General features: G+C 41.4%; 1 pseudogene across 1 annotated transcript; it reads right to left on the reverse strand.

The window, feature by feature from the left end:
* Nucleotides 1-58,095: 58,095 nt before the first annotated feature.
* On the reverse strand, nucleotides 58,096-108,665 carry LOC307177979 (charged multivesicular body protein 3-like; annotated as a pseudogene). The gene is made up of 2 exons: nucleotides 108,631-108,665; nucleotides 58,096-58,728 (listed from the first exon to the last, which is right to left on the reverse strand). The product of its transcript is annotated as a charged multivesicular body protein 3-like (transcript).
* Between the last annotated feature and the right edge of the window lie 35,514 nt (nucleotides 108,666-144,179).

Genomic DNA, 144,179 nt, shown 5'->3' on the forward strand with positions numbered 1-144,179 from the left:
GCCATTTAATTTGGCCTCGCTACTGTCTCTAAGCACCACGAGAGAGGCATTTAAAGAGGCAGTGTATGGGAGGGGGGAAAGGCTATCTTTCTTTCTAAGAAGAGGGGGAAGAAATCAGGTTAAATTTTGATCACTATAATCTCACCTTTGGACTTTTATTAAAACTGTTTGACACAGCTGTGCTGGCAGATAGAGTAGGAAGATAAATGGACCTGTGTGAATAGGTTTAATATCAAACGTGGATATGAGGCGTGGCAGGTTATCTCATCCAGGAAATGTTCACGTCCTACAAGATTTACAGGTTACTGTTAGTGATCCTTTCGGGCTCAGGGGGCCAAAAGGTGAACATGACTGGGGTACCTTTTGGCATGAATATTTCACAGCCTGAGTATCCCTTTCTCATTTGGGGCTGTGCTGACTGAGGCCTTCTTCAGGATGAGTCCTCAGTTGACTGATGAATACAAAACGCCTCTCTGAACAAAAGGCATTCAAGATTCGCTGAAGACAAGACAACCTACTTTGGTTTCTGTGTCTGGTACCGGGGTATCAACGGAGATAAAACACTGAGCGACAGGGAAGCGAAATACAGAATAACACAATCTATTGTTCTTCCATTGACTGTAAGTATAATGGGAAAGTTAGCGAGTCACCGTAATGTCATGGACCGCTGTGAACTTGGGAGAACTCAAGGATCAGAAAGTAACATGAAACAAGGAGGGAAATGAAGATAATATTGGGTTACTGAACATTCTCAAATTGTACTGAAACGCATCCCATCCCTTTGGCGGGGGCATGTTTTTGACAAGGAAGACAATGGGAAGAAACTGGTGGCTGTAACAATATCACCATTTTCTTTTACTACGGGCCGTAATGTGAACTTCTTAGAAGACACCTTCTTTCACCACGGCTTTGTTGTTTGGTCTATTGAGGAGTCCAGAGACCAAAGTCGTTGCCTTGTTCTGAGGCTGTCTAAAACCAAGGAGCCTGGTTCTCCCAGCCAACGACAGCTGCTCTGTTGTGAGTTACAGAGCCGGTTTGCAGCCAAGGGCAGAGGAAAGGAACTGAGAGGGAACGAGAGAAGCAAAGACAGGGAACAGGCAGGGTGAAAAATTTGGAGCATACAAGAGAAAGAGTAGGAAGGAAAAAATTAAGGCAGTGAAGGAAAGAAATGAGAAAACGAGCTTTCATGGCAGGGGGTGGGGGAAGGGAGTATGGCTGCTTTACCATTCCAGGGTCTGAACGAGGTTCCCCTTAAACGAAATAAAACAAAACAAAAACAGCAAGAACAGAATCGCTTTTGGAGTGATTTTGTTGGAACCAGAAATCTACCCTTGGATTAACTATTTTCTGAGAGAAATTTAGCGAAGGCATGGTAACTTTTTGTTTTTTTAATCTGTGACATTCTTGCACTAAAGCATCCTTTGCCAAGCACATACCATGGAGAAAATACCTATTTATCCCATGTCTTGACGTAAAGTCTACTTACAACTAACAACGGTGCTGATGAAAGATATGGGGTCTCTTTTCTTGTGGGAAAATGAACATAAATATACAGATACAAAATTTTGCACACAAACTTTTGTGTGTGTGAGTTCACACACTCCTGAAGTCCATTCATAAACCTCTCAGAATTCTACAGAAATAAGTTAAGAATGGCTACTCCAGAATGTCTAACAAAGAGCTTGCATAGAGTAGATTATCAATAAACTCTTACAGCCTCAAAGTATGCAAGTGTTCTGGTTAACTGAATATTCTAGTTGGCCAAAGTTTACCATATATGCTTTCACAAATAACTGGTTTTCAAGGAATTAGAGATAAGTACAATAATTTCAATGTCAAAAGTATACTCATTGCACTCTAACCTCTTGTGTTTTTTATTTTTTGATGGTTAATGCTATACGTAGAAAGGATGAATAAGATGGGTCTGGATCCATGGTCATCCTAATACATTCTCTAGAAGTAATTTTTCATTAACCCATTCTGATTATCAGTGTGTTCCCTTGCGTTTTCATCTCCCTTAGTAAAAGTGGAGTTGAGAGCAGTTTTGAATATTAGCTGCTAGCTTATGTGGAATATAGTTGCATTACGAGGATTGGTGTGAGAGGGGTGTAAATATACCACAGCCAGCCTCTCTCCTCTCTGCCATGAATACCAACCCTTCCATCCTCTACCCTCACCATTTGGTTTCTTATCATTGAAGCTGAGAGACCTTGGGGGGCCTGGCTGCTTAATGTTCAAGATAACTTGGAAGATGGCAGGTTGCTTCCTGGAGCAGTTAACTGAGGCACAGAATGAGTATGAAGCATGCCTGAGAAGGAGGAAGTCTGAACTAGCAAAACAATAGTGGAAGCTGATCTCAAGGAATCAGTAAGAAGATGTGGTCAGTAATCCAGGGAGGAGAACTAGTTCCTGGGGACACCAGGAGCATGTAGAAAAAGATACATTCGATAGAATGGGGAGAGAAGTGTCAAAATTACTCATATTATAAGAGCATAGCCCCTGTTCCTCACTGCATGCTTCACCCTGCAGAGGGTCACCGGGTTTGAAGACACAGAACTGGCTTGAATAGGAAAAAGGAGACCCAGAAAAACACGATGAAATGAAATTCTTCCTGACTTACCAAAACGCTACAAGGGGTTGGGTGATAAGTATGGAATCAGGAAGCCCAGAAGCTAAAAGGGAAGACACCTCCCAAATTATGAAGGAACCAAATTAACAGAAGGCGTCTTCGGGACACAAGCACCATTAGCAGAAAGTTCATTCTAACTTGCAGGTGGGTTTGAATCATAACATTTATTCCCACCTCCATCACCTCCGCTACCAGCACTTCCCAGGGGACAGGGGTTGGACTCATTTTCTTTTTGTCTATTAACCCAGTTCATGTATGAATGTAATCTTCATTATGATCCGTGAAATAAATAGTACCATCCTCATTTTACAGATGAGGAGAATGAAGCCTAGAGGTCATTAAGTGTCTCATCTCAAGGGATCCATCCAGTAAGGGGCTGTTGTAGAATCCAAATCCAGGTTCTACTGAGGCCAGAAAGTGGCCCCTCATAAGAAATGGTGTTTATTTCCATGGGCAAAAATGGACTTCTTGGGACCAAGAGAAGCTCTGGATTTTAGAGAAACAAACAAACAGACAAAAACCAGTCCCCATGCCCGATCCTCCCAGCTGGACTCTTCCCAGTTTGTTTTGTGGTTACTTCCAGCACTCTTATAACTCTGGAGTCGCTGGTGATCTTGGCCACGTTATTTAAACTGTTCAAGCCTTAATTTCCTCTTATGCTAGATGAGGCAATGACATTTAACACTCCGATCTTTTTCACCTCCAACATTCTTTGATTTTATTAGCATCTATAATATAGCCAGCGTGCACAGAAATTGTAGACACCGCTGGAGATATAGCATCGTGCACGGTGGGGCTTGCCACCTCAAGACTCCCCGTCAGATCCTGAGCTCTTCCAGATCAAACACCATGTCACTCATCTCTGTACCTTTGCCCAGCCCCTCCCCATGCCTTGCTCTCTGTTCACGTATTAGAGATGCTTAATGAATGTTTATCAAAATTATATGAAAAAAGGGAGCTAGTTATGATCAGTAGTTAATACAAAACAGAATGTGGCAAATTCCTTAGAAGCAATACAGCATAATGAGATAGGCCATAGGAAAGGAAATAAAGGAAATAAATACCAGCTGGAGTGATCAGGAGACCTCCATGGAAGAGTTGGCTTCCGACTTCGAAGGATAGGCAAGGCCTTGATAGGTGGACATGGGGCATCATGACGAATCTGAGAGACAGGAAAGTTTCCTGTCGTCTACTTTTGTCTGTTAAATGGTGTGTATAAGAGGTGGTAGTAGCAGATAACACTAGAAAGGAAAATGGGGTTGAATTATTAATCACCTTAAAGTTTTAGCCTTAGATTTTAAATTGTTCTGTAGGAAATTAGGAGCCAGTGAAGGTTTTTAAATAAAAAAGTGGCATCAGTGGTTACGTCATATTTATAATCCAATCAACATTTGAACATTGTATGGGGACTTTCACATGCTTTTGGATTTTTTTTTTAATCTTTTAAAAAATTTAATTTAATTTAATTTTTTAACATCTTTATTGAAGTATAATTGCTTTATAATAGTGTGTTAGTTTCTGCTTTATAGCAAAATGAATCAGCTATACATATACATATATCCCATATCCCCTCCCTCTTGCGTCTCCCTCCTACCCTCCCTATCCCACCCCTCTAGGTGGTCACAAAGCACCGAGCTGATCTCCTTGTGCCATGCGGCTGCTTCCCACTAGCTATCTATTTTACATTTGGTAGTGTATATATGTCCATGCCTCTCTCTCACTTTGTCCCAGCTTCCCCTTCCCCTTCCCCGAGTCCTCAAGTCCATTCTCTATGTCAGTGTCCTGATTCCGGTCCTGCCTGTAGGTTCTTCAGAACCATTTCTTTTTCTTTTGTTTTAGATTCCATGTATATGTGTTAGCATATGGTATTTGCTTTTCTCTTTCTGACTTACTTCACTCTGTATGACAGTCTCTAGGTCCACCCACCTCACTACAAATAACTCAATTTTGTTTCTTTTTATGGCTAAGTAACATTCCATTGTATATATGTGCCACATCTTCTTTATCCATTCATCTGTTGACAGACATTTAGGTTGCATCCAAGTCTGGCTATTGTAAATAGAACTGCAACGAACATTGTTGTACATGACTCTTAGAATTATGGGGTTTTCAGGGTATATGCCCAGTAGTGGGATTGCTGTGTTGTATGGAGTTCTATTTTTAGTTTTTTAAGGGACCTCCATACTGTTCTCCATAGTGGCTGTATCAATTTACATTCCCACCAACAGTGCAAGAGGGTTCCTTTTTCTCCACACTCTCTCCAGCATTTCTTGTTTGTAGATTTTTGGATGATGGCCATTCTGACCAGTGTGAGGAGATACCCCATTGTAGTTTTGATTTGCATTTCTCTAATGATTAGTGATGTTGAGCATCCTTTCTTCTGTTTGTTGGCAATCTGTATATCTTCATTGGACAAATGTCTATTTAGGATTTCTATCCATTTTTGGATTGGGTTGTTTGTTTTTTGATATTGAGCTGCATGAGCTGCTTATAAATTTTGGAGATTAATCCTTTGTCAGTTGCTTCATTTGAAAATATTTGCTCCCATTCTGAGGGTTGCCTTTGCGTCTTGGTTATGGTTTCCTTTGATGTGCAAAAGCTTTTAAGTTTCATTAGTTCTCATTTGTTTATTTTTGTTTTTATTTCCATTTCTCTAGGAGGTGGGTCAAAAAGGCTCTTGCTGTGATTTATGTCATAGAGTGTTCTGCCTATGTTTTCCTCTAAGAGTTTGATAGTGTCTGGCCTTACATTTAGGTCTTTAATCCATTTTGAGTTTATTTTGTGTGTGGTGTTAGGGAGTGTTCTAACTTCATTCTTTTACATGTAGCTGTCCAGTTTTCCTAGCACCACTTACTGAAGAGGCTGTCTTTTCTCCATTGTATATTCTTGCCTCCTTTATCAAAAATAAGGTGACCATATGTGCATGGGTTTATCTCTGGGCTTTCTAACCTGTTCCATTGATTTGTATTTCTGTTTTTGTGCCAGTACCATACTGTATTGATTACTGTAGCTTTGTAGTAGAGTCTGAAGTCAGGGAGCCTGATTCCTCCAGCTCCGTTTTTCTTTCTCAAGATTGCTTTGGCTATTCGGTGTCTTTTGTGTTTCCATACAAATGGTGAAATTTTTTGTTCTAGTTCTGTGAAAAATACCATTGGTAGTTTGATAGGGATTGCATTGAATCTCTAGATTGCTTTGGGTAGTATAGTCATTTTCGCAATTTGATTTTTCCAATCCAAGAATATGGTATATGTCTCCATCTGTTTGTATCATCTTTAATTTCTTTCCTCAATGTCTTATAGTTTTCTGCATACAAGTGTTTTGGTTCCTTAGATAGGTTTATTCCTAAGCATTTTATTCTTTTTGTTGCAATGGTAAGTGAAAGTGTTTCCTTAATTTCTCTTTCAGATATTTCATCATTAGTTTATAGGAATGCAAGAGATTTCTGTGCATTAATTTTGTATCCTGCTACTCTACCAAATTCATTGATTAGCTCTAGTAGTTTTCTGGTAGCATCTTTAGGATTCTCTATGTATAGTATCATGTCATCTGCAGACAGTGACAGTTATACTTCTTCTTTTCCATTTTGATTCTTTTTATTTCTTTTTCCTCTCTGATTGCTGTGGCTAAAACTTCCAAAACTATGTTGAATAATAGTGGTGAGAGTGGGCAACCTTGTCTTGTTCCTGATCTTAGTGGAAACGGTTTCAGTTTTTCACCATTGAGAACGATGTTGGTTGTGGGTTTGTCATATATGGCCTTTATTATGTTGAGGCAAGTTCCCTCTATGCCTACTTTCTGGAGGGTTTTTATCATAAATGGGTGTTGAATTTTGTCAAAAGCTTTTTCTGTGTCTATTGACATGATCATATGGATTTTCTCCTTCAATTTGTTAATATGGTTTATCACATTGATTGATTTGTGTATATTGAAGAATCCTTGCATTCCTGGGATAAACCCCACTTGATCATGGTGTATGATCCTTTTAATGTGGTGTTGGATTCTGTTTGCTAGTATTTTTTTTTTTTTTTTTTTTTTTTTTTTTTTTTGCGGTACATGGGCCTCTCACTGTTGTGGCCTCTCCCGTTGCGGAGCACAGGCTCTGGACGCTCAGGCTCAGCGGCCATGCCTCACTGGCCTAGCCGCTCTGCAGCATGTGGGATCTTCCCAGACTGGGGCAGGAACCTGTGTCCCCTGCATCGGCAGGCGGACTCTCAACCACTGCACCACCAGGGAAGCCCTGTTTGCTAGTATTTTATTGAGCATTTTTGTATTCATATTCCTCAGTGATATTGGCCTGTAGTTTTCTTTCTTTGTGACATCTTTGTCTGGTTTTGGTATCAGGGTGATGGTGGCCTCGTAGAAGGAGTTTGGGAGTGTTCCTCCCTCTGCTATATTTTGGAAGAGTTTGAGAAAGATAGGTGTTAGCTGTTCTCTAAATATTTGATAGAGTTCGCCTGTGAAGCCATCTGGTCCTGGGCTTTTGTTTGTTGGAAGATTTTTAATTACAATTTCAATTTCAGTGTTTTGATTGGTCTGTTTATATTTTCTATTCCTTTCTGGTTGAGTCTTGGAAGGTTGTGCTTTTCTAAGAATTTGTCCATTTCTTCCAGGTTGTCCATTTTACTGGCATATAGTTGCTTGTAGTAATCTCTCATGATCTTTTGTATTTCTGCAGTGTCAGCTGTTACTTCTCCTTTCTCATTTCTAATTCTGCTGATTTGAGTCTTCTCCCTTTTTTTCTTGATGAGTCTGGCTAATGGTTTATCAATTTTGTTTACCTTCTCAAAGATCCAGCTTTTAGTTTTATTGATCTCTGCTACTGTTTTCTTCATTTCTATTTCATTTATTTCTGTTGTGATCTTTGTGATTTCTTTCCTTCTACTGAGTTTACGTTTTCTTTGTTCTTCTTTCTCTAGTTTCTTTAGGTGTAGGGTTAGACTGTTTATTTGAGATTTTCCTTGTTTCTTGAGGTGAGATTGAATTGCTATAAACGTCCCTCTTAGAACTGCTTTTGCTGCATTGTATAGGTTTTGGGTTGTTGTGTTTTAGTTGTCATTTGTTTCTATGTATCTTTTTATTTCTTCTTGGATTTCTTTATGATATCTTGATTATTTAGTAGTACACTGTTTAGCCTTCATGTATTTTGTTTTTTACAGCTTTTTTCCTGTAATTGATATCTAGTCTCATAGCACTGTGGTGGGAAAAGATGCTTGATGTGATTTCAATTTTCTTAAATTTACCAAGGCTTGATTTGTGACCCAAGATATAATCTATCCTGAAGAATGTTCCATGAGCACTTGAGAAGTGTATTTTGTTGTTTTTGGATGTAATTTCTTGTTTCAGTTGTCATTTAAAGCTTGTGTTTCCTTATGTATTTTCTTTTTGGATGATCTGTTAATTGGTGAAAGTGGGTTGTTAAAGTCCCATACTATGATTGTGTTACTGTCGATTTCCCCTTTTATGGCTGTTAGCATTTGCTTTATGTATTGAGGTGCTACTGTGTTGGGTGCATACATATTTACAATTGTTATAACTTCTTCTTGGATTGATCCCTTGATCATTATGTAGTGTCCTTCTTTGTCTCTTGTAATTGTCTTTATATTAAAGTCTATTTTGTCTGATACGAGAATTGCTACTCCAGCTTTCTTTTGATTTCCATTTGCATGGAATATCTTTTTCCATCTCTTCACTTTCAGTCTGTATGTGTCCCTAGGTCTGAAGTGGGTCTCTTGTAGACAGCATGTACATAGGTCTTATTTTTGTATCCATTCAGCCAGTCTATGGCTTTTGGTTGGAGCATTTAATTCATTTACACTTAAGGTAATTATCGATATGTATGTTCCTATTACCATTTTCTTAATTGTTTTGGGTTTGTATTTGTAGGCCTTTTCCTTCTCTTGTGTTTCCCTCCTAGAGAAGAAGTTCCTTCAGCATTTGTTGTAGTGCTGGTTTTGTGGTGCTGAATTCTCTTAACTTTTGTTTGTCTGTAAAGGTTTTAATTTCTCTGTCAAATTTGAATGAGATGTTTGCTGGGTAGAGTAATCTTGGTTGTAGGTTTTCCCTTTCATCACTTTAAATATGTCCTGCCATTCCCTTCTGGCTTTCAGACATTCTGCTGAAAGATCAGCTATTAACCTTATGGGGATTCCCTTGTATGTTATTTGTTGTTTTTCCCTTGCTGCTTTTAATATTTTTTCTTTGTATTTAATTTTTGATAGTTTGATTAATATGTGTCTTGGTGTGTTCTCCTTGGATTTATCCTGTATGGGACTCTCTGTGCTTCTTGGACTTGATTATTTCCTTTCCCATATTAGGGAAGTTTTCAACTCTAATCTCTTCAAATATTTTCTCCATCCCTTTCTTTTTCTCTTTGTCTTCTGGGACCCCTATAATTCGAATGTTGGTATGTTTACTGTTGTCCCAGAGGTCTCTGAGACTGTCCTCAATTCTTTTCATTCTTTTTTCTTTATTCTGCTCTGTGGTAGTTATTTCCACTATTTTATCTTCCAGGTCACTTATCCATTCTTCTACCTCAGTTATTCTGCGATTGATTCCTTCTAGAGAATTTTTAATTTCATTTATTGTGTTGTTCATCATTGTTTCTTTGCTCTTTAGTTCTTCTAGGTCCTTGTTAAACGTTTCTTGTATTTTGTCTATTCTATTTCCAAGATTTTGGATCATCTTTATTATCATTACCCTGAATTATTTTTCAGGTAGACTGCCTATTTCCTCTTCATTTGTTAGGTCTGGTAGGTTTTTACCTTGCTCCTTCATCTGATGTGTATTTCTCTGTCTTCTCCTTTTGCTTAACTTACTGTGTTTGGGGTCTTCTTTTCACAGGCTGCACGTTCGTAGTTCCCGTTATTTTTAGTGTCTTCCCCCAGTGGGTAAGGTTGATTCAGTGGGTTGTGTAGTCTTCCTGATGGAGGGGACCAGTGCCTGTGCTCTGGTGGATGAGGCTGCATCTTGCCTTTATGGTGGACAGGACTGCGTCCGATGGTGTGTTTTGGGGTGTCTGTGAACTTATTATGATTTTAGGCAGCCTCTCTGCTAGTGGGTGGAGTTGTGATCCTGTCTTGCTAGTTGTTTGGCATAGGGTGTCCAGCTGTGTAGCTTGCTGGTTATTGAGTGGAGCTGGGTCTTAGCATTGAGTTGAAGATCTCTGGGAGAAGTTTTGCTGGTTGATATTATGTGGAGCTGGGAGGTCTCTGGTGGACCAATGTCCTGAACTCAGCTCTCCCACATCAGAGGCTCAGGCCTGACACAAGGCCAGAGCACTAAGACCCTGTCAGCCACATGGCTCAGAAGCAAAGGGAGAAAAAAAGAGAAAGAAAGAAAGAAGTGACAAATAAAATAAAATAAAGCTATTAAAAATATTATTAAAAACAAAAAAATAAAATAATAATTTTAAAAAAAAGAAAGAAAGAAGAGAGCAACCAAACCAAAAAAAAAATAAAAAAACAAACCCAAAAACCCCAAATCCACCAGGGATAAAAAGTGCTAAAAACTATACTAAAAACAAAACCAAAACAAAACAAAACAAAAGACAGTCAGAACCCTAGGACAAATGGCAAAAGCAAGGCTGTACAGACAAAATCACACAAAGAAGCATATACATACCCACTCACAGAAAGAGAAAAAAGAAAAAATTATATATATGAAGGAAAAAAAGGAAGAGAGCAGCCAAATCAATAAATCTAACAATGATAATAAGCTCTAAATATACTAAATTAAGATAAACATAAAACCAGAAACAAATTAGATGCAGAAAGTCTACATTTGCTCCCATAGTCCACTGCCTCAATTTTGGGATGATTTATTGTCTATTCAGGTATGCCACAGATTCAGGGTACATCAAGCTGATTGTGGAGATTTAATCTGCTGCTCCTGAGGCTGCTGGGAAAATTTTCCCTTTCTCTTCTTTGTTTGCACAGCTCCTGGGGTTCAACTTTGGATATGGCCCCGCTTCTGTGTGTAGGTCACCTGAGAGCGTCTGTTTCCTGTCCAGACAGGACGGGGTTAAAGGAGCAGCTGAGGAGCAGCTGATTTGGGGGCTCTGGCTCACTCAGGCCGGGGGGAGGGAGGGTTACAGCATGTGGGGAGAGTCGCAGTGGCAGAGGCTGGTGTGACGTTGCAACAGCCTGAGATGCACCATGTGTTCTCCCAGGGAAGTTGTCCCTGGATCACGGGGCACTGGCAGTGGCGGGCTGCACAGGCTCCCGGGAGGGGAGGTGTGGAGAGTGACCTGTGCTCGCACACAGGCTTCTTCTTGGTGGCTGCAGCAGCAGCCTTAGTATCTCATGCCTGTCTCAGGTGTCCGCGTTGATAGCCGCGGCTCGCCCCTGTCTCTGGAGCTCATTTAGGCGATGCTCTGAATCGCCTCTCCTCGTGCACCCCAAAACAATTGTCTCTTGCCTCTTAGGCAGTTCCAGACTTTTTCCCAGACTCCCTCCCAGCTAGCTCTGGTGCACTAGCCCCTTTCAGCCTGTGTTCACGCAGCCAACCCCAGTTCTCTCTCTGGGATCTGACCTCCAAACCCGGAGCCTCAGCTCCCATCCCCCGCCCACCCTGGCAGGTGAGCAGACAAGCCTCTCAGGCTGGTGAGTGCTGGTCAGCACTGATCCTCTGTGCAGGAATCTCTCCTCTTTGTCCTCTGCATCCTGTTGCTGCGCTCTCCTTCATGGCTCCAAAGCTTCCCCTCCTCCACCCCTGTCTCCGCCAGTGAAGGGGCTTCCTAGTGTGTGGAAACTTTTCCCCCTTCACAGCTCCCTCCCTGAGGTGCAGATCCCATCCCTATTCTTTTGTCTCTGTTTTTTCTTTTTTCTTTTGCCCTACCCAGGTACGTGGGGAGTTTCTTGCCTTTTGGGAAGTCTGAGGTCTTCTGCCAGCATTCAATAGGTGTTCTGTAGGAGTTGTTCCACATGTAGATAGATGTATTTCTGATGTATTTGTGGGGAGGAAGGTGATCTCCATGTCTTACTCTTCCGCCATCTTGAAGGTCCCCCTTGCATGGTTTTTTTGATTTAATCTTATTTAACTTATGACTCGAAACAACTTTGTAAATTAGATAGCTTTATTGTATGTTAGTTATATCTCAATAAAAATATGTAATAAAAAAAATCTCCATTTTTGAGGTGAGAGTGTACAAGCTCCCTCCCAAGAAACAAACAACCAAAATCAAGAAAGCTGTCATCTCCTAAAACTTCATTTTAACTTTTGTGGGGTATTCTTTTTTACCCTAGAAGAGAAAGAAAGAAAGAAAGAAAGAAGGAAAGAAAGAAAGAAAGAAAGAAAGAAAGAAAGAAAGAAAGAAAGAAAGAAAGAAAGAAAGAAAGAAAGAAAGAAAGAAAGAAAGAAAGAAAGAAAGAAAGAAAGAAAGAAAGAAAGAAAGAAAGAAAGAAAGAAAGAAAGAAAGAAAAAGGAAGGAAGGAAAGAAGGAAGGAAGGAAGGAAGTGCAAATGGAGGGGGGAGGGAGGGAGAGAAGAAAATCTCAAGATTGCAGCCCCAGTTTTCTGGCTGGATGGGAGGAAATTGTGATGGACAATAAACCCAACCTGTCCAGATTACCAGATTAGCTCAGGTCAAATGAACCATTACTGAGCTTCAGGCTTGTACAAGAAATCTGTTTCTTCCACTGCCAACTCCATAACCAGATATACGACGATTTTTTTTAAGCATCTGAATTCAATTTGGCAGTTTTTAAACTCTGCATATTCTATGTCTCCAAACAGTCTATCCCTGATATATATATATATATATATATATATATATATATATATATATATATATATATATATATATAATTTTTTTCCCTGAAGGTAAAATTTCCAGGACTGACAATGTTGCTGCTAAAACCTTTCTTGAGACAGTTCATTTAAGAAGATTGTTTCCCATGGGACACGCCTCTTGGAGTTAGTTGAGTGTGTTAAAGAGATTTATTTCTAGACAAATTGGTTTATAAATATGAACCAGTCTGTGAGAGGGAGTCCATAGGGCAAGTCTTGAGGGAACTATTCTTTCTACTTTAGGGACGGGTTTTATGAAAGATCTAATAGGTGGCTCCTTTTCCTACTACCAGCCTTGTGTATTTTAGCTCACACAGAATATAACCATTCCTCTCAATGTACTTAAGACAGCCATCCCCAAAGGCCTGTAAACTCGTAATTGGACAGTTGAGATTAGGAGGTTAAGAAACTGACACAGAGAGAAGGCTTATACGTCTGTAAGCAACTTTTTACTGGCTGAGGATTTCTTAAAACACTATTGTAATTGTCTCTTGAGAGAAGCTTCCCTTGTCCCGTCATCCACCAAGAGAAAACTGACCAGATGGAGCTGGCAAGCCTGTCCCACGTTCAGAAAGCGTCGGCTTCAGCCTTCAACTCTTCATTATAGAAGGACTTCTTGGAAGTGAATGGAGAAGATAAAGTTGTACTCAGGTTAACATTTAAGAAAAAATACAAAAAGCCATTGAAGGACTTTAATTTAGATCGTAATGCAAGCCTCTTATTTCAAGTGCCTCATTTAAAGTGTCCTGAAACATTGCAAGTTTCTCTTTATTTCTGGAAATTTTACTTACTGTTAGCTTCTGACTGCTGTTTATACTAAAAACCCTTAGAAAATCCCCAAAGGCTATGTCCTTCTGAGGCAGGCAGGCAGGGAATCTGTTCTGTGGTGTTAATGGGGAGATAGAGCCATAGATGGTTCTGGAAGCAGGGAAGCAGGAGGCCAGTGTCTAGGGCTGTGCCTGAGTTGGCTCACGACCAGCAAGTTTGCTTCTAGGAGTCTATAGCGAAGAATGCTCCAGCCCACCACTGTTTCCTACTCCCTCTACCTCGAAGCTTTGGATCTGAAACTCTTTACAGATGGGATGAACCTCAGACTCACCCAGCAGCTGCTGTCAGGGAAAAGGCTGGGGTTAGAGCAATCTGAGATGCCTATTAAGTTGATATAACCTTCCAAAAGGGTTCAAGGTCTCTAGAGCAATGATACATTGCTCCTAGATTTTGTACAGAATTTGAACACGTGGGTGTCATTCTCAAGGGCTGTCAGGACCCCCAGAGGGAAGAGGCACGGCTGCGAGGTCCAGCCCAGGTCCTTCTGCCCAGACATCTTTCCCAGTGTGCCCAGTGGAAGCGCACCCTTTGCTGCTGGAGTCCTTTGCAGCATCTTCCTTTCTGAAATACTCCTGCTTGTCTGATTTGCATTCCAGAAGGCTCTAGAATCGATCCTTGGAGCAAAGACACCATGAGGAATTTGGGGGAGTTCTGGAGGGCCATAGGGAGTTGGAGTAGCACACCCGTAGGGGTTGATGGCAGTGAGTCCCAACTTGCGGGGCTACTTCCAACTAGAGGGAAATGCACTGTTGTCCTTCCTCTGTGCTGGCCGGGGACATGGCAAGGGCAGGTGCAGAGAGGAGGATGACAATCACAGAATCTTAGAAGCAGAAGCAGATATATCTTCTCATCTGTTTGTTGGTAAGGACTTAGAATATTTTCCATTGTGGGTCCCAATACAAGTGCTTTGGAATCCGCCAGGCCTGAGCTGGAATGCCAGCTCCTCCACTCACCTCCATGAATCCTCATTTCCTTCTCTTTCCTTATCGCACCTTGCTGACTTAACATATATGAATAGCTATTCTAGGTCAAGCACTGTTAGAAGCTCTTTACATGCATTAACTCATCTAATCTTTATAGCTACCCTATGATGTAGACTAGAGTCTGTGAGCTCCCATCCAACAGATAAAGACCCTGAGGCACAGAAAGGCTGAGTAACTTACCCCAAGTCACACAGCCAACAGCCAATTGAGCAGGGACTTGAATCCAAGTAGTCCAGCTCCAGCGTTCATGCTCTGGACACCACTTTACCTTGCTTCTGCAGGGTTAAATGAGGGAGCAAAGCCATAGATATTCCATGAGTAATAATTATTACCACTCCAAGCCATCAGCAAAGTAAATGAGCAATTACCCCTTGAGCATTGTTTTTTTAAAGCTAGAAATCCAAGTAAGCATGTTAGCATCTAGCCCAGTAGACTTTAAACTTTTTGATCATACACCCCAAGTTGTAAAATGTTATTGAACTTGGAAGCATGCATCCTGTAAATATACATATACTTATTTGTGTATAAATTAGATAAATGTCATATTATACATATATCCATTATAAAACACATGGAAATCAGAAATTAAAAAGAAGAATTGAGGGGCTTCCTTGGCGGCGCAGTGGTTGAGAGTCCGCCTGCCAATGCAGGGGACACGGGTTCCTACCCCGGTCCGGGAAGATCCCACATGCCGCGGAACGGCTGGGCCCGTAAGCCATGGCCGCTGAGCCTGTGCGTCCGGAGCCTGTGCTCCGCAATGGGAGAGGCCACAACAGTGAGAGGCCTGCGTACTGCAAAAAAAAAAAAAAAAAGAAGAAGAAGAATTGATAAAATATAGAAGTTTGAATAATTATCCACGTTCTTCAGGAGATTATCTTGCTCACTCTACTCTGAAGACCACTGAGAAGCTCACACTTTCCATCTTGCCCACAAAGACTGAAGAGGGAGCCCAGACCATCAGATTACCCTACCTCACCACACTGGCTCACTCCTGATCCTTTCAGTCTGGGTTCTAAACCCAATCGTCTCCTTGTGGGGCACCAGGGCCAGTCATGGGCAAATCTGTGAGCTCAGCAAAGCAGTGTCTTCAGCCTCTCTTGTTTCTGTGTCCTCTTCCCCTCATCAGCACCCTGCTCCTGGGCCCTCTCAGTGCCTGGTGGTGACGTACTCGTCCTACGTGAACAAAAATATCTAATTTCCATCAACCTACCTGAACTTGTCTCACACAGGGTTATTTGCATTTCAAGCCTTATCTCTGATTAAATTCAAAAGCTCATTTTCCTCAACAGCCAAATGGGGATGTTAATTCCTCATGTATACAGTGCTGTGAAGTTTAAATGAGGAATCACTTATGACCATGCCAGCACAGAACCTAGAGAGAGCTGGGCACTCCATAGGGCCCCATGCATGGCCATGGAGTCTGAATCTAGAAGGGAAGACTCTCTTCTTCCTTACAGAGAAGTAAATGAGAAGAGCTTTCACCCTAAAATGACACTATACCCTGCTAAACCCTATCCAAGCCAAATGGCACTACGCTGGCTGCTCACTTCTGGGGTCTTCTACCCACCGAGAGACTCTAGGTGAGTGGTACCAAGATGGGGATGCTGCCTTTGGCCTCCTCACTTGGGATGGGGTCGTGACAGCGACTCCCTGTAGCTTAGTCTCCCCAACCCCACAGCATACGCAGACTTTAGTTCCCCTCCTCCCCAAAGCCCCTTTCTGCTCCTAGACCTCCCTGACCACTCATGAGAGAGGCACTGGGCTGAGGCCAGAGAAGGAAGGGGGTGGTGAAGCTTGCCCCACAGGGCTGAAGGGCAGCTGTTTATATTATAATTAAGGTTTTACAGCATAAGCTGAAATGTAGCTTGACTATTCCAACAAGGCCCTGGAAGTAATTACCACTGCTAGAGGCGTTCTCCACTGCCAATTATTTCCCTCCTTAATTGAATAACTCAGGCCGCATTGTAGAGGGACAGGGAAAGACAGAGGTTGCTTTCAAATATGGCTGTTCCTTCCAAGGCCTCAGAACAGCTCAAAGCTTAACACACCTTTCTCCTAACATCCTTTCCTGGGAGTGTGGTATACAACATGGGTCCTGGAGTCCTACTACCTACTGGCTTGGGCAGATTACTTAAACTCCCTAAGTCTGTTCCCTCATCCATAAAATGGGTCTCATTGAAGTGGGAACTTCATAGCACTTTTGTGAGGATTAAATAAGTGATAATTATCCTGGTACACAGAGAACATTGAATAATTCTGGCTACTGGAAATGGTGCCAACAGAGGGTGTGGCCGTGGAGGGGGAGGTATTTTGTCTTCTCTGACCAGAAGGGGGAAATTGAGGCAGAAAGCACACCTCAGTCCCATGTGAAAGAGCTTGGTAGGTGAGGCCCAGTACCAACAGAAAGTGTGCCTCCTTGACTTACAGGGAGTGAATTCCTGTGAGTTGTAGAGGAAATAGCCTCTCCTAAGGAGGTTAGATAGATCCCAAGATATGCAGTCCTTGGGAGGGTCCACCGCTGCCTCCGTCTTCTCCGTAGCCACACAAAGTGCCCAGCACTATGCGTAGTACCCTGGTCACCTCCCCAGACTCTGGGCAAATCTGTGATTAATGTCACATACATTTATAGAGCACTTTCTTCTATTTAAATGTTATTTTACTTTCACATACGTTATCTCCTTCGATCCTCACAACCACCTTGAAAAGAAAAGTATCATTCTTGGTTTACAACTAAGGAAATGGAGGCCAAGAGAAATTAAACAAATAGCATAAGCTCAAACAAGGACTAAAACACAGGTCTTCTGCCTCCAACTTCTCCACTGCTCCATGGGGTGGGGAGGGCCAATTCTGCTCCTAGGGTTAACCACACCCTTCCCAATGTCCAGTTCCTTGGCCATTGAGATCATAGAGTGTGTTTCAAATATCTCAAAAGTCAGAGATGATAGTGAGTCTCAAAATTTGGTGTGTGTAGGAGTCTCTTGGGGAATGCGTTTACAAATACATGGTCCAAGGCCACCCTCCAAGGGATTCTGATTACCTGGGTGTAAGAGGGGCCCAGGAATCTGAAGTTTAACTAAGTCCCCGAATCTTTCTGGTTTCAGTGGTTTAAGAGCCACACGCTGAGAAACACTGGACTGAGGGAACTTAGTGGGGGCCTAAGAGGGGGTCTCTGCAGTACCACCTATTTGACCTCAGCTAGTTGACTTAAACTTTCTGAACATTAGTTTCCTTAAATGCAAATGAAGATAATAATATTTACCTTTGGGGATTTTGTGAGAATTATATGAGGTAACACAGGTAAGGTGCTGAGCGTGATGCCCAGCACATATAAAGTACTCAGCTATGTTAGTAATTATTAACATTACTGCTGCTGTTGTTATTAACGCTGAAATATAGCCAAGTCTGGTGCTGCTACTCAAGGGATAAGTTACTATAGCTTAAAACCTTATCATTTGGAGTCACTAATTCTATAGCAAATTGGGATATAGAAGAGATAAATAGGATTTGATAAACTTAAATCATTTTAAAATGAGTGACTCATTTATACTCATTTAGCTGCTTTGGGGTGGGACGCAGGTAGATTAGCAACTATTTGGACAAACAAGAGTTTGTTCTCTAATTTGCAGATGCTGATGAACAGTAGGAATGGGAGGCAATTTGTGGATAAGCCAAGAAGGGCTTCTTTTTTTTTTGTGGTATGTGGGCCTCTCACTGTTGTGGCCTCTCCTGTTGTGGAGCACAGGCTCCGGACGCGCAGGCTCAGCGGCCATGGCTCACGGGCCCAGCCGCTCCGCGGCATGTGGGATCTTCCTGGATCAGGGCACGATCCCGCGTCCCCTGCATCGGCAGGCGGACTCTCAACCACTGCGCCACCAGGGAAGCCCAAGAAGGGCTACTTGAGAACTGGATTTAAATCGATGTGCTTGGCACATTCAGTCAACAGCAGACAGCACTGGTGTGGGCAAGAACGTTGGCACCCAGCCCTCGTCATGCCAGATTCCTCCTAATTATCCCTCATTCTCCTGGGACCTTAGCAAGTGCATCTGGGGACCTCAGGTGTCTTCAAACGGGTCTGATGTTGGAGCAGAGGAGGACTCTGCCTTCCTCCCGGAAAAAGCTTCATCTAAGACTGCCCTAGGACTGCTCTCCACTGGAGGAAAGAAGAAGAAATAGCAGAAGAAAGTAAAATAAATGGAACTAAGAGATGGCCTACAGACAGTCTGCGGTGCAACCTCTGTCTGTCTCTTCCCATCTGTCTTGCTCCCCTTAGGTGTGAAGTGGCTTTGTCAGCAAGGAGTACAAGGCTCCCTCACCAGGGTCTGGGGGCCTGAACTTTGTCAGAGAGCCTCCTAGAAATCTATCATTTTTTCTGGGCCCCCTCCCTCCCACACTTTATTGTGGCCAACACATGAAACCAAATTTCTGATTAGAGAAGGTCCAGAGACCTACGCCAGTGGATTTTGGCATCTTGGGGAATATGTCCCAAGAGAGGAACCTTAGCATTTGCACGACCCAGTAGGATGGGGGCAGGTGTCCATCACCGCTGAGCGAGAGGCATCAGCCTCTGCCCTCCCTTTGTGAACCTGAATCTCACAGGACATTTTTGGGTGAGAGCGAATTACTGTAGAGAGTTGCCTTATATTTAAGCTAGGCAGGCAGCTAACTGCAGAGTGGGAATTGAGAGTCCCTGGAAATCCTGCCCCCAAGAAACCCTTCCCACAAGGGCAAGTATTTCTGTCTCCAAATGGTCTTTTTCTGGCCCAACATAGTCAGTCTCTAACCTTCGTCTTGGATCCAAGCCCCTGAGATGACCCAGGAGCAGAAGGGGTCCTGCAGAGGGTAAACCCTACAGAAATAGGAGACTCAAGTCAGTCTCATTCTAAGTTTTTCTCTAGATTGCTACCCCCTTTTTATCTTCCCTTCTTAGTCTGCTATCCTTTAAGACCTTCACTTGTCTGCCACCTGATCCCTGTGGCATTTTTCATCTCTGAATCCTGTGTGATGCCAGCTCAGTGCTGGGCACACAGTGGGCTCACGGATGAATGAACAATGCAGAGGAGCTCGGGGGAACCATTCAGGGGGAGGGGAGCAGCACACCTATTCCTGGCATCCTTTTCCCCCCTGGAAGCCCAGAAGGAAACAGACGCTGCAAACAAAAGACTGTTAATGTTTTACCGAAAGTCCAGCTCCACAGTAACGTTCTTTGCTTGTGCTAACTGGTGGCAGTAAATGTGGTATAAACACATATTTGCCTGGAAATCCGCTGCCTTTTATATGAAAAGAGTCAAGACTGCCTCTATGTTTCAGTCCTTATTTTCTCTCCCTCTTCTGGTATCCATTTCTATAATCCACTTCTCTCACAGGTCCAAACAACTTAACCAACAACTGTCAACTTGATACCCTGCAATACACCTTGTCCCTTGCCTGTTTCCTTCCCCATCACTCCTTCCCAAGCTAGCCCCTGCAGGGCAGCAGGTTAGTGAGGCCACGGTGCCTGAGCCACTCAGATATCATTTTTGGTTTTTTATGATTCATGCCTTGGGAGGTGAAATTATCAAGAACAGGAAATGCACATGTGATACTGCTGGGGAAATATGGCTTCAGACATGACAGGGGTGGGCAGGGATGGAGGTTACCTGCTTCATGCAAAGCAAGGAGCTGGGGAGAGGCTGCCCTCGGTGGGGAATTTTATTTGCTTTAATATTATCATTCCAGGAATGTAAGATAATACTTCTCTTAATCGCCCTCAAGAAGGAGCCTCTTCACGATAGGTTTGTCATGCTCTTGACGAGTTGCCATCCTCCAAAATGAAAACATCAAGGTTGCATTCGGGCACTAAAAAACTGCTGGGTGCAGCAGGAAGTGCCCCTGTTGGTCTGACAGTTCCTCATGGTTAGGAACTTTCACTGGGTGACCCTGGGGCCAATGTCTCACAATCCCCCGTGTGCCTTCCTCTGACTACTCAGCAACATTTTACACTATACACTCCATCTTTCCCTCTCGAAGTGCTTTCTTTATTTGGTTCCCAGGGACTCCTGGTTTTCTCCCTACATCCCAGGACACTCCTTTGCTGGGTCTTTCTCCTCTTCCTAATTCCTAGTATTTGGAGTAACTTGGGCTCAGTCCTTGGACTTTTTCTCTTTTATTCTACTTTCCCTTGTCATCTCTCTCACTCATGGAGTTAAATACCAGGTTGCATCATAAGAAACATCTGATATTCAATCTTCTTCACCTACGAAAATGGAAATGTCACTGGTCCCACCTAATGCTAAGTCTATGATAACTGCCAAGTCCATATCTGTCCCCTTGAGCTCCAGATTCACTTATCCAACTGCTTACTTGACGCCTCCTCTTAAATGTCTAATAGGCATCTCCACACTCACCAAAGCAGTTCAGAGCAGGAATCTAGGCTTCCCTGCCGTATTTGGTTCTCTCCCAGTTTTTCCCATCTCAGCTAAGAACAAGTCACTCTTCCAATTGCTCAGATCAAAAACCTAGCAGGCATCCTCACTTCCTCTCTTTCTCTCACATGCTCCAGAATTAAATTCTACTAGCTCTAACCTCACTTCTCACATCTCCACTCCTATCATCCTGGAGTTGTTGCCTGGATTTGTGTAACTGCATCCTAACTGGTTTCTGCGTTGACTCTTGGACCCCCTATAATCTACTCTGTGTTCGGCAGTCATCACCATGATCTTCCCAAAGCATAAGTCATATCATGAAATTCTCCCCACCCTCCCCACCCCAAATCCTCCAATATCTTCCCATCACACTCGGAATAAAATCTAAACTCCTTACCATGTCTATTTTCCGGCCCCTGCCTGTCTCTCTAACCTCCATCTCCTTTGGCTTCTTCACTCAGCTGTCAGTCAAGGTCTTTGTACCTCCTATTCCCTCTGCCTCTAACACCCTCACTCCACTCATTCAAGCCTCTTTTCAGACATCACTTCCTCTGGAAAGGCTTTCCCAGGTCATCTCATCCTCAGGTAATACTTATCCCTTGACGCTGCTTTATGTCATATATTTACCACCGGATAGTATATTTTATAATTATGTGTTTATGTGTCTATCTCCCAACTAGAATCTGTATTCTCTGAAGGCAAGGATTTTTGTTGGCTTGGTCAGTGCACCGTCCTATTTTTTGGCATATTGTAGACACTCAAGTATTTGTTAAATGGATGAATGAATTGGTGAATGAACGTGCAAGGCCCTCAGCTCTCTAGCTTATGAGAGCTCAAGATATGTTTGATAATTGGCAACCTGGGCCAACAGTTGAATGATGATGTGGAATTCACCAAAACACGAAGACTTGGCTTTTCATGCAGGGACTGTGACACCTTTGGTGCTGGCCATCACAACCATACACAAGTCACAACCACATCACACATCGTACCGTACACATCACACCCACACACAAATCACGCACCAATAATGACAGAAACAATCGGAATTTTAACAAGATCATATATGTCCCAAGCACTATTCTAAACTGTTTACATACCTTATCTCGTTTAGATGACTTAACAGCCCTACGAAGCAAGTACACATCTGATCCCCAACTCGGATGAACAAACCCAGGTAAAAAAGAGATGAAGTAACTTTTCAAGTTCACACAGCCAGTAAGAGAAAAGGCCAAATGTCTCTGAGATGTTTAGTTCTGGGAAAGGTCTCTTATGAGTACTACCCATAGAAAATCTCACTCACACCTGTCTAGATGTAAGAATCCCATAAAGTCGAGGGCAACAAACAGTAAGGACAACCCGTGAGAAAGACTCTAGATCCTGTGCTTCCTGAGGGGATGTGATTCCACCAAAAATGTAAGCGAGTCAGTGACATGATGAGAATCTGTTCCCTCAGGTTCCTGTGAGGGCACCCTGCATCCCTCTCTGCTGACCCTCGTCCCCAGCCCAGTTGAAGGACGTGTGTTTACCTCACACCCTCAAGTGAACAACCAGAAGCCATGTAGCAATGAATTCACCCCCAGCCTCATGCGTCAGCTCAACTCCATCTGGTAAACTGGAGTCCTGAGGCCTGAGGTTCTCAACCCCCTCGCCTGACAGGTAGCACCTAAAGAAGAAGGCCTTCTGAAAACATCACAGCGTCTGCACTGCCAAGAAATGGGGCACCCCCAGGCCTGCGTGTGGATGTACACCTCCCGCCTTCCTGCCAGTGGTACGGACGGGCTGCTTGGAGACCCGCTGCTTCTCTCTGAGGAACGACGGACACGAGACACTGGGGCCCGGCCCCCAGCAGGCCCCTGTCCCCTCCCCTGCAGGGCCAGACCAGAGAAAAAGGATAGGGGCTAGGGAAGGCTGCCTCTCCGAGTAAGAGAGCAAGTGAAGAGATAAACGGAACTGATTTCAAAAGGAGTTGTAGGGCATCTGGGGAAGCAAGACTCCTGGGTTACAGTTAAACCTCTGAAGCATCAGTAATAAGTTTCACGTCCATGTCACTCTTCTCTTGGACTCACCAAAGGCTCTCAGGGGCGACGCTGGGGTCTCCTCCTCACAGCTAGATAGGACTCACCTTTCACAGCACTAGAAACAAAGACTACCAGTACTCAATATTATGTGCCAAAGCTGCTGGTCTGGATGTGGACACAGAAAGGTTTGAAGGCAGACTGGCAGTGCAGGTCTCCCAGACAACATGTGGATAAATAGAAGACATGAGAGAGAGAAAACATTAGCTTAAGAAATCGCAAGCCTCTGCCCCACTGAGCTCCCCAGGCTGGATGGAAGCTGAGCCAGGGCTGAGATGCTCTTGTCTCTGCCTTGTGAGGTAGTCAGTACCAGCCCCAGCCTATTTTCACTGGATTGTCCAGGTTGGAGTAAGTTGTCTGTACCCCAGACTCTGCCCCATCACTCTGTCCAATGACCCAGGACATTGGTGAACCCTTTGCTAAGCACCAAGGGACTGTGTACCTTTCAGAAATCTCCTCAACTGCAAAATGAGGCACGGAGAACATGATTTCTGAGATCCAATGTAGCGCCCATATTCTGGAATTTAATAAGAGCCTATAGTGGAATATTATCAGGAAAAATCCTTTGCTCTTCATGGAATGGTTGCCAGCAATCTCAACAAAAATAAGCAGTAGTGTCCCCTATATAACCTGGCTCTTACATTTTAATCAAAGCTCATGAACTGAAAAACTCATCACAATATGTGATGGGGGAAGGGGTTGATTGTATAGTAACTTCATTGTTACCCAGATATGTTCACCATCTCTCATGAGGTGTGTGATCACCTTACTGATCATATTTAAAATTACTTATTGACCAATAACTAATGCCCAGGACTATGATGGGCTCTTTGGAGAAGGCAGAAAACTATTAATATATTATATCTCCATCTTTAGGAGAAAGAAAATTAAAAATCTATTTTTAAGATGTAGAAATTAATACAAATTAATTAAACAAGAAATTGAGAATCACACTATAATTTTTAAACCTTAAGATCTGACTACTGTTCAGTTTAAAGTTGACCAGCTATAGAAGTCCAGCTAATGTTAAACCTTTGAAGCACAAATAAAAATTACATCCCTAAAGACAAGTAATCACTGGTTCCATGTAAATGTGCATAAAATATTTACCTTAGCCCAGTTATCAAATTCTCTTTAGGCAAAATCTGACCTTTCTTTTTTTTATTTCTTTAATTTTTATTTTATATTGGAGTATAGTTGATTTACAATGTTGTAGTAGTTTCAGGTGTATAGCAAAGTGATTCAGTTATATGTATACACATATCTATTCTTTTTCGGATTCTTTTCCCATTTAGATCACTACAGAATATTGAGTAGAGTTCCCTGTGCTATACAGTAGGTCCTTGTTGATTATCTATTTTACACGTAGTAGTGTATATGTGTTAATCCCAAGCTCCTAATTTATTCCTCCCAAAAAAAACCTTTCCCCTTTGGTAATCATAAGTTTGTTTTCCAAGTCTGTGAGTCTGTTTCTGTTTGGTAAATAAGTTCATTTGTATCTTTTTTTTTTTTAGATTCCACATATAAGTGATATCATATGATATTTGTCTTTCTCTTTCTGACTTACTTCACTCAGTATGATAATCTCTAGGAAAATCTAGCCTTTCTTGATAAGGTAATGCTAAGGTTGGTCATTTTAGTATCAACACATAGACTTTATTTTTATTTATTTATTTTTGTGTGTGAGTATATTTTTATTTCTTTTGGGAAGAATTTGGGGGTCTGAAAATAACATATTGTTATTTTTATTTGTTTCTCAGACTGTGAGGTTAAATAACTCTTCATATGTTTTTTTGGTCATTTGTATGTGACTCTGAGGTTGTTACCTTTCCAGGACTTGCAGTGACTGAGGGCCTTTTGCATGTGTGTCACTGGATGTATGTGGGCAAAGCAGTGTAAGTGTCAGGGCAAGGGGCTGGGGACCATTTTTCTTGGACCCTCACATGCTGTTGAAAGCCTACAACTGAAGCCTGCTGAAGCTTGACAACTAAGGCTCTGGGTAAAAGTGATTCAGATCAAGAAAGGCCACCAGGCTCTGATTACGGAAGAGAGTCTTATGCTGAAAGGATGGGGTCTCTGGGCAGAACAGGGCTTTTCCGTAACAATCTTGACCTCCAGCTTATGGTTGTGACCTCGCCCCCGGGAAGAACCTCGCTGCTGGGGACTCTATCTTCTCTATGAGGCTATAAGTCCGTCACAACGAGTGTGAAACAAAGAGCACTATTCCTAGAGGGAAGAACTAAACAGCCTGGCCTTCCGCCTTCTAGAACTGTGATTCTCCAACTTCAGCTATGATAAGAATTACCTGAGCAGCTTTTTGTTTTTTTTAATGGAGTTTCCCATGGTCTATCCCTTTGGGGTTCTGGGTACATGGGTCTGGGGTAAAGCCCAGGAATCTGACGTTTTAACAAACCCTTCAAGAATTCTGATGGAGGTGGTTCATTCTTTGGGAAACATCATCTACAAAATGATGGGAATGTTCCCAGAGAAGGGTTAGCGATCACTCCCAACCACGCTTCCTTCATCTTAACAGCAGAGTGAGCGGCAGTGCCACTCCTAGGAGAGTTTAAGCAAGTCAGATAACACACCGAAAGAAGGAGGAAATGCCGCCCTGAGGCTCGCAAGCGGATGATAAATGCCAAGGCTCATTTTTTTTTTTTTTGTCTTTTTTACTTTGGCTAATAATATTAACCAATATTTTTCTTTTTCCTGGAGAATGTCATGCCCCACAGCATGACTTGCCATCCACAAAATGATGAGGCTTTCTCAGGTAAACTTTTCTCATGTAAATGGCTTTCAGGACCCGTCTTTCTCCCTCTACCTGCTGGTTCCTCTAAATACCATTTAGCTTCTAAGGCTCTAATTTCAAGGAAATTCCTTTTTCTCAGAATGAATGAGAGTCATCAAATGCTGAAACAGAACTTTGGGAAAAGTCCATCCAGCACTATCACTCTATAGGCAGGGAAACGATGCCCAAGGAGGCCAGTTGGCTGACTAGTGACACAGACTGAGGCCACTCTTATAGGCATGGGTGTGGCCACGTGAGCAGACCGCACAGATGCACAGTTCACAGAGCCCCCAGGAAGTCCCTTCTCCCTGCGGTGCCACATCACACAAGTAAGCTGACCCTGCAAGCATGTCTAGACTCTCTTCACTGGATTTCCCATTAAAGAGATGCTGAAACAATTTTTTTTTAAATCTCCAGAAATAAATGGATATATCATATAGCAAAAATACAGCAAAGAGCCTGGAAAAATCCACTGTGCACATGTTTTAAAAAGTTATAAATAAACAGGATAGTCAGAAACCAGATTAAACTTCCAAGTTGAAAACGGGAAGTGGAAGATGAAAGACCAGACCTACTCCTGACTCGTGCTCTGGTTCAATGGTAGAATCCTCTCCTGGCTACACAGCCCTGTAGACTTTGATAGAATTGTGGACTTTCAGGACTGGAAAAGATTGCAGAGGTCAGAGATTGTCTAGCCCAACTTCTCACTTTGGGGATGAGGAAACTGAGGCTAAGAGAAATGAGGATGCTTGCCCGAGGTCACACAGCTCAGGTGTGTTAATCAACCAGGGCTATCCTTCCAGCCAGTGAAGGAACCACAATGGATGGGTTATTTGGTCTCAGGCAAAGAAAACTTATTATCTAATAGTTTGATGTCTTTTCTGTATGGTATAAAAATCTTAAATGGATCACCTAGTAGGGAAATGTAATCACAGTTTTTAATTAACATAAAGTCTCTGCAACATTTTTTTTTGTTATATTACTTCTATACAGTGCAAATCAATTAGGCGAAATAGGCTGGTGGATGCAGAGAGTGGCGGTCAGTCCCTGGACGGATAATTGCTCTGTGGCTGAGATTAACACCTTCTCATGCTATTAGGACCGCTGATGAATCTTGTAGTCCTGATAAAGCCTACAATTTAGGGACTATCCATTCCAGCTGTCTCCATTTCTGCAGCCTCCTACATGCAAACAATTGTGAGCTAAGTGCTGCATTTAATTAAAGGCCCTTCCCATGTCATGGGTATAGTCACAGGAAAGACAAGAGACCTCGTTTATTTAAAACACACACACACACACACACACACACACACACACACACACACACACGTCTTACTGGTGATTAGTTAGCTTTAAAACAATCAGGATTAAAGTCAGGGAGACCACCAAAGAAGGATAAGATATTGATGACTTTTGAATTGGAAATTGCAATGCACACATCATCTCTCCTAGGAGTTAGTATCGAGTCACAGATGAGAAATACGACCCTGGGTTTCTTCTCACTTTAAAGGGTCATTTTATCAAAGATTGACTTTCTCTGCCTCTTCCCAAAAGTCTGACCAAGCCTCTCACCCGAATTGTTTTTAACTACTAGATTCTGATGTGAGAGGCCTGAATCTGGTGATGGATGGGACAGGTTGAGTAAAGCATGGCCATAGGCATTCAGTTTGCTTATAATATCAAAAAGAGAAATTCATCTACAATGTAGCTTTGCTTCCAGTTTAACAAAGGGAAGCTTTTCCTGGGACAATTCTTACTGGAATAGGAGACAACCAAAAAAAAAAAAAAAAAAAAATCAAACAGGCAACAAATAATTTTACCATTACCAGGTAATATGTGTTAATTGCTCAGTTTATATACTCAGAGTGACATACCATTAGAGACTGTGTATGCATTGTAACCAGAGCATTAATAAATTTAAAATGTGCCTGTTAGGATGACAGCTCTGGAGGTGCAAAGGAATAACAGTTATCACTTGGCAGAAGCTGCTCTCACCCCATCTGCTGAGACTTTGCATACATTTTCAGCTTCCTGAGCAATGATTAGGCCTGTCAGAACCTCTTTAACCTTCTAACTGCTGGTCCCCACTGGCCGTAATTAGAGACTAATGAATTCAGAAGATGCAGGCCGTGAGGAAAACTGCCTTGACAGTTTGTGTACAAATTAAGCCCCAATTACTTCATGCATCTTTTGCATCGCTGATACAAGTCTCTGTTATTATTTTTGAATATGGTCATTTTAGCAGAAATGAAGAACTTGGCTAATGTATTTTGTCATTTTTATGGCTCGTCATAAAGAAAAAACATACTGGGCGGGTCATAAATATGTGAAATAAACTACAGCGGATTATAAAAAGAAATTAATTTTCCTCTTGGGAATACCCTGCCACCTTTTCATCCCCCCTGGTGGATATGCTTATTAATATGGTTATTGTTATTCAGATAATATCTGCCATCGAAGGAGGCTGACTAACTAGCAGGGTGTCTGATTTAGGTTTAGACCCTGAGTAAGGAGCATTTGGAAGTGAGATGTCCCTCATCTTTCCTCCTGGCTATAAAGGTCGCTTGGAGCACACTGGCAGGAAACTCTTTGCTGTCTGCCTTTACCTGCCCGTCCACTATCTGTGGCAATGGCAAAAGTTTGTAACTCCAAAAGTTATGACTTTAAACCAGTACGAAGGTTCAATGTCACATTCCCTTAAAAACTCTTAAAATTATATTTAATCTTGTCTCAGTCCCCACTGGTCAACCCAACCAGATAGTCAATCTCAATCATTTGGGGGACCCTTTCCCCTGCTCTATGAGGTCACACGAGAATCCTGACTTATATGTTTCTAGAATGGCAGAGGAGTAGGTGGGCATTTCTGCATGATGGTCATCACCTTTGCGGCCCTTCCTTCGCTATAAGAGACTGCTGCTGAGATCTGGTCCTGCCATCTGTCTGTGGTCCCTGCTGCTCTGGGCAGCTCGGAGATCACTATGCCGGAGGTCCCTCCCCACTGAGAACAAGTGTCCTGCAGCCATCCCCCCCTGAAGTTCCTGTATGCTGAGGGACTCCTGTCTCTGTTCTCTGTTCCCTCTTCCTGTCCTGCATCAGCCTCAGAGAATGTTTAAACTCTCCGTTCTGTCTGGCCACCTTTACCTCACCAGCTCAAAGCACTTCCCTCCATTCCCTCCCGTGGTAGGTAGAATAAGGCTGCCCCATGCCCAAGTCTACCCCTAATCCCTAGAACCTGAGAATATATTATCTACCTTACATGGTAAAAGGGAATTTGCAGATGTGATAAGTTAACGATCTTGAGATGAGGAGATTAGCTGGGTGGGCCCAATTTAATCACAAGAGTCCTTATAAGAGGGAGGCAGGAGGATTAGAATCAGGGGGAGGAGATGTGAAGACGGAGGCAAGGGGTTGGAGTGATGCAAGGAGGGGGCCGCAAGCTAAGGAATGCAGGAGGCCTCTAGAAGCTAAAAAAGGCCAGGCAACTAACCCTCCCCTAAGTCTCCAGAAGGAACCAGCCCTGCTAACACTTTGGTTGTAGACTTTGGACCTCCAAAACTGTAAGAGAGTAAACGTGTGTTGTTTTAAGCCACTAAATTTGTGGTGATTTGTTACAGCAGCAATAGGAAACAAATACACCTTCTTCTGTGGAAACATAAAGATTTGGGTTTGACTGGCTTCCCTGGTGGCGCAGTGGTTGAGAGTCCGCCTGCTGATGCAGGGGACACGGGTTCGTGCCCCGGTCTGGGAGGATCCCACATGCCGCAGAGCGGCTGGGCCCATGAGCTATGGCCGCTGAGCCCGCGTGTCCAGAGCCTGTGCTCTGCAACGCGAGAGGCCACAACAGTGAGAGGCCCGCGTACTGCAAAAAAAAAAAAAAAAAAAAAGATTTGGGTTTGAGTTCCAACAATTATTATTCCAATAAAAATAATTATCCCAATAATTTATCTTGTCTTATATTCTCTGTCTTCTCTAAGATTGAAATTAAACTATCCTCATGAAGTTGTTATGAGAATTAAAGGAATTAAAGAAACTAATTTGTTATGTGGAACATGGTAGATAACTCAATAAAAAATTGACCAAGTGCATCTCAAAACTGAGACTTTGTGTGAATATGAACCAAGGATGTCAGCCCCTTCCTGGTTTCCTCACAACTGGATCTATTGATGGTTTCCACATGCAGGTTCCAGCCTATTTGTTTCTGAAAGGCTGCAAACAATAGTCTCTTGTCCAGTAGACTTGTACCTGACCTACTCTCTCAGGCTCTGGGTCCTGTGACCCAAACCCATCTATCCGGTCTCAGGTCTCCCCTCCAGGTCTCTTTATCAACCAAAAATTATCTGGGCCCTGAATCTGCTGAGGAAGATTCTGATGCTTGAGTAGCTCTGAAGTTCTAGCTGAACATCCCTACTGTGTTGGCTTCAACTTAGAACGGGTATCTGCCTAAGTAATTCAACTTAAGAGGAAGAAGCCTTAATTCTGTTTGCTTGCTCTGCTGAGGACTCCTGTTCTAGGACCAGAAGCCAAACCCTCAACCCAGCTAAGGCATAAGACCCCACCTTACTCTTATCCATCTCTTTTCTGGACTTATATCCTTCCCCTCTACCTCCAGATTTAACCATATACATCAGCCACCCTTGGAAAGATTCCTGGGTGAAAACAAAAAGCCAGCTCAATTCATAGCATTTGACCCACCTCTGAATGCCTTGCTGTTATACTCCAAGCAACTGATCAGATATCTTGGGGCCAACATTTTTCAGAATTAGGACCGAGGTTCTCTTACCCCATCAATGTTCCTGGACCACTGAATTATCCTCTCCATACCTACCTCAATAGTGGATTTCCCTCAGATCAGCAAGTTCTCATTCTGGATATTCCTCTCCTCATGTTCTATGTTGCCATCAGCATACTGTAACGGTGGCTTTGAGTTCTAATTATTAAAGAGAAAGGTGAAATAAAAACTTGGGCCATGGCCTTAACACTAACTCAGAAATTCACTTCACTAGAGAGATTTATTAAAAAGCAATACTTAGGGCAAGCATAATATTAATTTCTTTAACGCTATTCTATTTTATAATGGAAATGTGGCATGAATTGCTACGGCATAGCTTCTCCTGGCTCAAAGGGGTTCATGCTTGGTGGGACGCTCTCCATTATTCTCATAGGTTAACCATATGAAATTGCTGATATTCAACTGTTTTTGACTTACAGAAACAGCAGTTTCATATGGTTCAACTTAATATAATGTTGTTCACTGAAGAGTAGAACAGGACACCATTAGTTGAATATGTTGAAAATTTACCAGTGAAACTAACCCTGTGGATGCTCCTCTTTTCCTGAAACATGGTAGCAGGTCAGATTCAAAATTCCTATAGAGAAAGTAAAACCTGAAATTGACAAAAGTTACATAATTAGTGTAACACTTTCAGACTTAGAGATCCTCTGTTTCTGGCTTTGCTGCCCATTAATACAAAACTCCTATTGCAGAATTGACTGCTGTTAGCTGTTGAAAGCCAGTAAGAATTATAATCCTTCTCTACGTGGGTGCCATGCGAGAGTGGCCCAGGTGTGTGTGCTGATAAGTACACAGCTGTCCACAGAGGGTGTCTCATTAGCAAAGTTCCCTTTAGGTCTATCTTCATTGATTTTGCACAAAAATTTCTCTAATCACCATTCAGAAGCTTTGCAAAAGACAGTCCATGAACACCTTATACAGTTCAATTTTAAACTCTTCTTAGTGGTTTCGATAGTTTACAGATAAAAATGATAAGATCGGTGTACACAAGTGCAACTAAGCAATGTCCAAAACAGCGTGATCTCGGAAACACTTATAGTACCCTCTCTTAGCAGCTGGAATTCCCATCATTTAATACTCTCCTTAATTAAGGGTTGGCGGGCTTAATAAAATTTCAGGTACGCCATATAGAAGAGGTACCACACAAATTTTTAACCAGATACGTATTTGTACCTTAGTGTGAGTTGTTTAGTATATCAGCTATTTTGATAAATCTGGTATGAGAGTACACAACACAATTAGGGTTAAGTAGACAGTGAGTGGAATGATCTATATCACAAGATAAGTTTAACTGGCATGTCATCATGGAGGGCCTATGGTCATTGGGGTTAAGGGCAGCGGGTCAAAGAAGAATGGAGATTCCAGAATAGTGGATATTCAATCAAGTTTCCCCACATCACAGTTTGCATAAAGTTCTACTCTTTCTCATGGGGTGGGTTGCCTGCCCTATAAGAGCAGTATATTTCAGAGGAAAGGATCTTCTGAGCCATCTTGACACAGTTGCCTGGTATAAAGTCAAGGTTCTATGATAAATATCTATTAAGAATTTATGGGGGACACTGGCACCACCACACAAAGGAAACACTTGAAAACCCCCAGCCTAGATAAGGATCAAGGGTCCCATGTTATTCTAATTTGCATTCAAGTCATTTTTCTAGTGATACTTTTGGAGTTAGGTCTACAGAAGAATAGACTCAGACTAGTGGAAAAGTATGCCCAGAGACGTGGCCTGCAATGACAAGGTACAGATGGCCACCGACTCAGGGCTTCTCATAGATCTTGCCTTCCTGTGAACTCTGAACTTGGCCACTGCTTGATAGAATGGTAATGAGAAGTGTTAGAGTTGGCGGAGGGGTGGGGAATAGCTCCCCAGCCTTCTCCAGACAAGCTCTAGGGAGGGCTGAGAAGAAGAGGGAAGACTAAATGACACAGTCCACAGCTGTGTGCCAGATTCACAGAACACAGAATGGAAAACCACCCTTTTTCCCTCTGTGATGGAGACACGGCAGGCTACCACTGCCCCACTACATACATGGTACTTAACTGGCAACTTGAGACACTCATTATGTAATCCCATCTTCATGGTGATGGTCTTGAACTTCAAGAAGTGATAGTGTGAGCTGGGGTCAGAAGGCTGCACCCCACTGACACCCAGAGCACCAGGTTCTTATACAGTCTCCAGGAATCCAGGTGTTATACCTTCATTCTCCCTCTAGGAAAAAGAAAATCATTTCAGAAGATTTCTATTCAAATCTGGGATCATTAATTCATACGTTAGACTGACATTTAAGACTTCTGATAGACCTCAACTGCTGATGAGGTCCTGCAGTAATGGCTCCGCCATGCTGTCTGGAATCTGGAAGGGCTTCTCTTTGTGTCTATTCTATTGCCCATCCTCCAGCTCTTGGCTCTGAGATTTCCACACTCATCCAACACAGGATCTCTTTCAGAGGAGATTCTGTGGCCAGTAGAAATGTAAAAATTCACATGGAAGCTTGCTAAACAAGCTAAGATCCAAAGAGAGATGCGCCTGGCCCCTGCACACCCTGGCACTACTCTGCACAGAAGCATCATCCAATTCTAAGCTAACAGACTCCTCAAGCACTGGAGTTAAGTGGGAGGAGGCAACACGCGTGCAGGTGCTGAGCCACAGATTCCAATTCTATCCCAGCCACAGGAGGGACGAGCCAGGCGGCCCGCTACTGACTGGGTTGAAAGCTTTTAATCTCATTCATGCAATATTCATTTTTAGAACATACCACAGGATTTTCCTCAGAAAGGTTCATTCATTCTCTGGGTCTGCTTCTGAATTGTAGATCAAATTACCATGACTTCTTTTAGGGGGAGAATGTTAAGTTCACCCAGATGGGTTTAAATTCAACTGTGATTGGTTGGTAATGGTTTACTATGAAAAAGGAAAGAATGTTCATCACAATACTGGACCAACCTGAGCCCCAGTGTCCCATAACTGCCCTCACAAGGGCATCCTTTCCACTGCTGTTCAAGTCCATTGCCTTACTGTGTTGTTACAAGTTCCTTTATCTCACTAAAAGCATCCTCCTTCAAGGATGGAAACTGTTTATTCATCTGAGTATCTCTCCAGAAGTTCTGTGTTTAGCTATAGCAAAGTCTTCAAAACACATTGTAAAATCAAATTAATATCTATTCTTAACAATGAACATATTCTTAATAGTTAAAATGTATCTTTAACATTTAAAATATATTCTCAGTAGTTAATTTCTAACGGGCTCCCTTTCACATAGCCCTGCTTGTACACACACAAACACTAAAATGATTTCCTAAAACAGAGCAGGTGATTTTCACAGCATCACTGCCCTCACAGTATAGAGTGTCTGAAGATAAGGACTGAGTGTTTTCTGTACTCTGTATTTGGTATAGTTCCTAGTTTATGGGACTACATATTAATTCATCAAACATTTATCTAGTGCCTTTGTAGGGCTGGGGAGATATCAGTCACTGACAAAGTTTCTATTCTCATGGGGATTGCATTTTAGTGTGTGGTGGGGAGGTGGGGGAGTGGGAAATAGATAATAAAGAAGCAAATAAGAAAATAGCAGATATTATAAAGCCTTAAAAAAAGATAATGGATAGTGACTAGATGTATGGAGAGTACCACTTTATATTAGGGTTCAGAACAGGCCTCTCAAAATCAAAATTAAATAAAACATTTGTTTGGTGTCCACACGACAAGAAGGAGCTAGCCACGTGATCAACGTCTAGAGCAGGTGCATCCCAGGATCACAGGAAGAGGCAACAGCCAATGTGTCAGAGGATGGACAGGCTTTGAGTTGAGGGCTTGAAGGAAGGCCAGTGTGGCTGAAGCATCATGAACGATGAGGAAAAGTTCAGGAGACAAGTTTGGAGAAATGGGCAGGAACCAAATCACGGGGAGCACTGTGGGTCTTGAAACATGTCTGGATTTTTACAAAGGCAGTAGAAGCCATTAGAAGTCTTAGGGAGGGAAGTGACTTCTGTTGTTGTGATCTGATTTTTGTTTTTCAAGATCATCCCAATGGCTATGTGGAGAATGGTGGATGGGTAAGAGAAGAAACAGAGTGACTAGTTAGGGGGCTACTGCTGCAGGACCCCTGGGAGACAGCTCCACCCGGGGGGCAGCCGAGCCGTGGTAACCACTGCTCTAACATCCTCAAGAAATGCAGGAAAAGGCTTTCTGCACAGAGGAACAGCTTGAACAGAGGAAGGAACACATGGAAGACATCTGCAAGTTCTATGAGCCTGAGAGTTCAGTACGTCTGGAGAAAAAGCTGTCAAACAAACAACTAGAACCAAAACGTGCCAAACACATAGGTGTCAACAAGTAAAACAAAGAAAAGCTTTTTAAAAAGATAGCATAAACAGACCTAAGGGATCTAGAAAATGACTAGAATACGTGTAGACACACCCCATACACTTGGATTGGCAGATTCAACTAAGATGGCGATTCTCCCCCAAATTATTTTATAAATGTAATGCAATCCCAATTAATCCAAAGGGTGTTTCTGGATGAGTAACTCGGCAAAAATCTCCTCCAAGTCGTGTGGAAGAATATCTATGTGCAAATATTGAAGATGTACACACCCACAGTTACACGTGCTAGCAGCCACGGCGTGTGCTAACAGGGACAAAGGAGCCCAGGGACTCTACATCCCCCCCTTTCTCCACCTCTCCTTCTCCTTCCAATCGAGGTTGTAAGAAAAGAGCGACTGTCCTTTCACACTTAGCCCTGCAGCAATATTTTGAAACTTTTTTGACCATGACCCATGTAAAGGAATATGATTTACATAAGGACACACATATATTATTGAAACAAAAATTTTATAAATAATACTCTGACTACATGTGACTTATTTTATTTTATTTTATTCTATTCTGTGGAACTCTATAAGAAATAATACACGGTCAGAGCCCTCTTAATTGAGTTCATGGTTCCCTAATGTGTCAGGATGTACAGTTTTTAAAAGCACTGCCCTTGGGACATCTGTCCTGCTTCCTGGTCCTCTAAGGTGATCTCATCACCAAACCCATCTTACTGGCCGAGCAGCAACCCCTTTGGCTGAAGTCTCACTCACTTTGCTTAAATATGAAATTCAGAATGTGCTTCCTTTAGATTTCCTTCTGGCCTGAGAATGGAGAGAACAAGTCTGTCTCAATTGATTGGGAAACAAAGGAAGGGAAGTGGAATTTGTGGTTTGTTTTTTTATATAGTGATGATGGTGATTAAATAAAGCTCCCAGTCGTTGCTTGCCGGGAGCCGAGGCTCCCGTCTCTGCGTGATAGCTTTTCCTGTCCATTTGGTAGACCCATTCAGCTCTTCTATTCCATCAGTTTTTAAAAAACAGAAGGAGGATTTAAGAACATATTCAACATTATTTCATGGAAGACAGTAGCCTTCTACTGCAAAATATTTGTTTTTAACTGCACAGATCTAAAGTGCCTTCTAAAAACAAGGTCCAAGCGACAACTCTGTTCTCGTGCCATAAAAATTTTAAATCACACTGATTACCCATCTGCAATATCTTCAAATTATTCATCTCTTAGTAGACTAATACTCCCTTCAGAAGCAAAACAAGTAAATACACAAAGAGAAACATGATTAATAATTTATTTGTGTTCTGTTTTTCAGGACAAGTCCCTGCTCATTCATGCTCTCCACTGAAAATGTTTCATAACTATACCCCAAAACAGGTAGGATAAACTGTCCCCTGACTATCAGTTTAAAGGAAAGGGAGAGACATGGGAGCATGTGTGTGTGTGTGTGTGTGTGTGTGTGTGTGTGTATTTTTAAACACGCTTTACCAACTCTTACCTCTATTCTGTTGTATATCTAAGAAGTTCAGTTTTGCCTCAACAAATCAGTTTTATGGATAATCAGACAAATGTATTTGATTGAACAAGCCACACTGCTTACACTTAAGACAACATACTATTTCTTAAGAAGCTGTATCATATTAGGCTCATTGTTCCAGAATACCTGATATCCTACTAGACAAATTGCTAGACAAATTATGTACACTCAATCAAAATTGCACAGAGTCCCCTATGAATTGCCAGTAATTCATCTTTAATGCTTTTCTATCATTTTCTTTTCACCTCTGTCCCCTTTCAGCATCCTTTCCCCATCAACATCCTACAGGAACCTCTACTCCCTTGCTGCCATCCAAAGAGAAATCACCAGTTTCCTAGTAAAATTTTATATGCGGTTTCTATCATGAAAACTTCAAAATGTAATGTTTTCCTTCCTTGAAGTACATAAAGAGAAAATCAGGCTATATCTTATATTGTTAGTTATCTATTCAGTATACATACCAATATTCTTTCTTGAGAATAGAGCCCCAATATTCTTTGAAGTGGCAATATGGCTAATTAAATATTTATTTTCCCAGAATTCTTTGCATCTTAGAGTGACAATGTGACATATTTCAGGCCAACAAGCCCTAAACGGAAGTCTACTGGAAGTCTTCAGGGAAGCCTTTATTTTCTTGATTTTTAGGGAACAGAAATGGCTGGCACTGCCTTTCCATCTTCTTTTTGCCCTGAGCAAAAATGTGATGTCTGGAGCTGAAGCAACCTTCTTCAGATCATGAGGCAAAAAGCAAGAAAATCACAAAGACATTAGCTCTGAGATCTCTGAGCCACTGAACCAACACTGGCAGCCCACTCCCTTCAGACTTCTATTTTTATGAGAAAAATGAAAAAACCTTATTTGTTTAAGCCATTGATTAGTCAGATATTCTGTTACTTGCATCCTAACTGAGGTACATGAAAGATCTCATAGTAAGTTCCACAGCCCAGCGACTCTGTTGCGGGTGCCTCAGGGGCTAAGGTGGAGAATACAGCAAAGGCTAAGCCAGCAGAGAAACTCTCCTTTTACCGGTATCCAATTTCCCCAGACTAGCTCACCTTTTATCTTATATACTGAGGTTATAATTAAGAATTCATTTGAGAAAAATAAATTATTCTGTTTAAGACTCTATGTTTAAAACCACTGGATTAGATACACTTGGATCAGAAGATTTGTTGGCTTTATCATGGAAAAAAGCCTAAAGAAATGAATCATTACTAATGGGATTTTAGCAATATGGTGTCTATAAGAGGAAGGGATTTTGATAACGAAAAACTAGCCTGGATCCTCTCTGATTACCTCTCTCTCTCTCTTCCCTGCATATGGCCTGTTCTGAGTACCAGGCTGATGTCATGTATTTTTTCCAATTAGGTTGATTGGTTGTTCTACCAAGACATGCAAAGAGGGCCCACATAATCCTATATTGTCACAGAATTCAGGGATCCAAGCCTGAGTAAGAGGTAAATACAGAGACCTCAGGAATGTTTCTAAATTCATAACAGGTGCTTCGTAAGAGCAGAAGCTGCACAGAGGTGGGGAGGCATTTCTCTGCTTTTGTATCTCTCTAGAGTCCCCAGTGACCCTGGTCCAGGGAGGAAGGCTGCTTTGTTGCGAAGTCTTGAGACCAACATTCTCATGAGTTTCCTTCTGTACCAAAAGGGCTCGATGCCTATTTTATGTAATGTTGGTGTCCTGAAATGGGCTTCATACCCTGAATTTTGGTGTTCGGACTGGAAGTTTAAATTCATTATGGCCTTTCACAAGTTAAAACCAAGAATTGTTTAAGAATGAGAATAGTGCCCACCCACCTCTCCTCACCTCTCACAAACACACCCTCCTGCACATTGAAACCTCCTCAGACATTCAGTGTCATAGAGTGTGGGCTTTAGAACTAGAGAGGCTTGGGTCTCATCCCAGATCAGCCATTTCCTGCCTGTGTGACCTTGGCTAATCGCTGAACGGCTCTGTGTTTCAATCTCCTCATGCCTAAATGGGGTATGTATAAGAAGAGTACCTACCTGTGAGGGTGGTTATGAGGCTTAAATTTAAAATATGCAAAGTGCCTAAAACACTTCCTGGAACTTGTTAAGTGCTAAATGAGTGTTAGCGGTTATTGCTGTTGTTGTTACTTACCTGCTCGCAAGTTTCATCTCCCCATTGGTAAATGGGGGTAACAATGCCACATACAATTAGCTCTTAGCAAGTGGAAGGACAATCAGTTGACTTACTAACCTTTGTTGGTGGCTCACAGTTTCCCCCATTGGAAATGCTTCTCCCCTAGGCTCTGCCTGCTCAGAGCTTCTCAGCACCTTAGATCCTGCATGATTCAAACTTCCTGTGTGAAGCCTTCTCCAGGTTCAGAAGTCCACCTTGTCTTCTCCTATTACAAATATCCACAGCTATTCATATTGGTACCTTGCAATTTAGTACCAAATCATAGGTTGTCTTTTTTGCTCTTTATCACTTCAATTTCCTATTAAAACTTTAAGCTTCCTATGTGCAAGGATTCATTCCTCCATGTTTCTTAATACACTTTGGTATATCACCCAATGCTGGGAACATGGGACACACTTAATAAAAATTTGTTGATTGCTCTACTTATCTTTAAGTCCATATTTTTATATGTATGCATGGAGTTCCTTTCAAAGCAGGCTATACCTGTAGGACAGCAAAGTACCACAAAAAACATTCAGTTGATCTCACCTAAACTAGAATTGGGCATAAACCCAGTAACAGAGGAAACTTGGAAAGAGTTTCCTCCCTCTGTGATGCCGGGGGAGACGTAGATGTTGAATGAGGCAACATCTTCTTGATCTTATTTCATCAATTGAAATTCCCCCTTCCCCTAGACCTTACCATGGCCAAATTCAAGAAACAGACGTTCGCATAAAAAAAATCTCCCTGGAGTTAGTGTGGCTGTTTATCCAATTTTCACCCTGCCATCCAGACTTAGGTTATGTCCAACAGAGCCCAAACAACAAGCTGGAGTGTACGAACTTCAGCCTGTGGAAGAGGTCAAGGAGAGGTGAGATGGCCATACATGAGGAGTGCTGGAGAGAAGATCTCCCCTTCATGAGAAGCGGGACAAGAGAAAGTCATTTCCCACAAAGAGAAAACTTCTTTTCTCAGCTCTGGATCCATAATCCTTTTTTCTTTTTTATTGATGTATGCAGTTGATTTACAATATTGTGCCAGTTTTGGGTATACAGCAAAGTGAGTCAGTCATATTTTTTTTTCAGATTCTTTTCCTTTATAGGTTATTACAAAATTTCTAATATAATTCCATAATCCTTTGATTCCTACTATTTTCTATGTGAAGACACTGTCTTTGGACCACTTTTCTCTGCCTCCATTACCCCTCTCTGGTCCCCCAACACAAAAAGTAATGTTTAAAAATTTTCTAAAACTGATAGGTCCACAGAGCTGTTCCGTATTGATGAACTAAGGGTGTGTATCTCTTTCGTTTTGATTTTCCTGTTGAATCTGTACATTTTGATTGTAACATGAGCTGTGAGTAATTGCTTCAATGCAGATAATAGCTCTGTCTCAGTGATCTACGAAGCTGTTAAGTTCATCTATTTCAACTTTTTTCCTCCAACATTACCTTAGTAAGTTGTATGTGAAACATGAAGAGCGTAGGAGAGATGCTTTTTAATGCAATTTACAACATCTCAGAGGTGAGAATTGAAAGCCCAGCTCTGACTGCAACATCTGCTCTGAACAAGGGCATCAAGGGACCTGCTATCAGATTTTTTTGTCTTAAGGATGATCACCATGTATGTTCACAAATAAAAACGTGAAGCGTTCTGACAGCCAAGCAAACCGTGAAGAATTAAACTTCCGAAACAGGAAAACACACTGCAGCATCCTTGCTGCTATTCATTTGAAGAAACTACTCCATTCAGAGCCTCTTCACTTCCTTCCCCGACTGCCTTCCCAATCCCTGTCAGGTTCATCCCTCACAGACATGTTTCTGCACAAGGGCAAGATTCCATTTGGAGAGGGATTGGTCCAATGTTGAAGGAATCAGTTTCTTAATGATAAAATCAGACTTCTCTAGTAAAGATGTTTGAGTCAGTGTATTCAGTAGCAGTGAAAAGTGGTTTGTAAAATAACCAGCACTGCCCAATACATAAGTTTTCAGTGACTCACCAATGCCTTCCCAGCAAGTCCCTTGAAATTTCAGCCCCTCTGTTCTCTGGCCTCATTCTCTGGCCTCTGGTCTATCATTTTTACCATAATCCCTGCTATACTTCAGTGAACTCCAGAAAACGTGGACCAGCCTGTCTTCCCTGACCGTTTTCATTCTCATGGTCTTCCCTGACTGTTTTTCTTATGCCAATATTTACAATGCAAATCCTCTCTCCACCTTGTCACTGACCGAAACCCTACCTCCCTTCAGTGTCTAATGCAAGGGCTCCTTCTTCAGGACCCTCTCTTGATCATTCAGCTGGATGTGACCACTCCATCCCTTACAGTGCTGTAGACCCTTGCTTTTAGCATATATCACATTCTGACTCATGTTGTAGACATTTGTTCACTTGCTCATTCCCCCCTACACCATTGTAGTCTCCAGGAGAGTATCCAATAAAGAAATATTTTGAGTACAAAACAGAGTGCCTCGTTGCTGTGGACTGATTGTATCCCCTGCACCAAATTCATGTGTTGAAGTCTTAACCCCCAATATGACTGTATTTGGAGACAAGGCCTTTAGGAGGTAATTAAGTTTGGATGAGATCATAAGGGTGGGGTCTTTCTTTCCACATGCACTGAAGAAAGACCATGTGAGAACATAGCAAAAAGTGGCTGTGTGCAAGCCAGCAAGAGAGCTCTCTCAAAGGAAACCAAACCCCGCTGGATCTTGCTCTTGAACTTCTCAGTCTCTGAGCTGTGAGAAAATACATTTCTGTTGTTGAGCTGAGTAAGACATTCATTCGTACATGATGAACCATCAATAAGCATAATGAGTTTGAACACTGACTCCATGAACGGGGATATCAGGAAGATGGTAAAGGTGATATCTGAGGGGTTTCATCCCATCTATTGACCACATTTGTACCCCTTTCACTGGCTAACTGGTAGTGTGAGATATTTGGGGGAATGGGGTGAAGGCTAAAGGTTTTTTTCCATGTTTTTATTTAATTTCGACTTTTAAAACACATGGTTCAAAATGTAAAGTAATATAAAAAGGAATGCATTACAAACACAGTGTAAGAACTGCTTCTTGGTCATTTTCAAAAGCCAATCTTCACTGGGATGATTCAGTCCATTCCAATAAAAGCCGTGCAATGCTTCCACGGTCTTCAGACATCAAAAACTGCACACAATGGACAAATTCTTAGGGACTTATTCAAACCAGATTGATGAGTAAAAAGAATGTATGTATTTATCAAATAGGATATCTGGTATCATGTAGACAAAATCACAATGTGATTGGCTCTTTAATCGGTTTGTTATATCATGAAAACCTGACCTAAAATCCAGTTCTATTTTACAGGCCAAGCAGTTAAGAGAACATGTTTTGTACTGTAAACTTACCACTCATTTTACTTAAACGGTGTAGTGGATTAGTTAGCGTTCTCCAAAGAAAGAGGACCAATAAGATGGAGATAGTTAGGTAAATTTAAGGAATTGGCTCACATGATTGAGGGGGTTGGCAAGTCTGTAGAACAGGCCATCAGGTGGGAAATTCAGGGGGGAGCTGGTATTGTAGTCTTGAGCCCAGAATTTGCAAGCTTGAAAATCAGGCAGAGTTTCCATGTTGCAGTCTTGAGGCAGAATTTCTTTCTTGGGGAAGCCTCAGTCTTTGTTCTGATTGGATGAGGCTCATCTTCATTTTTAAGGATAATCTGCTTTACTCAAAGTCTACTGATTTAAATATCAGTCACATCTAAAAAAAACATCTTCATGGCTACATTTAGACTGGAGTTTGACCAAACAACTGGGTACCATAACCTAGCCAAGTTGACAAATAAAATTAACCATCAGAAATGGAGACAAAGCTCCAACTAAAGGTACTGAGCTTAGAGATATTTTTGGCTCTGGGTAATATTGTTTCCCAACAATCCTTGGGAATCCCTTCAACTTGGCTAACTTTCTTGAAACATCTAAGCTAAAAAATCTACTGGACCCAAAACTGAAATAGTGAAATGTTCTGAAAGTTCCTCCAGTGCAGTAGAACAAAGCCCCAAAATGCTTTTGCTTATTTGGAAAACATTTTAGGGACCATCCCAATGAATCCTAGAAAAGTACTGGCAACCCAGTTTTCAAAGAACAACTTACTGATTTAATCTGAAATAAAGTCTAACAGTTTAGCTAAATAATTCTTCAATACTAAAACAAGAAGTTGATGAGAGAATAAAGTTGATGACAATAGAACAATGAGTGGAGTACTGCTCAATAAGAGAAAGATAGTTTTTTCTTCTCTACTTCTCTTAAATATTGTTTTTTATGGCTTCTTGGTAGGAGAAAAAGACTCTTTAAAACTATGACCCAATGTAAGGGAGAAAACAGACTAGTCTCTTAAACTAATGGCTGTTGTTAAGGATTCCTTTAGCTATATTCAGCCTGGAAAAAAAAAAAAAAGAACTTTGCAATAAACGACCTTCATGGAAGAAGAGTATTCATGTTAATTAGTAGCTCTTTTCAAATATGATTCATATATGCATTAGGCCATGCCATGCTGAACAATGCACGCATTGTAGTAAACATCAAGATAAGTCTCAAGTATGGTTATCAAAATTTTAGAAAAATCTAGCAGGGATTTTATTTCATAAGATTGTGACTTGCTGCTCCTAGTACATTGCACAATGGTATCTCTCCTAATGGCTTTTAGCTTTTGCCACTGCCAACTTTTATATTTAAAATCCATACAATTATGAACAATTTATGAACATTATGAGGCTTTTCTTTTTTGCACTGATTCTTACTAATTCAAGCCAGCTTTTATCCTTTGCAACTCAAATGCATTTTGCTTACAACACGAGATTCATTCTCACATATTCCACTTTATTCTTATTATTAGCATTCCTTATTATGCATATTTAATTTAAGAATGCATTTTCTCCATTAAAAAATTAGAATATGTGGAAAGAAGTACCAGAAGGTGATTATTTGCTTTAGTTTGCTTTTGTTAACTATGGAAGGCCTCATATGTTCTTTCCAAAGTTCCAAGCAAGAGACAGAAATGTTAAAAAGCAAAAGAATTTTTTTTAATTAAAATAAAAATCTTCTATCGTGGAACTTCTTTGTGGTGTATAAGATATCAAATTCAACGAGGAGAATACTGAAAATCTCTTAATATTATGTGAATGGAGAAAAGATATACATTTGCTAGCATTCCTTAAGCAAATACACCACTAAGTATGGTTCTTTGGAGATTAACCCAGCAAGATTCACCTTGAAAAAAGCAAAAAGTATGAAGTCAAGTGTGCACTTACCCACCTCCACACCCCACACCTCCTCCACACCCCACTCTTCTGCTAAAACAGAACAATTAATGGGTCAAGTGTTAGCATCTGTCCTTACGTTAAACTCCTTCAATAAAATAGCTGGGAATTTAGGGTCTGCAAGAAATAAGTAACCAGTTGGAGTTCTTTTCTTAATTTTGCAAGCACTGATTGGGGGCTATCAGCCAACTGATCTGATTATTTTTTCCATGTGTTGCCTAACAAGTTTGAATCTTCCCACTTCCACTCCAAAGTTATTGATTTAACTGGTCGTTTTAACAGTGAGGGCAAATCAAAGAACTCTACGTGATTGATGGGAGCAGTCTCCTCTTCCTCAGCCCCCTCACCAACCTGGCTTCTCCACCACACACACTGTGTACTTTGGTTTGCAGAGTAGGGTCCTATATCGACCACACTGACTGCATATAACAGGAAGAACAGAGTATGTGTGTTATTTCCCCCTTACACTGTGTTTAAGGATTACAATTTGTTATTGGGTTGAGACTTTAAGATCTATAGACACCAGCTGATTTTGTCTTACTATGAAATCCAAATCAATTAATGCCATTTGATATTTTTGGCACCTCAAGCATCTATTATGTGAAGGACACCATGCTAGCTACTTTTGATAAAACATATTACCTACTAATCATAATACATCTACAAGAATTTCGGCCCAGATTGTAGAGATGAAAATCTTTGTTCCTCCACTTACTAGCTTTGTGAATATGCACAAATTATCTCTCTGTGCCTCAGATTTCTTACCTGAAAAATAGAGACAATAATACTACTATCTCATAGAGTTGTGAGGATTAAATGTAATGCATGTAAAACCCTCAGAACAGAGGGCCCTATTCCTCCCTGTGTATCTAGATCTTGTGCCTCTAGGGGCCCCTGGGATATTTCTCTCCACCTATTAATCCCTAGTATTTTGGAATTTTCAATCTCATTCTTAGCTTTAAAAACAAACAAACAAAAAGGATACAGTACAGTCAGCTCTGCAGGACCCCATACTCCCTGTTCTCCCAGATAACACATTGTGCCGGTACTTGATTACCTCACTACCTTTAGTGGGCCCTAATATCTTGAATGAAAATAGAATCTTTTAGTTAAGACCAATAAATGCCTTGAAAATACAACTATAAACAAATCTTAATTAATTAGCCTCCTAATTATTCTCTCCTAAAACCACTTATTTTAGTTCTTCTACAACTATGATCAGAAACAAAACATCAGAAAATAGTAAGAGTACCCTTTTCTCTGCTATCTTGGCAATTAAGGTTAATCAAGTACACAATTTATCACATAGAGATCAGTTACTAATATTTGGAAAGTATGTTTCAGCAATATCATACATAAATTTTCTACCAAGTTTTGAAAAATAGAAGCAAGGTGGGAGGGGAATCTTTCTGTATTCTCAATAACGATGCAATGATGAGTATCAGCAATCTAAGTTTAAATTCTAAAAACCCAAATTAAAATATCAGAAGTATACCTTTTTTATAATGTTAATTGTCCTCTTTATTGGGGTCTAACCAGCCAAGTATTTATTTTCACCAAGTGTTATTTTTAACAATATATTTTATGATTGATGCTTCACCCCCAAATGCCGTGTTGATGTATCATTTTACAGTAGTTATAGGAGCCTGTGAATTTGTACCTCTTGACCCTCCCATGAGGGCTAGCTCAGATTAATCATGGCACTATTATGTCATGCATTCTAACAGTCTGCCTCTGGAAGAAAGTCATGTCTGCTGCTGTACAATTATCTAAGACTGATGATACAGACTAAAGTCATTATAATACATTTATCTGGCACAGATCCTCTCAGCCATAGTTCCAACCTCACAACCCAGTTAGTAGGCACGTAGGGTTAGTGTAGTCCTAAGCAGGACTACATTTTCACCATGCTGGTAGAAAGCAAAGGATCTTCAATGGACATACTGCATGCAAAATAATGTATTCCTTTTAGCAAGGGAAGACCGGGAATGTTGCTTACTGGAGATGGATCTACGTCATGAGTATTATTCCTCCATCAGCTGGAGAGAGATCAGATCTGGTGATTCTTAAGAAAATCAAACAAAGACCTAACAATAACCAGGGTAGAAGAACCTCCATTTCCTAATTTCTCCACATTGAACCTCTAGACAGTTGCAAAATATTTGTGAAGTTCAGATATGAGAAAGTAAGGTGGGATGATAATCAATGGTCAGCAATGTGCTATTCCCCCATGGACATCATAGGAGGAGAAGGGCCTGAAAAACCACTGAGAGCACGAAGAGGGTTCACCTTGTTCTGGAGTTTCCTGCTCATCCCTTGACCCTCACCTGTTTCAATTTAACCCTTTATTCATTTCTTGTTGACTTCTATAGTGCATTGTAGTCTCCTCAACTACCAGCCCATCCGGGACCATCTCTCAGAAGACGGTATTTTTCGTTTGTGGAACATTTGAGGTTATCAGACATGGCTACTTCAGATTCTCATGAGTCCACCTCAAATTTCCCAATATCCTGTCATCACTCTCCAAGTCCCATACATCCACCTGTACTCTGGATTCCAAGCCTCTGGAACTTTCTCTTCACCAAAAATCCCCTAGCATTTTGGAATCTTCAATCTCTTCTTTCTCAGTTCTCTCTCTCTCTCTCTCTCTCTTACACACACACACACACACACACACACACACACACACACACACACACACAAGCAATTATAATTGTATCCCTAAATCTACTATAGCAAAACAATAATAAGTAGGAGAACAGGCAATAAGCAAAGGAGTAATCAAGATTGAGTAGATTTCAGCCAGCAAGGAACACAGGAAGAAAATAATCCTTAGATAACTTTATTGATGTATAATTTGTATATTATTAACTATCAATACATCCATTTAAAGTATACAATTCAATGAGTTTTGACAAATATATGTATCCATGAAACTGTCACCACTATCAAGATACAGAAAATTTTCATAATTCTCTAAAATTACCTTGTGTCCTTTGACCAACCATCCCTCCCTCTACTCCTGGCCATAGGCAACTATTGATCTGGTTTTGATTAGATTAGTTTTCTGGATAGATTACATTTATATAAAATGCTATAGAGAATGAAAACTAATCATACAGCATGAAATCTTTTGTACCTGCCTTCTTTTACTTAGCAAAATCACATTGAAATTCATTCATATTGGTGTATATATCAGGAATTCATTCTTTCTTATTGCTGAAAAATATTCGATTGTATAGATATACCACTATTTGATTATTTATTCACCAATTGATGGACATTGGATTATTTCCAGTTTGGGGCTATTTCAAATAAACTGCCAGAAACATTACACACAATATTTTGTGTGGGCATATATTTTTCTTCCTTTTGGGTAAATACCTAGGGGTAGAAAGGCTGGTGGTATGGTAGGTATATGTTTAACTTTTTAAGAAACAGACAGTTTTTCAAAGTGGTGGCACCATTTTACATTCACACAGCAACATATGTGAGTTCTGCTTGTTCCACATCCTTGCCAACATTTAGTATTATCAGCCTTTAATTTCAACCATTCTAGTGGGTACGTAATGGTATCTCTTTGTAGTTTAATTTGCATTTCCATGATAACTAATGATTTTGACCATATTTTCATGTGGTGAGGCCATTGTATATCTTTGTTTGTGAACTGTGTATTCAAATATTTTGCCTATTTTCAGAATTGGGTTGTATTCTCATTGAATTATAAGGATTCTTCATCTATTCTAGATAAGAGCAGTTAAAAACATGCATTGAAAATATTTTCTTTCATTTTGTGGCTTGCCTTCTAATTTCTTTAAATTATCTTTTGAGGAGCAAAATTTTTAAATTTTAATAAAGACCAATTGTCACTTCTTTTTTCTAAAATCATAAAATAGTTTGAGCTTTGAAATCTGCAACTGCCTCAAGGTCCTAAAGATTTTATCCTATATTTTGTTCTAGAATTTTTATAGTTTCATCTTTCACATTTAGGTCTATGGCTCAAAATCATTTAAAAATAATATTTTATGATTAAGAAATTAGCAAAAGTTATTCTAGAAAAAACACACTAGTGACTCATCATTAATTTTTTATTAATGTTCATGCTTCCAAACATTCCAAAGTTCATGTTGAGTTTAGTTTAGTTTTGTCTTGGAGAAGATGTTAAAGGAGAGAAGAGAGTTGCATATATTATGTAAATCCTTTGGGTTTTTCTATTTAAATTTTTATTTTACATAATTTTTTAAGCAGTTTTTATATTCCAGCATATGTTAAGGACATTTTCCCACAACTTTTCATATATGAAAATATGAAATAGGTGCAGAAAATCCCATCTTATTAATATACAAAAGTCTATTTAGCCAGTCCCTTTCTTTGGTATTTGTCTTGTTTCCAGCTGTTTACAACAACAATAAGAGACCATATTGCTTTAAATATCTTTCAACATAAGTCTTAAATCTCTGATCATTTCCTTAGGATAAATTTTTATATGTGGATTTATTAGTCTAAAGGATAAGAAAAAAATTAAAGCTTTTGGTATATATTTCCAGAAAGAATATACCAAATTACAGAACTCCCAGTAGTTTGTGAAAGCACATTTGCACCCTCCCCGATTTGGGGCATTGCCTTTTGTTTTAACCTTAAAAAATCTTTTAGAAGAAAATAATAAATTATTGTTGCTTTCATTTGTGTTTCCTTGATTTTAGTAAGCCTGAATTTTTTTTTCATGTTTTTCAATCCTTTGTGTTTCTTTTTTGTGGATTACTTGTTCAAATTCTTAGTCTATTTTTTTCTATTAAGACTTTTTAAATGTATTTATTAAGTGCTTCTTATATATTAACTTATACCAATCTATTAACGTATGTTAACCTATTTCTGTGTAAGGCATTTCAAATATTTTCTTTGATATTTGTTATTTAATTTTGCTTATGATACTTCTGCAAATGTTTAAGATTGTATAAAGTCAAATCTATCAAATTTTGGATTAAAAAGATTTTCTGCACCTCTGTATCATACATCTTTATAGATAGATACACTAATATTTTCTTTTTCATCTTTTATGCACTGTTTTTACATTGTAATGCTCTAATCCATCTATGATGTATTTTAGTATGAAGTGTGAGAAGGAATGTGAATGAGCACCAGTTCCTTGTAAAGCAGAGCCTGAGGAAAAGCTTACATATTAGAGGTTTGGGCGGAAAGGAATCCCAGGGCATCAAGAGTGAGAAAAGGAAAATGAGGAAGTAAGGAAGGGAAGGAGGAAAGAAAATCAAACGTGGTGCATTGTTACGAGGCTAGCTACAGTTTCACAGGAAAACACAGCCATTGCCCAGATGCAGGATTTCAACAGAGAGAGAGGCTGACACAGCCAATGCATGAGTCCAGTGGAGCAGAGGGGGATGAGGAGAGAGGAACTGATCTGTCCACTCTGTCTCCTTTCTTTTGATGGCCAAGGTTTGTGCTTCTGAGTTTCATTACCTAAACATTCCGGGCAGCTGCTGGGAAGTCTGGGCTCCATCGACTCAGTTGAACCTTACGTGGCTGCTGGAACTGCTATGTCTTCTGTGTGACAGAAAGAGCAATGGAGGCAGTGCCTGGAGCCTGGGGAAGCAGGGCTGTTAGGAGATGAGGGATGGCAGCTCAGGAGGAGGCAGAGGCCAGCAAATCCAGGCAGGCACTTACACTGGTCTACTAGAGGCTATAACTTATAATCAACCATTTATTCTGCTTCATCTAGTAGGTACTCCACCATTTTCTCACAAATTTAAATTTCAACTTTACCTTATTCTAAGTTCTTAATTGTACTAGGGTTTCTTTCTGGTTCTAAACAATCTATGGATATACAAATGTACATTTATAATAACATATAGCTTTCTGATGGTACAAATTCCCTCTCATTTTTTTCAGTGTTTTTTCTTGGCTTTTCATACATGAATAAGCTCATGTATGTAGGTAAAGTTATAATTTTAACTAGTTTTATAAAACAATTGGGGATTTGTGTATAAATACATCTGTTTGGGGACAATCAATATATTTATACTCTTCTATCTCACCATTCATGAAAACAGCAGCAGCATCAACTTTTTAAAGTTTTTTTAATGTCTCTCAGTAAAATTTTCCAGTTGTTTTTCATGTAGCTCTAACAGAGCTTTTATTAAATTTTTTCCTAGATATTATAACTTTTTGTAATTTTTGTTACTCTGGTGGGCAGAACTGTTTTCATTGTGCTTTTTAATTGATAATTTCTGGAATCTAGTAAATTTTTCTATATTAATTTTGTAACTGATCATCTTTTTAAACCCTCTAACTAGTTCAAATAATTTTCAAATTTATTCTCATGAGTTTTCTAGATAGACATATAGTCTGTAAACAATAATTTTTCTTTCTTCTCCAATAATTATTTTTCTTATTTCTCTTTTCTGCCCTTTTCCATTGGCTATAACTTCAGAATAGCATAAAATGAATAATTATGATGTCATCCTTATCTTAGTCTTACCTTTAATAAGAATGTTTCTGCTATTTTACTTTTAAGTATTGTAAGTATTGGCTGTTGGTTTCAGAGAGAAATTTTATTTTATTTATTTATTTATTTATTTTAACATCTTTATTGGAGCATAATTGCTTTACCATGGTGTTAGTTTCTGCTTTATAACAAAGTGAATCAGCTATACATATACATATGTTCCCATATCTCTTCCCTCTTGCATCTCCCTCCCTCCCACCCTCCCTATCCCACCCCTCTAAGCGGTCACAAAGCACCGAGCTGATCTCCCTGCACTATGCGGCTGCTTCCCACTAGCTATCTGTTTTACATTTGGTAGTGTATATATGTCCATGCCACTCTCTCACTTTGTCACAGCTTACCCTTCCCCCTCCCCATATCCTCAAGTCCATTCTCTAGTAGGTCTGTGTCTTTATTCCTGTCTTACTCCTAGGTTCTTCATGACCTTTTTTTTTCTTCTTAAATTCCATATATATATGTTAGCATATGGTATTTGTTTTTCTCTTTCTGACTTACTTCACTCTGTATGACAGACTCTAGGTCCATCCACCTCACTACAAATAACTCAATTTTGTTTCTTTTTATGGCTGAGTAATATTCCATTGTATATATGTGCCACATCTTCTTTATCCATTCATCTGTTGATGGACACTTAGGTTGTGAGAGATTTTAAATCATATCAAGTTAGTACATTTTTATAACGAGGTTACTAAAAGCTTTTTAAATTGATGATTGATGTTTAATTTCTATCTTTTCTCTTGATTAGGCTGGCCAGAACATTGTCTGTTTTACTGGGAAAAGGAGGTTGGAGCTTTTGATCCAATGTTCTTCTTAATTGGACACTGGCCTTCCATTTAGGACTCAGATGTTTCTCCAGGGAAGGACCCTCTGCTCTGTCCTTCTGATACACAGGACACAAAAACCCTCCGTTTTGGGTCAGAATGGCCATCTACCATCTGACACTGCTCTAATGGCTGAGCTGCTAAGCATTCTCACAGCTGTTTAAATTTATGTCACCTCAAATTTATGGTCTGAAAACCTATCTTGCTACAAGCATAGCAGTACAATCTACACTTGGGCTTGGAGTATTTTATTATTTGTTTGTTAATTAGGGGGGCACAATACATTGATTTTTATCCATGGACAATGCTATTCTTTCCCTCGTCTTTGACATTTGGACACTAGTGATTCCAGTCCCAATATATCCTAATGCTTAGTTGCTTGGCTTTTATTTTGATATAAAAACTGTGGGTTTTCATACTTCATTAAAATAGAATATGATCTCTGTTTCACAATTTATTTAGCTGATTGCATGTCCTTAGGAAATTTTTATTCTTTTTCTGACAGTCAGAAACAAATTCCCCTCAAGAAATTAGGAGGGACGTGGGATTCCATGAAATCCTTCCATTTCTCTATTATGCTTATACCTGGTCAAGCCTTCTCCCAATTCCCAGATTTGCTATTCCACCCCTTTATCCATTTTCTTACTCCTTTGCCACCATAAACCCTCCTCTTTCAGCAAATGAATTTGCCTCTTACTTTACTGAGAAAACCAAGGTTAACAGGTGGGAATTCCCATCATTGAATCTATAACTAATTCTGGAGTCTTCCTTGCCTGGTCGACAATTTGCCCCCTTTCCTCCAGTTTCATGGGATGCACCATCTGCCGTTCAGTATGAGCTCAACCCCTTCAACTATTCTTCATCCAATTCCATCACTTCTCTTCAGATACAGTATTTACCTCTGCTGGACTTTCCACCTCTCCCTCTTTGTTGATTTGTAAATTTTAAATTTAATTCTTCACTTTGTCTTTGAATCTCTCTGGTCCCTTACTTCTTTATCTCTTTCCTGCCCAGTCAAAACTGTAGAATCCCAGCAGTTCCTTCTCTGGTTCTTCTTCCCCTGCCTGTTACTTAATGTTGACACGCTCCCTCTATCCCAAGATTTTATTTTTCGTACTGTTTTTATTTCACAATACATTGAATGAGATTTCTTCCAGGTAATCTCTTTTACCCCCTGAACTTCTACTGGTCTCTATGTTGCTGAGGCCAGTGTTGTCATTTCTATATCAAACCTCATTCTTAAGCTGCATTCTGCTTACTGAACCATCTCAACCTGGTGTTCCACACACATTTCCAAACAATATGCACAAAACTTAACCAATCATATTCGCCTCCCCAAATCTGCTCCTTCTACCACCTCTTTTACTGTCATGAGTGGCATAACTGTCCACCCAGTCACCCAGGCTGAACTGGGAGTCACCTGACCCCCGCACTCGCCCACATATCCAGTTAATGCCTACACTCTGTCTTTTCTTTTTAAGTTCTCCAGTGTCACTTCTCCCTTCTGTGCCCCCTGCTGCAGCTTGACTCTAATCGTTTCTCTTTGGAACTCCGGGTATTGTCGCTCTGCTCTGAACATTTTTTTCATGAACCATGCTTTTTCTGATCTCTAGCTTTCCAACATTCTTCCAGCTGTTCCCTCTCCTTAAAACACAGTCTACTCTGATCTTGACCTCGTGAAAAATTCCTGAATACAATCATTAACTGAGATCTTCCTTAACAACAACGCAAAAAGTAGTTTTATTTAAATCTCTTTTGTGCTTAAAACCCTCTAACAGACTTCCACTGCCCTTGAGATAAAGTTCAAACCCCTTAATTGGCATATATATTCTCTTCTCTAGAAACTTTCTCTCAACAAACTTCTGCTCACAGCTTATGTTCTCATCACAGGAAACATCTCACACCTCCCATCTCTATCATTCACAATGCTATTCTACATCACCATGATCCATACCTTTGCTCAACTTTTTTTTTTCTACCTGCAATGCTTCTAATATCCTCTCCCCTATCCCTGTCTAGCAAACCAACATTTATTTATCTTTTCAAAATTATCTCAAAAATCACCTACTTTTTAAATCTTCTTTGTGTCACCACCTACTTCTTAGAACTAATTACCTTTCTTTCTCACACTCTTTTGTGGACTTTAATCACAGCACCTTTAATGGGCATATTTGTTTTCAAGTCTATTTGTCTCCCTGTAATAATATATAAACTTGTTATAGTCTTTCCCTTATTACTTTATCCAAAAAATGTATTTATTTATCCAGAAACTATTTTTAAGCACTGTGGTAAGCATTGGGAACACAAAGTTAGATAACATTGACTCTCTGCTCCAAAGGAGCACACATAGAGTGAACGCAGAGACAAGCACACAAATATAATGTAGCAGGTACCATGATAGTGATAACCATCATCTATTTATCTCAGCTGCACAGAGAAAGACCATCTAATTCACTTAGTATTGCTAGCACCTCATACTGTGCCTGACATGATACCTCAGTAAATGTGTACAGCTTATTGGGTGCATCCTGATTTGTTGGGAAGGAGAAGAGGAGTGGGCAGTCAGACCATGGAATGACCCAAAGGAAGCTTCCCATTGACTCAGTTCATTTTCCCTATAACTGTTACCTTCATAGTCATTCAATTTTGCATCTGGACCATCCCTTCTGGGGGGCTGAGGGGTTCAAGGCAATTGCCAAAGTGTATAACAGCTTATCTGTGGTCTGCAGGTAAGTTTACAGAAGTTCCTGTCATCCTCCACTTCAACCCGGAACTCAAATCCCTTGCTTGATATTGCAGCCAGGAGATGTGTGGTAAGAAATAGCTAATCAAGCCACGGCCTTTGGTTTCATGTTGGAGTCCAATAGGTTAACTACATCCCCCTTCCATCCCACTCAGAATCTGACAAACTATCCAAACCCAATGGAGCCAAGATGATCTTTTCTAATCTGTGTGCATCTGAGTAACTTATAATCAAAGAGATCTATATCTGAATCTCAGCTTCAGCACTTACAAGGTAGGACACTGACACAACCCTCAACCTCTCTGAGCTCCAAATGCTACATCTATAAAATAAGAATAATAACTTTCTTAAAGCTACTATCCAGAATAAAGTGATCTAAAATGCAACACTTGGTATTTACCACACAATAATCATAACCTTCCTTTAACTGAGAGCTTATTCTGTGCTAAAAGAGAAAATGGTTCCCTTTTATGGGTTTGTGGGACTTTTTTGTTTTGTTTTCTTTTGTTTTGTTTTGATTTCGCTCTGTTTCATTTTCCCTTAATGTTGACTATGACCTCTTCTACCTCTTTTGGCTTAGCATGTATCTTCTCTTCAAGAAACATTTAATAAATATTGAATTCAATGTGGCCATAAATACCCACCATTACTTACAGTCCTTTGTGATCTTACTATCCAGCCTAGAAGGAGATTTAGATTGGATTGACCACTCTAGCTTGTCTGGAGCTGGCATAGGGCCAGATTCATTCCTGATGATCTAAATTCCAATCCCAGCACCACATATTACCTTACCTAGGTGAATCCACATGCTTTACTTGTGATTATACTCAGCCTTTCACTATATTTCTTTTTTACTCACCACAAATGACCCTGGCTAGTTCAAATATATCACTAGCACTGAGAAAAAGGGGACTGAAATGCTTTCTTCCTGTGGCCCTTTATTAAAAATGATTCACCTCTCATTTTGTAAGAGGAGGCAATGAGCAAAGAAAGACAGTAAAGTAGAAGAAGGGAGAAAATGAAAACAAAATATCCACAGGTAATGTCATCAAGATGATGACATACGTCATTCCAAACTTCAGTTCCCCTCACAAGACCAAATAAAAACCATGCATAGATAACACACCATTGTGAAAATCCCAGAACCTGGGGGTAAGGCTGAAGTTCCCCACTGAAATTTGTTACAGGATACATAGTATTAAAAAGATGTAAAGCATAACATCAATAACCTAAAATGTAAGTGGGGGAGAACTAAAATTATAATTTCTGTAAGTTATCAAAAGTAAGTTATTACCAGCTTACACAGGGTGTAATAACTATAAGATTCTTTATGTAAGCATCATGGTAACCACAAAGGAAAAACTTGTAGTAGATACACATGATTATGATAAAGGAGCCAAAGCATACCACCACAAAAATTCATCAAGCCACAAAGGAAGACAGCAAAAGAGAAAGCAAGGAACAAAGGATCTATAAGAGTCAGAAAATAATTAGCAAAATGGCAATAGTGAGTCCTTACCTATCAATAATTACTTTAAATGTAAATGGATTAAATCTTTCAATCAAAAGATACAGAATAGCTGAATGGATTAAAAAATAAGATCCAATGATATGCTGCATACAAGAAATTTAGTTTTAAAGCTATACATAGACAAAGAATGAAGGGATGGAAAAAGATATTTCAAGCAATGTTAACCAAAAGAAAGCAGGGATAGCTACACTTATGTGACACAAAATAGACTTTAATCTAAAAATGGTCCAAAGAGACAGACGTTCATTTTATAGTGATAAAGGGATCAACTAATCCAGATGATAAAACAATTATAAATATTTATGCTCCCAACACTGGAACACCTAAATATATAAAGAAAGTACTAACAGAACTAAAAGAAATAAACAGCAATATAATAATATTTGAGGACTTTAATACCCCAATCTCAATAGGGGTAGATCATTCAGGCATAGAATCACTAAGGAAATAACAGATTTGAACACTCTAGACCAAATTGAACTAACAGATATATACAGAACATTCCATCCTACAGCAGCAGAATACAACATTCTTCTCAAGTGTATGTGGAACATTTTCTAGGATAGATTACAGTCAGTCCCCTACATATGAATGAGTTCCATTCTGAGAGCAAATTCGTAAGTCCAACTGGTTTGAGTCCAACAAAGTTAGCCTAGGTACTGAACTAACACAATCAGCTATATATAGTACTGAACTATAATAGGTTTATAATACTTTTCACACAAATAATACATAAAAAACAAACACAAAAAATAAAGTAAACATTTTTAATCTTACAGTATAATACCTTGAAAAGTACAGTAGTACCAGCTACATCATCACTGCTTTTATGTTTGCTTCCAGACATCCTGGGCTTGAAATAAAGATACTGTACTGCTGTATTCTATACAGTACTGTACATTAAAATACACAAAAGCACAACTATTTGTAGAGGATGCATGCATGTAACACTGTACACCAGACATGTGAAATAACTTATATGATTGGACATGTAAACACACGTTCACATCTTTGAAAGTTCACAACTTGAAGGTTCGTATGTAGGGGACTTATTGTATATGTTAAGCCACAAAACAAGTTTGAACAAATTCAAGAAGGTAGAAATTATCAAGCATCTTTTCTGACCACAATGGTATGAAAGTAGCAATCAAAACAAGAGGAAAGCTAGAAAATTCACAACTGTGTGGAAATTGAAAACACATTTTTGAACAATGAATGGGTCAAAAAAAATCCAAAGGGAATAAAAAAGATCTTGAAACAAATGAAGATGGAAACACAACACACAAAAACTTATGGGATGCAGCAAAAGCAGTTCTAAGAGAAGAGTTTATAACTATAAATACATATATTAAGAAAAAAAGAAAGATCTCAAATAAACAACCTAACATACCTCAAGGAACTAGGAAAAAAGAAAAAGATCAGTTAGCAGAAAGAATGAAATAATAAAGATTAGAGGAGAAATAAATAAAATAAAAAATAGGAAAGCAAGAGAAAAATTAACAAAACTAGAAGTTGGTTCTTTGAAAAGACATAATTGACAAATTTTTAGTTAGACTAACCAAGAAAAAAAGAGAGGGGACTCAAAAAAAATTATAAACAGAAGAGGAGACATTACAACTGATATCACAGAAATATGAAGGATCATAAGAGACTACAAAGAACAATTATACACCAACAAATTAGACAACCTGGAAGAAATAGGTAAATTGCCAGACACTCACAACCTACTGAGACCAAATGATAAAGAAACAGAAAATTTGAACAGACCAATAATGAGTGAGGAGATTGAATAAAGAACCTCCCAACAAAGAAAAGTCCAGGACCAGATCATTTCACTAGTGAATCCTACCAAACATTTGAAGAATTAATGAATTTTGAATTAATTTAAAGAATTAATGCATTTTTTCAAACTCTCCCCCAAAAAATGAAAAGGAGGGAACACTTCCAAACTCATGATACAATGTTAGCATTATCTAATACCAAAGTCAGATAAGGACACTATATGAAAAAAACTACAGGCCAATATCCCTGACAAATGTAGACGTAAAAATTCTCAACAAAATACTAGCAAACCGAATTGAACAGCACAATAAAAAGATCACATTACATGATCAAGTGGAATTCAAGCAATGGCTCAATATTTAAAAATTATTAAATGCAATACATCACATTAATAGAATGAAAGATAAAAATCATATGATCATCTCAATAGATGTGGATAAAGCATTTGACAAAATTCAACATCCTTTCATAATAAAAACTCTCAATTTGAGTATAGAAGGAACATACCTCAACATAATAAAGGCCATATATGACAAGCCCACAGCTAACAAACATCATACTCAATGATGAAAGGTTGAAAGGGTTTTCTCTAAGGTCAGGAACAAGACATAGGCACCCTCCCTTAGTACTTCTATCCAATATAGTACTGGAAGTCCTACCCAGACTAGTCAGGCAAGAAAAAGAAATAAAAAGCATCCAAATCAGAAAGGAGGAAGTAAAATTTTCTCTGTTTGCAGATGACACGATCTTATACGTAGAAAACTTTAAAATTTTTTCTAAGTGTTAAAGCAGAAATTTATTAAAATCTATTTATATAGTGTTTTACATACAAAAAGAATATAGAGTCCTCAACATTCAGGCAATCAACTCTATTCTCAAAAGTGCTTTGTGAGAAGACAGATTTCTTTGCTTCCCCCCTAAAAAGATACTTCTGTTTATACTCCTAAAAATGGTGCATTTATTACACCACTTCTCATAAGAACAGTCTGGCTGAGATCACAAAACTTCTGCACAGTGAAGAGATATTCAGAGAGAATCTTCTCCAGAATGCAATGCCTCATCACAGAGGTGTAGTGCAAGAGATACATAAAATAGTAGCTGCATCAGAGGAGTGTATGTACACACAGTAAGTGAGCCATGAGAAAAGCCTGAGGCCCAGCAGGGTGGCCCCTAGCCACAAAGCATGGCCAGCTGGGATGCATGGCCTCCAGGGCCTCTTCCTCCCCTTCAACTTCTGAGGTGGCCGTCACTCCTGGAGATTCAGGTTCCATAACAGCATTGGTCACTTTACTAGGTGCTTTGTCCAAGGCCCCTGTTGTAATTTCAAACAGAATTTTTTCAATTTCCATTTCTGCTGCTTTTTCCATTTCTTCTTGATCATCTATGATTTCAAAAGTGTTCTCTAACATTTCTCCATGTTCCCAGCTTTCTTCATCTCTTTGGACAATGCCTGCATTTATTAATCTATTCATTTTATCTGCATTCTATAATCTATTTATTTGAACTGGATTTATGTAATCTTCAAAGGACTCTTCATCCCTGTGAACAAAGAATTCATGTGAGCTTTGGATGCATAAAGCTTGCTCACAGACTTCCTTGACCTGATCTCCTCTTTGGCCAGAACTACACAGATATCCTTCTGGCCCTTCTTAGCAGCATCTTTCAGAGATAGTTTTAGTTTTTCTGCTTCTCTTTGAATGTTCCATATTTGCCTGTCAGCAACTCTCATTTCTTTTCTTAATCAATATGCAAAAATTGGTTGCATTTCTATATACTAACAACAAACTATCTGAAAAAGAAATAAAGAAAACAATCCCATTTAATAGCATCAAAAAGAATAAAAATACTTAGGAATAAACTTAACCAAAGAGGTGAAAGGTCTGTATACTGAAAAGTATAAAACATTGATGTAAGATATTGAAGACACAAACAAATAAAAAGATATTCTATGTTCATGGACTGGAAGAATTAATATTGTTAAAATGTCCATACTACTGAAAGCAATCTACAGATTTAATGCAATCCCTACCAAGATTTTAATGACATTTTAAAACAGAAATAGAAAAAGAAATCCTGAAATTTGTGTGGAACCACATGAGAGACCCTGAGTAACCAAAGCAATCTTGAGAAAGAAGAACAAAAGCAGGATGCACACTTATAAATAGGTTTCAAACTATATTACAAGGCTATAGTAATCAAAACAGTATGGTACTGGCATTAAAAGAAGACACACAGACCAGTGGAACAGAATTGAGAACCCAAAAATAAACTCATGCATTTATGTCAACCAGTATTTGTCAAGGGAGCTAAGAATACTCACAGGATAAGATAGTCTCTTCAATAATGAAACTACACCCCTACCTTACACTACTCACACAAATTAACTTGAAATGGATTAAGACTTAAATGTAATATCTGAAACTACAGAAGTCCTAGAAGAAAACATGGAGGTAAGCTCTTTGACATTGGTCTTGACAATAATTTTCTTGGGTTTGACACCTAAAGCACAAGCAACAAAAGCAAAAATAAACAAGTGGGACTATATCAAACTAAAAAGCCTCTGCACAGCAAAAGAAATAATTAATAATATGAAAAGGCAACCTACAGAATGGGAGAAATATTTGCAAACCATATATCTGGTAAGGGGTTAATATCCAAAATATAGTAGAAGTTCATACAACTGATTAGCAAAATAAACCCCAAACCAAAACTAAAACCCCAAATAACCCAATTAAATATAGTCAAAGGACCTGAATAGACATTTTCCCAAAGAAGATATACAAATGGCCAACAGGTACATGGAAAGGTGCTCAACATCATTAATCATCAGGGAAATGCAAATCAAATCCACAGTGAGATATCACCTCACACCTGTTAGAATGGCTATCATCAAAAAGACAAGAGATAACAAGTATTGGCAAAGATGTGGACAAAAGGGATCCCCTGTGCACTGTTGGTGGGAGTGTAAACTGGTGCAGTATGGGAGAGTAGAAAGTTTCCTCAAAAAATTAAAAATAGAACTATCATATGATCCAGAAATTCCACTTTCGGGTACATGTCCAAAGGAAATGAAATCACTATCTCAAAGAGATATCTATACTCCATGTTCAAATCAGTGTTATTCACAATAGCCAAGGTATGGAAGCAACATAAGTGTCTGTCAATGGATGAATGGGAAAAAAAATGTTATATAGATAGACAGATAGATAGATACAGATATATATAATGGAATATTATTCAGCCATAAAAAAGAAGGAAATCATGCCATTTGCAACAACATTGATGAAAATTGAGGGTATTATGCTCAGTGAAATAAGTCAGAAAAAGATAAATACTATATGAATTCACTTATATGTAGAGTCTTAAAAAAAACAAACTCATAAAAACAGAGATTGGTGGTTGGCAGGGATTGAGGGAGGTGGGATGGGTTGGATGAAGGTGGTCAAAGGATACAGATTTGCAGTTTTGAAATGAATGATTTCTGGGGATCTAATGTATAGCAGGATGACAAAACAGTACTGTATTGTATACCTGAAAGTTTCTAAGAGTCAATCTTTAAAGTTCTACACACACACACACACACACACACACACACAAGGTAACTGTGTGAGGTGATGGATGTGTTAACCAACCTTATTGGTATAATCATTTTGAAATATACACATATATCAAATCAAATCATCACAAATGTACACCTTAAACTTACACATTATATGTCAGTTATATCACAATAAAAATGGTAAAATATTCAAGCAAATATGAACAAGGAAAAAAAGAAAACAATAATAATAAGGCAAGAAAGCAGGAGATATGTTCCATGTAAGTCTGTAAGTCTTCCAGGACAAAGGGACAGAAGCCAGAGAACTTCCCCTTCCTTTCCCCTGCTGTGACACAAATAAAATATTATAATTTATCTCCTCTAGGAGACCAGAGAATTGCTGTCTCCAGCAGGAACTGGATTCCTCACTAATCTCTGAGACTGTACATTTTTGTAACTATTCTGAACAAATCACTGAATTAATTTCCTTACAAGAAAACTAAATTACTAATATTACCAAAATGTTCTCCCTCACTGGAAAATTCCCCTGATTCTAGCATTTGGATTGATATGACTCCATTTGGAATTGGTTTTAGGAGACGTGATTTTTTTTTTAAAAGGCAATATTCAGTACTAAAGTTGGTCTAAGTGTTCTACTCCCTGTAGGCCAATATAAGCATTATTTTTTTGTTCTTGAGTTCTCCCTCTCGTATTTTTTTCACACTCTGCTTTTATAGTGCTACTTTCCATATAACATTTTTCATCTTTAAAAAAGTTTACAGACTTTTCAAGATAAATGCTGTGCCCCTCCCCACAAATACAAACCCTGGGACTCAGATGGATCATTTGGGGTTAACTCCTCAGCACCATACAGAAAGCCAAAGTTTTACAAACAGCCTCTGGCTTTACAGTCTTATCTGAGCACATTACAGGAAATTGAGCTTGCAGATACTTAAAGCATCTCATGCCCCCACACCCCCATCCCTGTCTTCGTCTACTGGGGCTGCTGTAACAAAATACCACAGACTGTGTGACTTAAACAACAGGAGTTTATTTTCTCAGAGTTTTGGAGACAGGGTAGTCGAAAATCAAGGTTCCAGTTCCTGCTGAGAGCTCTCTTCTGGCTTGTAGATGGCTGCCTTCGTGCTGTGTTCTCACGTGGAGAAGAGAGAATGAGCTCTCTGGTATTGCTTCTTATTAGGACACTAATCCTCTTGGATGGATCAGGGCTCCATCCACCTTTATGACCTGACTTAACCTTAATTACTTCCTTATTCCAATTATAGGCACACTGGGGATCACGCCTTCAACATATGACTTTGGGGGGACACGATTCTGTCTATAGCATCCCCCCAAAACATTATAAAGTTAAAATGGACAAAATCTCACAACAGATGTCCATTTCTTTAAGTCAATTACCCAGTGGCATAAATTCACTATGAAAAAGAATTAGCAAGTTATATCATCCACCACTACTCCTTCTGCCACTCAGTAGGTTGAAAACAATTTCTCTTGTGTTTCAAAGCACTTTAGGAGAATTCTTTTGCTGTGTCGAGTCTAACTCTACAACCTTGGCACCTGACACTGCCTGGGAACTTCAGAATAGGCTAGATATGCTCCTTCTACCCACAAGGCACACTTCCTTCTCCATTGGAACAGCTAAAAACCTCTTCATGAGACAAGATCTGTCCTTGGGTGCCTGCCATTTTCTCTCTCTTCTCTGGGGGCCAGAGTGTGCCATGTTTCTTTCTCCCGGGCTGAAGTTTCCCCTTTCATCTTTCCTGCAACGGTTCTCGATGTTGGAGGCCATCTGATCCCTCTGCAAAGTGCTAACCAAGAACTGGCTACCTGGTCCACTACAACCACTGCTCCTTGGCCTCTCAGCTCTGTGTAACATATTGGCCACCAGCCTCTTCTGGCAGGCATGGTGGCAGCTTTGCCACCCTCTGTGTGGGCTGCCTCGCAGGTAGAGCTGTAATAGGCTTGGGTTTAGGAGGAGTTCTCCATCCTGGTGTGATCACTGCAGAGTGGCAGTGCCTAGTGTGGTTACAGGCAGTGCCACTGGATGCCTGCAAACTCCCCATCTTCTATAATCCTCCTGTCTGCAAGGGCAGAAGCCTCCAGGGAGCTGAGAAAATCTGAACCCCTGAGATGTGATTGGATGATGAGAGAGTCTGGCTGTCTTTCACTCCTTCTTCCAGGCTAAAGGGAACTGCCTGTTGGGGCTTTTCCTTTGATGTCTTGAATGGGGTTGCTCACAGAACCAACACTGTCATCAATCCTCTTTCACTGTAATTCTGTGGACCTTCTTCTCCCCCACATTGGGGGATATAAATCTATACTCATATAGGTTTATGAGTAGTTAGAATGTGTTGGGTCACTACTAGACCTTTCTCTGAAAAGTGCACACTATAAAGGAGCAGGAAGCATGAAGAAATATGAGAACTTATAATGGAAAGATGCTTTCATTCTTCTTCTTACTGCTTCTATACAAACACAAACATACACACTCAACAGTTTCTATCTCCACCATCAAATTAGTCTCATATCTTTCCTTCTTTCTTCCTTTCCTCCCTCTTCTCTTCTCTCCCTCCTTCTTGCCCTCCTTCCTTCCTTTCTTATTTCCTTCTTTCCTCCCTCCTTTCCTTCCTCCTTTCCTCCTTTCCTTCCTTCCATGGCCTCAGACCAATCACCAAGTTCTTGCTCTACATGATATAATCTACTTGCTTTGCATAATTTTTACTAAAATTACACCCATACAAAAATGGTTGATGCCAAGTGTTGAGCCAAGATTTAAAAGGCAGTCAGTCAAAGAAGCACCTTAAGTGGACATTCCCCGAATTCAATGTTTTCTTTCTTTTCAAAACCACCCATTACTTTTATTTTTTTATATCTTTATTGGAGTATAATTGCTTTACAATGATGTGTTAGTTTCTGCTGTACAACAAAATGAATCAGCTATATATAAACATATATCCCCATATCCCCTCCCTCTGGAACCTCCCTCCTACCCTCCCTATCCCACCCCTTCTAGGTCGTCACAAACCATCAAGCTGATCTCCCTGTACTATGCAGCAGCTTCCCACTAGCCATCCATTTTACATTTGGTAGTGTATATATGTCAGTGCTATTCTCACACTTCGTCCCAGCTTCCTCTTCCCCCCGCATGACCTCAAGTCCATTTTCTACATCTGCGTCTTTATTCCTGCCCTGTCACTAGGTCCATCAGTACCGTTTTTTTAGATTCCATATGTGTGCATTAGCATCCGGTATTTGTTTTTCTCTTTCTGACTTACTTCACTCTGTATGACAGACTCTAGGTCCATCCACCTCATTACAAATAACAATTTCGTTGCCTTTTATGGCTGAGTAATATTCCATTGTATATATATGCCACATCTTCTTTATCCATTTGTCTGTTGATGGACATTTAGGTTGCTTCCATGTCCTGGCTATTTTAAATAGCGCTACAATGAACATTGTGGTACATGTATATTTTTGAGTTATGGTTTTCTCAGGGTATATGTCTAATAGTGGGATTTCTGGGTCATACGGTAATTCTATTTTTAGTTTTTAAAGGAACCTCCATACTGTTCTCCATAGTGGCTGTATCAATTTACATAGTGGCTGTATCAATTTACATTCCCTCCAACAGTGCAGGAGGGTTCCCTTTTTTCCACACCATCTCCAGCATTTATTGTTTGTAGAGTTTTTCATGATGGCCATTCTGACTGGTGTGAGGTGATACCTCATTGTGGTTTTGATTTGTATTTCTCTAATGATTAGTGATGTTGAGCATCTTTTCATATGTTTGTTGGCCATCTGTATGTCTACTTTGGAGAAGTGTCTACTTAGGTCTTCTGCCCATTTTTGGGTTGAGTTGTTTGTTTTTGTGATATTGAGCTGCATGAGTTGCTTGTATATTTTGGAGACTAATCCTTTTCAGGATTATTTTCTCTCATTCTGAGGGTTGTCTTTTCATCTTGTTTGGATTGGAAGAATCAACATTGTGAAAATGACTATAGTACCCAAAGCAATCTACAGATTCAATGCAATCCCTATCAAATTACCTATTGCATTTTTCACAGAACTAGAGCAAAAAATTTTATAATTTGTATGGAAACACAGAAGACCCTGAATAGCCAAAGCAATCTTGAGAAAGAAAAACAGAGCTGTAGGAATCAGACTCCTGGACTTCAGACTATACTACAAAGCTACAGTAATCAAGACAGTATGGTACTGGCACAAAAACAGAAATATAGATCAATGGAACAGGATAGAAAGCCCAGAGATAAACCCATGCACATATGGTCAGCTTATCTTTGACAACAGAGGCAAGAATATACAATGGAGAAAAGATAGCCTCTTCAATAAATGGTGCTGGTAAAAATAGACAGCAACATGTAAGAGAATGAAATTAGAACACTCCCTAACACCATACACAAAAATAAATTCAAAATGGATCAAAGACCTAAATGTAAGGCCAGACACTATCAAACTCTTAGAGGAAAACATAGGCAGAATACCCTATGACATAAATCACAGCAAGATCCTTTTTGACCCACCTCCTAGAGAAATGGAAATAAAAACAAAAATAAACAAATGGGACCTAATGAAACTTAAAAGATTTTGCGCAGCAAAGGAAGCCACACGTTACTTTTAAATTGAGTCTAGTGCCTGCATGTGTTTTAATGGGCTCTGAATCTTTCAGCCTGGGTGGAATTCAGCTCCACCACTTCTAACTCTATGACCCTGAACAAAAGGCTATTATTTCTTCACCTCTGAAAATGGTGATAATAATGCTATCTTATTAAGCTATTGTGAGGATAATATTAATCAACACATATAAAGCAGTTATAAAAGGACCTGACATCTCTCAAGTGTTTAACAAATATTATATATTATCATTAAATTAGTCTTAAGGTTTTATTGAATACCTATTATGTGCCTAGAACTTTGCTAGGCAGGTGAGGTGTGGGAAAAATCTAATTATTGTTGAATGACCTTTCTTACTGAATTGATTGACCAGGTAGATGTTTCAGAGCCCTATGAACAAGGCCTTGCAGGGCACCCATTGTGTATCCCAACTGTGAGGCATGTGACACCAGAGTTTGAGATGCCATTGTCATGACTAGTAGCTGTCATCTTAAGCATCTGTGATTTCTTCTGATTACATTTGATTCCTTATGAAAACCTTAGAGACCACTGTGCAATAATCTTCCTCATGAAGCAACACTGAGATGTACTTATAAAGAATAATGGACTTGAATATATCCACACCTTCCCATTATTTTCAAGGACAGCCTTGATTCCTTCCATCTTTTCAACTTATGGCCAGGGGGAAGATCACTTCACCCAGCCTGCTCAAAGTGTACCCCTTGTGCACTGGTCTAGGGAAGTGGGAAAGCAATAAATGCCTGTTGAATGAAACCATTAGGCTCCCAGGCCAAGTGAGGTAACACATTTTCAAACACACCAGGAAATTGCTTCTCTGTCCCATCACTCCCCCAGGTAGATGGCTCACATGCTTGCTGCCTTCTCTGGTAGAAATCCTCTTGCATTCCCTCAGTGGCTGCCTCAATACACAGCAAGAAGTGCAGTCCAGGCAGCATCCAGGCCCAACCTTGATTCTGCTCAGAAACAGTCCCACTAGCACACCTGCTACCTCCTCACTGGAATCAGCTCATCAGAACGACTGCTTACCAATAGGCCATTGGTCTCTCAAGGGTTTGGAAAAATGAATAGTAGCTTCTTCTTCTTCTTTTTGATTTAAAATTAAATTCTCCACGTTTTAATTATTTTTATGATTACAAACCAGTTACTTTATATTATTACCTTGTGTTTTTATAATTTTTTTGAATGAAAGGTTCTTTAAATTCTATAATTCTTCACAATTTTCAAAAGTTTCCCATCGATTTCATATAATCCCATAACAACCCTTTTTTTGCCCCTACCCCTATAGTCCCTCCCCGCTTCCCTCCTCTCTGGTAATCACTAGTTTGTTCTCTCTATCTGTGAGTTAGCTTCTTTTTTTGTTTTATTCACTAGTTTGTTGTGTTTTTTAGATTCCACATATAAGTGATGTCATACAGTATTTGTCTTTCTCTGTATGACTCGGTAAGTTCTTATTTCAAAAATATTGGGGACTCTTGGTCAGAGAATCATGTTGAAACATGTTTTGACAGAGCCTCTGTATGCAATTACCCTTCCTTCCCCCTGAAACAAGCATTCCTCACATATGCTGAGTTCTGAAGATTCACAGAGCACTTCAATATCAGTTATTTCATCTTCACAACCACCATGTGTCTTAAGTAAGATATATATATCAATAATAATGATAATAATAACATTAATAATAAAAACTTTTATTGAGAGCTTCCTTGGTGCCAGTTACTGCACCAGATGCTTTATATGGATTAGCTCAGTTGTCATAACAACAGCTCTGATTATTCCTGTCAAAAGATGAGGAAACCAAAGCTCAGAGAAAGTAAGTGACTTGTCCATTTTACAGACCCAGAACCAGGCTCCCCAAGGCCCTTTCTAAGGCACCATGCTGTTTCTCAGCGTCTCCAAGTCACCCATGGGGTCTGAGACCACTTTGGTGCCACTTTGGGGGCTCACTGTCCCAGCCTAGAAGAAGTCAGTCACAGTGGTCCATCAGTTGTGCCTGCAGGCCATGGTCTGTGCGCACACACAAAGATATCTCATAACCAAAGCAAAGGGCACGATCCCAGTTGGAAATGACTAAGGGATCCTTTGCCTCTGAGGCGAGAGCTCAAATCTACAACTAGTAGCGCCAGTTACACTGGCGTGCTGTCTACATAATGCAAACCATGGTATTTGGCAATGGCTCTTAAACTTGGCACAGTCCACACTCCTCCTGGACCCAAGAGATAACATAACCAAATGTTTTCTGGGGTTGTAAGAAATGAGTGTGTTGCAGGTAGGAAGAAATACAAACATCATCCCTATGGGAGCTTGCTCCATCCAATCCCAAGGACAAAATGGCTCACTCTCTGCTGGCCCTTCGAAAGGTTAAATGTGAGCAAGGGCCCAGGTAAATAGTCACAATGCAAACAAAGTCATGTAAATAAATGCATCTCTGATCGACGCAGGCTGGTGATGCCAAATATACCATCTGCACCATTTCTCATGATGAGATTAATTTTTTTTCCCTGCGTGTCCCAAGCAGTGAGAAGATGACCATCCTAATGCAGACCAAGGCATGCCTCATTTGACACTCTTGGAAATTTTTTAAAAATTTCAGATCCACAGAGAATCAGTAGCATTTGTGTTTTTCTAGGTAAGGTTGAAGTTGGAAGAAAGAAATCTCACTGGAAAGTAAAAGGGCAAATGTCCAGGGCCTGAGAAGGTACTTGCCATGTACTGTGATTTTTAGAGGGTCTAGTTACATCTGCAATCTAAGATTCCTCACCTTGCCCACTCACTCATTCACTTGACAAAAGCATTATTTGCATCTAATTATGTTTAGAGCAGTGTTAGGCATTATGGATGCAAAGGTAAGTAAAATATGGTGCTTGCCTTAGAGGGACATTCCTTGTGCTATGAGAATTTGCTTGGCAAGATTTATGGATAACTTCTTGAAAAATAAAAATTAAGAGCCTGTACTCAGAATCACATGTGGAGCTTCTTATATACACAAATGGCCAGGTTTTACTCTTCCAATTACTAATCTATCTAAGGTAGGACTTGGGCATCTGTTTTATTTAAAAAAATGAAACAAAAATGAAACTTTTAGGTCAAAAGTCAGCAAACATTGTCTGCAAAGAACCAAATAGTAAAATTTTCAGTCTTGTGGGTCATATAGTTGCAACTCTTCACCCCTGCCATTGCAGCCTGGAAGCAGCTATAGACAATTTGAGACTACAAGGGCGTGGCTGTGTTCCAGTAGAACTTTATTATTACAAAAACAGGCAGCATGCTGGATTTAGCCTGTGGGCTATAGTTTTCCACCTCCCGTTCTAGATGACTCTTATGGGCAAAAGCCTTAAGATCTGCTTGTCTAGAAAATATTGTGACTTTGGAAGGTGTATAACAGGCACTGCCATAGATATGAAATGGAGTAATGCTGCTTTTCCCGTCTACATCACAGTACAGAAAACTATATTTTTAGCATTCCTTCGATGCAGTCTTTGTAGGCTTACATTGAATCTGATCAGACACTTTTCAGAGATCTATACTTAAGTGCCATTCTCGCTGGAGGTAGGGAGTTTTACTAGATACACAGTTTAAACCAAGAAATCAATCTACTTACATTCTAAGTTTTTCTAAGATCAGAAAAAAATTAGATATTTTTGTAATTATTAGATGTATCACTGCATCTTATGGTCTGGAATAGGAAAAAATATATATCCCCTGGAAGAAAGTTCTTAAATTTAAAGAATAGGTCTAAGCTCTTAACTTATACATTTTTGTATTTGATAGACAAGGAAAACAAACAAACTTTTGAATATAAACTCTTTGATGTTCTTTCAGTTCTAAGATCTTGAAATACTCTTAGTGTTTATTAAAGGGCAAATTCACTTCAACAAATATTTATGAAATTACAGCTTTGGAGCTAGTATTCCAACTCTTGCATAATACACAATTTTGTGGGAGAAACAACAACAAAAATACCTATAGTGTGAGTGATAGTTGCTATAGTAGGGGGATCACAGCTATAGGGGTGAATAGTTCTTCTTGAGTGGGAATAGGGTGGAGGATGTGGAAGGAGGTGAGAGCACCAGGGGGGTTCAGGAAAAGCCGCAGAGATGAAGAGGCATTTGAGTTGGGCACTGAAGGATAAGTAGGAGCTCTCCATACAGGCAAAGGGCAAAGGAGGGAGTGTTCTTTGAGCAAGGACACAGTGAAAGGAAAAGCACTTCTGTTTAAGGAGTGATGTCTAGGCTACTCTGACTTGAGTCCAAGGTGTCTGGAGACGATGGATGAAAAGAAAAAAACACAGCCTGGGGGGTGGTCTGGGGTCAGAGAGTGAAGGCACGGTTGATAATGCTAAAGTTTTGGGATTTCTTTTAATAGGCCAGGGGAAACCATTTGTTACATTTTGAAGCAAGGAACTATCCTAATCTTATTTGAGTTTTAGAAAGGTTATACTGGGCTAAGAGAAGAGTGGGCCTTGAGCCTGTCAAAATGTTCATAATTTGCCCCCAAAACAGGGGTGGTGGAATCTTTCCCCAGGAAGTTAAACAAATTCCCCAAATGCCAGGATCCTAGCGAAATGTATCCAGGGAGCAGGCCCTTATCCCCCCACTCGCTGTAGGAGAGGGCAGGGTACCCACTTGGGCCCAGGGCTCAGCTCTGTTGCCTACCTCACTGACAGCCACCCATGGAGAAAAATGTTACAAAGCAAGGAAAACAAGTAAACCAACCAAAAAAAAAAACCTCTTCAGTACTCTGAGAAAGAGACTTTTTAAACACAAGACTCTTTCCTGTTAGAAAGACAGAAGCTGTGGTCCTTGCTCTCTCTACATCCAAGCCCACTCACCTCCACAAATGTAGGCAGTTTGTGGATAAAAATGCATTCGCCACCAATGCTTCTGTCAGGCACAGGCTTCCCTGTTTTTCAACCTTTATGTTTTTAACACCCTCATTAACATAACATGCCCTTAGCTGTAGGTGTGATGCAAACACTCCACTGTCCAGTGGTGTTTAAATAAACAGTGTTTAAACACCACTTAAATAAATACTTTTGTTCTCTTGACTATCTATCCCGCCCGTGTTTAGCCCCCGACTCAGAAGCCGATGGCTTCCCATTTCCCTTCTGCATGCAGCACCTTCAGCTCCTTCAGCGGGCAGCTGCCCCGCACCTTCCCGAGAGCCTCCATCCCTCTCTGTATGTCCTTCACTCTCCGTCTCAGAGGAGTCGTGGGACTCAAAGAGGCTGCCAAAGCAGGGACCCCTCTGCTGAGAAGGAGGGCCAGGTGAGCAAAGTTCTGAGTGGAAACCTGCACAACCCTGGCAGGCAGGCACTTAATTAGGGCTTTTAAAGAGATTCTTCCAATGAGCATTTATCGACCATTTGCTGTGCCTGTTAAAAAATCCTAGTGAGGCCAGCGGCAATAAGAATCCGCTCTGCAGTGTCCACTGCTTATCACTGAAGCCAAGAGGTTTTTCTAAAAACATGCAAAGGGAAGAATAAAATCCTTCCAGGCCACATTTAGCACCAGGGTCAGCAGCGTGGTCTCAGCAGAGGAAAAACAACGGGTCCTGGGCCAGAGAGCAAGCCGCTGGGCTAAGGAGAGACAAAACCCACAGAAGTATGTGCTCACTTGACTTTATTTCTGGTCATAAAACAGCCGATCACTTTACTAGGATAAAACAGCAAGTTTTTTCTATTCTGCTTTCACAGTCATCTTTCTTCCCTGTTTCTAAAATTGATTTCATTCCCATTTAGCTATGAGCCAAACAGAGCCCTCCGTCCACTGTCTCCCAGTTTATTTTCCATCATGTCATTTTATTTCAGCTTTAGAACCCAAATCCTTGTTTACATGTAAATAACTCTGTGATTTACACTTATTTAAAAACAAAGAAGAAGAGACCACTAATCATCAATTGTTTTACCCTTGATCATTTTTTGTTATTAAAACATCATTTTTAGCTCTTTTTCTCTCAAGGACTGGGTTTGGATAATTGAGCTTTGAAGAAAGATTGAAAACTTTTTGGATATAAATTGAGGGGAAAAACCTGAGATGTTAAGTACTAAGTTGTAGTCCACTATTGCCCTTATGTTTAATAATGGAAATACAGTTTAGTGCACCATGCAAAAGAGCATCCTTATATTTTTCAATTGCAAGTGTCCAATTATGCACAAGGGTCAAGGCAAAATTGATCTGAAGGAGCTCAATTTTAAAATCATTTTAAAAAAATCAGGACAAAGGCTGCCGTAGTATTAAGCTAAAATGTCTAAAAACGAAAAGTATTATGCATGCCGCATGGCGGAAGATCAGATTTTTGTTAATGCAAGTTTTAAATGCTGATTAATCCTCTCGAGAGTCAGTTTCCCAAAGCACTGGACTGTATTCAAGTCTTTTTCAAAAGAGCGCATCACTTCCATTATTCTGAATATTAATTGAACAACATTATAACTAAGGATACAAAGCAAGATTTAAAACATGATTACAGCTGTCAGTGCTTACATCTAAATAAGTCATTGGAAATTCAAGCTTAGAAGAAAAAAATGGTGTAAATCGGTCTTAGAACAGTGAAGCTCTCTCTTAGCTTTTTCAAAAATGAATTTGCTGTTTAGGACTCGAGAAAGCTTCACCTGTGACTTGGTCTTAATATATTTATCTGGGCAATTCTCAATCAGAAATCAAAGTTATGTTTTGACTTGAAATTTGGGACAATGTCAAGGACATTTTCTTTGGAGGAGAAGGAAAGGAAGAGCCAAAGAATATTATTAGTTCATAGAATTTTCCCATTTCCTTATTTTATATTTCTGTTTCAGTCTCTTGTCTATACTCAAAAATCAAAGAATTAACCAAATTTAAGCAAATAAGATATTACTATGGTTTCAAAACAACTCATTAAGCTCAGAGTCAAGCAATGGCAAGTAACTAATGATTTATTTTCACAATAATCAATTGTCAAATTCAACTTCTTTTATCTCCCTAATCCAGTTTGGGGATAGCTAAAATCCCCATTTCCCCACCAGAAGGAGTGTAAAATATTGGCTTCTATTACAACCTTGGGGAATTTTAGTTTCGTTTAGTTTTGTTTCCTTAAATGGTTGCTGTGTATTCGAGTGATAGCTCTTTGTTCAAAAGGATGCAAAAGCCACTCTCACATCTAATTCTAGTGAGATAAATGGCATTATGAAGGGAATATTAAAAATTTACAGCCCTTTTTACTAAGTTTATTTATCAGCCAAACATGCTGAATATTGCATAGCACACACACAAAAGCATGCCATCCTGATGATGAAAAAGATATGAGCAAATAATGATGCAGTGATAACAAGTCTGATGGAGTTTGCATATCTCCGTTGCTATTTGGCATGTCATTTAATTGCATTGCGCCAAACCAGCAGAATCACATAATATGTTAGTGTAAAGGGTCCACAGTTTAAGCGGAAAATCTAGAAGTGTTAACTATACACTGCCTAATTATACAACCCTACTGTACCGGAATGTGATTTCAGAAACCATTTCTGACATATGGGAAAAGGGTAGAACAGCTGGTCATTAAGGTTTTCTCAAGACTATTTAGCAACACACTTGAATGTAATTAAAGTGAGACACTAAATACTGCACTTGTGGTACAATGTATTTTTAATTTTTATGGCACGTGGTAAAAGTAAATAAATGCAAAGCATTCAAGTTTCTCCATTCGGCATCCAGCTTGTCAAAGATGCAGTGACTGGCTGATTGCAAGCCGGGTCCTGGTGTAAGTCACAGATATCTATTTGGGATGTTTAAGGCTGCCATAAAGGGACTGAATTCGGCAATATTCAGAGGGACGTCTAATTGGAATCCCCGACAATTCATGAGATGAATTCATTCATTTATTTATTCATTCATTCATTCATCAAACGCGACCTAGAATAATTTTAGATGATAAAGACATTAGCCCTGCCCCGAGTTGCCCACAGCTTATGATGCTTAAAATACAGAGTGATGCAAGGTGATTAAAGGGTACTATGGAGCCCCAAGAAGGGCATCTGGCCCAAACTGGTGATGTCCAGCAAAGCCCCCTAAATTGGAATCATCTTAGGTGAGTAGAAAATAAGGGAGAGAGGGATAAGACGTACAGCAGGACAATCTAAGCAGAGGGAGCAGATTATGCAAAGGCTTGGAAATGAGAATATTGTATAATAAGAATATAATCTTTACATTTATTGAACACTCACAACATCCTGGCACTAGGCTAAGTCCTTCACACATATTATCTCATTTAATCCTCACAGAAGCACTGTGTGCTAAGTACCGTGGTCTATACTTTACAGATGAGAAAACTAACAGAATAGTCCATGGCAAAGCAGTTTGTGGGTGACTGAACCAGGATTCAAACCCAGGTTTGCCTGAGTCCCGAATCAAACTTTTCTCCATATTGCCTTCCCCCAACTGACAGAAAAACAGCATGTCTATTTAGTTTTTAAAGAACTTAGTGTATAAACACATTAGTCCTTATTAAAGCCCTATGATTAAGAGAAAGGAAAAGACAAGCTACAGAGTGGGAGAAAATATTTGCAAATCACGTCTAATAAAGGACTTATATCCAGAATATATAAAGAACACTCAAAACTCAACAGTGAGAAAATAAATCACCCAATTAAGTAGCTGAGCAAAAGATTTGACAGACACTTCTACAAAGAAAAAATATAATGCTAATTAAGCGCATGAAAAAATGCTTACCGCCATTAGGGAAATGCAAATTAAAACTACAAAAAATACCATTACACTCCTAGTAGAATGGCTAAAATAATAAAAAATCATGACAATACCAAGTGCTATCAAAGATGTGGAGCAACTGGAACTCCTACACATTGCTGATGGGAGTGCAAGATTGTACAGTCACTCTGGAAAATTGTGGCAGTTTCTTATAAAGTTAAACATACACTTACCATATGATTCAGCAAATCCACTTCTAGGTATTTATCTTAGAGAAATGAAAACCTCTGTGAATGTTTAGAGCAGGAGTATTCATAATCTTTGAAAACTAGAAACAATACAAATGTCCTTCAGGAATTGAATTGGCAAACTGTGTCACATCTGTGCAATGGAATGCTGCTCGGCCATGAAAAGGAATGAATTAGTATCTACAACCAACATGGATGAATGTCAAAGGCATTAAGTTGAAGAAAGGGTACACACTCTATGACATTCTGAAAAAGGAAATCTTATAGGAACAGTTGCCATGGGTCAAGAGTTGGGGGATAGTTTGACTACAAAGGGAATTTTTAGGGGGAGGAAACTGTTCTGTATCCTGGTTGTGGTTGTGGGTATATAAATGTATGCATCAAGACTCGTAGAACTACACACCAAAAATAAAGTCAATTTTACTGCATAAAATGTTTTTAAAAACCCTATGAGGTAGATGTTTTAGTTTGGGTTCCCCCAAAACAAACCCTGAGATAAGAAATTAGGGAATAGGAATTTATTTGCATAGTGAGTCCAGGAATCATAAGTGAAGAAATGGGGAAAGTGAGACAGAGAAGGGAGAAAAGTAAAAAAATGTTGCATTATTGAGTGGGTCTCCATGGTGGGTGGCTTCAGCTCAATAACATTGAGAATCTTCTGAGAAACCATGTGGAGTATGTCTCAGAATTGCTCCACCTATAGGCATCTTTCATTTGGTTGGGGCTGAAGTTGCCCTTGGAGCATAAACTCTTATGCTTCTAGGTTGTGTAAGTGCCTTTGAATGCCCTTAGGCAAAGAAGAGGAAAGACCTAGGTCCCTGAGGTGGGAAGATGTCACCTGCCTATTGCAGCCGCCTGTGAATTCTGGTGGGCTGAGGAGTAAGGGAAGGCAATCGACAGCATCTGCTAATGAGGTATTAGTAATAGATGCTCTATACACTTGGTTTTGCAATCAAGTGGGGGAAATTTGTCAGATGATTAAAATAAATATACGCAATGTTGATAATAAGAACTCTAGTCATCTGGGAAAATACTTACAATATGCCAGGTACCACGTTAGACTTGCCAGACTTCTCCTTATTCTATCATCTGATTCTTCCAACAGCCCTATGAGATAAACATCAATACCCCCACTTTACAAGCAAGGAAACTGAGGTTCAAAGCAGTTAAGTAGCTTCCCCATATATGCGCGCGCGTGCACACACACACACACACACGCACACACACACACATAACTGGGTGATAAGATCAACTTAGAAGCCCATAGTTTTTCCATCATGCTTGGTCAGTGCCTACTTTGATTTATATTGCTACATAACATTCCAGAAGATATAGTAATTCTGAGAAAACAGTGCATAGCATGAGGAATTATGAATTGCGATTAAAAAGCCAGGTCTAAATCACTCCAGGGCTGAGCCCTACTTGTGGGAATACTCAGGCCTTCTATTTCTGGGTAACTATGGGCATTTCATTGTTCATTAGAATCTTCAATAGATAGTGGCTGAGAAAAAAAAAAAAATCTCAAACCAATTCACTTTACTCCTTACACAGATGTCTAGAAATGTTGAAACTTTGGCTAATAAGAAATTGAAAATTGGCTGTATAATAATCATCTGTGCAACTGCTATCTTCTTATTAGCATAAATGACCAAGCGATGCTCTAGCTGTGAGCATTGATCCTGTAGCTTCAGCCTCCTTACCACCACTGTGGAACGATACCTTTCATTTTCCTTACTGCTTCTTAATGGGCAGTCCTTCAACCCTGAAGATGACTTTGCCGCAAAAGGACATGAACTTGGAGTTGTTTTCCACCGTAGGAAGAATAGGATTATAGACTCATCCACATTCCCTTACTCTCTCCCAATTGTCGTCTCTATTCTCATCATAGTAGCTGGACACAGTTAAAGGATATAGACTTTTGGCCAGAGAACAAAAGAAAGATAACAGACCCACGTGGGCACTGAACCCCTGACCTCATTAGCATTGTTTTCTCACCACCTCTGCTAACAGAGAGCCCAATTACGAACACTGAATCAAAGAGGGAAGTCACCTCTTCACCCGAAGCCAAGAAAAGCCTACGACAGCTGGTTTTTAAGAAGGGAATGCTTCTCCAGTCAAATAACCACAGTATGAACACCCACAAGCAATTTCTAAGCATCTTCCATCCTTGCATGGCTCAGTATAACAAGAATTGCTGTCAACGTGGTTTCCAGTCTGGGAGGTGACGAAGGCTTTGGGAGCATCACCCTATGATGGATGTGATGGAGTATGCTGGGTGTACCTTCTTACAAAGACTCTCAAGAGTGAGCCAGCTTGAATCTTCTGCAGTTGTAATCCCCCAGTCTTAGTCCCCTCTTTGAAACCCTTCCACACTGTCTTTTTTTTTTAACTTTTTATTTTATGTTGGAGTATAGTCGATTAACATTGTTGTGATAGTTTCAGGTGCACAGCAAAGCGACTCAGCCATACATATACATGTATCCATTCTCCCCCAGACTCCCCTCCCATCCAGGCTGCCACATAACATTGAGTAGTGTTCCCTGTGCTATACGGTAGCTCCTTGTTTGTTCCACACTCTTAGTCTTCACACTGGAAGCTCTGCCTATTTCTTTTGACTGTCCGCTGAGGGATCTGTGGCAGAGCTAGTTCCACAGTGGGTTTTACAATTGAAATGACTCATTACTCTATGGCATTATATAGATTCTTCAAAGTGGTTCTTAAACTGCTAATCACAACTTCCTTGTTCTGAAAGGTAGAGAATTTGTACGATTTGTGTCTCTGTGTGCATGAGTATATGCGTGTATATAGTTGTTTAGGAATTTTTTTAGAATATAAGTTGAGTTACATCTAATTAGTTGTATTCCATTTTTTGAAAACTTAAGTTATTTCAATAAGCTCCTGGGAGGCAATGACTGAATAGGTCAGTCAAGGCATGATGCTGATAAAACCAAAGATGACTCAATTCCCAGACCAGTTACAGGGCTTTTTAGTAGGCGTGGACCACAGCTCTAGGCAGAGCCAACCAGCTCATACATGGTGTGATTTATGTAATGAGAACAAGTAGAGAGAGAGCATGGACAGTTCATTGCAGAAACGCCTTCCCTACTGGAAAAAAAATACAGCCAATTCTGATGGCAGTGGTTTAGCTTTATACTGTTCTCATATACTAAGGGCAGCACTACTTAATGAATTAGAAGACATATGCCCAGAAGCTAGAGTTGGCCCATCCAAAGGTGAATTCTTGTTCTAGACTCCAAATTGCGGTTATGTTTCAGAATATATTTTACTTTATAGAAGATTTTTGACACTAAAGATTTGGCTGCTAACTCTTCCTTCTACTCTACTCTACTCTACTCTTCCCAGCACCAGACAACAATGAACTTCCCCCCCATTTCCCACCAAGCCTATGCATATAATTTACAGGCATACCTCGGAGAATTTGTGGGCTCAGTTCCAGGCCACCACAGTAAAGGGAATAATGCAATAAAGCAAGTCACACCAATATTTTGATTTCCCAGTGTGTATAAAAGTTACATTTATACTATACTGTGGTCCGTTAATTATGCAATAGCATTATGTCTAAAAAAACAGTGCACATATCTTAATTCAAAATACTTTATTTCTAACCATCATCTGAGCCTGTAGTGAGTCATAATTTTTTGCTGGTGGTGGGTCTTGCCTCAGCGTTGATGGCTGCTGACTAATCAGGGTGGTAGTTGCTGAAGGTTGGGAAGATTGTGGCAATTTCTTAAGATGACAATGAGGTTTGCTGCATCAGTTGACTCTTCCTTTTCATGAACGATCTCTCTGTAGTGTCCAGTGGGATTGGATAGCATTTACCCACAGTAACACTGCTTTCAGAATTGGGGTTGGTCCTCTCAAACCCTGATGCTGCTGCTTTATCATCCAAGTGTATGTAATATTCTAAATCCTTTGTTGTCATTTCAACAGTCTTCACAGCGTCTTCACCAGGAGTAGATTGCATCTCAAGAAATCACTTTCTTTGCTCATCCATAAGAAGCAACTCCTCATCTATTCAAGTTTTACCATGAGATTGCAGCAACTCAGTCATCTCTTCAGGCTCCACTTCTAATTCTAGTTCTCTTGGCATTTGACTATATTTGTCATTACTTCCTCCACTGAAGTCTTGAACCCCTCCAAGTCATATATGAGTGTTGGAATCAACTTCTTCTAAACTCCTGTTAATGTTGATATTGTGACCTCTTCCCATGAATTATGAATGTTCTTCATAGAATCTAGAATGTTGGATCCTTTCCAGAAGGTTTTCAACTGACTTTACCCAGAGCAGTTGGAAGAATCACTATCTATGGCAGCTATAGCCTTATGAAATTTATTACTTAAATAGTAAGACTTGAAAGTCAAAATTACTCTTTGATCCATGGGCAGCAGAATGGACATTGTGTCCAGGCATGAAAACAACATTAATCTCATTGTACATTTCATCAGAGCTTTTGGATGACCAGGTGCATTTTCAGTGAGCAGTAATATTTTGAAAGGAATCTGTTTTTCTGAGCAGTAGGTCTCAAGAGTGGGCTTAAAATATTCAGTAAACCATGCTGTAAACAGATGTGCTGTCATCCACGCTTTGTTGTTCCATTTATAGAGCACAGGCAGAGTAGACTTAGCGTAATTCTTAAGGGCCCTAGGACTTTCAGAATGGTAAATAAACATTGGCTTCAACTTCAAGTCACCAGCTGCATTAGCCCCTAACAAGAGTGCTGGGGGGCTCTTTGAAGCTTTGAAGCCAGGCATTGACTTTTCCTCTCTAGCTATGAAATTCCTAGATGGTATCTTCTTCCAACAGAAGCTGTTTCATCTACACTGAATATCTGTAGCCACCTTCCTTAATTATCTTAGCTACATCTCCTGGATAACTTGCTGCAGCTTCTACATCAGAATTTCCTGCTTCACCTTGCACTTTTATGGTATGGAGACAACTTATTCCCTGAAACCTCATGAACCAACCTCTGCCAGCTTCAAACTTTCCTTCTGCAGCTTCCTAACCTCTCTCAACCTTTTGAATTGAAGAGAATTAATCCTTGCTCTGGATTAAGCTTTGGCTTAAGAGAATGTTGTGTCTGGTTTGATCTTCTATCCAGACCACTAAAACTTCCTCCATATCAGCAATAAGGCTGTTTTGCTTTCCTTTGTGTTCACTGAAGTAGCACTTTAAATTTCCTTCAAGAGCTTTTCCTTTGCATTCACAACTTGGCTAACTGTTTGGCCAAGAGGCCTCACTTTCAGCCTATCTTGGCTTTTGACGTGCCTTCCTCACTAAGCTTAATCATTCCTAGCTTTTGGTTTAAAGTGAGAGATGTGCGACACTTCCTTTCACTTGAACACTTAGAGGCCATTGCAGGGTTATTACGGTGCTTTGCAACCACCTAGAGGGGTTGGCTAGGGAGGGTGGGAGGGAGACGCAACAGGGAGGAGATATGGGGATGTATGTATACGTATAGCTGATTCACTTTGTTATAAAGCAGAGACTAACACACCATTGTAAAGCAATTATACTCCAATAAAGATGTTTTAAAAAAAAATAATAATTGGCCTAATTTCAATACTGTTGTGTCTCAGGGAATAGGGAGGCCTGAGGAGAGGGAGAGAGATGGGGGAATGGCTGGTTGGTGGAGCAGCAGAACATACACAACAATTATCAATTAAGTTAGTTGTCCTATGTGAGCTTAATGGTGCCCCCAAACAATTACAATAGTAACATCATAGATCACTGATCACAGGGCACCATAACAAATCTAAAATAATAAAAAAAGTTTGAAATATTACGTTAATTACATAACTGTTACACAGAGACAAGAAGTGAGCCAATGCTGTTGGAAAAATGGTACAGATAGACTTGCTCAATGCAGGGTTGCCACAGACCTTCACTTGTAAAAAACACAATCTGCGAAGCATAATAAAGTGAAGCGCAATAAAGCGAGGTCTGCCTGGATAACCATAGAAAACCTAGTTTATGAGTCAATTCTGACTCTGATAGGCATTGCTAGTATTCCAACATCTCATTCTCCTCTCCTTCCAGGCACAAAGAAGATTACGTAGCCCTACTCTTTGAAGTTAGGTGTGTCCACGTGAGTAGTTTGGGTCAATGAAAGGTGAGCAGAAGAGTCCAGAACATTTAACTGCTTAAACTCAACTCTCCAGACTTCATGGCAGCGAACCCAGAGGCAAACCTGAACCTCCTGGTGATATATCAGCACCAGAAATGATGCTACCTCGTCAGCCTGTAAGCCTGAGTGACGTCTCTGTGAAGCAGAGCTGCCCCTGAGCCCGCACCACCAACTCTAGATGGTAGGAAAGCAAGAAATCAACCTGTGATGTTTTAAGCCATTGAGAGTTTGAGGTTGTTTCTTTCCCCAGTCTATCCTGACTGCCTCACTAGAGAAGAAAGTATTTCAGCACCTCAGCCTTTCCGACTTGGGGACTGGGTATCTGAAGTTTTGCCAAGAGTTCCAGGATCCGAAGGGCTCACCGAGGCACTTCCTACAATACTGGCCTTGTCTATGTTACTGGGTTCATGCCTCAGTTTCCCCTCTGTGTAGGGACCTGACTCTACTGTGGCCTAGCTCTCTTGGGCCCTCCATAACATCATGATTCATGTAGCTGTAGGTATCTGCTGCCTCCACCTGGACTGTGACAGCAGCCCCTCCCACTTGGTTTGAGCTCAGAGCCCATCTGAACCTCTCCTGGTTACCAAGCTCCCCGTTACGTCTTCACTGCACTGCTCTCCCAGGTTCACCCACAGACTCCTCCTTTCCCTGCCTTCCTTCACTTCACGTCTTGGTTGTCAAGTTGTCAATGTACCTCATGCTGAACCTTACTTGAGTTTTGATGACACTTGCTCTTATTATTTCCCAGCATATGGTTAAGTTACATATAAGAGCCCAGGACCACCTGAGAAGGATGGAGCTCAGAATAAATCCCACTTGTATGCTAAAGCAGGCAGAGTCCAGATTCTACCACAGGCCTGAAAGAAGTTGACTCCAACAGATAGAGTGTGGACTTAGGTGGGAATTAGGCAATAGACTGGTGTCAAGACATTTAATACGATTTTAAAAGGGAAGCCAGTTGAGGTCAATACCAGGAGGCCAGAGAGGCAGGCAGAAACAGGGACATGTGCAAGGCAGTATAAACGCTCTAAAAGACAGATGCTGGAATACTGGTTGCATTTCTGAGACAGAGAATAAGACAGGATCCAGATCTCAGACCTAGAGCAAATGTGGAGCTCAAGTCTCCAAAGTAAGGCCAGGGTTAACTATTCGACTTTCCAGCCCAAGATCTGGAGGATTGGAATCACAAAGGACTGCTGTCATACCTTAAATGTGTCATGGGAAAACGTATGCTTTTTCTTGGAGTTTGGGAGATGAATGTGCCTGTAAGTGGGGTTAAGGACGCTTGATACGAGACAAAGAGGCTGAGAACCAAGCAGGATCTGACAGACTTCGTTAGTGAAGTACACTGGCAGCATGGTCAAACCACTGTGCAAACCAGGAAGTCAAGATTTCCAAATTGATGGGACAACTGACAACTCGTGGTCTTACATAAGGGTTGATATGTCTTTCGATGCATAGAACTTTTCTGGATTGGGCGGAAGGGGTGATAAGTGTGGACTTTGATTTATCCCTCAGAGTATGTGTGGCGTTGTACTACTAGCTTAGGTGATTTTGGCTGAGGGATAAGGAAAGGATAGCTCCATCAGCTAGTGTTCAACAACAACTGTGTGTGCCTATCAAAAGTGTAGGAAAGGGCTTCCCTGGTGGCGCGGTGGTGCCCCGGTCCAGGAAGATCCCACATGCCGCGGAGCGGCTGGGCCCGTGAGCCATGGCCGCTGAGCCTGCGCGTCCGGGCCTGTGCTCCGCAACGGGAGAGGCCACAACAGTGAGAGGCCTGTGTACGGCAAAAAAAAAAAAAAAAAAAAAGTGTAGGAAGATTAGGACTCCTTCATTAAGAATCCCTTATTTGTTAGGGCAAAAACAGTTCATGCACACGAAACACTATGCAAACTTTATTAAACAATAGGTACTTTATTGTCAGCTTGCATTGATATGCCTCTGGCTACCAAAGGATTCCAGAGAATCGAAAGATGAATCACTGGGAAAAGTCAAACGATTTTCACACAGAAGGTAAAATTTTATGTGGAACTTAAAGTAAGGGTGGAAATTGGATAGAGCTAAGGAAAGAATAAATCTGACAAGAGAAAGAGAATGAGCAAAAGCCTTGAAGTAAGAAGGGGGAGGGAGTCACGTTAGACAGCAGGAAGGCGGCCAGTGAGAGAATAGGGGTGCTGAGCAGTGAAAATAATTTGAGGTTGGCGGGGAGGTTGTCTAGAATGTAGCAAAACTTGGCAGGTAGCAAGCAGAGAAGTTTACACTTGCTGGGGTAGAAATTGAAAATCCCTAGTACAATTCACACAGAAGACAGAAAAGTAACAAAAGGAAAGGAAACGGATGTGAAATAAGGTACCTAGATCACAGTCAAGGGAGACCTTGGGCAAGTAACCACGCTGCTCCAAGGGGTGTTCTGGCTCTCGACATCCTGTGCCTCTGTGACTATGAGTGACTTACACGGTGCTATGAAATAAACATCTGTTGAAGGTCCACTCTCAACTCAGACAACAGCCTCACGAAGATGCTCAGCGATTCCAGAGGCCACTCTTCCTAGGACTGAGAACAGGCCTGGGTTTTAAGCATTCAAACCCATGCTCTTTCCATTCTTGCCTAGCCCTCTCTAGCCTCTGCATAACCTCACCAGCCATGTGTCCCTAGGCAACTCCTGTCACCTGCACTCTGACGCCACTCCCTAGACTGAGCAGAGTGACTGTGTCCTGATATGGAGGCTGTGACAAGTCAGAAACTCATTCTCACCTCATTAACTCTGCGCCCCTATTCCTGGGCACCTACAAAATTCACCTTTCCACCCTTGTTTGGAGCCCCAGGGCAACCCAGGTCCTCCTTTTGCTTCCTGTTTTCAGAGAGTAGGCAGAAGAGATCCATGCCAGCCTGTATGGCCAGAGTTACACTGGGCCCTGGGGACTTTCCAAGAGGGAATCTTCCTCAATTTCTTGTGAAGTTATTTGGTTTGTTGATTGAAGTCTGTGGTCTCTAAAACATACAAATCTAAGTTCCAGAATTCACAAACACTTTACGTGCTAGACATCATGTAATTCAGTTTAAAAGGTAAAGTGGAAAAATCAAGCAATCACTTGGCTAATTAGTCTTTACCAATTTTCAAATATCTGAACATTTTTAGAAATGATTTAAATCTAAATTTTCCTGCAAATTTGTGAAGTAGAAATCCCAGACTCTGGTGGCAGATGGTGGACAAAGGGACCAAAAGGCTCAGAGAGCTGGGAATGTTAGAGTGGCTTTCCTAGGTATCGTGGATGCTGTGATGCACCTCCCGCATCCCTCTTCAGGCATGAAGGGCTTATTCCCCAGCTGCGTGGAGTGTACTAGCAGCTGACTGCCCTCAGCCATCTACTTCTTCTGGAATTGCCCACAGAGGAACAGAGCTGCCTTTCCCAGGGCCGTGGCCCCTTCCTTCCCAGGAGCAGTCTGCACACAGTGACTGAGGTAGGAGTATAAATGTCTGGCCCACTTGCTCCAACTCAGGACGACTCAGAAGGGCAGGCCCTACCTCAGCACCACATGAGGAGACAGCTGGGTCTGTTTGGAAACTGCATCAGAGGCCAATTTCTCTCTCCCATTTGCTGATCCCAGGAGCATCTTGAATAAACTTCCTAGGCACTAAATTCCATCTCAGGGTCTGCTTCCTGAGGATCCCAACTTCTGATACTAGGTAAGTGTAAAACATCTAGTTAATGGGAGACCTAGAGCAGACTCCATTCACAGAAACAATGAGGAATACATTAGTGAGAGGGGCACCAGTGTCACTGGGGAACCCAGTACTGGCTGTCCTCTGTTGACCAGAGGAGAGAGATAATAGGAATTACTGTTATAAAACTGGGCTCCCTGTTAACAATGGGGGTGATAGCCTGGCTATAGCATAGAAGTCAGGTGGTCATACGTAATGATCAGAAGCAAGGTGAGTCCAATTATAATAATGAGCCTGCAGGTCAGTGAGGCAGCCAGGGACAGACAACTGTGAGACGACTAGTAGAACACAGTGTTCCCAGGCTTCCCATACTGTATGAGCAGCCAGCAGGGTACTGCTGAGTTTATACAACCAAAAGAAGCAAGGATGAACAATCAAGAGATTGAGCACGGTTTCCTCAATAAAAGGCATGATTCCTTGCCCAGTTTCTACATCTGAGCCCATGGTCTGAAGGAGAGACCAGGCCCTATGAGAAGGATCCTGAAACACCATGGCAAATGCTGACAATAATTATTCCCCCAGCCCTTCCCTAAAGGTACCTCTAAGGTCATTGATTCAGGTAGCCATACACTAGAGAAAGGGGAATATCCAGCTATTTAAGGACTGTCGGACAGACAGCCTGGGTGATGTTGATAGTTGGGGGCCCAAGGTGTCATCATGATCCCTGTTAGAATGGGAGCAGATGGGGGCCAGGGAATAAATGAAGCCCCTGTCGGGCCCAGCTCACAGTGGGTCCACTGGGTCAATGGATCCACCCTGTGGTCATTTTCTTGACTGCTGGCTGTATAATTGGAAGGGACACACTTGGTAGTTGAAAGAACCCCCAGACAGGCTCCTTGGCCTATGAAGGAAGAGTTATTGCAGTGGGGAAAGCATGCAAAAGGCTCTAAAACTGTTCTTGCCTCAGGCCAAGATAGTAAATAAAAGATAATATGGTTTCCTATGTGGGAATGGCAAAGACTAAAGCCACCCCTAAAATCTAAAGCATGTATGAGGTGGTGGTCCCCATCACATCCCCATTTAAGTCTCCAGTATGGCCCCTACGAAAAACAGAGGGATCATGTTGGATGATGTGATCTCCCCAAAACTCAACCAAATCATAGCCCCAGTTGGAACTGTCACACTAGAAGTCACATCTTTCTACAGGAGGTTAACACAGCTTCAGTTACATGGTATAAGGGCATTGACCTACATAACGAGTTAACTCTTTTCCATCTCTATCAGCAAGGAGAATTAGAAGCAATTCAAATGAAACTGACAATGGTATACATTTATGGTCTTTTCCCAAGGTGACATGAACTCACCATCCTCTGTCTCAGTAGAGTCTGAAGAGACCAGGACCTTCTGGGCAGTCTACATGTATAGTGAACATACATGTTCACTATATCCACACTATCTTGCTAATCCACCTGGATGACCAAGAACTGGCAAGGGCGTTGGAGACTTTGTGGGAAAAAAGTTCAGTCTATCAATAAGTAGAGATAGAGAGATAAAGGGCAAGGGTGAGAGTACTAGCTAAAGGGAGAGAGAGAGAATGCTAGCCAGAGACAGAGAGAGGGAGAGAGAGAGAGAGAGAGAGAGAGAGAGAGAGAAACTAGCTAATGAGAGAGATGGAGAGTGTGGAATACAAACTTTATGTCAATATCAAATAATCTGCAGCATTCCAGGACATCCCACCCCCCTGAAGATATTATTGTATCTTATACCTCTCACAACTAAGAAGAAAGCACCATGCTTGCTTGGTAGTCCTCTTTGGGTTCTTGAGAGACGGTACATTCCTGACTTGAGAATACACAAGTGACATGTAGGGCTGCCAGCTCTGAGTGGGGCTCAGAAAGAAAGGACCGGGCAACAGGTTCAGAGTGTGGTAGGAGCAGCCTGCCACTTGATCTAGTCAACTCATTGGATCTTATGATACAAAAAGATGTTGTGCAGAGTGTATGGCAAACCCCACAGGAGAATCAGAATTTAGAACTCTAAGCTTCTGGAGCAAGGGTATGCCATCTGTAGCAGAGAACTAAACACCATTCAAAAGAGGGTTCCTTGCATGCTACTGGGTCCTGGTAGAGATGGAACATCTGACCATAAGACACCAAGCGACCATGCAGCCAGAGCTACCCATTGTGGGGGGTTTATCAGACCCACCAAGTCATAAGGTTGGTCAGGCATAAAAGCCATCAATTGTAAGATGGGAGTAGGACATCCAGGATCAGGCATGAGCAGGGCCAGAGCGTGAAAACTGCAGAAGCCCTTGTCATCCACCATTGTTGCACTTGCCCTTAGCAAACATCTATGACCACATAGGAGGCCCCTTATGACCACCTGATGAAGGGGGGAAAAGGCCACATTTGGTTTATGGATGGCTCAGTGTGTGGGCACAAGCTGAAAATGGACTCCTGGTGAACTGCAGCCCTGTTAAGTGGTGGCCTGCAGCAATGAGGGGAAATCCTCCCCAAAGGCAAAGCTTTAGGTGGTATATCTGATCACACACTGTGTATGGAAAGAGGAGTCAGCCGAGGTAAGAATTTCCCTAGACTCATGAGTAGCGGTGAGTGGCTTGGCTGGGCAGGGACCTGGAACCAAGATGTTTGGAAGATCAGACACAAGAAAATCTGAGAAAGAAGCATGTTGATGGATCTATAAGAATGGGTGTGAAACATGAAAATCTTTTTATATTATGTTAATGACCATCAGAGAGTAAACACCATGGAATAAATAGTCAACTAAATATCCAACTACACATAATAACTAAGCCAGTTGATGTCATCCAGCCTCTGTCATTAGTCACCCTAATCCTGGTGTGATGGGTTGATGAATAAGATAGCCATTGTGACAGGGATAGAGGGCATGCCTGGGCCCTAAAGTACAGGCTCCCACTTACCAAAGCCAACTTAGTTGTTGTCACCACCAAATGTCTCATTTGACACACAAAGACTAGTGTTGAGCCCATCCTTTGAGATCAACCACCCACTTGGTGGTAAATTGATCAAAGGAGATTCTTTTCACCCTGGATGGGGCAGCAATTCTTCTTAATCGAAATCAACATATATCCTGTTTGCAAGGCTGTGGCCTGCTTGACTACAGACGTTTAATCTACTGACATCCACTTAATATGTCACTTACTATCCACTTAATATTCCACTTAATGTCACCTCTGACTAAGGGACCCACTTTATAGAAAAGGAGGTGTGGCAGTGGGCACACAACCAGAGGATCCATTGGTTCTATTAAGTATCACAACACACAGAATCTGTAGACCTGATAAAGCAATGAAATGGTTTTTTGAGGGCACAGCTGAAGTGCTAGCTTAGAGGTGATATCTGCAAGAACTGGGTACCATCCTCCAGGATAAGACATACATCTTTAATCAACAACCAACATATGGTACTGTGCCCTGATAGGGGGAGTTAATGGGGATGGGGACCAAGAAGTGGAAGGAGGAGTGGCCCTACTCACCATCACTCCCAGTGGCCCACTTGAGAAATCTGAGTTTTCCGTCCCCACAACTTTAGGCTCTATGGGTCTAGAAGTCATGGTTCCCAGAGACGGGGAGGGGTCCCCTGCTCCAGAGCAGAGATGGCCTTGAAATATGGATGGGCCTGACCTACTCACATGATAATCACAGAGGTTATCCAGTGATTCCCAGTGATGTCCAGAGATACCCAGTAATAGCTAATAATGTCAGGCAAGTCCCCAAGGAATCCGTATGTAACTAAATTTCCCTAGAGTAGAAGATTCTTGTGGTTAATTTCTTGGGCGCTTTGGAGACAGCCCTAAAAGAGCATCAGAGACAGGCTTGCAGTCAGACATTCAGAGGTATGAGTAAAGCAGTGTCCCTCTCCTTTCAGAGAGCCACCCCACAAGCACACCTGGGTAGAGGAGAGCCACGCTTCCTCACAGGTGTGTCACCACACACCCAGGTTCCATGAATGGGTTACAGGTGTGTGTGGGGATTCTGCTCTCGGAGACTGCAGGGCAGCTGGGTGGGGCCTGGGGCAGCCAGGGAGAGCCTCCAGCAGAAATCAGCCTCTTCCAGACCTCCTCACTAGGGTTTTCTAAAGAAGCAAGATCTGATGTTGCTTCTGTCATGAAAAACTCAACAAGCATCTGAGTAGAAGAATGAAAGATATGGGAAGCCAGGTGGGTCCTAGAAAGATCTTGTTTTGACATTTGCCAACTTAACGCATACTTCGTGGTGGCCATATTAGAAGGGATCAATGTGTGAGTTCTCTGGACTTTATTTAGATTTCCCTAAATAATCCTCCATAGAGCTGTGCTGTTTCTCTATTCTGTGGCCAATTAAATCGGCCATCAGATCTTACTATGAAGAAAAATTCACCTGAAAGGGCGTCACCCGGGTAAACATCCTTGAACAGAAGTGCTGAGTCAGTTTAGAGCTGGTCCTCACTCAGGCAGGTATTCTCCCTTCCTGGGGTGAAGGGCTGTTTCGATATTGCTCAAGAAATGAGAAAACATCTTCTTCTCTCATAGTAGTTGCCCTTGAGGTATCCAACATACTTTTGAATCTTCCCAGGCATCCTTCTTCCCACCCACCCACCCCCCTTGATGGTGCACATGCTTTCATCTTAGAAAGAAGTGCTGGTTTTCTACTTTCCCTTTATTTGCTGCAGGGCAGTGTCAGACAGTGCATCTATCCAGGGAGTGAGGTTCAAGGAGACTGTAGGGGAGAGGTATTGTTTCTGTCAGGAAGCCACGCTTGCTGAGTTTGTGGTCTACTTGGACCCTCCATCGTGGCCTTGGGCAGGCCACTTGACCTGGGCCTCAGAGGGATTCAGTCACCAATGTAGAGCTGGTGGTGGCTTAGGGTGAGCTACTCTGACACCCAAAGAGAAAAGAAGCCTTGCAATTACCAAGAGCTTCTGCTGTGACAGGCTCACATGGAACTCCCCAACTCAGAATAGAATGTTTCTCACTTCTTTGTGTGAGAGTTTTTTTGGTGTTTGAGTCAGAAGCAAATACAGGCAAAGTTACACTGGTTCCTCCAGTCTCACCAGCATTGGCTCCGGGAGAAAAGCAGTGACCGTTCCAGCTTTTCATCTCAAACCAGTGCCAACTGTTTGTCTTCCCGCTGCTGGGTGGCAGGCCGAGCGGGGGGCAGGATGCTGAAGGGTCTTTTGTGTTTATCACCTCTTGTTTTTTATGATAACTTTATATGGTCGTTCCCAGCTACTAAACTCATACAGAGATCAGGACAAGGTCTCTTTGCTTCTACTTTTCTCCTTTATAACAACAAACAGAGTCTCCTGAGACTGGAAACATTTGTTTTCTCAGCCCACTAACTCCAACTGCAGTACATTTCCTCCTTATCATCACTATTTAGTTTGTAGTTATTCCAGTCTACGAACTCCCACAGAGGTTGGGGATATCTGTGGCTAAAATTGCATTAATCACTGATTTGGGGTCCTTCATTGTCATTAATAAACTCAGGACATAGGAGTCCCTAGAGGTCCAGCTCCTCCAATTTGATGAACATTTACGTTTACACTCCAGGGACAGAAATGGAAGCTGTTGGCAAGGAAGATCAGAAGTTTCATTTAAGTCTATCATGATTGCAGGTTCTGTTTATTCTCTTGCTGCAAAATGGCTAATGAGAAGCTGATCTGGCTAAGTTATGAGAATGGCGTCTAAAACAATGAAGAAATGAAACTCTTATCAGGCACATACCGCCTCTTCCCAAAGCTACAGATCACCAGATCTCCAGTTACCCTGACTTCCGGCTCTATAGGGAATTGAAAGGAAACAACCTAAAAGACAGCGGCTAAAAATAGCTCCTCCCCAAATATTTTAAACTTACATATGAAAGCTATGTTTCATTGAATGGCTGTGAACATCAATAATTGTTGGTGGCAGTATGGGGGATGGGGAGACCTTTAGCGTTTGCCCTCAGTCTTAATTAGAAATCATATTGGCTTGCAGGCCTACATTAATTTACAGGACCGACTAAGCTGTGTATGACTAGATGTGCACACGTAGAGGCACCAAAAGGAGTATTAAACAGTCATCTTCCTCATCAGCCAGCCAACACACAGATTGCATTAAAGCCCTGGATACACAGAGAACAAGAGCTACACAACACCCCAGATGTTTTAGAATCATTTATCCTGCAGGAAGCTATGCAGTTTTCTGGTGTATCTTAAGTGAACTCATCGGCTAGAAATCTAGTTGTTGTGGATATTAGGAAATAGTGGTACAGTGGCAGAGACCTGGGCTGTTGCTTGGCTTTGAGTTGGTGACCCATGGTGGGAAGAAGGTAGCCTAGGGAGTCCCTGCAGGGCTCCGTGGAAGTCATTTACATATGCTCTTTAGAAGTGCCCCTCTCTCACCAGCCCTTGGGGACATCACAGATGGCAAACAGGGAAGGCTTACGGAACCCCAACATCTGGTCAAATGGTTCCACACAAGGAAAGAGAGTTAAATCTCTTTGATTAGAGTAGGTTACACACTCCTCTAGGACCTCCATTCTCTCTGCTTCAGGAACAATGATCTTAAAGTTTCAGACAGATTTTGAACCCATTCAAAACCCAAGAATAGGGCTTCCCTGGTGGCGCAGTGGTTGAGAGTCTGCCTGCCGATGCAGGGGACGCGGGTTCGTGCCCCGGTCCGGGAGGATCCCACATGCCGCAGAGCGGCTAGGCCCGTGAGTCATGGCTGCTGAGCCTGCGCGTCCGGAGCCTGGGCTCCGCAATGGGAGAGGCCACGGCGGTGAGGTCCGCGTACCGCAAAACAAACAGACAAACAAACAAACAAACAAAAAACCCAAGAATAGCTATCTCAGTAGAAGAACTTATTAACACAGAGATTTACATGAGTGAAACTAGTCAATAAGAGAAGAGACTTAGGGAGGATGAAAGGAAATGAAGAGAAAAGGGAATAAATAATGAAACAGTTCAAGTCAGAGTTTGATTTTATTTCCCATCCCCTAATCTTCATAAACCAAGATTTTTATACATTGGGTCTATCGATAAGAACCAGTTAAAAAATAAGGGAGAAGAGAGCCTTAAGTAAATAATAAAGCTAACAGAGACCCAGGGACAGATCCTTCCGTCAAACGCACAGCTTGCTCCTCCACATATAGTATCTTGAAAAATCTTTACTGCCTTCAAAGATACAGCCCTTGGCACCGAGCACCATGCCTGCAAGTTTAAAATGTGGACCTCCATATTTATGTTCCCCAGACGGTGGGGTTTATAAATGCACCATGGGGTGCTATTGAAATTAATAATTTAATTCATTTCCGTGATGGTGCCGTGATTGCTAGTCATTAGGCAATAGCATAGTTAGCAGAGTCTCTCAGTTCTGGGATGTAGCTGAAGGGTAATCTCAGTGAGAGTAATTCCTCTGTCATCCTATTTCAAATGCAGTCAATCCCTTCTGAATGGGGAATAGCCAAAAGTTTCTGGAATTAAAATGAAGACAGCATCAACCTAGTTAGAATAAGATGGCTTCAATTTATGTGATTTCAGAAGTTTGAAAACAGTTCTCTAAGGACCAGTGAAATGATCTGTGATTATTTAGCTTGGAGAAGGAACAGATAAGGAGAGACCCCAAGCACTGTCTCCAAACACACAAACCTCTCACTCTCTGTCTGTGGACAATCTACATCCAAACGCTTGAGAATTAACTGCACTTTTACTTTCTATTCCCACTTGTCTGCTTATCAAGGGAATATATTGGCAGCTGGGCTAAATGACTTCTGAAGTCTCTTCCAGAGATTCTAAGAGATTCACCGAGTCAATGGTGGGGTGGAGGGAATAGTGGGAAAACAGTTCTGTATTTCCTCAAGGGAAGTCCTTGCTTCTCTCAGCCTAACGATCTGGAAGCCTAAATGTGTAAGAGGGGAAATTATCGGGCAATGGCACACATAAGTTTGGCCAACGTAAGCCCATTGGAATTTTGAACCCAAGAGGCTGTATGTAACTGCCTTGGATTTATAAAGTGCCTCTTCTTCTTTGAGAAACCTAAACCTATTTCCATATTTCCCTTATTATCCTCAAAGTTTTTGTTAATCATAGAAGTAAGGCCTGACCTATAGATCCTCATTCAATAGCTAAAGGAACTAATCCATGAATAATAACATAATCCCCCAAAATGTTGGAAATAGATTCTGCTACCTTCACTCCTCTCCTTGGCTCCAACCATTCGATTTCGCCTTTGGACGACTCTATTTCTGCCCAACGCTCAGAGTCTGAATGAGCAGGAAGAGAAACAGAATGATTTCTTACATCACTTCCACCAGCAATAACCCTGAATGGGGCACAGGCTCAGACTCTGCCTACCACTGCATTCAAGAGAGGGGAAGAGTTAGTTAGGAAACAGAAAGCAGAAGATGAACACAGATACCTCCACCTCCCAAGAGGAGGAATGGGACCTAGCAACTCCATAAAGACCAGACCCTTCTCTTTTGCTTCACACTCCTGTCTCATGTGGGTCAAGGAGCTCTCAGGATGGATCCAGGACACAGAAGGATAACTACCTTTTTGTCCCAACCTGGTATCAAGGAAAGCTTTAAAAAGGCTGTGGGTTTGGGGAAATGGCAACAAAAATTTGCCCTACTGTTGTTTTTCAGTAACTACACAGTAAACATCACTGATGAAGTAAGTACATGGTGACTGCAGGCAGGACACCCCAGTAATTGTTCTGAGTGATAACGGTGAACATTCCATGCTAAATGCCCAGGGCTTCTTGCTTATCTCCCTAACTGCCTCACCTCTTACTTTCCTGACAGTTTGTACCTCTTCAATAGTGCTTCTCATACCATGTTTAGACTGCAGACTCAGAAATTCTGCCCTACTCACCTCCATAGCTGTCTCCATGACACCAACACAGGGGTTCCCACATAGGAGAAGGTTGGGAGATGTTACTGAATCACATTCATCTGATTAGTGGAAACAGTAGGTATCACTAAAGGGCGGGTGATGGAATTTGCTCTATTTTCTTTCTGGTAATGAAAAGAAGAGGTAAGGAGGACCCAGACTCCTTACGTATATTGCACCTTACCTATGTGACAAAAGAGAAGGAAGTTAAGGTGGCATTTTTCGCAGAAATGAAGGAGCTCCTCTACTTGGCAACATTGAAGATGTTGGGGGACAGGTGGGAGATTTGGAGCCACTGATTATTTTTCCTCTTCCCATTGCTCTCATGCAGTTGTTATCGTGGCTGCTGTCGGTGACATTTCACAGGGCATTACTTACTCTTGAAAATGCCTTCCAGTGACCTGGCAAAAGTATGTAGTAAACAGGCCCTTGGACTAAAAGTCAAGTGAATTATGTCCTAATCCCAGCACTTTCCCCAACTCGCAGTGTGAACTTGTGCAAATCTTGGAGCTGCCCTTGTTCTCAGCGTCCTCTTTTTAAGGGTGCCGTAGTGGAAGGAGAGTGGGCTTGGGGGTTAAACAAACATGGGTTTAAATATCACACCTTACTTTTATAAATTATGTGGCCTTGGGCAAGTTAAGTCACTCGCATAGTCTCAAGTTCTTCATTTTTAACATGAGGATGGCCTGTCCTAATACAGAGAACTTTAAATGAGCTCATACATGTAAAACGCATCGTCAAATACCTGGCATAAACTAGGCATCCAAATATGTTATTTGCTTCACTTTTCTATGAAATGGGTGTTATAGGCTGAATGTTTATATTCCCCCCAAAATTCATATGTTGAAACCTAATGCCCAATGTGCTGGTATTAGGAGGTGGGGCTTTGGGAGGTGATTAGGTCATGAGGGTGGAGCCCTCATGAATGGGATTAGTGCCCTTATAAAAGAGGCTCTAGAGAGCTACCTCGCTCCTTCTACCCTGTGAGGACACAATGAGAAGTCAGCCATCTACAACCTGGAAGAGGGCTCTCACTAGAACCCGACCATGCTGACATACTGGCCTCCAGAACTTTGAGCAATAAGTTTCTGCTGTTTATAACCACCTGGTTTGTGCTGTTTTGTTACAGCAGACTAAGACAATGGGGTTTCATCACCTCCTTGTCAAGTTGTTTTAAGGATCAAATGAGATTATAAATGATAAAGTTCACTGAAAACTGCAAAATACTATGCATTTGTATTCACATGGGAATAAGAGAAACAGAACATAAATAACTAGGCACTATTGTATTATGCTCCAATATCCAAAGAAAATTATCTAGTGCTTTCAAAATTGTTGTTTTTTTTGTGTGTGGTAGACGGGCCTCTCACTGCTGTGGCCTCTCCTGTTGCAGAGCACAGGCTCCGGATGTGCAGGCTCAGAGGCCATGGCCCACGGGCCCAGCCGCTCCACAGCATGTGGGATCCTCCTGGACTGGGGCACAAACCCGTATCCCCTGCATCAGCAGGCAGACTCTCAACCACTGCACCACCAGGAAAGCCCTTCAAAGTATTTTTAAAACAACTTTTAAGAAGGAAACCAACATGAATTGTTTTTATTATAAGAAGCCATTTGTGGGGTTGGGCTAGGGAGAGGAAATGAAACTCCAAGTGTGATAAGATATAGAAGGATGACAGAGGTGGCTCTAATTTACACCTATATTCTGGCTCATCAGCAAAAGTGAGTTCCAATCCAAACTAAATGTGTCAGCACTATTTACAATAACCAGGACGTGGAAGTAATGTAAATGTCCATCAACAGAGGAATGGATGAAGAAGATGTGGTGCATATATGCAATGGAATATTACTCAGCCATAAAAAAGAATGAAATAATGTCATTTTCAGCAACATGTATGGACCTAGAGATTGTCATACTGAGTGAAGTAAGGCAGACAGAGAAAGACAAATATCATGTGATATCGCTTATATGTGGAATCTAAAAAAAGGGTACAAATGAACTTATATACAAAACAGAAATAGAATTACAGATGTAGGAAATAAACTTATGGTTACCAGGGGGGAAGGAGGGGAGGGATAAATTGGAAGATTGGGATCGACATATACACACTACTGTATATAAAATAGATAACTAATAAGGACTTACTGTATAGCAAAGGGAACTCTACTCAATACTCTGTAATGGCCTATATGGGAAAAGAATCTAAAAAAGAGTGGATATATGTATATGTATAATTGATTCACCTTGTTGTACCCTGAAACTAACACAACATTGTAAATCAACTATACTCCAAAATTTTTTTTAAAAAACACACAACAAACTAAATGTGTCAGAATAGAAGGATCAGTCCAATGACCATTTCAGTCAATCTTGAGTGATTCATGCTCAGTGGAGACTTTGTGAAGATGGATAATGGCTAGAGTTCTTTGTTATAGCCTCCTGCTAAGTGTGCCAGGCATATAAAAACACCTTGGCCGCTCTAATTCAGTAGGACAACTCTTTCCAAACTCTGATGCAGGGAGCACTTTTCCACAGAATGTTTATAGTGCTCTGGAGTCAAATATGTTTAGGAAAATCTTTACCCTTGTCTCAGATATCCACAGCATGTATTTGTAGAGTAAAGCTTTTGGGAGGTCTTGGAGAATTAAGTACATTTGTTTAACCCAGAATTTCCCAAACTAATTAAACCATAAGATTTTTCCCCTTTCCTCTGCAAAGTCACAATTCATGGCTGTTAGAACAATGTTTTATGTAAACACAAATCCAAGAAGAGATCTGTCTCCCAACCATGGACCCTGTTCTGTTATACAGGGGCCATAGTCAGCATGCCGCAGAGTGAGGTTGGTGGGAAACAAGAGCTTCAGGGCCTTTGCTAGATAATTGTGCATATTCTTCCATCAGTGTTGTGGAACCAGAATGTCACTTGGAAGAGCAGAGATCATAGATATATATTTCAGTATGGCAAATATTCACCACCACATGGACACTGCAGAGGGTCTTGGGTGAGGGAGGCCTACGTAGCACCACCCAATGCCAGAGCACATTTCATTCTCAGATCGAGCCATCAGCAAAGGGGGTTATGGAGAGAGAAAACTGAGGCACTGCCCTCATTCCGCAATGATGCAGCAAATGCACTAAAAGTCAACCCCCACCCCTTACTCTCCCTCCCCTGCTCAAAACCATTTCAGATCCAAATAATAGCTAAACTTGTCATTGAGAGAAATCTGGCATCTTCAAGGTGGTTATACAGTTTCTAAATTCACTCTCTGAACATGGTTCTAGCTTAAAGAGCAGAAGCTTAAATCGAGTAGTAAAAATCAGACGGAGTAACAGGACACAGGTTTCACATCCTTTTCCCCCAGTGCCCTGTGCCCACACACACACACTTATTCTTCTATTTATTTTCCTCCACTATTCAGATTCATTGGCATCATCCTTTCCTCCCAGCGATGATCTACACCATTGTCTTCTTGCCACACAATCCAATTCAAGACAATTGTTTCTTATCCACTGTGTGCCAGGCACTGACTTAGAGTCATCCGTTCTCGGGGTCATCTTGGAGCAGACTCATCTTGGCTTCTGCCCTCTCATGCACGGTATTTAACTGATTACAAAATCCCATCGATTCTACCTCTGAAATATCACCCCACTGTTACCAGATCTACTTCCTTAACTATCCTCCCACGGCCCTCCTTCTGGTCCTCATCATTTCTCACCCAGAAAAATGCAGCAGCCTGATGGGTCTTCCTGCCTCCAGAATTAATCCACTTCCATGCTTGGGCAGCCAAAGATCTGACCATGAACTAATGATGCTCTGCATCATCTACAGAAAACAGCCTCGACTTTAGGCAGCAGCATGAGGGGTCCTTCATAGTCTGGCCCCTCACTACCTTTACAAATCCAAGTTTCCAGGACTCTTGCCTTCTCCCTTTCCTCCATCATATGTCCCCCAGCAACAATGGAGTCTTATTCATTATTCTTAGTATATAATGCTAGGTCTGGCACAAAGCATGTACTCAGCAAATTCCTGTCAGATGATATGTGGCATAAATGTATGAATGAATGGACGAAAAAGTAAATATATTACTTTTGTACTGCTGCTGTAAAAAGTTACCACAAATTTATTGGTTTAAGACAGCGGTCCTGGGACATCCCTAGTGGCCCAGTGGTTAAGAATCCACCTGCCAATGCAGGGGACACGGGTTCTATCCCTGGACCAGGAACATCCCACATGCCACGGAGCAACTAAGCCCGTGCGCCACAACTACTGAACCTGCACTCTAGAGCCCGTGAGCCACAACTACTGAGCCCGCGTGCCACAACTATGGAAAGCCCGTGCGACTAGAGCCCCTGCTCCACAACAAGAGAAGCCACCACGATGAGAAGCCTGTGCACTGCAATGAAGAGTAACCCCCACTCGCCACAACTAGAGAAAGCCCATTCACGGCAATGAAGACCCAATGCAGAAAAAAAAAAAAAAAAGACAGCAGGGACTTCCCTGGTGGCGCAGTGGTTGAGAGTCCGCCTGCCGATGCAGGGGACACGGGTTCGTGCCCCGGTCTGGGAAGATCCCACATGTCGCAGAGCGGCTAGGCCCGTGATCCATGGCCGCTGAGCCTGTGCGTCCAGAGCCTGTGCTCCGCAACTGGAGAGGCCACAACAGTGAGAGGCCCGCGTACCGCAAAAAGAAAAACAAAAAAAACCAACCAAACAAAAAATAGCAGTCCCCAACCTTCTTGGCACCAGGGACCGGTTTCGTGGAAGACAGTATTTCCACGCAGGTAGGGTGGGGGGTGCAGGTGGGGGGATGGTTGTTCAGGCAGTAATGTGAGCGATGGGGAGCGGCAGATGAAGCTTCCGTCACTTGCCTGCCGCTCAGCTCCTGCTGTGCAGCCGGTTCCTAACAGGACCCGGACTGGTACCGGTGCGCAGACCGGGGGTTGTGGAAAACTGGTTTAAGACAACACAAGGTTATTATATTATAGTTCTGGAAGTCAGAAGTCCAAAATGGGTTAACAGGGCTGCATTCCTTCTGGAGGCTCCAGGGAAGAACCTGTTTCCTTGTCTCTTCCAGCTTCTAGAGGCCACCTTATTCCCTGGCTTCATGCCCCTTCCTGTATCTTCACATCACTCTAAACTCTGCTTTGATCATCCCATATCCTTCTTCTCTCGATATCTCTGACTTTGACACTCCTGCATCCTTCTAGTAAGGACCTTTGTGACTACATCATAGAGTCTATCTGGATAATCCATAATAAACTCCCTGTCTCAAGTGCTATAACTCAGTCATATGCAAAGTTCCTTTTGCCATGTAAGGCAACATAGTTAACAGTTTTGGAGATTAGGATGTGAATGTCTTGGGGTGGGAGGCATTCTTCAGCCTTCCACAGTGAATCAATAGATTTTTTTTTTAAATGAGAAGTATCATAGTAGTATAAGCTGCCAGGGAAAATATAAAAAGGTGAGTCTAAACTCTGCCTAGAAAATCAAGGAAAAGCTTCACAGAGGGAATGGTGCTTGAGCTGAGTTTGAAGCGTATGCAGGAGTTCTAAAGGGACACAGGGAGGCAGCTCTTCTATGTGGAGGAAAGGGCATAACCAAAAGCAGAAGCATGGGGACGGGGGCCAGTGGGTTGACAGGACAGAAGCACAGGTTTCAAGCGGAGGGTACAGTGAAAGGGAGAGTGGACTGGAGGGCAGGATCTTACATGCCAAGCTAAGGAGTTTGGAGTTTACTCTGAAGTATGTGGGGAATCATTTGGGAAGCAAGCAGGGATATGAAACGATTACGTTCTAGAACAGCACTATCCAATAGAACTTTCTGCAATGATGCAAATGCTCTCTATCTACACTGTTCAATGGGCAACCATGAGCCGCATGAGCTATTGAGCACTTAAAACGTAGCCAGAGTAACTGAATTTTAAATTTTATTTAATTTTAATTAATTTAAATGTAAATAGCTGTATGTGGCTTGTGGCTACCCTATTGGACAATACCGTTCTGGAAGGATGACCTGGAGGAGAGATTGAAGGTGATTTGTAGGTATGGGAGACTAAAGGCAGGGAGCCCAGAAGACATCTGCCCAGATGAAAAGCGAACATAACCTAAAATACTGGCAGTAGTGATGACAGTTGGTGGAGACATTAGAGAGGGTTGTCATACTAGGAGTGTTTGATTGATTGAATGTAGGTATAGTCAAGTCTAAGAAGAATCTCAGTATCTCATGTGGGTGGTTGAATAGTGCTATTCACCAGGTTAAAGGAGCAGAGTTTAAATGTTATGATGATAAATTTAATTTAACAGACCTACTTTTAAGCTTCCTATTAAATGGAAACATTCTAAAATAAATATGTCTACAGCTCACGAGACAGAGATCTGGGCTGAAGGTATAGGTTTGGAAACTATCAGCACATAGGTGAAGGCTGAGCCCCTGGGTGTGGATGGTTTTACCCAGGAGGAGTAAATAGCCTAGAAAAGCAGAGGATACAAGACAGAACCTCAGGGAGAACGAGCATAGGCTGGGAGGAATGGATTCTTGAGCTATGAGGAAAACTAGGAGAGAGTGGGGTTGTAGACTCCGAAGGAGGAAGAAATCAGGAAGGAAATGATGAGTTTTTCTTACAGAGCTCAGATGCAATAGTGACTGAAAAGTTGTCATGGGATTTGAGACAGGTGACTTAGCAAGAGCAGTTTCAGCAGAGTGGGGATGGAGGTTGATGGGCAATGGAAGCCGGAGGAGTCATGGGTAATTGTGAGGGAAAAGGCAGAGGCACCATGGTAGACCCTAAGCGTTAACTCTTGTCTCAATGAGCTTGACTGAGAGAAAAGGAGAAGGAGACCAGAGGGTAAAGGGGAATACAAAGGTGAAAGATAGGTGAGATTTACTCCCATTTACATGCAGAAGGCAAGAGACTAAAGCTTGGGGGATGCTGAAAATATAGGAGAGAGGAAAAGGGGGATGGATAACGCTGCCAGCTGTCCAAACCAAGCAGTCTATACTTTAGTTTTCCACATGATAAAAGCAAAGAAAAACACATAGGTGTAGATTCCATTTTAAAAATTCCATTTGAAAAATATAATTATATGTGCACAAGTAGTACAGTCTAATGTAAAATGTAAGCTATAATACAGATTTTTATCAGTATGCTTTCCCTGTCAGGCCATCCTTGGTCCACAAATTTAATTAAAGAGCCTCTGGTATTTCTGTCGAAACCTCTGACACATCAGAGAATGACTGATAGAGCAAGGTCTCTGCATCTCAGAGAATTAGCCCCTTGTCATTTGCTGAGCCAAGGCCAGAATGACCTTCTTTCCAGAGGCATCAGAGGTGACTATAGGAGCAAAGTTACAAAAGTATAAAATCATTCCCAACTTGCCCCTCAGGTTTCCCCACTGCTCCACTACCAGCACCCTATACACACACACACACACACACACACACACACACACACACACACGCACACTCTCTTACACAGACACACGCAAACCCTACTTTACATAAGGATAGCTGTCTTAGTCTGTTCTGGCTACAAAATACCATAGATGGGGCGGCTTATAGATGACAGGAATTGATTTCTCCCAGTTCTGGAGGCTGGCTGGCTTCCTGATTCATAGATGGTCATCTTCTCACTGTGTACTTACATGGCAGAAGGATCTCTCTGGAGCCTCCTTTATAAGGACACGAATCCCATTGATAAGGGTTCTGCCCTCATGACTAATCACCTCCCTAAGGCTTCCCTTCAAACGCCATCACATTAGGGCTTAGGCTTCAACATATGAATTATGGAGGGGGTGGGAGGGACAAAAACATTCAGCCAATGACAATGGGATAGTTGTGACCTGGGCTCATCTCCCACCTTCACTCTGATAGCCACCAGTAGGTTTAGAGTTGTCTCTAAGAAGTGGCCTCAGTAGAGTCAGGGGGACTGAAAGGAAGAAGAGAAGGGTCAGGAAGAAAAAGAAGATGGAAATACAGAGGTTCCTGCAGGAGAGAGTGTGAAAGTAACACTCATGACACTTGAGGACACCTGGACATTTCATTAGCCATCATAGATTTTGGTCTTGGGAGTGTCAAGCACATACAGAGAGTCAGATTAAGTAATATGGGAAGAGTGACTATAGGCCAGTGCTTTGTAAACTCTCTGAGGAAGAGGAGTGGGGCGGGAAGAAGGAGAGGAGAAAAGGGGAGGGGAGGGGGATAGAGAAGGTGAGGAGAAGGCAACTATGTTCTGCTACTCCCTGAATTCTTCACATATCCCCATGTCATCAGCCCATAGTCCCAGTCAAATGCTGGGGATGAAAATCTGTTCAATGCTAATGGCGCTTGAGTGGGAGATTTCTTTCTCTTTCCTGGCACTCCAAACGGTGGCAGCCTGGCCCTGTCTATTCATTAATGCCTGTTAGTCAATACTGAAGGAGATGACAGAGTACTTGCAAACGACACAGCCAACATGTATTCCTGTGTCTCCAAGGAAGGGAGAATTTGCCAAAAGCTCAGATCTTTTTCTACGGAAAGCTAAACAATAGAAGAGAAGAAGAAGAAACTGGGAGCTGGAAATTTCAGGTTCATTATCGTTTTCAGATAAGGAATATGTGGCTCACAGATGCTTAATGAATTGCCCAAAGAAACAAACCAGAGACCAGGTCTCCTGACTCCCCAGCACGTTCCCTTTCCACTGCTTCAAAGGTTTCAGATTCAGTCCCCTGGGGGCAACCTGGAAAAAAGGGTGGAAGGAAGTCCAGTTGAGTGGGCAGACTCTGGTTCCCCCACCCCTTCAACCACATTTAAACATGGTGATTCCTTTTGTCTCCCCTACACACACACACACACACACACACACACACACACACACACACACACACACACAGGGCTTCTACATAATATTTCATTTAAAGCAAATTTCTGTTCCTAAAACTAAGTTAAAAAACACTGCGTATACCATACTTCTATTTATGTTTTACATACAACAAGAAACAGTCCTTGTTCTAAAGACTCATTATCAAATACAGAAGGCTTTTTTCAATATGAGTATGATGTGAAACTGATGAGGGAGTGAACTGAATAGTGAGAGTGGGTGGAAAAAGAGTTAGTTAGTGCAGAAAGATTCCCATGCAGCAGGTAGACCTTTCTCTGGAGAGTGTATGACAATGTTTCTCAAACTGTTTTTGTACATTGAAATCACCCAGAGAGCTTGTTAAAGCACACATCTCAGACCCCACGCCAGAGTTTCTGATTCAGAAAGTGTGGGGTGGAGACCAAGAATTTTCACTTCTACCAAGTTCCTAGATGTTGCCGGTGCTTCTGGTCCAGGGACCGCATATTGAGAATCACTGGTGTAGAGTACAGACGGTTGAACAGGAGTAGCTTCTACAGGAGGTCCTCACGATGCTCCCAACTGAACTTTTGGTATAAAGCAAGAACTTCTTTCTGAGGTAGTATCATTCAATTGGTGCAAATAATATCTGGGACTTTTTTTTTAACATCTTTATTGGAGTATAATTGCTTTACAGTAGTGTGTTGGTTTCTGCTTTATAACAAAGTGAATCAGCTATACATATACATATAGCCCCATATCTCCTCCCTCTTGCATCTCCCTCCCACCCTCCCTATCCCACCCCTCTAGGTGGTCACAAAGCACCGAGCTGATCTCCCTGTGCTATGCGGCTGCTTCCCACTAGCTATCTATTTTACATTTGGTAGTGTATATATGTCCATGCCACTGTCTCACTTCGTCCCAGCTTACCCTTCCCCCTCCCTGTGTCCTCAAGTCCATTCTCTACATCTGTGTCTTTACTCCTGCCCTGCCTTTTTAAGACAAGGAAAGATGCTTATGTTATGATGTTGAATAAAAAAGAATATGATTTCAATGAGAAAAGATAATAGGAAAGAAACTGAAATGTGCTAATTATTTTCCCTGCTGCACAAAGCAGACAGTATTTGATCTCTAGACATTATGTAGATATGGTAGTTGGTGGTTGGTATGGGAATAAATGCTTATATCTATATGTGTATCAGAGGTACTCATCCATTTAAAAACCATTCATAAACATTGGGGTTTGGGGTGGAAATAAATTTCTATTTATATGCATATGAGTGTCGTATGCACTCATTCCTTCCACAAATATTTATAAATGCCTACCAGATGCCAGGCACTGTGCCAGGCACTGGGGAAGAGACACATGTTCATTGCCTGCAGTCCCATGAAAGAAACAGGAAGTGAGATAAGAACTAATAGAAGTTTATGGAAAATTCTGTGGAGAGGGAACCATTTGGTTTGACAGATATTGAGCTCCATTTTGGACAATTTAAGTTTGGGTTTGCAGAACATACAGGGTGAGAGATCAAGTAGGAAGCTGGAAAATGTGTAACTCTTGGGGGAAACCTGGGTTGGAGGTGTAGATTGGAGTCTCTAATTACAGGTATAGATGATTCCTCCATGAACATGAGTGACGTATGAGGAAAAGAACACCAGCTAGGTAAGGAGGAGCCGGTAAAGAAGCTTGAGAAGATAATGCATAAAATTAAGGACATATTAATGCTTCCTTTTTAAACAATAGTGATTTATTTGCTTGCTATAAGATTCCTGTAGTAATTTAGTCAGTATACCCTTCAGGAAAGAGATGATATGCTGAACTAGTCATAACATGTCTAATACTTCCTGGTGAGAATCAAACCATACTCAGTATTTTCATGTAAATCATGGTGTCTTATTTAAGTGAGCAAAGGTTTATTCTCACAAACATAATGCTAAAATCCTTATTAATAATTTTTCTAATAGTTTTCTCCTTAAGGCCATTAGCTTTCACTCATTTAGTCATATACATGTGTGTGTGTGTATATATATATATATATATAGTATTTGTCATGTGCAAAAAATAAGTCAATTTCCATCAGTCTAGGGCGCTAACAGATTTGTAGTGTAATCTCACATGTGCTCACGTGTGTGCATGCACACACACACACAAACACAATCGTTTACCTTCTTCCTTATACCTCATCTCTCTTTGTGTGTTTAAGGTACAATTACAATGCTGAGACTGTCACATCTCTAGTTATATTTGTCATGAGCTCTTACAATTTTAAGTAAAAATCACTCCTCAGTCTGTGGGTTAATATTCAATTCAATGTATATTTAATACGCTCTTTTGTCCATGTTGATACAATAGTGGGTTAGAGGACTATTTCTGCACTCACTGAACTTACTGAGCAATAAGTAGCCTTTTTGACAAAAGAAAGTCGGCTTTCCAGTTATTTATGTGTACAACAGTATATATGTATTTAAAATGTGTCGATGATGTTTTTGTTATTTTGTTATATATATGGTTTCAGGTTGTCATTTTGGTCATTGTGCAGGTTATACATGTGTAATACTGTATTTATAAGAATTTAAGATTTTTAAGGTTTGGGAGTGAAAGATTTGACTACAAAGAAACAACGCAAGGGATTGTTGAGGGTATATATCCAACAGATTGTTGGATCTGTTCTGTATCTTGACTGTGGTAGTGCTTACACAATTCTGCATTTGTCAAAAGTACAGAACTCTACACCCCCAAACTTACTATATGTAAATTTAAAAATAAATTTAAATGCTGAATCTATAATAGTTGCTACTTTAAAGGATATTGTTTAAAATAAATTCAACTTGTTACTTTATGGTCAAACCACTGATACACACACACACACACACACACACACACTCTTCTCTTTATAGAACTTCCACACAAGGTTATTTATTTGCTTGTAATCTTACTCCAGGGAAGTTCGGTTGACTTTCCCAAGATACAGTGGAAGGGGGCTGTTCAACACTTTTTGCCTGCAATACCTCAAATTTCTACTTGTTTGTTAAGAGAATTCTCCAGAGACAGATGTATTACAGCACTTTGAGAACAATATTCACACCCACTGATGAAGAGTGAAAAGAGAGAGCTCAGGGTTCCACTCTGGGAAACAATTTAGTGGCTACATGTGTTACTTAGGAATTAACTTGGAGCAGGTACCTGGGAAGAAGCAATTAAAAATGGTGACAAATACCTCCCAGAGTATATGGGGATTAAGACTTGTGCTCAAGTCTTCCATCGCTGCCTCTGTGAACACACTGGACTTCAAGTACACGTCTCTTTATCCACTCTATTACCTCATGGCCATTACTTGCGGGTGATAGATGCTGGTGTTCACAGAACAGCGTGCTGATGCATTTTTTCCTGCCATTGTATGTAACATGTTTTCTAATTCTTTTGCTCTATTCAGCATTTGACCCCAACGATAGGGGATTATGGTATTAACTCTCTACCCAGCACACATTCTTTACAGACTCTCACTAAATACTGTAAGCCTGCTGCAGATAGGAATAAAAGTGAAAGCATACCGTCTGCTCTTAAGCTGAGCACACAGAGGGTCGTGATCCAATTGGAAGGGAAGCAGAATTTTTAAAAAGAAAGAGGTTTGACCAAATTTTAATCCTTGTCATTTTCATTTCTCTTACCCTGTGGATTTGGGTGATTTTATTTACACTGTCAGCTTGAGCCTAGGGATTGGAAATCAGGCTTTTATGGAGATTATTAAAAGTACATAGAGTACACTAAAGGTTGGGCTAACTGATATATGCTGCTAAAAATATGAATGTGAATGCCCTGGTATTAGATGCCACTGGTGTACATTTCATCCTCCTTAGAAGGTTATTCTTGGGAGCTGGACCTGCTGCAATGGTAATGAGATGCAGGCTGTCAGGGTATTTCTAATAGGGAGTGAACGACCAGGGATGGAGACGAATTAGCATTACTCAGATGAGAAGGTAGCTCTTTATACCATTAATTCCAATGCAAAGTAATTCCACCTCCGTCTCCTAAAAGAGAGGGTATTGTAAATTGGGGGCCAGGGGTGGGGATAGGAGGAGGGCAGGGTTAAAGCTTCAAGGATTTATTGATGGCTTGGATGGGCTGCGATGTCATCCAAGTCTCTAGGCTGGGTTTTTTTGGCCTGAGCTTCTCTAGTGACTAGATGCATGACTAGTGACTTGGTTAGGTAATGTTATATAGGCCTAGACGACAAAGATAAAGCTCTAGACCTCAGTCACAGTCTTTAAGATCTCAGCAGATAAAAATGAAATGGTTTACTCAATCTCAAAATACTAGGAGCATTCATGCTTTGACAAAGCAGGTTTAGGATCTCAAAGACATGGAAATACCACGTTACAAAGTAGTTGACTATACAAGACTGGTGTCCTTGCAAGGTTATAGATTATGATAATCTTAACAGGCTTAAGAGGGTTTTAGATGCATGGGTCACAGCTCTATGCTGGCCCACCATGAGAAAATGGGGTATTTTAGGGACTTATTTCCAATGATGAGGGCCAATAGCATCCCCAGGCCTGCTGCGTAGCCTCCTTGGGTGTCACTGATAGATCAAGAGTCACTGCTATGCTGCAGCTTTGAAGTGTGATCCACACCTAGAAATGGGGAGGAAAGAAAATGGCTGGAAACAATTGACCATGTGTTTATTTCACCTGGTGCTCACAAGTCCCAAGACCTGGACCATGATGTTGAGTTTATGAACTGAGGTCTGTATCTCTTTGTCATGTACTAGATGCCTATGTATTAAAATGTGCTATCCAGGCCGCAGACAAGGGACCACTGTAAAAGGTGGACCTTCAGTGCCTTCATTGCCTGAAACCTTAGCTCTGAACAACTTGTCCCAACTCTCTTACATTCTACATCCTGACTTGTTCCTTATCCTCTCAGCTTCACATCTGGTGATTTATTTTCCATTTTACAGCCTTACCCACTCACCCCCAAAACCAGCCACCCTCTGACTAAAATGTTTATTTCCCTCTTAAACTTTGATCCCAGTTCCTGCTGTGATGGTACTGCCCTCATGCATGCTGAGTAAACAGCCCCACCTGCCCACATGGACCGCTCTAATCAGTGTGCATGCATCTCCCAAGAGAGGCTCGCCCTCCAGGTGTCCCGCAGTCCCCAGGTAAGATCTGTTTGAGGACATTGAGTCAACTGCTACCAGAAAGAAGTAAGATATGTCCTTTAGTGTGATGGCATACAAACTGCTATGACTCTGACTCCTACCAGCCCAATCCTCCCTCATTAACTGTCCTTTGAAAACATAAACGAACATGTTATGCTATTTATATGTTTTTTCAAATCAGGTTTCACACGTTTTATTTACTGGATTTGCATAAGTCAGGAAGGATAGATATGAGTTCTCTCTTTAGTACAACAGTACTAGTGACATCATGACAAGTCCAGTGTCCTGGCCCATATTACATAGCAAGTGAATTACAGAGCTTAACGCACTTGGTCATTGCTTCATCTGCTACCTATGTTCCCTTGGACTGAGACCCTCCGGAAAACAGGGATCAAATCCATGTGGTCCCTCTCTATGAAAATTAACAAATAAATTAGACGATAGGATGATAAAATCGATGCTGATGAGAGTGATAAATATGCTTTTCATTTCTAACTGTATAAATCAATTTATTTTCCTGATTTTCATATCTGCATGCCTTTGCACTGTTTCCTCTACTTAGAATGCCCTAGAGCAGCGGTCCCCAACATTTTTGGCACCAGGGACCGGTTTTGTGGAGGACAATTTTTCCACAGATGGGGAGGTATGGTTCAGGTGGTAATGTGAGCAATGGGGAGCGATGGGGAGCTGCAGATGAAGCCTCGTCCACTTGCCTGCCGCTCACCTCCTGCTGTGCAGCCGGGTTCCTAACAGGCTGCGCACTGGTACCAGTCCATGGCCTGGGGATTGGGGACCCCTGCCCTAGAGATTGTGAAGTAAGTCAGACAGGGAAAGACAAATATCATATGATATCAGTCATACATGGAATCTAATTTAAAAATGATACAAATGAACTTATTTACAAAACAGAAATAGAGTTACAGATGTAGAAAACAAACTTATGGTTACCAGGGGAAAGTAGGGGGAGGGATAAACTGGAAGATTGGGATTGACATATACACACTACTACATATAAAATAGATAACTAATAAGGACCTACTGTATACCACAGGGAACTCTACTCAATACTGTGTAATGGCCTATATGGAAAAGAATCTCAAAAAGAGTGGATATATGTATATGTATAACTGATTCACTTTGCTGTACAGCAGAAACTAACACAACATTGTAAATCAACTATACTGCAATGAAACTTTTTAAAAAAAGGTAGTCCCTTTACACTCACTTTACAACACTAAAGTTAATAACATCATAACAATATATTAATAATGTATAATAGTATAATAGACAATAATATATATGCTATATATAAAAAAGAAAGAATGCCTTCCACCTGCCTTATTTGACTAGAAAATCTCTCTTCATCTTTTAGAACCTGACACCTGTGTAACCTCCTCACTGAGATCTGCACCTATCCCTGCCCCTCCCCACCTCCAAACAGAATTAACTATGTTATAAGCTGTTACACTTAGGATATAATTCTTTATGTCAGTTTTGTTTATCTGTATGTTTTTCCCACCAGATTATGGACAAGGCCAGCCTCAATTTCATAGTCCTTTTTGCACTCCAATCTCTGCCATGGTGCCCAATAAGTTACAGATACTAAAAAAGGATTTTGGGAACCAAATGTCATGAAGATGATGGTGATGAAGATGATCAGGCAGGAGGACGATTTCACTCCTTTCAAGAGAAATAAAGAGCTTTTCCAGCTTTATGAACTAGTCTTCCATTTAGAATAGTATATTAGTCAAGAATATCAATGCAGGCTGCTATAAAAAGCAATTTCCAGATAGAAATACTATTGCCCAATACAAAGCTATTACTTACTCGTGAGCATCTGGTGTTGCTTGGGCATCTTCCATTGTGTAGCTCTTCCATCTTAGAATTCTTTGCTTCCAGCTATTTAGATGGGAGAAAATGTAAAGAAGACACATGAGATTTTAACACACTTGGCCTCAAAATAACAGTCATCACTTCTGTTCCTGTTCCATTGGCTGGAGCTTGGGAATCACACAGCCCATCTAACTTCAGAGTGACCCAGGAAATGTAATCTTCCTGCATGTCCAAGAAGAGACTCCAAAATTGTGAAGACTCCAAAAGTTTCTTGCAATAGTCTAAACTTCTGGACACCAAATATCTATTTTACTTTCCTCTCACTCACAGAGCATGCTCACCTCACCCCATGGAGGACAATGTAAGGTCTCATCCAGTCACCACCACCATATCCATGTTCAGAACACCCAGGGGATGCAGCATCTTCTCCATCAGTCTTATGTAGGATCTCTAGGTGCAGTAGCCTACATATTAAAAAGACAGGTAATCTGTACCCTACTTCCTCACCAATCACAACCCATTTATATAACGGAAAAAAGAACAGGAAAATAATCCCGTTTGCAAAGGGAAATAATAGGTAACACTCAGCATGATGGTCCACAGCCATGCTGAGCCCCTCTGGGTCAGCACTGTGAAGCCCACACCTTCTAGGCAGGGTGGACGTGTGTGAGGTTGGCTCTAAGAAGGACTCCATTTTTTGTTCTTCTTCTTGGCCACATATGAAGTGGGCTTGGTGGTGGGGGGCTACCCTTCCTTCAGAACAGTGCACCTCTAAAAGTTTGACTTCCGCTCAGTCTGGAATGGGTTGGCAACTCGAGAATTGTTTTAAGCCTTGAGCAGGGAAAGACGTTTCAAGTCCAGGCCCCTGGTTTCTTTGGCAATGCAATTTTAAAAATTAGAAGACATATGATATATTTGCTTCCAGTCAGGTCCTTGTGCCAGTAAGCACACCCAGAGTTATTTTCTAGACATCGTTATCAAATCTACTCTTGTTTTTTTTTTTTAAACATCTTTATTGGAGTATAATTGCTTTATAATGGTATGTTAGTTTCAGCTTCACAACAAAATGAATCATTTATATATATACATATGTTCCCATATCTCTTCCCGCTTGCATCTCCCTCCCTCCCACCCTCCCTATCCCACCCCTCCAGGCGGTCACAAAGCACCGAGCTGATCTCCCTGTGCTATGCGGCTGCTTCCCACTAGCTATCTACCTTACGTTTGGTAGTGTATATATGTCCATGCCTCTTTATCGCTTTGTCACCGTTTACCCTTCCCCCTCCCCATAGCCTCAAGTCCATTCTCTAGTAAGTCTGTGTCTTTATTCCTGTTTCACCCCTAGGTTTTTCATGACATTTTTTTTTCTTAAATTCCATATATATGTGTTAGCATACGGTATTTGTCTCTCTCTTTCTGACTTACTTCACTCTGTATGACAGACTCTAGGTCTATCCACCTCATTACAAATAGCTCAATTTCGTCTCTTTTTATGGCTGAGTAATATTCCATTGTATATATGTGCCACATCTTCTTTATCCATTCATCCGATGATGGACACTTAGGTTGTTTCCATCTCTGGGCTATTGTAAATAGAACAAATCTACTCTTGTTTTCCTTCTTTCCCTCCACGCATTTCTCTCTTTTAACGTAATTACCTAAATGAATTGAGGCTATCAGAAACAATGGGTGGGAAGGCCATACCCTTGATTTGATATTTTACCTCAAGTAACTTCATTCAATGGAGAACTTTTACTGGATATTTGCCACTTAAAGCCTTCCTTTAGTATCACGTCTTACTGTCGGAGTCTAAGATAAATTTATTTTCTCTAATCTGATAGCCCGAATTTCTGGACTCTGTATTCTGTTTTTGCTAGCAAACTCATGAATTCTTTCCTGAGTCATCTCTTTCCGGTAGTACATATACCTAGATTAGCCAAAAACACTACTAAGTCTCTGTTTCCTAACCATTTCCTCTGATGATAAAAATTGTGATGTGACTACCTTCTAATTAATAGCAGGCAATAATTGTAGCAAATGATTTGTCACTGCATAACCTGAATTTCCATCTTTCCAGGTTCTGGTATTATGGGCTTGGCCAAAAAGTTCGTTCAAGTTTTTCCGTAACATCTTACAGAAAAACCCAAATGAACTTTTTGGCCAACCCAATAGTTTCTTTTCAGCCTGTTGCTAACCTCCTAAACCAATGATATACCTTAAGTCTAGGGTAACAGTCAAAGAAATCGATTTGGTTATGTCAATACCCCATTTCCGGTATCAATTTCTGTGTCAGAGCAATACATACCAGTTGCTATAACAACAATCTCAGTGATCTCACACATAGGTTTATTTCCCCCTTGTGTCACTGTCCAATGCAAGTCTGGCAGCTCTCCTTAGAGGCTGTCTTCCAAGTGGTTATTTAGGAACTCACACTCCTTCCCTTTCATGATGCTGGAATCATAAATCAGTGACTTCTAAACTCACTGTGGAAGGGGAAGCAAAAGCCAGAATATTGTTTAAGATACTTCTAAGGGGCAGAACTAGAAGTGGCTTATATACTTCAGTCCTAATTTTTTTGGCCAGGACCCTGTCACATGACCCCAATGCAACAAGGAGGAAATGAAATGTTCCTGTGTGCTCAGGAACAGGAAATGGGACTGAGGGGCTTACAGCTCTCTATCCTGTATTAGAAAGTGTCATTTACTTGACACTTTACTAATGACTGGCCAAACTGAGAAGAGAAGCCCTTTCTTTTCTCAGTTATCAACTAGATGATTGGATAATGATGACATTTTATTTTTATATTAAAAACGCAGGATCAAAGTACTTTGAAATGATAAGAAATTTAAGGCAGGTATCATTTTTTACCACTTAAGATAAAATGGAAATACTAAGAGGTTCCAAGGGATTCACTGTGAACCATCCAACAAGCCACCAGATCTTTGGCTTTGAAACATCAACTTCTCTGACCAAATCTTCATAACACAGGCAAAGTAGTGTGCAAACTGGCTATAAATGAGTGTTAAGCATGACCGCGCAGTTCCTCACAATGGCGATGGCTCAGTCTAAGTGAACTGACTACCTATGTTCTCTAGTCAGACTCAACAGTCACCCAACTGCCTCTCCTTTGAAAGGCACATCTCAGCCCAAGGAGACAGAGGACCTGATCCACCACCAAGTGGTAATCAGAGTAGTAGTACAGTGGAAAGAACACAGGTGGTGAGTGCAACCAATCTGGAGTCTTCCATTGGTTGTATGTCCTGAGCAAGTAATTTGAAACTTCTCTGAAACTCAGGTCCCTCATCTCTCTTCTGTGAAATGGAGAGTAATATATCCATCCTGCATAATATTGTGAGCATTACATATAGATGAGTGTGTGTGTATGTGTGTGTAAGTGTGGCTGATATTCAGACAATATGAATTGGTCAGAGCACTCTCAATGGTCAGTGTTCATGCTATACTAGGTATTAACTATTTTAGCATCATCACCTACCTATTTATTTACTTAGGCCTACAACATGCATATAATTTTCCTAAGCATTATGGAAAATACAAAGAAATTTAAGACCTAGATCCTGCCATCAGTATAGTTTTGAGATCAACTATGTGAATCGAACTAGAAATATGACAGAAATTCAGAGAGAGAATTCGTGTCAGCATTGGCTAGAAGAGTCAAAGAAATTTCCATGAAGAAGGTGACCCCATGAATTTGGAGGACACCAGGTTGTAGACAGTCAGAGCAGGTGAAATGTTTCAGCACAAAGTAAAGTAGAGAATGCTGAGGAGACCAGGACCAGTCAGACTGGAGAGGAGAGCAATTAAAGACAAAAGAACTTTATCACCAGCACTGCAAATTCATTCTGAGTAAAATGATACTTAATTTTATGATTAATTTATGATTAATAAAATTTATTCATTTTTAATAAAGGGCAATACTCCAGTTACTGAGGGTCCTTTGTGTTTCCAGAGGGTACTGATATGGGTGCAGTTGTAACAGATTTCACTGACTGCAAAACTTTTGCAGAGAGGCAAAATCATCATCATGATTTTGATGATGTATGGTGTGTTTGGTGCTTTCCCAATGCAATTAATCCTGCCCTTTCTATTCCTCTTCTCCTCAAATTGTTCTCTTTTGCTACTCCTCCATACTTGGTACTACAAGAGAGACATGCCAAGTGCCCAGAACAGTAGCTTGGCACATAGACACTCAATGAATATTTGTTAAATGTATTCAATATAGTTCTGAGAAAGTTCTGCTAGGCAGGATTGCAGCTTCTTATGGTCTTTAAATCAAGCAAGGTGAGTAGAAATTCATCTCCTAAAAACAAAGACAAAGAAGACTGCTGATCAACTCTTACAATGAGTTTATATGAATCCATAAGGAAGGAAATTAGTAAATGCTTCTAATGATGAGATATAGTGACCAGAAAAGGCAGACAGTCCAGAAAAGTCCCCGCCTTTGGAGGCTTCAGTGTAGACACTGTGTAAGTGCCACTTGCCTGGGCTCAGCACAAACTGGTAATATGCTTATAGCTTTGATGGGCCTTTCAGCAAAGCACCTTCCTTCCCCAATGCTATCCCTGAACTCCACTTACATAGTTGAATGACAGCAGATAATCAAGGTGGCATAATCTCCAAACCATGCCTAACAGGTATTATTTTTTTAAGTTAAAGTGATATAATCTTCCTTTTCCTTTAAGTCATGATTCCTTATGGTTTCCATCCATCAAGTCAATGTTTCTTATTCTTTACGTGATGAGTAAATACCTGCTGGAATAAGGAAGGCATTGCTCAACTTTCACCCTCAAATTAGTATTTTTCGGGTGCTTAATAAAATGATAATCTTGAAAGCTAAGCTTTGAGAAAAAGGGATTTCTAAACTTCAAAAACTCCCTTTATGTAAGCAAAGCAATACATTGAGGGACAATATGGAATTTTACAGGTATAGAGAATTTTGAATATGGCGTAAGGGGCATTCCCACCTGCCTGGAGTGCAAGTTGAAAATTATTCTGGAGCTGGGAGGAGGAAGAAATGGAAAAAGCGAGGAAAAACGAAACTAGCCAGTTATGTGTGTTCCTGATGCCCACACTGTGCACGCGAGGAATTCCCCTGAGCAGTGGGACTTGTTCCTTGCTTTCCTGTGAACATACCAGGACAGTTTCAATCCCAACCTCCCCCTCCCTCCAGAAGCCTGCATTTTTACTGAAGCTTCAGCAATATGGTACCATTGCCAGGTAGGTTAACCTGGCTGCGGTCGTTGTTTAGGTGCCCTGAATTACAGCTTCTGGCTCCCAAGGCCTGCACTAGGTACACATGGAATCCAGAAGTTTCTATATACTCCTGTGGGATGATACAATGGTACTAAGAAGCCAGAGGATTTCCAGGTGCCTGGACTTGGAACAAGATGGCCACAGAGTACAAGGATTCCACCTCCAGAGGCAACCAGCCAGGACCACGGGTGGGATTAAACACTAACCCCAAAAGACCAGATGGAAGAGCCACTTCTCTGTGCCGCCAGTCCAAGGTACCCAGGGAGTGGACCAGAGTCATCCCACAGCAAAGACCAGCAAGTAATCAGAGGTGACAAGCTGACCCAAGGTCCCCTCCCACACCCCCATAAGGGTACATAAGCCTCCTCCCAGGCCCAGATGCTACCCAGCTGACAGGTAGAAGGAGAGACGTGAACTCCAGGAAGGCTGGGCATTTACCCCAAGGAGGCTGATGTCAACAAGAGAAGGGGTTGTCTTTAGTTGTCAAGTTTATTTGGTCTCCCTCCACTTCCCTATGAGAGAGAGATGAGAGGTCAGAGCAAGATGAGAAATTATATTTAAAATACAAAATGCTCTATGCTTTTAACTCAGCTGAGTGTAATGCATGTGATTTTTAACCCCAGCCTGTATTAATGATGCAAAGTCACTGGTCAAAATGCCCAGAGGCCCTCTCCCTGCTTTAAATGGTAGAATGCAGTTTGGATAGAAATAAGCGTAATGCCATCTAACTTGTATAGCTTTGCAAGGTTTTTCATCTGTTATTAAAATTTTTTCACATCATAGATCCAATGAAGGGGTGGGATTTAGTCACTACATTTTTATCTAAGACATGTTATTTCCTTACCATCGGTGGAGAGACTATAGAAAACATAAAGTTGCTCACATTAGTTGTGCTATGAATCAATATTTGGTATTTAGAAAGATAACAGGACAGAAACTTATGGGAAAGACATCATTTGCCAGGTATTGTCAGGCGCTTTACATACACTCATTGTCTTTCATACTCTTCAAACCACCATTGTTCCCATGTTACAGATGAGGAAACGGAAACTGATTAATAAATCAGTCAGTTTGTCCAAGGTCACCGAGGCTAGAAGGTGCAGAGCTAGAACTGGAATGCAGCTGGATGACTGTGGCAGGACCCTTGCTGCTTCCCCACATGGTCCAAGGTCTCTGCCCGTCTGCCCAGCATGTCGCACACAGACCTGCCTAATAGCCACACACCCAGTGAACACACAGGGCTGATGCCTCCTGTTCTCTGGAAATGGACTCTGGAACTTCAAACTGCCAACCTCAGACTTTATTTGACCTTAGTGAAGACCAGCAGCCCGGGCTACCTCCCCTCCTAAGACAGGAGACTTGCTTCTCTCACCCAGGTTCCCAGTTTTGAAGCTAGATTGAAAGATTTCTTTTCCTCTCTGGCTACTGCATTTGCAGTCCCTCCAATTAGCACATTCATTCTTTAAAGAAATGCCCAAGTTGCTTTTCTGGTTTCTCAGCTTCTCAGGCTCCTGATCTGAAGGGTCATTGTCTTGACAAATCAGGAGTGTGGCAGCTGGGTTACTCAGCCTGGCCCAGGTGCCTTCAAATAACCACCTGTTCTTTTAGATACTACAAGAAGCATGCAGGAGCCAGAGGTAAGGTGTCATGGTCCCTGGAACACAGCAGCCTGAAGGAGTACTTAGGGAGAGGATGCTCGTCTTCAAACACTTAAAAAAACACTTTCTAATATGCAGGCATCAAATCCCGTGGAGCATGAAGCATGTGGTAGGACAATTATGGTGGGCTTCCTGAAGTCGTGGAAAAAGACTAAAAATGGCCCATTCCTTAGGACATAAGGAAAAATAGGCATTGAGCCAGTGGAAACCAAGAAGTAAGCCAGAAAGGAATGGAAGATTTTCTGCTTTTCTTTGCTAGTTCCTTTCTATAGTAAAAGCCAATTTTACTAGCATTTTGTCAGCCAGAGCCCTTTGTAAACAAGCACTTGCAAATTCTCAGACCAGTAAAAATGGAGATTCATAAAGATGCTTTGAGGACTGTAACCCTTAAATGCTTTTGTGAATTATTAAGACAAATTAAAGAGTGTCTGCTTTTTTTTTTTTTTTTTTTTTTTTTTGCAGTACAAGGGCCTCTCACTGTTGTGGCCTCTCCTGTTGCGGAGCACAGGCTCCGGACGCGCAGGCTCAGCGGCCATGACTCACGGGCCCAGCCGCTCCGCGGCATGTGGGATCTTCCCGGACCGGGGCACGAACCCGCGTCCCCTGCATCGGCAGGCGGACTCTCAACCACTGCGCCACCAGGGAAGCCCAGTGTCTGCTTTTTTAACCATTGAGTAATGCTAGCTATTTTATGAAAACTAGTAATTCATACTGAGAATGTTTAGAACATTTTGTTAACCAGAATATTTAACTTATGGGAGAATTTGGTACTAAATTGGCTAAAAATTTTCATAGATCGTGAAAATCTATGTACTTCAGAATTAGGAGGAGGAGGCTGCCTCCCAAATATGGTAATTTGTTAACTGTGTGACCTTCAGGTCCTTTCAATTCCCTGTGCCTTATTTTTCTCATTTTTAAATGAGTATAATGACATCTACCATCCCCGGTTATTAAGCTTAAATGAGAGAGGCATATGCGCATGCCTAGCACATGCTTGCATATAGGAGACACTCACTGCATAAATACACTGCAATTATGATGATGGATTAGCATCCTTTTTAATGCTGCTACTACCATTTGTGTGAGCTTATTTCTAACTCTCCTTCTCATGTTACCAGTCTCTGCCCACCCTGGAATTCTGGCCTTACATACCTCCCCCTGGAACACTGAAAGTTTTCCCAAACGCTATGATCAGCCCTTCCTTTTCCCATTCAAAGAATAAAGAGTGGTTTGGGAGTGTCTGAGCCCTCCGGGGCTGGCTCTCCCCTCCACGGAGACACCACCCCTGGCTTAGTCTTGGTTCGTCCCATCATTTCCTCTTTCTCTGGGCCAGACCTGGATAAACTTGTGGTTTCCTTCCTTCATGCTCTCTGGAGAGCTGAGTACTGCACACTTGAAAGCCTAAAAACTTGTCATTTCCACCTTGAACTAGTGGCTGACCTCGCCAGACAGCCTGGGAAATGAATTAGTGTCCTTAAGCAGAGACAGAATATGAGCAGTGACCCAGCTCTCCTAGGCAACTATGGAAACTGTCAAGTGGTAGTTAAAGTTCCCTTTTTCCCAACCCCTTTAATTATGTTGAAAACTATGTCATATTGTTTTTGAAAAAGTTAATGAAATAGTAGGTAAAGGTGAACCAAGGAACATAATTTACTTGGATTTCCTTGCAAGCTTTTGATAAGGTCCCTCATAAAAGACCATTAAGGAAAATAGATGGCCAGAGGGCTCTGAGCAAAAGTCTTTTTGGTGTATTAAAAACTGGTTAAGCAATTTTAGAAGGAAGAATCACTGACGCTGGCTACTTCTTGGAGTGGAGAGAGGTTAATCACAAGCTGTCCCCAGTGTTAGTATTTGGACTTGAAACGTTTGAATGATTTATGAAGGAAAAGAAAGCAATGTTGGTCAAAGACACAAAACGATGATCATAGTACAAGCTGTCCAGAGCGTTTGGTAGGAGTGAGGGTTCCTTGCCCATCAACCAGGAATACAGTCCCTGGAGGGAAGAGCTGGGGGCCTACCCTGAAGATGAAACCTCCAAGGATGAGAACTAAGCTCTGAAAACCTTTCAGAGAAAGACAGAGACACTTCTCATTTGTGGCCCCAGTGCAGCCAGGCCTGAGGCTGGAGGGCAGGACACAATGACCTTGCAAGTGTCCTTCCCACCCTTCCCGCAGATGCTGGTTTAAGGCCATGAAAAATCAGAAATGAGTGGCATGGGTGGAAAGCATTTAAGCAATATGAAGACACCATTTTGCATAGTTTTCATTCCAAAATTGTAGAAGAACAATTCTACTGGTAAAGGAGAGCCAAAGAAATGTCATGGGGACTAAAACATTAAACACACCTTCTGGTTAATTCTTGTATTTGACTTGACGCAGCAGAAGACAGACAAGAGATACTGAGGACCTGTTTACTGCCTACTATAGGGGCAATGGGAGTACTCTGTGTTTTACAAAAGAAGATAGACCTTCCTTGAAAGTGCTTGTAGTCTAACAATGTAGTTATTCTCATAGTTATCCTCACTGTTGCCTCCCCCCCTCCAATATTTTCACTGCAAAATGAAACAGAGGGAATTACACAAATACCTGGATGCAGATGAGGCAAATAAACCCCAGGTGCCCTCCCAGCCATGTTCGTCATTAATCTTTATGACACTTCATATCAAGTCCCACCTGCGTTTCTTCAAGATCAAAAAGTCTAAAACCCAAAAGTCACATTGCAATCAGGGGCAAAGTGAATCCAAATCTGTATTTACCCAAACGTCTTTTCTTTTGCCCAGTCGAGGAATAATCCTAGTTTATACATAGGGTGCTATTTACACAGTAGGAACACATTTATTTGAGACAGACATAGACAGAGAAAACGTCAGATAATACATTGGACATTAAAATACTGCTCTCAAAGAGTCCACCAGTAGACCCACTCAAATATAGTCAACTTACTTTTGAAAAGTTGCAAAGGCAATTCAATAGGGAAGAAGTAGTCTTTTCAATGAATGGTACTGGAACAATTGGATGTCAATAGACAAAAAAAAAAAGAAACTCCAACAAAAAACCTCTATACATACTATATACAAAAATTAACTCAAAATGGTTCATAGGCTTAACTGTAAATGTAATTGTAAACTTATGAAATTTCTAAAAGAAAATATAGAAGAAATTCTTTGCAACACTGGGTTAGTTGCAAAAAGTTCTTAGATACAACAGCAAAATTGCTATCCATAAAAGAAAAAAATGGATAAACTGGACCTGATAACAATTCAAAGTCTTAGGATCTGAGTCATAAACAGAAACTGAAACAAAAAACAAACTTCCGTGTTTCCAACCAGACTTAGAGAAATAAACCTTTCCTCAGGAACAGAAGAAGCTGAGTGAGCAACTAAATTGAAAAATGGCAGCTCCTCAGCTAACTTTTCCCCGGACTGGGTCAAGTAGAAATCAGTGACTCTTTGCTTTGTTTTCCTAGTACTTTGTGGGCGTTTTGGTACTTAACACACTCTATCATCATCAATTGTCATAGACTCATGCACAAATGTCAGCGGCAGGGCCCAGTATATTGTATCTGTGTCCTCCCAGAACCTAGTAGAGGGATTGATAGAGAAGATGTAGTCAATAAATGTTTGAAGAATAAAATAAAGAAAGAGGAGGAAAGCAAGAAAGTAGGAGAAAGACATTATGTGAAGAGAGAAAGGGAAGGAGGGGAGGGAGGAAAGGAAGAGAAAAGGAGAGAAGAGTGGAACGCAAGGAAGAAAGAGCGAGAAGGGAGAATGAAAATGAAGAAAGGGAAAGAAGGGGGAAAAAATGTGCTTCGGGTGAAGAAAATGAGGACAGGTAGGGTCTGTGGAGAGATGGGGTAGTGTCTGGTGTGGGACAGAGGCAGCCATGGGGCAGCCTGATCATCTGGGCCGTGTTACCCAAACCAGCCTGTGGTTTCAGGCCACTCACCCTGAGATCACCAGCACCCGTTATCCCTCATGCTACAGCCCCGTAGATGACAGCAGCCATTGTGTGGATCAGCACAGGGCCAAGACAGCAGCTGAGGCAGGAAGAGGGAGGCCAAGTTTGCTGGCTGGTGCTACTGGGCCTGCTCCGCTGCTCCGCGGCTGTGGACCTGGGTGCCAGCGCCAGAGGAGCCAGGTCAGGGTGGCGAGGAGTGCTGGCATGACAGGCCTCTCACACTCTCTCCTTTCCAATGGCCCCGCATTGCTGGGGAAACGGGAGGGGCCGGGCAGCCAGCAGCCGAGAGTGAGAACTTCCTCTTGCCAGAGCCAGCTGCTGGCTGCCATCTGGGCAGGGGCAGTGCCAGTTTCCCAAATCTGCCTTCCCTTTGGAAAACGGGGAGAAAACTGTGCTGCGGAGATAGCTTCTCCTTCCATCCTGAGGCTCTCAGTTAAAAACCCAACAAAACCAGCCTTTGAAAAAAGAAGGGATGAGAAATGCCACGTGTTGGGCTGTTTCCAAAGGAATTTGCTTCTCCTAGGGCCTTTACATCCAAGAAAAATCTCTATTTGCCCTCGATTTCCCTTGGTTCTTTCCTTTTACTTAGTGATAACCTTTACTTTTAAAAATTAAATCTGTCTGCACTAATAAAATGCATATCTGTGTGTCCTTTCTTTGTCACATAGAGATGGAATCATCCACTATAAACTGGAAATTTTCTGAGAGATGTGATCTAGTCTTTCTAATTCACCTTCTACCATGAGTAACCCAGCAGTTCACGAAACTGATGCTCACTGGATACTTTCTGGAGGATTTATTCATTCACTGAATGCATTTTGAGCACCGTCTAAACATTAGCACAGGATTGTTGACGATGAAGAATTGAAGAAGACCTGGCTCCTGTTCTCAGAGTTCAGCCAGTTGAATGGAAGCATCCCCTCAGACGCTCCTGGACAACAGGGCAATGGGAACCTGCTGCAGCGTGTCAGCTCTGTGTGCGGCCTGGACCCGAGCCCCCAGCGTTATTTCCTGTGCTACCGCTATGTTCCCAGGAGGCAGATGGGACAAGAGTTGGCACCTGACAGAGCACAGAATCAAGGAAAGCCTCTGCAAAACCAAAAAGCAGATGAGCTTTGCGCAGGGGTGTGAGTCAATATATGTAACCAGCTGCCCGCCATGGGCACTGACCAATCAGAGCAGATGCTGGCCGGGAAAGATCAGTACGGTCACCTTGATACATACCAGCTGAATATGAATCCTGGATTTATTTTTTATTATTGCCTTAGCCGTCAATTCCTTCTTCTCCGTCTTGATACCTTTCCTCTTAGTGAAGCATGGAAGCAACCCAGCATCCCACCATAGCAACTGGATGGATGCAGGGATAGAAGTGCTTCATGAGGACCTCAAGTTAGCAGAGATCTTCACAGTGAGGCTTCAGTTTGGCTTCCCTGACTTTGCTGGTATCCTGGTCCCAAAGCAACTCTCAACACGTCTAGTATTCATGGGATAGTTGGAAGAGGCAGGCTGAAATCCAGGGAAGGGTTCAAGAGTGAGGTTCACTCTCTAAAATACAGGGTTCATCCCAGCTGATGTTTAGCCTGTCTGAGGGCAATAAGGCCCTAAGGAAAACTGGTTCACACTGTCCAAACTCACAGGAACAACACTAGCTTGCATTTTAAGTTTCTCCTAAGTTATTTAACAATGATAAAAAATACATGTAAAAATACATGTAGTTTGCATAGGCCTGAGCCTCCAGTGAGCACTGATTATTGGATAAATTTGAAAGTTCATGATCTCATTTGACTCTCACCGTGGTCCCTGAGATAAGCAGGGCAGGCATTATTTGTTCCCATTTGGTAGCCCAGCAGAAGTAAACAGTTTGTCTCAGCTGGCATATTCAGTGGCAGAGTTAGATCAGAAGTTAGGTCTCCTGACTCCTAATTCGGTGCCCTTTCTATAAGCCAGATTACTAACTGATAATGTAAACTCCAGCATCCTAGACAAGACCTACCTGAGAAATGAAATTAAGATCAGAATTTCCCCTGATGGAAACATAGATGAAAACACAGAGGATCAATTGGTGAAGAGCTCTGACTCCTGGTACTGCCTTTGCTAATCATGTGATGTTGAGTAAGTTAACCAGTCTCTCCAAGCTTCTGCTTTTTCATCCATAGGAAAGAAACAGCACCTCATGAGGTTGCTGTTAAGAACAGAACTAGGCAATATAGGACCATGATCACAGGGTCCAGCCTAGGGTAGGTGCTCAATACGTAACGATGTTCTTTGTTATTTTTATTATTTATTCCTGAGAAGGTGACTTTTGCTTTCAGGTCAGAAAGCCCTCCCTGGGGCTTTTCTGGACTGGTCTGTGCTACCAGGAGCTCCCATGGTCCACCATCTCTCGTATGAGGTGGGAGGAAGCCATTCATTCCCACACTGGTACTTCCCAGTGTGAAATCTATCCATGTCCTCCCAAGGAATATTTGCTCATCTGCTTACTGAGCACTGATTCTCTTCCAGGTACCTTCTAATACTTTAGAAATATTAATTCATTTCATCCTCATCACAACCCTCTTAAGTAGGTTGCTATTATTATTCTCATTTCATAGACAGGAAAACTGAGGCACAAAGAGGTCAAGTCACACATCTAGGAAATGGCAGAGCCAAGATCCCAACCAGAAGGTCCAGCCCCAGAGCCTGGGAGTTTACCCACTACACAGGTGGCCTCCTCATTTTAGCAAAGCATGTGTCTTTAAAAAACTGTGTGGCCTTGTTGGAAAGGGGCTTCTAGGCAGCGTTTATTTCTGAGTCTCTTAAATCTCATTATGAAATTTCTCCCCTGCTCTCCTACCAAAAGCTTGGGCAGCCCTGGGGTGTCTTCCTAGAGGTTTCTTAAGCCTTAAACCTTGAAGAGCCAGAAACACTGAAAGTGACCAACTTGCCTTAGAGTCCTCAGACATAGATTCTTCACCAAAATTAATTTTCTAAGTGTTTATCAAGACATAGCTCTCTGGCAGGCACTGGGCTGAGATATTACTAAGATGGTGTTTCGGGCCTATAGTTAAGGAAGACAAGACAGTTGCTGATACCTGTGGAAATGCCAAAGGACAGGGGTTTCAGAGAGAACGTACAGTGATCACAGGAATGGAGGGAACTTTGTGTGAGCACAGCCTGAAGGAATTAGGCCTCATGCTGCAAAAGCAAACCTGGAGGGAAGATGAGGGGAAACTTACACAATCATGTAAAGTGCAGGCAGAGTGAAAACAGGTTTGTTCACAGATTCCAAAACTCTGAACCCAGGGGACATCTCCTGGTTTGAAGGAGGAAGTTTCAGGACAAATAAAAGGTAATCCTACTTCAATACACAGGCTGTGACATGGGGTGAAAACATACATAGTTTCAAGAAGGTTTTCATAATGGTAAGGATGCTAGAGTTAATAACCATATGGTAAAGGGAAGTTGGGGATGCTTGAGTTGCATTGTCACTAAGGCCCCAACGATACCTTGCTTTTGAATAGAGCCGGATGTTTCATATACACCCACGCCTGCCTGAGGTCTCATCAGAGCCCTGGGAAATTGTCAAGGCTGGTATTATCAGGCCCACTTTATGTAACAGGAAGTGAAAGCTCTGAGATATTATTTGCCTAATATTGGTAGCATGGGGATCCTGTCTAACTCCAAACTGAAGGTGAACCTGGCTTCTCAGGCAGGTGAAGACATCTGGGGACAGCACACTCAGATTTTGCCATTTTCATCTGAACCACCAGGATCCAAGATGACCCTGAATAGGAACTTTTCTGGACTGGACCAAGCTCAGCCATTCAGAGGACAAAACGTCCTATTCACAAGCCCTTCGGTCTCCCCCATTAAGCCCAGGCTCTCATGCATAACAGGCTCACGTGAAGATCTCACAGGGAACTATGCTGTTGATTTAAAAAAAAAATAATAACCTATGAGTTTTATCTCTTTATCTCCTCAGTCCAGAGGGAAAAAAAGGGACACAATCTGTCCTCCCAGTGGGACATCCATCTGATTAGATGTCATAAAACAGAGTAGTCCTTTAGTCAATAATGGCTGGAATACCTCCGACCCACAGTTACTGGAAAGAAAAAAAAACCTGACTACAGATAAACTCCCTAGGGTTTCAGATCCATTTTGCAATAAGCCATGTTATGAAGGAAACCTGGCCCCAAAAGATAGTTTGAATGCAAAATAAAGATAGTTCACATGCTTTGAAGCAGATACAGGGCTCCTGTGGAAGCAACAGTATCATATTTTCGGAGGATCATTATATTTCCTGCTTCAGACTTTATTTGGGTCCCACCGTTCTTTTATACAACTCCTATTTTTAGTCATCAGAGGCGCCATGTCCCGCCAGGCAGGGGCCTCAGCAGGGCAGGTCTGGCAGGAATAGTGAGGGTTGGATGCCTGAGGAGTCGAGAGAGCTGGGCAGACAGGGGGCAGGCAAGCTTCAAGGAGCAGGTGTGGCCCACGGGGCGAGACAGGCCAGCAGCCGGACCTGGGGAACCTCAGGGAAAAGATTTAGGGGGAGCGCCATAGGTTTAGGGAGAGGATTCCAGGGTTCAGGAGGCCAGAGAATTATCAGGAAGGGGTTGGAATATAGACAAAGCAGAGGTAAGCAAGAACTCTTTTGAGATACCCTGTCACAAAACAATGGGCAGGGGCTGAAATGCATGGGCCTGAGGACCTTGAAGACGTTATGCAAAGTGAAATCAACGAGTCACAGAAGGACAAACACTGTGCGATTTATGTAGGGTATCTAAAATATTCAAATTCGTAGAATCAGAGTGGAATAGCAGCTGCTGGGGGAGAGGGGGAAATGAAGAGTTACTAACTGGTGGGTAGAAAGTTTGAATTGAGATGATACCTATATGTATACATAGTTAAGTATATGGTAAGTATTGTATACGATATATAAGGTGTACAGTATACCTTAACAAGGTAGCTATACTTAATAGTTAACAATTCTGTACTATAAACTTTAAAATTTGTTAACAGAGTAGCTCTCGCATCAAGTGTTCTTACCACAATCAAACAAATTTTTAAAAAGTAAATAAAAACTCATGGGTTTGAGCCAAAGGGGTACAGGATGAGTCTGATCCAGGCAGGGGCAGATGCGCCAGGCTTGCTGGGAAGTTCCTACAACTAGGCCTTTAGAGAAGAAAACGAAAACACCTGTGGTCACTAAAAACCGTCATATAAGAAAATCTTAATCTTCATTAGGCATTCACTCATGTCACTTCTAATCCTATGAGATCTAACTCTTGGTGAAGAGGAAGAAAAAAGAAAGGGTCTTCTAAGTGAGAATTAGCCAGGGGGAGATGGAAAGTTCTTTATCTGCACAGATGTTAGAGTTTCCTTATCTGGGTGATAAGGCTGACCTTCAGACTTCCTTAGGTGTTTGGTAAAAAGATACCCTGAAATTCCTTTCTGACTCCCACCATTTCATTCTTGTTTGGCATTTTTCATTTTGTGGGGTTTCCAAAAAAATAGCACAAAGAAGTCAAAAAGAAATGCCATGGCACAGAGCAAGGAGCCGTACAAAAACTCCCAAGAGATGGATTTGACCCAATCATTCTGCCATCTTTATTTCCAAGTAGAACAGGCCTACCTTTCTTCTCTGTGGAATCCTCTCTTCTTTCCCACATCCCTCTCCTGCCCCTTCTGCCCTTTATGCAGTCAATATATCTCTACATTTGTCTCCTGATGTCTTCCTTCTCCTGACCCTTGTGTGGTCAAAGGAGGCCTAGGGAGAAATGTGAAAGAACAGGGCCCCAGACAGTTCAGGTCCTACGTAGGAGAGGCTGGGAGGAACCACGTTACCGGAAGGCCAAGGTAAAATGTGGAGTCCCATGGCAGGTCATATTCTAGGAAATGGAACTTGGAAATTCCCTCCTGGATTGGCCCAATGCTTTATGAAAGAAGACACAAAGGGAATTAGAGAAGAAGACCCTACAAACCACTAGAGTAAAAAAGAAAATGCACTAGAAGTAGAAGGGCATGAACTGCTGGGCCTTACAGAGCTGCCCACGCCCTGACCAGCAGTGAGTACACCAGTGGTACAGCGTCCAGCTGGCCATACCCACTGTATTCCTGAGGTACACAGGCCAAGCCTTCATCATTTATTTGTCTGTATGTTCATGTGTCTTCTAAGTTCCAAATGCTGTGCTAAGTAACGAGAATACAGAGGAGACTCCTTACTGATTGGCAAGAATTTACTGAGAACCTACTTTGTGCAAAGCCCTGGAGGAAGCATGGGAAGACAAGGAAGCTGAGACAGGACACAAAATGAATGGCAGAACGTCCCTGTCATGAAACTGGATGAAGGGACAAAGCAAATCCTGGTGAAGTAGCTTGCTGGAAAAACCTGGAAAAAAAATGTACTTTTCTTAGAGGAACCTATCCCACAGAAAGATGTTCACTTTTGTTGGAAAAATGCTGGCTTTCCTGGGCATTAGGATCAGACTTTGATGAAGAAATTCAGAAGAGAGCTGAATTTCTCTGACAAGGAAAGGAGGAGAAAATCAGTGGCTGCTTTAGGGAACGGTTCAGAGAGAGGGAGAGGGAGACCCAGAGACCCATGACTAAAGAGGGAGCCCTGACAAGAGAAGGCGAAAATCTTTGTCATTATTTATTGCCGGGTGTCGTATCATGTAGCTTTCTCCTTCATCTCCCCATAAAATTGTAGTCAGTTCTTCACTACTCACTAATGCTTTGTGGGTTGGGTCTGTTTTGAGGGGATGTGATAAAGCCTGGAATCTCATTTCCAAATGGTCAGAGGCAAAGGCAGAGTGTTTTCATGTGAGAAAAACTATATATGAGTTATCAAGGACACATTTTTAGCAATGCATTTGCAAGTTTAGATGTGAAACACATGTGCTCAGGAAGTTCAGAGGGAAGTAATCTGAGGATGAGTGGATAATCAGGGCAGTCTTCCTAAAAGAAGCAAATTTTGAACTAAATATCCCTTGGGAGATAGATTCAGGTCATGGAAATACAAAGGTATTATGTAAGTTCACAGAGACCCCAAAATACACGTATGGTTTCCTAATCTCAACTCAAGATACAGACATGTACATAGGCAGACACAAGTGCATTCAGCTATGCCAACACCTACCATAGAGGAAAATACAGGCATCACCAGATCATACATCCGTTACCACAACCAGACAACACATAGCATCCCTTTCAGTCTATGCAAAAGTGGTCCCTCCTCTCACTGAGATGTACAAAAAGTGGTCCATTAGTATTAAAACGACCTCACTGCCGAAGTGATTTATAACATGTCAGACATTTTTAGTGGAAAAATGCAAATACATAGCAGAGAAGGTTGGGCACAAGTCCCTTGAAACCATTGCCTCACAAAGCTTAACAAGGGTCTAGGTCTTTCACAGAGAAAAGCTATTCAATCTAAGCAACATCCAAGATCATCGCATCAAAGTCAGAGGCTTTAAAGAATACAAATTGTCAACTCAGAAAATAAGAAATACAAATAGCCAATAAAAAAATACAAATACTATTTTAAATGTGCATATAAAATATATAAAAATACAAATACTGTTATATATATACAAGAAATCAGCTTTACCTGAAGTTAAAGAAATACAAATAGGGCTTCCCTGGTGGCGCAGTGGTTGAGAGTCCGCCTGCCGATGCAGGGGACACAGGTTCGTGCCCCAGTCCGGCACATGTCGCGGAGTGGCTGGGCCCGTGAGCCATGGCCACTGAGCCTGCGCGTCCAGAGCCTGTGCTCCGCAACAGGAGAGGCCACAACAGTGAGAGGCCCGTGTACCGCAAAAAAAAAAAAGAAATACAAATAAAAATGACATAATACAATTTTGCCCTAATTTGCAAAATTTAGAAAGAATTAAAAAGTTCCGCAATGCTTCACATGGGAGTCTGAAAAACTGTGCTCTCAACTGTAGCAGTAGGGATGGCAATTTGGTACATAAGCCTCACGGGAGGCCACATCTACCAAAAGCCCTACACACGTGCATACTCCCTAATCTGTAACTTCACTTCTAAGACTGTATCTTGATGGAATACCCAGGTAAGTGCATAAAGATGTGTGTGTATAAGGATTTCATCATACTGGTTTTGAAAATAGTGAAAAATTGGAAGCTATTTAAATATCTAATAAAAGCTTATTGTTAAATAAAATATGGTATCCATTCAATGAAATACTATATCACTATTATAGGAATAATATAAGGTTTCCTGACACCAAAAAAATGTTATAATACATAGAAAGATATTGTAAATGAGAAAAGCAGATTCCGAACAGTATATAATATGATACTCTTTGTAATAACAGAGATAGTTAATGTATTTGGTGGTTAAACCAGAAAATCAGCTGCATAGCAGCAGTGGCCCTTTTGGCTGAGTGCTGTCCAGAAAAATGTCTGACATAAAACAGGCCCTCAATAATCTTTGTTAATTAATTAGATGCATGCTTACTATGCACCAGGTACTGTTGTAAGCACTTGATAGAATATTTTGTTCTCTCAACAGCACGGTGCTCTAGGTCTTACGATGAGCTCCACTGAGCCATGAAGAAGCACAGAGAGGTTAAGCCACGTGGCCAAAGTCACCCAGCCAGCCAGTGGTAAAGCCACGGTTCAGACTCAGGCAGCCTGAATCCAAAGTCTTCACTCAAACACTTTCTGTATGCATGTGTAGAGAAAAGTCTGCAAGGATGTGCACCAACACATCAACAGCAGTGATTTGGGCAACACTGGGTGGTGGGATCACTCAAGGTTTTGTTTTCCCATTCTACTTAGAGTTTCCTAATTTCTCTACAGTGGTGTAAAAATTACTTTTTTAAAGTATATTAATATTACTTTGAAATAACATGCAGTTTCCTTTAATGGATGCTTTCTCTGACCAAAACAGAAGAAAAGTAAAGCAGAGGAAATGGGTTCTCAAGAGGGAGGGAAAAGATAAGGAACAAGTAGAGGGACCAAGGTTCCAAAACTAAGGTAAAAAATTTCAGAAACTACAAGCCCCCTAACTTCCCATGTGTTCTTCCCTGTGTCCTTCAATCCCAGAGGGTTCCAGGACACTTCTTGGGGTCGCTGCTCACCTGGACAGACACACAGTAGCCCAACGTGCAGGGCCTCTCGCAAGGCCATCTGCATGCGGACGCAACCATTTATTTGTGGAGGTTCATTTGCCCAAAGACGTTTCTTGAAGTTCTGTGCTGGACAAGGGGTGGGCATGAGGGATACAGCTTGAGAAGGAGAGTCCCTGCCTTCAAGAAATTCAGAGATTGTTTGGGAGACGGGCAAACTGTAAACACACAAAGTATTACAGAGCTAATAAAACAGAAGGAAGTTCAGGATGTTATGGGAGCATCTGATTCCTGTAACATCCTGTACTTGCCTCTGTCACAGAGCTCACTGCATTCTCTGTTTTAATTGTCTGCTTCCTCGTCTGCCTGTCCAACCATCTATGAACTTCTTGACGACTGGCACCGAATCTCACTCATGTTTGTGTCCCAGCGCTTGGCACAGAGTAGGCTGCTTAATCAGCAGCAGCTTTGCCTGAATGGTTATCTCTATGGGGCAATGGCTCTGTCAGCAACGTCTCCGGGTTTGGTCCATCGAGGATCAGGCCAAGAGAAAGGCTGCACCTAGAAAAGAATGTCCTAGAAATCTCTCTGGCTCAGGTGGAGCGAACCAGGTGAACAGACAGAGAAAGCAAGAAATTCCTAGGCTGCATGAACATCAGTATAAGATACAGCTGATTTGTTTTGGTCCAAATAGATGTAGCTGCAGCAGAGATGAGGGACAGAGGGCCTTTTAGTTACACTAAGGTCAGATTTAATCCTCCAAGCTATGAGGATTCCAAAAAAAAAAAAAAAAGAAGAAGAGATATGGGCAGATTTGGTTATAGGAAAATCACTCTGGTAGCACCGTGGAAGGTGGAAGAAAAGGGGCAAATCAGAGGCAGAGGCTCATTCAACTAGGAGATCACTGCAAGGAAGCAGCTGGAAAATAATGATCTGGATGAAGACAGGGTCTTCGAGTGTGCAGAGAGAAAGACACCCTAACATTATTTTCCTCCAGGCCAGCTTGAAATCATTCTCAGCCATGCAGAACAGTTAAACATGGCGCTTGAGTGCGAAAAAGGCAAAGCTGATCTTGAGGACTTAGCCCTCTTGCCAGCTCAGCAGCGTCAATCCCCCAAGGCTTCACACCCCACTAGCACCTCGGCACACACCCCTCCCGCAGGCAGGGACGAAGACACCCAGGCAGCCAGAGAAACGCTCAGAAGCGGCAGCAGAGGGGGAGAAAGTCCATTACAGAGCCCAGCATCTGTGTCTGGCAGCTGCCAGGCAATCTCCATGTGTTCCTGCAGCTGTCGGCGTGATCGCAATGGAAGATGGAACAGAAGGACAAAAAGAACTTTCGGCAAGTAGTGCCAGGCAGGTAGGGGGGCGCTGGGGCAATCGAGGCTGATCCACTGGGTGCTCCCAGGAGCTGCCGCTTGCCTTGGAGGATCGCCACATAGAGCCCCTAGGTTGCCAGACCATTCCTGGGGCTGGGCATGGCAGGATACCAGTCCCCTCACCTGAGCCAGCTTCCTTAGTTTGATTTCATGGCCCCTGTCTCCGTGTCTCTGAAGGCTCATTCAACTAGTATGACTTCTATCACTTTGTGTTCAAATCTGTGAATCAAAGGTAAGTATGGTGGGAGAACTGTGTGAGAAATTCATGACCCCCCCTCCCCAGCAGATAATCAAGGAGATGACCCAGGGTATCTCATTCAACCAAAATAGGGAATTACTGATTTTGATAGCAGGCTGGAGGCAGGTATCATGTTGATTGTCCACTCATTCATCCATTAATTCAGAGATTTATCAAGTACCTACCAAGTCCATAAGAATATAGTAGGCTTAGTGGCAGCTAAAAGAGGCATAGAAGGCAAAATAATAACGCTTGGGATATATGTCATGCTGTACAACTTACAAAGAACTTTATCCATTACTTGTTTTACAACTAGATCTAATATTCAGTCATTTGCATGGTACAGGTGTTCCAGATAGTTATAGCCATTGACTACCCTGATTGGTCAGCGTTCTTGTGAACCAGTTGTTAAATACAGCATTTTGAAGACTATCCCTGCCCACAGCAATGCTGCAAGGTCATATTTACATTCTCAATGATTCTGGCCTGTGACCACCTCCTAGTGGGTGACACAGTCAGGATTAGAACCCACAAGTCGCTTATGATATAGTTAGAAGAGGAAGATATTAGAGAGATATGAAATAATTCTGGAGTGACATGAAAACAAGTGCCTGACTGTGTAAGCCAGAGAGCAGACACAGCATGTGGGTGAAATAAAACCTAAGGGAAAGATCATCAGGTACACAGGGAAGCGCAGAGGGGGTGTCCTTCTGTGGTGGGGTTTCACAGCTGATACAGGCCTTAGAAAATATTTGGGATTTAGATGGGGTTTTGGTCATGGTTGTCAGGGAAAAAGGCTCTGGAGACAGAATGCCTGGGTTAAAAACTCAGCTTTCCGTGTATAAAATGAGGATGATAAGAACGGTGTCTACTCAAGGGTTGTTCCGAGGATCAAGAGATAATCTAGGTAAAGTGCCTGATATAGCATGTGCTCAATAAACGACTGGTGTCATTCTTTCATTTCCCTTTGTACATATGGTAAACGGTAAATATCCCTTTGCAGAAGCTCTTCATTTCCCACATGTAACATCCGGAATTCCTAGTTGCAAGCAACAGAAACCACCTCTGGCTGCTGGTGATCTGTGAGTAGCTAAACAGAGAAAGAATTTATTGAAAGGTAATTCACAGAATCACTAGAAAGGCTGAAGACCCAGCTAAAAAAAATGGGCAAGAACCAAGGGAGCCTGGACAGCCAGGACCACAGGGTAAGTCATGCCTGAAGAGCCACCTGGAGAGAATACCCGGGCTCCTATTGGACAGAACTCCACAGCCACGCAAGACAGAGGACGCGACTCTCAGCACTGCCACAGCCACTGGCTTGAGTACTCTTCTCTCTCCTCCTCTTGAAACCATGTAATGAAGGATCTGGCTTAGTGGTTCTCAAGTGTTAGAGTCAGAAACCTCAGAAGCAACTGGAGAGCTTGTTAAAGCACAGATGCCTAAGTCCCATTCCTAGAGTTTCTCACTCAGTGATTCTGGGGTAGGGCCTGGTCATTTGCATTTCTAATGAGTTCCAGGTGATTCCAAGAACATTTCACTGATGCTACTGGCCTAGGAACCACACACTAAGATCTAGTGACTTAAATCACACTTTAAACCAATGGTTCTCAACTAGGGGCTATGCCCCCTACACCTCCTCCCCATGGGGGACATTTGACAATGTTCTGAGATGTTTTTTGTTGTCACAACTAGGAGGGGGGTGGCTACTGACATCTAGTGGGTAGAGCCCACCCCCTACCCCAACAAAGAATTATTCAGGCCCAAATATCAAAAGTTTTGTGGTTGAGAAAGCCTGATGTGTAAGATCCTGTAAGATTCCTAAGGGCAGACAGACACTTTTTCAGCATCATATTCTCACATCTAACACATCATATAGTCTGTAATATCTGTTCACTTGACGGTTATTAAATGGAATCATATGACTAAAAACTATGACTATCTTTTCTTAACCCGAAGTTGAAAACAAGTCTAGGGAGTACAAAGGAGGCTCGGACTGAAGACATTAGATGGGAAGCAGTCATAAAACCAAACTGTTGGAAGTGAAGTCGTGGGAGAAGGACCCTCCAGACTTCTCATCGCCTGGTTCGCTGCCAACCCCACATTAATACCCCTTTCTGCATTCCCAAGCAAGCAACTTTGGCCTTCCAAAAGTTTCTCCCCAAACCTGCTCATCAGGCCTGTTAGTTAGACTTCAATAACTATCCCCCCTTCTCTTTCACAGGGGCGAACCCTGGCACATGGACACACAAATACAGGTGGCATTTTCCAACCTCCCTTGCAGCTTGTGTGGAAAGACCTGGCCAATGCAGCATGAGCAGAAACCATGTGTGCAAATTTGAGTCACATCCTTAAAGGGAGGGATGTGCCCCCTTTTCCTTCCCTTCCTCCCTCTTGCTGTTTTCAGTGTGAACGTGGCGGTGAGGTACCTTGGATCAAGCAGGTATGGGCCATACCCTGGAAAGGCAGAGCAAAAAGTTAACGTGAGCCTGGGGCCCTGGAAAATCTCAAAGAACAAAGCCACCATATGAGCACTGAAGCACCTTCTTCCAGATGGTTCCATGGGAAAGACATTTGCATTTTGTTTAGTCCAAACTTATTTTGAGTTTCTGTTATATGCAGCCAAACTCCTATGCTAGCAAATATTACTAGTCAAACTTGAAATCCAGCCACTTTTTTCACCATCAACGTACACACGTGGAAAGCTAGGAGATTATCTCTGTGTGGTGGGACTCGAGCCATTTCTAAGTAGATCTGTCTCCTCTGCCTCAAACCCTACTCTACCTACTCTTCCAAAGATTCCTAAAGGCTCTCTCTCAGAAAAAGCCAAGGCTTCCATCCCTAGTAAAATATAAATACTCCCGGGAGGGATAACACTTTATGTTATTATCAGGTTTTGTACCTGTGAAAGACAGAATTGAGAATGTTCTGCTAAGAAGGGAAAAGGGGGCTTTAAAATAAAAATGTGGCACCACTGAAGACCCATAAACCTCACAAATTTGCCTAAGATTGGCCTGAGGATAGCTTCAAACCAAATACTGCCACAGTGACCCCCTCCCCGTTACGAATACCTCCTAAGTCTTAATACGCTAGTTAAGGACTGAAGCTGGCCTCAGCGCCTTTGATCATGTTGAGGAGAGTGGGGCCTTCTAGGTGGAGCCCGTACCCTCTGGAGAAGGATTGGCCGCATTATCAGGTAAGTTGCACAAAGTTCCTGTCCCATCCATGGGACAGGAGCAGGACGGGGAAGCCTTCCTCGCGAGAAGGAAAGTCACGCTTTTCTTCCTGGCTTTCCCAGCTCTTTGGCTTTAGCGGATGATATTGCCTTTCCCCGTGTGTCCTTGACTGAGTAGACACTCTAATTTATCTAGAAGTCACTTTTCATTTTGGTTTGGGATCTGGTAAATTTTACAGCCTGCAGTTGACTCAGTATGCCCCGAAGTGAAGGAATCTATATATTCTGTCAATCTTCTCGCTTTGGGGAATGTTTTAAATGGCATTTGGTGATTGAAAGTAAGATACGATTGCCCTGTGACAAAGAAGCTAATGATCAAGGCCCCTCTAATAGCTTTTACATTACTGTTAAGTCACAACACTCTCCCACTACTTTTTATTCATGCAAATGAAGTATGAATCAAATGAGAGCAAACTGTCTGTCAACAGGTTGGCTTAAATACCAGAAATCTCTTTTTCTTCCCTTTTAAATAAAGAGCAAACAAGGACAGAAAAGAAACAAGATGGTGCCTTTTGGTTTTGTTTTAATAGTTTGGGGTTTTTTTTTCTGTCCTCCTCCTGCAGTAGGCCTGAAAGGTCACAAGATAAGTGTTTTTCATTCATATCCCTGAGCTGAAGGTATTTGGAGACGATAAAAATGCACTTTTTTGTTCTCCCTTTTACATTTGGAGTCCTCCTGTCAAGGTGCCCAGAATAATGCTTCTGGAGCAGATGGGGAAGGCACATGAAACCATGCTGGGAAACCGCGTTTCCAGAAACAGTGTCTGTGTCAGCCCCGTTCTACCACAGAAAGAGCCACCTGGGGGAGCCTACCACGCCATCCTCTGTACCCTGCACCCATGTCCAACAGGACCTTTAACACTTGGCCGTTCCTAATACTTACTCATTTGGCACCTGCTTCTAGAGACCCCATACTTTTCATCAGGCTTTGTCCTGACAGTGGTATTGGAAAGAATCTTGAGATAAGAGCCATATCTGCAGCCATAAATGCAGTCATGCTAAGGGGTAAACGACTATAGGCAGCCCCGGGAAGACAGCTGTGCTTGTAGGGTGTCTGCAGGCCCCTTAAGCCAGGAGGTAAGGATTTGGCGGGAAAACGCCTAAGACTCTGCTGCTTCTCTTTCAGTCTCCAAGATCGTTGTCTTATTATGGATGTTGTGATTGGTATCACTCAATTATACCTCCAGACGAAAGGGATCTGGGGAAAATAACCAACAGTGTAACTCTCCAAACCAACGACTGCACCCATACCATCCCTGCGCCATTTCATTAGTTTTAGTTAGACCTCACTAACTAAACCCAGGGCCGGATGGATATGATTCAAAAACAGTCAGTCCTTTTGGGGTCTCTGGAAGGGGCCAATAAATATAGGAGGCTTCTTCACCGGAGATCTGAACAATTGATAAACAAAACAGAGGAGGGGCAGAGGGAAGCCAAAATAAAACCTTTATTATCAATACAGGCCAACTGGCAGGACATTGCTCAATGTGAGAGCCCCAGAATTAGGCAGAGTTGCTCTCCCAGGCACAGGTATGCTGGACCCTGGAAGATGGCCCGTTCAGTGTTGAGGGGGAAGAGAACTCCTGCTTCCTGCAGGAAGGCGGATGGCTCTGCAGAAGGAAAAGAGGAGGGGTAGGTCACACATGTCCAGTTTATTTCTCCTAAAAGTATCAATCGGATAAATCACTCCCCTGGATCAAGTGAGTAGAGAGATGAGTAGGTCCAGAATGGCACACCTCCTACAAAGAAAGAAACATCTGGAGTGGGGAACAAGCTCTCCTTGCCCGGTACCATTGCAGGGAGAGGAAACTGACCCAGAAAGAAGTTAGGAGATTTCGCTTATGATACCCAATTAATAAAAGGTGACGTCAAGTCATTGGACTGCCAAGCCCAAGGGTACCATGTCATCCACATAGATTCACTCTGAAGGACAGGAGGACGTCACCCTCATTCAGTCATTGGCCATTTCCCACCATTTCCCATGTGCCACATCGTCGCCTAGTTTGGCTTCTCAATTTTCATTCAAGTCTGCCGACACTCTCCTCTAAGTTGATGTTTAAAGCGATCCAATCACCACCCAATACCCTCGCAGAAGACCTACATCAGAGAAGATAACCCCAAATTCTTTACAACTCAATTTACATGAGAAGCATGCTCTGGAGGACCGGGCAGATTGTTCACAGTCCAATCTATCCTTATTTGTCTTGGTCTCCTCATATACAGCATTGCCTCCCCCAGGTTGATATTTAGAAGGAATTTCAGAGCAAAATTCTCCATTATATTTACTAAAGGGATATTGTTGAAAACATTGTCCATTTTGTTTCTCAGTCTCCTGAAATCAACACACACACACACACACACACACACACACCTTTTTTAGCTCTAAGAGTTGTGCTGTTTTCCTAGTTAGGATACCCTTTGCTTAAGGTCACTATAGTTAATGTAAATTTTGTTTAAATCATGTCAATAAATTGTGTTTATCTTTTTTATTTGGTCATCAGGAAACTCAAAACCAAATTTGTGGTTCAGTGCCAGTTGAACAGTGTAAGATGCTGAAGGCTGTGTATCTGCAACTTCTTCTTTTGAAACTCTCCCTCTTACCACCCCCCCCCACCCTGTGTCTTATTTATAGTCTCAAGACAACAATGTTTGTTTTCTATTTTACCATAGACTAGGTATTCTTGCAGGAACTCATAAATTCCATGGAACGACAGAGACAAATAAAATGCATCCTTAATTTTCTTCATTAATTTGCAATAAATTCATTTTAAATTTGTATTAAAATATCCAAGAAATACATGTTACTTGGGCTTTAAAATTTTAGAATCAGAACATAAAATTTAATTTCATATGAATTTCCAAGTATTTAACAAGTTTTCATCTTGTTCATCAACTGTATTCAGTTAGAATAGATTTTCCTTTTATTTGGTTGCTGACTCATACATTACCAATTACATTCTATTTTTCAACACAGTGACTTATTTAAACTTACTTTCTTTTATCACTTAGCTAATTCACAGTGTTAAGAGAAGCGTTCAAGGGATGAAGCATTTGACAGGTTAATTCTGTTTTATTTCTACAAGTATATTCTAGATTTAAAATCATTAAATATTTTATATTACCACTTTATATGCCATGGAAAGTATATTGGCTGTTAGTAAATTTTGACAAAAGATTCTCACTAAACACATCTTCCAAAGACTCTCTCTGTTGGCATCTGCAGCTAAATTTAATCTCTTTTATATCCCATTGCCTCTTGAGATTGGAAGGCACTTTTTTGGTTCTCGTTTTGGTTAGTGTTTTCCCCCCGGAAATATCAACTGTTGCTGTCATTCTTACCGAAGTAGATTATCTCATTGTTGGTTCTATAAGCCAAGCTTATTCCTTGCAAAATATTTTTTAATAATCCAAAGTCCAACCACTAGACCAGCTGTCATCAGTTTGGTCTTTCATATCAGAAGTAAAAGGGACAGAAAATGAGACCATGTTATTTTCTATACCTTCTTCACGTGTTCCACTCTTTGATTTAGAGAGTGAAGAGAAAGAAACCAGTGAGGATTTTGTTTTGTTTTGTTTTGTGTTTTTAAGTGTCAGGTATATGGTAACATTTATTTTTTAAATAGAAATGAGACACTGAGTTCTTAAATTCATATAGATCGTCACACACTTGATATTCATTAACTCATTTCTTCGTCCATTCACTCACCAAATATTTACTCAGCACCCACTCTGTGCAGACATTATCCTGAGGGCAATAAAGGGAAGGATAGTCCACATTGCCGAGGAAGGCAAAGAGGAGGCAAAACACCTGTCCCTTGCGGAGCCAACAGGCTACTTAAGGAAACACAGCGTGCCCAGGGCCTAGCATACAGTAGATGCCACATAGATGTGGGCCATCTTGAACTAGAACCACGAAAACATTTTCAGGTCTCTAATTCAACCCCATGTCCACATGTCCACATGGATACAGATCGACCTGAGAAGCTGTGGTCTGATACCATGTGCATTACTCAGAAAGCAAGACCATTAGACTCTGCTCATTTAAGTTCATCCATTTTATTTCAGTAAAATTTCCCCATGCAGTCACTTCCTGTTTTTCCCCCATAAACCTGGGAAGTATTTTAAAGATGCAGGCTCTGGAACTAGGCTATCCAGATTTTTTAAAAATTGATATATAAGTTACATATAATAAAATGCAAGGTCTTATGATTTTGAGCATTCAGTTCGATGTTTTACCAATTGCATACACTTAGGTAACCACCACTTAAATAAGATAGAGACCATTTCCATGACCCCAGAAAGATTCCTTAAGCCCCTTACCAGGCAATCACTTTCTGATTTCTATTACTATAGATTAATTTTGTCTGTTCTACAACTTCATGTATGTGGAATCGTGGAGCATGTACATTTTCATGTCTAGCTTCACTCAAATCATGTTTTTGAGACTTTGTGCATTTATCAGTAGTTTATCCTTTTGTATTGCTGAATTGTACTCCACTATACAGATAGACTACTGTTTGTTTATCCATTCTCTTGTCAGTGGAAATCTGGACTGTTTCCAGTGTTTGGCTATTATGACTAAGATTGCTATCATCATTTTTTAAAAGTCGTTTTGTGCACATGTGTTTTTATTTTTCTCAAGTAAGTACCTAGAATTTAGTATTTCTGGGTCATAGAGTAGATACATGTTCAACTTTCTAAGAAACTACTAAATAGTTCTCCAAAGTGGGGTGTCATTTTACACTACTGCCAACAGACATATCAAAGTTCTGGTTGCGCCACATGCTCACACTTGGTATTGACTGTCTTTTGGGTTTTAGCCATTTTCATGTGGGTAAAATAGTAGCTTTTAATAGTAGTAAAATAATAGGTTTTAATTTGCACTTTCTTGATGACTAATGGCTTTTCATCTCCTTCTCGCCATTTGTATGTGATCTTCTGTGAAATGTCTGTTCAAGATTTTTGCCTATTTTTTTTTTTGGCTTGTCTTCTTACTGTTGATTTGTAGGAGTTCTTTACATATTATGGATATAAGATCTTTCTATCTATCTATCTATTTATTTATATCTTACATTTTTTTCCTCAGTCTGTGACTTAAATATTCATTTTCTTCATGATGGATCAGACCTCACCTGGTCCCTTCTCCTAGTTAAGTTCTCTGGGGAGAAATGTAGAAATATAGTCCTTCTGATATCACTAATCATCAACCTTTTGTTTTCATCATACAAGGAAAGGCAGTTCTCTCATTCTCTCCCTATCCACTCTCCTTTCCTTTGCTGATGGTCTTTGTTGAACTTGACATGTCCTTGTAGTCATCTATGTATCCCTAGTCTGAATTAATTACTTCATTTTCTAAACACACATAGCACTTATCTCTTCATTTCTTTCTATATTAATAGTTTACATGTCTTCAATCCAGACCACTGTATTTAACCCCATATATTTAGCATGTCTACTTGGACATTCCCCTCGAACTATGCAGCCTCCAAATGGAATTTTTTATTCCACCCCTTGCAAAGATATTCCCTCTTTGGGCTTTCTGTCATGGTAAGTGGCACCGCCATATACCAAGTTCTTATTCCAGAAATCTAGGTGTGTCTTGACTCGCACATCCAACCCCTAGGCCAAGGCCATTGATCTTACCACCTTCCATGCCAAAACTCTTGAATTTATCCACCTGTTTCCATCCTACTGCCCCATCCTGCCATTTCACATCTAGATTCCCGTTTGGGCTTTGTTGTCTTTCTTTCCACTACACCCCAACTGTGTGGTCTTTCAGGTAGTTTCTAGAATATACCAAGATTTTTCTTCTCAGATCTTTGCATTTGAAATTCCCTTGGCTGTCAGTGCTCTTCTCTAGGGCTTCCTTGATCTGAAATAGCACCACCCTACCCGCTCTGATACTCTCTATCGCAATACCCTCTTTATTCCCTTCTTAGGATTTATCCCAAACTGTGGTCACATTTTCCTTGTTGCTCTCTCCCACCAAGATGTAAATTCCCAGGGCGTAGATTCCCTCTTGTTCACTAGTATATCTCAAGGATCCAGCAAAATGCCTAGCACTGATAGACACTTGCTGAGGAATGTTGAATGAAGGAATGTTTTCCTCACCAATTCGAATGTAGGATCATTTTTCTTTTCATTTTCTATCCACCCCAAAACATTTCTTTGCAAATAAGAGTATTATAAATGCCTCCTTAGGTGGATTACATTGATTTCCTTCAATGTGTTTAGCAAACTGCGTCACTTTTCCCAGATCAGCTTTTCTGATCTCGCTTCATATATCCTCCAATCTTTTCCCTCCCTAGCTTACACATACCCCACAGCCCAACCCCAAATATGTTGTTTCTCTAAAGATTAATGCACGGCATATAGAGAGCTGCATCTACAAGATACCACATATTTGGCAAAAGTAGTTTTATGTGGATTCGGTCAATTTGGTGAAGAAAAACCAGCTGCTTAACAGAGCTGAGTAGTCAGCGGCAACAGACAGGTAGACATTGTGTCCAGGCACAAACGCTTGCTGTTTCCTGTACCTTCCTCTCCCTGGTATCACTCTCCCCTCTCATGAGGGTGTTTGAGTCTGATCCTCTCAGCCAAGTGGCAGATGGAGAAATTGTTTGCAACTGAGAAGAGAATATTTTATCAGACTTCCTACAATTGGGGTCCACTGAATTTTAATCTGCCAGCAAAGCACTGACAAAAGAGGAGGAAAAGTCTCAACAGGACATCCTGTAAGGTCGCCTCAGGAATTAGTATGTTTTTGGTCAACACTCAGTCAATAGATGATAAACTTTCAAGGGCAAATGAGAGAGTCCTGAAACAGATACCTCCTTGGTCCCTTCGGCCTGCTGGTGAAGGCTGCAGGGCAGAAGGGAACATGGGTCAGGAGCCAGGAAGTCTGTATTCCAGATCTGGTTCTGGTCCTGACTCCTTAGGTCACGGCCTGTTGGTGATGTCACCTTTCAGTGTCTCGGTTGCCCCACCTGTACAATGGAAAGGATGCATCCTACTCCTCCCACCTGGGTTGTGAAGAAAATTAATTGGAAAATTAATATGCTATCCAGATAGATGAACAAAAAGTTGTTTGTGAAATTAATAATATTTTATTCTTTTTCCTCTCATACAACTCCACAAAAGGCTCTGTACAATAATGATAGCCACTGATGTTTATTGAGCAGTTACTATACACCAGATGCATGCAAAGCAAATATATACATGGAAAGTGCTCTTTGCATGACTTATCTCCTGTAACTCATATTAAACCCTGGGGGAGGATGCCAAAGGGGGCGGAAAAATATGAAAAACAGCATATCTTATTAATAGATTTCAATATTACCTAGGGCCTGACCAGTAAATGCTCCTGGAAACCAAGGGTTGTGGCAGGGCACCATGCCTCAGAAAATATTTCCATAGGCAAATTGAAACAAAGAACCAGATATCGATCCCCCAGAACTGCATTGCTACCTCCTGTGAAGCATTCCTCCCTGCCACCCTCATAAACAGATACAGAATATGTATACAAACACATACACAAATAGTAATAGTCCAAATTTATCATGCACTATTATGTGCCAAGTATTTTACATATATAATCTAAATTACTCATCACATCAACCCTCGGAGTAGGTACTATTTTTAGCTCCAAGATAATGAAACAGAGAGATGGAGAGTAACTTGCCCAAGATGTTGGGGGCGGGTAGTGACAGAGACAGAACTTGGGCCAGTTTTTCTGAAATTTAGGACTTGCTTTTCTATCCACTATCCCATACTATTTCTCGATGCAGTTTTTTTCTCATTTTAATATTCTTAAATTAAGTTTTACAACTGATGTGAACATTTAATATGGTAGTAGTTGTTTAAATCCTCGAAAAACAAACAATTGTCATTCAAACAATGTTACCTAAGAATAGGGGACATAGGATGGGACACAGGACACAGGACAGAGTAGAAGGTGCACATAACTGTGAGGCAGGAAACCTGGTTCTCATTTCAGTTCTGCCAGTACCAGCCATACGACCTAAGATAAACCACTTGGTCTCTCTGAGTCTCTGGTTAGAAAATGAGGGCATTGAACTAAAAGGTACTGAAATTTCATGCATGTTCTAAACTCCCACATGGAATCTAGAGCGAGTGTGTATAAGATCATTCTCCAACCAATAGCCTGGGCTGTGACTCAGTAGCTCAGGGAGATTAAAGGAGATACACTCAAGACCTCAGCCCCCAACTGCTGCACATTCCTCTCCATCCCAGGCCCTTTCTGCAGCTCTCTGGAAACACAGGCCGGATCCAAGGCGCCTGTTCCAGCATCACTTCTGTTTACTCCACCATCAGGATGGTGTCATTTAGCCAGAGCCATCATTCATAGTCACACCAAATGGCCCATGGAAGAAAAGTTGGTTACACTCGAAGAACAGATGACAAGTGACAGGCTCCGCTCCTGATTTTCCACAATAACAGAGGAGACCAGCAACTGCCGCGGTGGTCCAACACCCGAACAAAGTACTCCCTTCCAAGCAGACTCGGTCTGCCGACATCCACTCCCCTCTGGGGACTAAAGAGCATCCCTTGTCCCCTGTGAAGCTGGGCAGCCCTGTCTTTCCAGGGATAATATCGGGAGAGTCACTCACAGCAGCCCCTGCTCATCTGAGTTCTGCTGCTAAATAATTTTTATTTTGTGAATACAAGTTAATCACTTAACTCCTTTGCATACCCAGTGCTGCCAAGGTAAGCAGAACAGGCATAGGATGGTGGTGAGAATGAGCTGAAAACCAGAAACATGAGGGGGAGGAAACGACTGTAGAAATTCTCAACCAAAAGCAGTAACTGGAGACAACTGAGCTGACTTTGCCAATCCCCAGGCAGGTCTACACTCCTTTATTTTGGCTAATGAATTGCAAAATGAGGCTGCCTCCAGTACATGACTGGACATCTGCCTGCTACCTGTGGGATCATCAGAAGTTTCAGTGATTGAAAGCAAGACTTATCGGAATTTTTCCAGTCTGCTCTGCGGAGGTCATTCAGTTTTAATTTAAAAGTTTTACTAAAAAAGGACAGGTCCAGTAGTATCATTTTTTTTTAAGTTTTATTGAAGTATAGTTGATTTACAATGTTGTGTTAATTTCTGCTGTACAGCCAAGTGATTAGGTTATATATACATCTATATATTCTTTTTCATATTCTTTTCCATTATGGTTTATCACATGATATTGAATATAGTTCCCTGTGCTATACAGTAGGACTTGGCTGTGTATTTGATTTGTCATTTTTTTAAAGTTGAGCCATGTAAAATTGCTATTTGCCCATTTTTGACCTACGAGAGTAGAAATATCGTGTGGTTCAATCTAATACCTTATGCAAGCCACTGTCCTAGGTGTTGAAAATATAAAGAGAGATAAGACACAGTCTATCCTCAAGGGGCTGCCAAAAGAGAATCTCATAAAGAATTAGCTGCAGATTGGGTGTGCTTGATGCTATAAGAAAGAGGTACAGGGGAAAAGGGGTGGGGTTGAGGTAGAAAGGCAGTGTCCTGAAGTAGGAGTTTACTCCTTTCATTAGTAGGAGTCCAGATCCAATGGAATGAGCACTAAGCCCCCCTTCCTGCCGTCTCAGCATCTGAAGACCAGACAGCAAATGCAGAATCTCCAAGCAAGTCTAAGAGCAGGCTGAGTTCTGAGCCTGCCAACTTTGACTGAGTCTCTTCAGCATTTGGTATTTTTATGGGTCTCTGAATGCTTCCCTTGAATATTAATTTTCCTCAATTCTTTAAGTATATATTAGTTATTACATATTTTTGATTAATATTTGATGGCCGCTTAGGCTGCCGAGAGCTCCCATAAATTTCCCAAGTGGATATCTGGCACTGGGTAAGTGTGGGAGACCCTTTGTGTGGAGCAAAGACATCAATCATTTTAAGTCTCTGACTCCACACCTTAATACCCAAAGATATATTGCTAAAAGCCCATAACAAGTCATTAAAAATGAATATCTTGTGGCAGTTTTCATGCCTGCAGAATTCCGCAGCAAAGGGAGGGGAGCTTACAATGCGGCAGAGCCCAGTTAGCTCCAGCTTACCATGCTCTCTGGGCATGTTTTAAAGATTCCCTATTTCTCACTCCAGGACCAGCTACGTAATTTGCGACGTCCAGTGCAAAATGGAAATGCAGGGCCCTTGTTAAACAGTTATTAAGCATTTTGACACAGCAACAGCAGTGCATTAAAGAAGCACAGGGCCTTTCTAAGCGTGTGACTACTCAGGTCACACGGGCGTGAAGCCAGCCCTGCCTCTCTGCCCTCCCCAGCACCCTCATCTTCCTCTGTCTGGAACTTAGTCCCTAACTGTAAGTGCTTTCGATAAAAACGACAACAATGATAGCATTTTTTGAGATACCATAAGGGCACTCTATTTTCGTGAACTTTTCTTTTCATTCACTCATAAGATCAGAGAGGGTTCTTCTCAGTAGCCTGATAAGTACTATTATTACCTTTGTCCTACAAATGGGGAGATCGAAGCCTGTGATGGTTAATTTTATATGTCAACCTCACTGGGCCACCAGGTACCCAGATATTTGGTCAAACATGATTCTGGGTGCTTCTGTGAGGTTATTTTCAATGAGATTAACTAGGTAGACTGAGTAAAGCAGATTGCCCTCCCAGTTGTGGGTGGGTCTCATCCAAGCAGTTGAAGACAGAAAGGCTGACCCTCCCTCAAGTAAGGGGAAACTCCTGCTTGACTGT

The sequence above is a fragment of the Stenella coeruleoalba genome (assembly GCF_951394435.1).
Source record: "Stenella coeruleoalba genome assembly, chromosome: 1".
Classification (NCBI taxonomy): Eukaryota; Metazoa; Chordata; class Mammalia; order Artiodactyla; family Delphinidae; genus Stenella; species Stenella coeruleoalba.